Genomic DNA, 144,179 nt, shown 5'->3' with positions numbered 1-144,179 from the left:
GTGAGAACCGTGTTCTCATTCCCTCCAATCCCCCCAATAATGTAAAATTTATGGTCCATGAAAAATCCAGAACACATCTTCCGCGGCTTGCTCATACTGGGGAGTGTCTCCCATGTCTGAGTCTCGGAATTGTACAGCTCGGCAGAGCTCAAACTATTCCCCCCAGAGTCACAACCACCCGCCAAAATCGCTATCTCCCCAAGGCTGGCAGACCCAAACAAGCATCTTGGAGCATTCATCCTCATTCCAGATGACCAAGAATTTGTCAAAAGACTGTATCTATGTATTACATTGGCATTCATCTCCTTACCAAATACAAGAAGTTCAGTTCCCACAGCTAAGGATTCCTTATCTGAACACATGAAGCATTCATTTAAGGGCATCCTAGGCAAATGCATCCACCTACCACGAACCGGATCAAAAGCTTCCCATTCAAGAAGCTGGCAAGAGAAGTATACCCAATGTTCAATCACACCATTCAGTCTCCTAAGCTTGTACAGCTCGCCACTTCGAAATATAGAGCGGAAACTCTTATTCAAAGAAGCAATGGAACCATAATCAGATCTTGAACAGCGAATCAGACAACTAATCGAGTTGTCCCGGCCAATTCGATGGATTAGGGAATCAGAATCTGAAGAATTCCCAGCATGATGACGATTATTCGATAGCTCCCGTGAAGCTTGAGACATTCCAAGTCCCTCCCAAGAATCCAATAGCTTGGACGACTTCCTTTGCGGATGGTCCTCTTCAGGGTCAATCTCTAGTTGTCGTTTAATGTTGCTGCTACCAATTTCAACTTCGACAAATTGACAAGTCATGTACCACTGTGTTTCAGGCTGGCAAGAGCTCGGAAATAGCCTCGACACCAGACAGGACCGACCCTCCAACATGTCTCCGTAAAACCCAATTGAGCTTTTTAAGGAAGAGAAATCACAGAACCCAAAATTTAATCCAAATGCCTCTCTCTATTGCTCTCTCTTTCTCTCTCTCTGTTTTCCTTTTTCTGGGTGTCTCAGTATGAAAATTCCAAGACCAAAAATTTCTCCGAATCCAAGAACCAAGTCCCTCATAAACCTATTCAGATAGAATTAAAACAAATTTCATTCGAAAAATTCGATTTTTCTATTGAAAGCAATACAAAGAAGCAAACAAATAAAAGCTTTGACTATTTCCTCAATGATTTTGAATGAAATAAACGAAACCCATTAACAAAAATGACTCAAATTTCTGTCAAAATATTTTCCTATGTGCACTGATCTGAATCCAATAAACAAATGATGAAAACAAAATTTAAATGGATTAAAAAAAATCAATTTTCGTTGGGATTTTTTTTTTTAAATATATAAATAAATAAAGTCAAATTGCCTGCTGTAACAATTTTTTTTTCTCTCTATAAAGGATAAGAACCCAAAAATCCTGAACCCCACAAACAATAAAACTTTTGATTACACAAAATATTCAGTTACCATTTTTGTCAATTTCTCATGAAGAAGAAGAATAAATGGAAAAACAGATCTCTGTATTACAATTAATACGCATAAATTTAAAAAAAAAATCTATAGTTTTTTCTTTAAAAAAATCACAATGCGGAAAGCATCATATCTGTTCAACAAAAAGATAATAAAAAAATAGATCTGTTTCTGATTCGTAATTGGTGTAAGAAACTTTTATATCCAGTTATTTTTCTCAGACTGCAGCAAAAAAAAGAAACGAAATAAAGAAAAACATAATTTTGTAATAAAAAAATTAAAAAAGAAATGTGAGGGACTTACGGATTGGATAAGAAGAAAAAGGACTTGATTGGAATTTTCAAAACTATAACAATCTCTTTCTCTCTCCCTTTTTTTTGGGGGGGAGGTGGGGGTTCTCGGCGTTCTGTTCAGTTCTGGTTACTTACTGCTTCTCTCTCTCTCTCTCTCTCTCTCTCTAATTGTCCTTTGGATTCTCTCTGCAAATCAGCGGGAGCTAACCTTGGCTTTGGCCACCATAAACCAACCTTTGGGACACCTCTGCTTTATCTCTCTCTTTCTTTCTTAACTCTTATATTTTAAATTTATTTATAACATATAGTTTCTCCATTGTTATTTTACTTTTTAATATTAATATATACCCGTAACACATGAATTAATATAAATATATTTTGTTTGTACATATATTAAGAAAAGAAAAAAAAAAAAGAGATGGAATGGTGGGACTGTTAAAAGGTAAGATGTGAGTAGAGAAGAGGAGGAAGAGAACAGTGTAATTTTTGGTAGGCTGTGAGTCACCGTTATGTCACCGATAACTGGGAAGCGCCGTTTCAGACACGTGCTGACTGGGGGGTTTAACTAAAAAACTGTCCCCATTAGAGTCTCGACGAGGTCAGTACTCGAGGGACGACTCCGTTACACTCACGCTTTTTCCGCAGCTCTAACATTTAATTTCTCATTTCAATTTATCGTTTGCACATTTTCTCGTGTCACGATTTTTCTTTTCGCCTTTGAAGTGGGAATATCAATATATGTATATGATCAAAATAGGACTAAAAAAAAGAGTATAGTAGATTTAAGATTTTGTAACATTAAAAGAGTTCAAATGAATGTAATTATTCAAATTTGACTGGTCAACGAATTATTTATGGTAATAATTCTGATAATTATTACTTTGTTGGATAGTATTAACTTTGGAGTAGCTGTTTTTTGTCGATGGGTATGTAGGTTAGGTAAGTTAAGTTGTAGCCAGCTCAATATTTGTCGCCAATTTGCCACCTCAAATTTATTGACATTTTTCAACTCATACCTTTAGACATTTAAAAATTATTTCCGAAACATTTGATTTGAGATAATTTCTAAAACCGTACTTCCTTGTGTTCCCAACATAAATACTACAAAAAAAACATTAATAAGATTTTTTTTTTTAAGCTGCAGTTCTTATTATTTATATTTTATAATATTTAGGTTTTAAAAATTAATTTTGTATCAGTTAGATCCTTAATATTTTTAAATTGTATCATTTAAGTCCCTAAAAACTATTTATATTTATTTTTCTTTTAAAATACATAAATTACTACAAAATAGATAGTGAATCATTCTTAAAATATTTTGAGATTTAATGTAGGACAATAATAAACATAACATGAGAAAAAAAATATTTTCATAACATTTTTATAAATACATAATATTTCTTAAATTAAATTAATGTTTCATTAAAAAAAATATTATTGCCTACATTCTTGCTTTATAATTACTACTAATAACTATATTTTCTTAATATTGTCGATATTTATTATGTTTATGCTTGTTTATTTCATATTTTTTTTAAATTTGATAGGGTACATAAAGTTATTTATGTGCATATATATATATATTATTTGTTATAAGTTGCATTATAGAAAAAAATTAAAAAATAGAAATAAATATGTACATGATAAATATTGATAATCTCGTGATAGTTTAGTTATTAATATTAAAAAAAATATACCTAAGAATTTTTTTTATTGAAAAATTAAATTAATTTGTAAAACTAGTAAATATTTTTTTAAAATGTCATGAAAATAAATATTTTTTCAAGGTCATGTTTGGTATTGTCCAAAATTAAGTGGTCCATTTTTTTTAAGTTTGATTCACCTTTTTTTATATTTTATTTATGTATTTTGAAAGAAAATAAAAATAAAAATAGCATTTGGGGACCTAAATGATATGATTTGAAAATGTTGGGGACCTAACTGATACAAAATCAACTTTCGAGACGTAAGTGTTACAAAGTGTAAAGAATTAAGATTGCAGCTGAAAAAAAAACTCATTTTATATATATACATTGTATTCCACTTAATAGTCACTGTTCAAATATGGTTTGAATTAATAAAAAAAATAAAATAACAAATAGTTTTAAGGGATAATGGTGGCAAAACTACTAAAATAGTTACAATTCTTGCAGTTAAATACATATGTAAAAATTTTGACGACAAAATTACTCAAGTAATTACAATTCTTGCAGTTAAATACCCATGTAAAATTATTGACGGATAAACTACTTAAGTAGTGGATTTTATTGCACTTAACTCTATACCGTTAAGTCAACTGTTAAAACTAACCCTATGAGAAACGTGACAGCCTCCAATTTGTCCAAAATATTTTAAAATTAATTACAAATTTAGGAAAAAAATAACATATTTTAAATTCATAAAAAAAATTAAAACATATATCTTAAAATTTTAAAAAAAAAACATTATTTTAATGAAAAATCTAAATAAAAATCATAAAAATTTCATTTTTAATCAACATGAAATTAGATTATATTTAGATTTTAATCAAAATCAAAATGAAATTTTTATGATTCTCTTTAGATTTTTTATTAAAATAATATTTTTTTTAGTTTTAAAAATACTTGTGTTAATTTTTTAGAATTTTAAATATTTTAGTTTATTTTTTCTAAATTTTTTAATCATTTTTAAAATATTTAAAAATTAAAACTTTCAGTAATTAAAAATATTTTTTTTCCTGAATTTTTTAATATTTTTAAAATATTTTGGACGAATTGGAGGCTGTCACATTTCCCATAAGGTTAGTTTTAACAGTTGACTTAACAACAGAGAGTTAAGTACAAGAAAATTCACTAGTTAAGTAGTTTTGCAGACAATTTTTTTACATGGGTATTTAAGTTACAGGATTGTAACTACTTGAGTAATTTTGCCGTCAAAATTTTTACATAGGTATTTAACTGCAAGATTTGTATCGACTTGAGTAGTTTTGCCGTTAAAATTTTGACATAGGTATTTAACTGCAAAATTTGTATCTAGTTGAGTAGTTTTACTGTCATTATCCCATAGTAGCTAAAATACCAATATTTTTAAAATGTTGCACTTTTATACCCAATCTTTTTATTTGGCAGTAAATATACTCAATGTCTTCAAAACGTTACACTTTTATACCCAATTTTTTCTTTTTGCGGTAAATATACATAATGTTTTTAAAATGTTGAACTTTTATACCTATTTTTTAAAATTATTTTGAGAAATAATAAGAAAGTGAAGGAAAAATATAAAATTTTAGTTATTTTTAAAATTTTAAAATATTTTCACTTTCAAAATAATAAAAAAAAAATTAAGATTAGTAAAAATTAATTATCAAAATAATTAAACTTATATTTTTCCATTACTTTTTCTTTTTAAAAAAAATTATATTTTAAATTGATGAAAATATATAAGTTTTTAATTATTTTAAATGATTTTTATTAATTTTAATAAAATATTTATTAATGTTTAATTGAAAATAGTTATTTTGAGAAAGAATAAGACTGAGAAAATAATTTAAAATTTAAAAAATAATTAAAACCCTATATTTTTCCTTCATTTTCTTATTATTTATCAAAATAATAAAAAATATTGAGTATATTTACCGCAAAAAAAATTGGGTATAAAAGTGCAACATTTTGAAGACATTGAGTATATTTACTGTCAAAAAAAAAAATTGGGTATAAAAGTGTAATTTTTTTAAAGCATTAAGTATTTTAGCTGTCATTTACTCTTTAATAAATTATAGAAGGTAGGCAAATATATTTCTCTTTTTCAAATGTGCAAGACCTTGTAGTCATAGAATTATTTAGAGTACTCACATAAGATTCTCTATTTTATTACTCAAAATACATCATCAAACCCCTATTTTTTTCTATTTCACCTTAATATTTTACATTACATCATTTATTAGCATCTCTATTTTTTTTTCTAAATCATTTATGTATTATATTTTTAATATACTTTACCCATTTCAAATATTTTTTATATTTAATAATAGTCACATGTAATATTTAATAATTAAATAATATTTAGCTAATAAATAGTATTTAGCTACATTTAACTAAACTACGGTAGTCATATGTAAAATTTATGTAAAATGAAGCATATTATGGAGTACCATTTTAATCTTATTTTGATTTATTTTAGCTGATTAGCTATTTTAAATCATCTACTACTTATAGGGTGTTGGGCTCAAAATATTCGGCACAAAAATTTTACCATTTTAAGTAAATCGAAACGGAGCGCTTCAGCCCCTGTAGAGGCACCAGAATCAGAGGTCGCGGATCAGAGGCGAGCTTCGCCTTTGTCCTCTGCATACCCAATAGATCCGAAAGCATTTTGGCGAGAATTCAGTTACTCCTCCAACCAATCTGGAAGTAGACTTAATTGACTAACTCCTTAGTATTTCTTACTCTATAAATACCATGCTCATTTAGATAAGGTGATCAGAATCTGACTTAAGCATCGGAGTGTCTTTCTTGCAGGTTCTCCCAAACGGTTCGACGATCATTGGAGCCACCTTCATTGCTGGAGAAGGATCGGAGAACCAAAGTTTGACAACAAGTACCTCTCGATTTAGAAAGACAAATTTGTTGCATCAACAATTTGGCGCCATCTGTGGGAACTTGCTTTCTCACAAAATCTCTTAATCAAGAAACTTCCGAACAATCAAGATTCACTCGAACACGAAACCCATGCCGCCAAAGAACAACAGAGCACCAAGTGCAATTGCCCCTGCGACGGATGTCAGCAACCAAATCAACAAGATGTGTCGACTACTTGAGGCTAGTCAACAAAGATTCGATGAGGCCATCAGGGCACTAACTGCAGCTCAGGCCAAATTGGAGGCTGAGATGCCGAGTTGCGAAGAACTAATGAAGTCACGCGTAAAACCCAAGACAAAGAAAGTCCCAACATTGATGGATCAGGAACTCAGGTCGTCCAAATCGACTCACCCGAAAGGAACGCACGTCACATCAGAGTTGGATCCCAAGGTCCTGTGCCATTATCCCCAGCACGACACCGCCAAAGGACTGATAAGAGATGGGCCGAGCGGTGCGAAATGCATACACAAACTGACGCAGAACCTGCAAGAACAACCTAACATGCCACAGAGAACGGGCCACTACAGACCCAGGTACGGGCCCCACGAGGCATAACAGTCGAGGAGCATACCCCCTCTGTCAGGTTCTTGGAAAGCTGGAAGGACGAAATGCTGGGAGAGGTGATGCAGAAGTTCTCTGACAGAAGATCTGCATACGGCTCTGACTACGTAGATTTGGTTTCAAGAACCGCCGAGAGATCATCTTTCACAAAGTGGATACAGAACGAGCCTAAGCTAAGAGATTTCGTGATTCCCCCCGGCCTGCATTCAATGGGAAGGGAGACCCACTCAATCACCTATTCAAGTTCCAACAAAAGATGGCCTTAGAAGTCAATAATGAAGCCATACAATGCAAAGTCTTCTCCACAAATTTTTCTGGACCAGCTCTGTTGTGGTTCAAACAACTAAAACCCAGCTCTGTTAGCAGCTTCGGGGACCTTCGCAGAGTTTTTCTTCAGCAGTACAATGCCAACCGCGAAGCACCAAGAACGATGGCAGACCTCTACCGAATTGAGCAAGGAGAAAATGAGCACCAAAAGTCGTACCTACAATGCTTCATCGACCTTGTACACCAAATCCACGATGTGGAGCCAGCGACCACAGCTAATCTCTTCGTCAAAAGTCTGTAAGTGGGGTCCCTCTTACACGAGAATCTCACTATGACTCCACCATATGACATGGCCGAGATTCAGGCCCGCGCCGAGGGTGTCTTCAGGGTCTTGGAATATCGAGAGCATGCGCAAAAGAGGTCTGCTCTCATATCAACGCCACCACCAAACAACCCGTCCCCTCCATCTAGAAGGGACGAGAAAAGAAAGAGACAGGAGTCAGACAACACAAGGGGGGGAAAGAGGCCAAGAACAAACTGAGACCCACCACAATACCCCTCTTTCGAGTACACTGTCCCCCAGGAGGTCATCTACAAAGAAAACAAAGACGGACCCATCTGGCGGGAACCATACAAAATTACCACTCCCCCATAAAGGAGAGAGAATAGTAGGTTTTGCACCTTTCACAAGGACCATGGCCACACGATTTCTGAATGCCATAACCTCCACAACCAGATTCAGGCCCTCATGAGAAATGGGCAATTGACCCAGTACATTAAAGGATCTGACAGGCCCGACATCCCACGACCCAACACCGCTTCTGCCCAAACACCAGCAACGGCGACGGCCTCCACAAATGTGGCTTCTACAAGCTTGCGAGAACCCCTCAAACAAGTCCCCATGATACACGGGACCGTGGCGCTGACCACGGAACAAGAGCAGAACTCCAAAAACCATAAGAGAATGGAGGAAAGAGTAAAGCGATATAGATCATTAGGCCATGCCGTTAATCTTGTCACTTTAGAAGATAGGTGCTACCCAACTTCTGCAATAACTTTTACAAAAGATGACCTACGGACAGTACACCTACCCCATGACGACCCTTTGGTCATTACGCTACAAGTCGACCATTGCCAATTGGGAAGAGTTTTAGTCGACGGGGGCAGCAGCGTTGATGTTCTCTTCTGGGAAGCCTTCTAGAAGATGGGTCTCAAAGAAAGTCAGATCAGACCCTTTGTTATGCCGATCTTGGGATTCAACAGTCAAAGAGTGTACCCGAAGGGTGCTATCAGGCTAAATGTAGTCGCTGCAGAACGCACTTTGGCAGTAGACTTCCTCATAGTGGACTTCGTCACAAGCTACAACGCTATCATGGGACGAAACTGGATCCACAGAATGCAAGGCGTGGTCTCCACTTTGCACCAAGTTATGCGATGTCAGTCACCCAATGGGCACTACACCATCGACATAAAAGGGTGCCAAAGGCAGGCAAAGAAATGCTACCTGGCCTTGAAGGAGATAAATGAAATCGATACCTCCTCCCCTGGCGACGACCCCACCAAATAGCAATCAAAAGGCTGATTACCAGCATATCTCAGAGGCATAGAAGCAAAGGAAGATCACGATAAGCCTCAAACAACTCTCGACGATTTAGAAGAGATTTGCATAGATGAAAACGATCCAACCAAAAAATTTCTGGTAAGTGCCCGACTGCCAGAGTTAGAAAAGCAAACCCTAATCCAATTCCTCAAAACCAAGATTGAAACTTTTTCCTGGTCCCCACATGATATACCCGGCATAGACCCCACAATCATGAGTCATAGCCTCAATATATCGAACAACTTCTCGGCCGTCAAGCAGAGGCAGAGGAGGTTCGCTCCCAAAATCAACTAGGCAATACAAGAAAAGGTTCAATGGTTGCTGAGCATAGGTCGTATTGAAGAATGCCTATATCCCAGTTGGCTATCAAACCCAGTGGTGGTCCCAAAGAAAAATGGGAAAAAATGAGTGTGCATAGACTACACTAACTTGAACAAGGTGTGCCCTAAAGATAGCTACCCTCTTCTAAAAATTGATCAAATGATAGATGCCATGGTGGGTTACGAAAGAATGAGCTTCCTTGATGCCTACTCAGGGTACAATCAAATCCCAATGAAAGCAGAGGATTGGATTCACACGGCATTCACCACAAAGCGTGGTTTATACTGCTACAAAGTCATGCCATTCGGTCTAAAGAACTCAACAGCGACATATTAGAGGCTGATGCACAAGCTTTTTTCCTCATTGCTCAGTAAAAACATGGAATTATACATTGATGACATGGTGGTCAAATCTCAACAGGGTGTCACACATGTGGAAGATCTAACCAAGTGCTTCAACATACTCAATGCCTATCAAATGAAGTTGAACCCAGCCAAATGCATTTTTGGGGTATCCTCTGGACAGTTCTTAGGATATGTGGTCAGCAAGAGGGGCATCGAGGCTAATCCGACCCAAATTGCCTCGCTATCAGAGGTCAAGGAGCCTAGAACCATCCGAGATATTCAAGCTCCAATAGGCAAAGTCGTAGCCCTGAGCAGATTCATATCTCGCATGTCAAATCATTGCCAGCCGTTCTTTTAGTGCATCAAGAAGTCCACCAGCACCACATGGGGGGATGATCAAAATAAAGCTTTCGAGGAATTAAAAGCCTATTTGAGTACTCCGCCCATATTAAGCTCTCCTGTCCCCATTGAAGACCTCTTCCTATATCTATCTGTTTCCAACTTTGTTGTAAGCTCTGTACTATTCAGAGAAGACGAAGGCCAGCAGAAGCCAGTGTTCTACAGTAGCAAGATGTTGTTAGATGCTGAGACACGCTACAACCTAATGGAAAAGTTGGTCCTCACATTAATTACGGCAAAGAAAAAGCTCCGACAATATTTTGAAGGACACATCATTGTAGTGTACACGGACTATCCATTAAAATAGATCTTAGGCAAGCCCGACCTCTCAGGAAGAATGTCCAAATGGGAAATCGACCTCGGGACGTACGGCATACAGTTCTCACCATGAAAAAGCAAAGAAGGGCCAAGTACTAGCTGATTTCCTGATGGAGATACAATCATTCACACCCGAGATCGTTCCCAAACTTCTTAATTGTGAAGAAGAATGGATGTGGACGACGCATACAGACAGTGCCTCCAATTTGCAAGAACCTGGGATTGGCATCATATTGGAGGCACCCTCTGGGTTACAAATTGAGGAAGCCATACAGTTGGAGCAACACGCCACAAATAACAAAGTCGAATACGAAGCCCTGGTCTATGGACCAGAGTTGGCATGAAGCATGGGCATCAAGCGATTGTGAGTCAGAGGAGATTCGAAGCTGATGATAGAACAAGTGGCTGGCAATTTCGACACTAAGGCACCCCATCTGACCAACCTATTGGAAAAAGTATCTGCATTAAAGTCACAATTCCAGCAATTCGAGCTTACACAAGTACCTAGGGAGCTAAATCAGAGAGCAGATGCCCTCGCAAAGAAAGCCTCTATAGGGGAATGTTCACGACACTCATCAATTTCCACAGCCCATGCACAAGAAGCTATGAAAATTTGTTCCATCTTGACAGAACTAGAATGCTGGATGGACCCAATTATCAACTACCTGACCAAATCCGAACTGCCTACCAATGCAAAAGATGCAAAGCTTCTATGCCTCAAAGCTTAACGCTACTCCATTATCAATGGAACGCTGTATCGCAAATCATTTAATGGCCCCTACCTTCGGTGCTTGCGCCCCACATAAGCAAAAAGATTATTAGAATAAATCCATGAAGGAGAATGTGGGAACCACACATGGGGCAATGCCTAGCACACAAAGCACTCACAGCAGGGTACTACTGGCCATATATGATGACAGAAGCACGCGACTATGCGAAAAATGTGACAGATGTCAGCGATTTGCACCTACCATCCATCAACTAGTGCAAATCTTACATTCTGGTATCGCACATTGGCCCTTTGCAAAGTGGGGGATGGATGTAGTTGGGGAATTGCCCAGAGTCGCCGGAGGAAAATGATACGCCTTGTTAACCATCGATTACTTCACAAAATGGGTTGTAGCAAAGGCTTACGTTACAGTTAGCAAAACAGACACCATGAGCTTTATTTGGAAGCATATCATCTGTCAGTTCGGGATCCCATGGGAAATAGTCGTTGATAACAGGACCCCGTTCCAAAATTCCAAAGTACAAAAACTATGTGACGTGTACAAAATAAAGTTAAGCTTTGCTTCTGTCACCTACCCCCAAGGCAATGGCCAAGCAGAGGCTTCTAACAAGGTCATTTTCGCCAACATTAAGAAGAACCTGGAAGATAAAAAAGGCGTGTGGGTAGACGAATTACCAAAGGTACTATGGGCATACAGGACAACAAAAAGAATCTCCACATGTGAGTCGCCCTACGCTATAGTGTACGGAACAGAAGCCATTATCCCAACAAAGGTGGGCCTGCCAACACTTCTTACAGAGATCGCTTCTGATTTGACCAAGAACAACGAGCAGCTAACCCACAACCTCAACCTCTTGGACGAATTATGCATGATAGCACAAATTAGACACAAAAAATACTAAAAGGAAGCAGAACGCTATTACAATAAGAGGGTCCACTCACGCTCATTTAAGAAGGGAGATTGGGTTCTGCATAAAATCACTGGCAACCACAAGAAGCTAGGGCCTAACTGGGAAGGACCTTTTGAAGTCACAGAAGCACTGGGGCGAGGATCCTACACACTCAAGAACATACATAGTGGCAAAAATGTACCACGTACTTGGAATTCAACGTCTTTAAAATATTACTACTGTTAACCGTTGTATGTACTCCAAAATTTAAAAGTAATAAATTGACTTTCCTTTCTTACATTACTCTAAGATACTTTACTTAGTCAACATTTGCTAGCGTAAATCTGCATGAGGAATCTTTCATGATGCACCATAAATAGTACACCGCCACACTACTTGCTTTGCACTAGAGCCACTATGACATGCATATTTTAATATATTCTCACCTACCCATTTGGGATAAAAAATTATTCACGTGTACTACGCCCCACCTACCACATCCATTATAAATATGGCCTTGTGATGATCACTTAAACACACAAAATACACACAGAGGCATGATGCCTCCATCATTCCACTGACTCTTTTACGAACAAAGCCTTACGATTTCGCCTAGCGAACCCCTACACTATGAGTCTTTCTACTTCAATCATGGCTTCTACACAATGCGTCTGATATCAGGGAACGCACAACCAAACGTGTTCTAATCTGACCTGAATAAAATAACGAGGAGCTACAGCCAGCCATTTCGCAGTCTAATATGACCTGACTACGCGAGTTTGGTTGTCCGATCAGGGTAATTTTCACCATCCACCCTGTCCACTTACTTTGTTGTGATCACAGAGGAGCCCCATCGGGTCGAGCAAACAGAGGAACCCCGCCCATGCAGTCTAATCTGCCCTGACTACTACAGCAGAACCATCGGACACCCCACTTCGGCTTTGCTTCAGTTACGAAGTAACTGGTTTGGCAATCCAAGACTGGGAGGAACTTTTCCAACACTCATACCCACGTCTTACACGTTGGCTGCCTTTGTTGGGTTTGATGGTCCACCCCCGCCTTCGGGGAGCCTATCTCAGCAAAAGGTACCAAATAAACCGAGGTATGGGTGCAATGGGAAGATGAACGATCCCAGGTTCTGCCACTCTTAGCTCTGCCTCGGCGCCCAACTCCGTATGCTGTGTTCTGCATTCGAGCTCAGCCACGTCGCCCCCTCTCGCAAAGAGTAGAGCATCTAACTCGCTCTTTCATGCACCCAAGGGGACGACTTAGTTCTAAGGAGAGAACAACACACTCAACTCTCTCAACGAACATAAGAGCAATGCACTCAACTCTCTCAGCGATTGCACGAATAATGAACACAAGTTTTGTAAATCAATAACTTATTGAAAGATCGATTTTATTTATAAAATATGTTCGGTTAAATATCACTTTACATAACATTACTTATTACATGCAACTTCTGCTACTGACTAATCCCACTCAATACGACGCGTATACTCTACCATCGCACTCTCTAGCTTCGGATGACCTAAACCATATCGCTCACACGATATGTAGTACGGGATTCCATTCCTTGCTAATTCATTTAACGCCCACGTTGAGTACAAACACTATGGCTTATCAAAGATCCGCCTCAGAAACGACACATTCACCGGGTCACAGTGTTCACCTGGAATGGAAATGTCATCAGAACCATTCAATTGCCTTAAATTTATGCACCCATAACTAACTCCACACTCAACTGGGCATTCTCTCCCACTATTTGTACATGTTTATTCTATATCTCTCACGTAGAGGCCTAAAGGGTCTGTGAAGCCTCTCATCTACACACGTCAACTGTACTTCACAAGCTGCAACATTATCATTTTCATCATATCAAGCAGACATTTTCAACAACCGATAGCACAAAACAAAAACAATTTTTATATATGATACAATTCTACAAATGCACTGTACATTGTCTCAACACTATGCACACCATTACAACTAACATCGTCCGAAAATGACAAAGAACAGAGGATAAACAAATATGTGCAACATAAAAAAGCTATGTCAACCATTCTACGACACCTCTTTCACTCCTCATCCTTGCTTCTGTCACTACAGTCGGCACTCTGTCTACCTCTTTTTCAGCTACCATCTGTGCAGATGCCTCCCCAACAGCCTCTGCAACAAAAATAGTACCCGATACAGAAGCCACCTGCCCTGCGAATTCGCCTTCTTTGGCAGGTTCCCCACTTGCAGTATAGATTGAGCCCAGGGCATCACCCCTTTGCCTCAATTTCTCCAAATGATGCGCTAGGTAGTTGATTCGCAGATCCCCAAGCCCACTGAGGTACTGGTCAACGTTGTACTCTCCAACCTTCGTGTCTATACTTTTACAGTACGTCTCCTGCTTAGCCCATTCTCCTATGGGGTATGCTTCTTATTGCACAAAGCCAGATCCAGATACTTTGCAGTATCCACTTCGGAAATTCTCACGAACTTACGTTCGGTAATCACGCGGTCTCTGATGCGCTGCCTCATAGCTTCTACTGCTGCCTCTTCCATCTTCTGCAAAACCAATAGGTCAATTACTCAAATACATAAAAAAACAAAATTCAACCGTACCATCACCATGATAGTCTCCACATTACATAAATCGACCATTTCTCTCAACTATCGCTTTCTTTTGGTTATGGCCTCCTCTTTCTCCTTCAACTTAGCATTTAACTGAAGCTCCACCTCCAGCTTCTACTTTCATACATTTACAATAGTCATCTCCGACCCCTCCACCTTCTGTTGCAACTCCTTCCTCTCTTTCACCAACAACTCCTTATCCGTTTGTAGAGACACCACATCCTCCTACAAATCATGAATAATGTTATCCAGTGTCTCCATACGTGTAACACCCTACTACCCAGGGACCGTTACGATTTTCATTTTTAAACAGTGCTAAACTCGCTAATCGAGTCATTTGGCCATAATCGTGTAACTAAGTATGATTAGCGGTTTAGGGTTAAAATTTTTGGTTAAGATACAATGTTTCACTAAAACGTTTACTGTATACATTGGGATTCCAAAATATAATTTAAAGGTCAATTGCAAGAAAATATTTACAACCAGCCGACCTAAGCAGCAAAATAAGGTTTAACCCTACTTCTTCTTTAAACCCTCGGCTGTGGCGGTCAAGCAGCCGCATATGTACACATCATCACCTAAGCTCTACAACTAAAGGATGGTCCAACTTTCTTTTGCCTTTATATGCACCACATAGCACCCATGAGCCGAAGCTCAGCAAGAAAACTCAATATGCTCATGAACAAGTAATAACATGTTACTAAATCATAATAGGCATGCCTAGCAATAATAACCCTACTCATGCATGCAAGCATGTACAAATAAATGTTTATGGAGTCCTACGCTCTGAGTAGATGACTAATAAGTCTCTTGCTCTGAGGTAGATGACTAATAAGTCTCTCTGAATAGTTGACTAATAAATCACTCTGAATAGTTAACTAATAAGTCACTCTCTAAATAGATGACTAATAAGTCTATCTCTGTATAGATGACTTATAAGTCTATCTCGGTCAGATGACTGATAAGTCTATCTTGGTCAGATAACTAATAAGTCTATCTCGGTCAGATGACTGATAAGTCTATCTCGGTCAGATGACTAATAAGTCTATCTCGGTCAGATGATTGATAATTCCATCTCTATGTAGATAACTGATAAGTCTCTCTTTGAGGTCCCATACCCTCCTAGCCATGTGATGTGTAGGTCACCTTAGCCTTTTGGCTCTAGCTCTAAATAACTAGCCTTTAGACTAGACAAGCACTTTTGGTTTTCATCGAACTTAAGGTCGGTCAAGCATTTCATGCTTCTAATGATAATGCTTATGTCGATTAGATCTAATATTGTTGGCTTGTGTTAAACACGCTAATACCGTTCTTGAATCATAAGCCAATACCATACGACCAGTGCTCAATACTACTGCCGAACTTGACTTATGAGTCACAGCTTCACAGTTAATACTGACACCATCATCGATTCTAACTAATAAGTCAGTACCATTCACAGATAGAAAATTTCCAAGCATTTGATATGCATTCCAGATATACAAATAGAGCATTTAACATGCTACATCAAAAACCATGCATGTCACATATGGGGTGCAGCTTTCTTACCTCTGGTTCGAGCGAGAAATAACAAATGAACGACCATTGAGAATGATCAATCCTTTGATCCCTTAGCGGCCACCTAGTCATAACCAAATATGGAATCCAATTAATGAAATCAACAATAAAAGGTTCTTGACCTAAACCTCACTCCCGGGACCTCGAATCGTACTCCAACGGTTGGTAGATTCGGTCTCGAGCCTTAGGAATTAAAACCCCGAGCCAAAAACCCTAAAAAATGCCCAAAATATGAATCAGGAAAAGCAGGGTAGTGCTACATCACTGCCCCCCTAGTGTCACGGGCCGGCTATTTGGGGATTCCAACTAGATGGAACGTGCGGCACTTGCAGACTCTTCAAGCTAGCAAGTCAGCCTACAACACACACCTACAGGCAAACAAACTCAGCGGTTAGCCACATACACATCTCGGACATGCAACGGGCAATAACGAAGTATGAGCAAGCACAAAGCAAGTCATTCCTAGGAACGTCCACACAACACAAAGCACACAACAAGGCAAGTGGCACACAAAGGCCCAACGAAGGTAACAAACAAGTAACACATAAGCAACAAGGAAGTACACGGGGGCAAGTATGGATAAATGTTATTTCATTAATATATAGCCTTGATAGGGCAAGGGAGTACACAGCTTTGGCCCCTATCTGCTGATGGCCATGGTGCTTCCCTAAGTCACCAGGTCACCTCCCCCTAAGGAGTCTTCTAGGGAAATAAAGTCTTCCCAGGAACATATATGATTTTTGTCTGGGAGACATATGCAATATTACAAAACTGCCACTACCCTATCCCATGAGGTTGCTTGGTGCAAGACTTGACTAATGATCAAGCACCAAGGCATGCTCATTACAAAATGGCCCCATGTGGGTGTGCCAAAGGGGCAGCACGCCACACTCTCCCCCACTCAATCCTTCGGCGCCCTCGACGAAGTAGCTTGTAGATCTTCAATCTTCTGCGTGAGCTTCTTCAAGTCTTCCGCCCTTTCCCAGCTGATCTCGTCGTCAGTGAGCCCCTTCCATTTTACCAGATATTCTTTATGCTTTTTACGGTCAGTGGTGACCGTCCTTTCCGCCAGGATTTCTTCAGGTTGACGCTTGCTCCTTGGCTGAACGATGACTCCTCCTCTGGTTGACTGGTTGCGCGCTGGATTTGCTGGATCTTCGTGATACGGCTTCAAGTTGCTGACATGAAGGACCGGGTGTATCTTCATCCCGGCTGGTAGTTCGACTTTGTATGATGTTAGGCCAACTTTTGAGATGATTGAGACCGGACCCTCGTACTTGCGGACGAGTCTGATGTCTTTGTCCCCTCGGAATCTCAACTGTTCGGGCCTCAGCTTGATTAACACTAAGTCACCTGCTTTGAACTCCAGTGGTCTGCGCTTCTGATCAGCCCACTTCTTCATTCTTTTCGATGCTTTTTCTAAATAAGCTCGGGCAATCTCTGTCGTTTTCTTCCAGTCTTTTGTGAAGTGAAAGGCTCGCGGGTTTCGACCGCGATATTCATCCACTGTGTGGGGTAACAGTGGCTGCTGTCCATTAACAACTTCAAAAGGGCTCTTATTCGACGAAGAACTCTTTTGAGAGTTGAAACAAAATTGAGCTACATCGAGTAGTTGCGGCCAATTCTTCTGATTGGCATTGACAAAGTGGCGCAAGTACTCCTCCAACATCCCGTTGAATCTTTCTGTCTGCCCATCTGTCTGCGGATGGTAGCTCGAGGAAATGTTCAGTTGTGACCCCAAGAGATTGAACAGTTCGGACCAAAAGGTCCCAGTGAATCTTCCATCTCGGTCACTAACAATATTCTGGGGCACTCCCCAATATTTGACAATGTGTTTGAAAAATTGTCTGGCTGTCTCTTCTGCCGAACAGTACTTCGACACTGGGATGAAAGTTGCATACTTCGAGAATCTATCCACGACCACCAAGATCGCACTTAAATCTCCTGTCTTCGGAAGACTGGTGATAAAGTCAAGCGACACACTCTCCCATGGTCGGCTTGGGACTCGCAAGGGCTCCAACAACCCAGGTGTCTTGTTCCTATCGACCTTGTCTTGCTGGCAGACCAGACAGGTCTTGGTGTACTCCACTACATCGTCTCGCATTTGTGGCCAGTAGTATCCCTGCTTCAAGAGGGCATGGGTTCTCTGCCACCCTGGATGACCTGCCCACAGAGTGTCATGACACTCGTTTAGTAATGTCCTTCGCAAATCTCCAGCTTTCGGAACATACAAGCGCCCCCCTTTAGCCCACAGAAGATCATCCTCCACCCAGAACTGGCGAGTCTTGCCTTCTTTTACGAGCTTCAGGATGGTCCTGATAACTGGGTCTTTCTCCAGGTTTTCTTTAATGCGTTCCTTGAGTGGAGTGTTCACCACGCTAGCCGATAAACTAGCCATGATCTTTAGAGTCGCCAACTCCGCTTTACGACTCAAGGCGTCAGCTGCCTGGTTCAAGCGTCCTGCCCTGTGCTCAAAACGGAAGTCGAATTCCGCCACAAACTCCTGCCATCGAGCCTGCTTAGGGGTCAGCTTCGGCTGAGTAAGGAAATGACTCACAGCTGCATTATCCGTCTTCACCACGAACTTTGACCCCAGCAAGTAATGCCTCCACACTCGCAAGCAATGTATAACTGCGATGAGCTCCTTCTCCTGGGCAGTATACCTCCTCTCAGCTTCAGACAGCTTGCGACTTTCGTATGCGACCGGGTGGTCCTCTTGTACTAGTACCCCTCCCAGAGCATAATCTGATGCATCCGTCTGTACTTCGAAGGGCTTGCTAATAGTTGGCAAGGCAAGAACAGGATCCTTCATCATGGCTTCTTTCAAACTCCTGAACGCTTCAGCACACTTGTCAGTCCACGCCCAAATCACACCCTTTTTCAGAAGCTCGGTCAAGGGTGTCGCCCTTCTTGAGTAGCCGTCCACAAATCGTCTATAGTAGTTGGCTAGACCCAAGAAGGAGCGAAGTTCTTTCACGTTTGTGGGGGCTTTCCATTCCTGGATTGCCCTCACCTTCTCCAGATCCATACGAATATGGCCACGTTCCACCACGTGGCCTAAGAACTTGATGCTCTCCTGTGCGAACGAGCACTTCTCTCGCTTCACATATAGCTGGTTCTCTCTCAACTTCTGAAACACTTGAGCCAAGTGTTCTTGATGCTCTTCAATCGTGGCGCTATAAACCACGATATCATCCAAGTACACCACCACGAACTTATCTAGATACTCGTGGAATACTTGGTTCATCAGTGTGCAGAAAGTGGCAGGTGCATTTGTCAACCCAAACGGCATTACTCGAAACTCAAATGTTCCATATCTAGTAACGCACGTTGTCTTTGGTTCATCCCCATCTGCAATCCACACCTGATAATAGCCCGATCTCAAGTCCAACTTTGTGAAGTATTTGGCTCCACTTAGCTGGTCGAACAAATCAGCGATTAGAGGAATGGGGTATGTGTTGCGAACTGTCACCTTATTGAGAGCCCTATAGTCGATGCACAGTCTCAAGCTCCCATCGTGCTTCTTCTGGAATAGCACCGGTGCGCCATATGGCGCCTTCGACGGTCTGATGAAGCCTGCCTCCAATAGCTCTTTTAATTGCTTCCTCAATTCTTCTAGCTCAGGGGGTGCCATTCTGTATGGCGCTTTTGTTGGAGGTTTCGCTCCAGGCACCAGCTCTATCTGGTGATCAATCCCCCTCTTTGGTGGCAAGGCTTTGGGGAGTTTATCTGGCATCACATCCTCATACACCTTCAAGACCCTCGTAATTTCTAGTGGAACAATTTCTTCCACTACTTCTTCGAACACGGTGGGTACAGCTACATAAGTCGGCTCCTGCTTCCTCACACCCTTCTTGAACTGTAAAGCTGATAGAAGCTTCACAGCAGGGGGTGGCTTCACCTTTGCAGGTACCATTGAAGGAGTCTCTCCCATTATGAGTAAGCTTCCAGTGGCAGGAATTGGAATGGCACCTTTCTCGGTTAGAAAGTCCATTCCCAAAACTACATCGAAGTCGTCCATATGGACGACTACTAAATCAGTCTGCCCTTCCCACGTGTCGATCTTCACTTTTACCCCTCTAGCCACGCCAGATGTGGCCAAGGCTTTGGAGTTGACCGCCTTCATGCGGCCTGCATCTTTCTCCAGCTTTAGTCCCAGTCGCTTTGCTTCGAGTTCAGAGATGAAGTTGTGGGTGGCGCCAGTATCAATCATCACGCTTTTGGCAGGCTTGCCATTGATAGCGGCATCCACGAACATTAGCCCTTTCCCCAGGGTCTTCTTCCCTTTCTCGCCATGCTTCTTGAGAGCGTTCAACAGGCGGACAGCGCCCATGTGCGCGTACTCTTCTTCTTCCTCTTCTCCTTCACCCTGTTGTTCTTGGCCAATGAGGGCATTTATCTTGCCCTGGAATTGGCAAACTGCCGACTTGTGTGGGCCTTTACAAATCCAACAAGCTAGCGGCTTCTTCCCTACAACAGCATCTGTCCCACTAGAAGAATTGGACTCAGCTGTCCTCTTCTCTCCCCCACTCTTACCCTGCCAGGACTTCCCAGACTTCTTACTCCCGGCGCTACTTGAGCTGGCTGGAGGGGTAGCCCTTTTCGGCAGGCTACTCTCCGGAGTGTAGTCTGTTAAGCGTTCGGCAGCAGCTTGAGCGGTGGCTAGATCAGTCACCCGCTGTCTTTGAAGTTCTTGCTTGGCCCATGGTTTCAATCCCTCGAGGAAGCAGAAGAGCCTGTCCACTTCGGACATGTCTTTAATATCGAGCATCAGTCCCGAAAATCTCTTTACATACTCTCGGATTGTCCCGACTTGTTTAAGCTCTCGTAACTGGCGACGAGCTATGTAAGCTACATTTTCTGGCAGAAACTGCATTTTTAATTCCCTCTTCAGGTCCGCCCAAGATGTGATGGTACACCTGCCATTCTCTATATCATCATACTTGGTCCTCCACCACACCTTGGCATCCCCTGACAAATACATGGTAGCCATGGCGACCTTTCCATCTTCCGAATCGGCCCGCACGACTCTAAAGTAATGTTCCATGTCAAAGAGGAAATTCTCCAAATCCTTTGCGTCTCTGGCCCCATTATAGGGCCTCGGCTCGGGTACTTTGGCTCGGCCATATTCCATACCTATCGGCCCTGTTGCAGGGGCATTCCCAACCTCTCGCATGGTCAGGTTTACCTTGGCAGATAGCTCAGCCATTTCTTCTCTGAGCACACCGACTGCCTCCCTGCAATCTTTCGTGGTGTCATTTATTGAAACTTCTTGTTCCTTTAGCATGCGCTCCACTGCCGCGATGCGCTCTTCCCACCGCGGGGAAACAGAAGTACTTGTTGGAGTGTTTCTTTTCTCCAACGCAATAATTCTGGATAGAAGAACATCATTCTCCTTCTCCAACGCAGCTATGCGATTGTTTGCATCAGACGGTCCCGAGTCCTGACTTGCAAAGGAAAGATCCCTGACCCTCTCGTCCAGGCCATCTAGTTCCCCTACTCGCTTCTCAAGAGCTTCGATCCTCTGAGTGTTGCTCACCATAGTGTGTTTTTGCCAAGCGCTTTCTAACTTGGCTCTGATACCAACTGTCACGGGCCGGCTATTTGGGGATTCCAACTAGACAGAACGTGCGGCACTTGCAGACTCTTCAAGCTAGCAAGTCAGCCTACAACACACACCTACAGGCAAACAAACTCAGCGGTTAGCCACATACACATCTCGGACATGCAACGGGCAATAACGAAGTATGAGCAAGCACAAAGCAAGTCATTCCTAGGAACGTCCACACAACACAAAGCACACAACAAGGCAAGTGGCACACAAAGGCCCAACGAAGGTAACAAACAAGTAACACATAAGCAACAAGGAAGTACACGGGGGCAAGTATGGATAAATGTTATTTCATTAATATATAGCCTTGATAGGGCAAGGGAGTACACAGCTTTGGCCCCTATCTGCTGATGGCCATGGTGCTTCCCTAAGTCACCAGGTCACCTCCCCCTAAGGAGCCTTCTAGGGAAATAAAGTCTTCCCAGGAACATATATGATTTTTGTCTGGGAGACATATGCAATATTACAAAACTGCCACTACCCTATCCCATGAGGTTGCTTGGTGCAAGACTTGACTAATGATCAAGCACCAAGGCATGCTCATTACAAAATGGCCCCATGTGGGTGTGCCAAAGGGGCAGCACGCCACACCTAGCGCCCCAGCGCTACAGCCAGAGTTGTCTGGCCCTGGACAGAGCTGTAGCGCCCTCCCTTGGGCGCTATAGCACTAGGACTAGGCTGAAACAGCCCTGGTTCTTCCTCCTTCGATTTCTCCATTTCCAACCTTAAAAACCTGATCCCAAACTCCATCCAAACCCCCAAATGAACCCAAATATCTACTCTACATGACCTAGGCATCATAACCCAAGAAACCTTTGCCAAAAACTCCCATCAATTCTCATCTATCTAAACTAGAAATCAAGCTAAAAACCCAAAGGAAAACAGAGCATAAACCTGAGTTTCAATGGCTAGAAACTTACCTCAAGCTCAGTATCACACCCTCTTCAATGGTGGAACATACCCCTAGACCATCAAGGCTCAACTCCCTAGCTTGGTTCCTCAAATAGAGCTTCAAAATTCAAAGTGAAGAGGAGAGAAAAACTGGTTGGAAGAGGAAGAAGAATTGCTCTGATTTGGTTAGCTTTCTACAGCTTCTTGGGTAATATATATCCTTTCAGTCAAAAGACAAAAATGCCCCTAAGTCATTTAAAGTCCTCTTAAGGCCACCAATAGTAAAACCGTCATTTTTCGTCTATCTCGTTAATCATAATTAACACCCTCCAATTCCCGTTATTCCCAATATTCTCAAATGCTAATGATTCATATCCCATTACCCTTTAATTCCCGGTAATGTACTAATCCTCAAATTACCCCGAGACTCACCGCGAGCCCCAAAATTAACCCCGTTATGACCAAACCGATAACTTCCATTCAAAGATCGTCTCATGCCAAATGGCTCGAACAAATCCACATTATGATGTGGCCTTATTCAAAATTCACCAACATGCATGAAAATATACAAATGTGCCCTCAACGGGCCAAATTACCAAAATGCCCTTATAATGAAAAATGGACCCATATGCATGCATTTATCATCATATAATAATATAATTCACATAAACATGCATATAATCATTTAATGGCATAATAAATCAATTATGGCCCTATCGGCCTCCTAATCAAGGTCCTAAACCTTATTAGGAAATTTGGGTCATTACAACTATCCCCTCCTTACAGAAATTTCATCCTCGAAATTTATCTGAACAGCCCGAAATATAAATTCCGCATATCTGTTTCCAGTTCCCAGGTCACTCCCTCGACCTCACTGTTTATGTGTCATACCTTAACTCAAGGTACAATTTTTCTTTTCAGAACCTTGTTCTTTCTGTTAAGATCTGAACTAGCTACTTCTCACAAGATAACTTAGCCTCAATCTCCAAATTCTCATAACTCAACACATGAGTCTCTTCTAACCCATGTCCTCAACATAAAAAATGCACTGTATACTGCCAACAGTGCCAAAGATAAGGCTAATCCAAAGTCAACCTGACCGGTCCTATCTAGGACTCAAACGGTCATATTAATCTAGGGCTCAACTTGCCCTTATCTCCTCACCCCTTTCCATGGTGATACTTTAAGGAAGATACAATCTTTTACTTGGAACTCCATGTTCCTGCTTTTCAATTCAACAAAACTTTTCCATTTACTCTGAGAAGTGAGCATCCAAGCTCTAACCTTTTCAATAACCTCAATGGTCCCCTGAACTACCTCAGGATCTAGAATCAACATCTCACCCATCTCATTCCAATTAATGGGTGATATACATTCCTTACTATACAACGTTTCATAAGGTGCCTCTCCAATACTGGATAACTCTCTCTCTAATTTACCATCAGTCTGAGGATAATCAATTGTACTAAGTTCCAACTGTATACCCATCGCCTTCCTTAACCTTCCCAAGACCTGGAAGTAATAATAGAGTCTTCATCTGATAAGAAAGACCTCGAATTCCATGAAGGCGTACTATCTTTCTCACATAGAGATCTAAATATTGATCATCTATGTTACTCATCCTCATTGATAGAAGTGAACTCACTTTCAATACTGGTCCATAATGACCCAATTCCAATCACGCCGACCCATTATCCCGGGTAGCCTCACTGCGAAACCCATCGCGGTGTTTCCTTATTTCCGCTATGGAATACTTAAGGGCTACAATAGCCTTACTGGTTTCCGATACTTTGTCCTAGTCTGCTAACAGGTTAAGAACTTTGTCATATATTCCATTATGTCCCTCTCCAACCCAGGCCACCAATATGAAGCTTTCAAATTCTGGTACATTTTCATGATGCCTGGATGAAGAGAATAAAATAGTAGTATGAGATTCATCCAGAATGCCCCATTTAATCCTAGTGTCCATTGGATCCAAATCCGAACCTAATACCACAATAAACCCATACCTGAAATAATAATCTCAATTCTCCCTTAGTTAATCCAGCTAATCCAGCTAAGACTTTCCTCTCAATTCTCCCTCTCCTTAATCCTTTCTAAAATAATAATCTCAAGCATAAAGCTGGCCACCTGGCCCACCAGTAACTCTACTCTAGTTCTGGTCATATCTTTCAAATAACATGTTGCTTAGGCAATCACCTTTCCATGTCACTGAGGTGTCATAACAACCTACTACTGGTTTTGATCTGTAAGAAGACTTATAACTCTTCCACAAAGCACATGTAATCTCCTGCTCATCCAAGGGAACTCCTGCCCTCTAAGGCGTTCCTTGACCTTGGCAAATTTCCAATCAAGAATACGTCACAATACCATTGATCAAGACGATCACAAATCCAATTCAGATAATCTTTGAATATTCAATTCATCTAATTCATAAAAACAACTTGGCATTAACCAAATTCTCAGAACATCACCCAGCACTCCCAGTGCTCTTACCTAATATAAAAGCAGTCTTCTACATATCCTCCTCCTTGATCTCTAGCTTATAATAACCAGATCAAAGATCCACCTTGGAGAATACCATCTTACTCAATAACTGAGCCTTTAGGTCTTACAACTTTGCTGAAGCCGTTCAATATAGTGCCCTAGACCTGATTCCATCCCTGGCACCAATCCAATCACCATTTATCTCTTTATGTAAAGGTAACCCTGACAAATCCATCCAGAAACTCACAGACTAATCTCGTCTGTCCTGATCCCACTGACACAACCTAAGTGGTATCCACCACATTAGCTAGAAGTTCTATTCATCCTCCCTGCAATAGATCTCTAGCTCTAAATATAGATGTCTTCAACATATAAAATTCATACACAATGACAACTACCACAAAGGTTTCCCATTCTCAAACCCAAGAGTTACTATCGTTTCCTTGCAATCTAACATTGCCCCACACTTGATTAACCAATCCATATTCAGGATCATACTGAAGTTAGCATAACCAACCTTATCAAATCAACTGATGAGTCCTTTCCACCAAAACTCTAACTCATCACAACATAACCATGCAATCTACATATCATCTTTATGTTATATTATTTTATAATATAATGTTTTAGATTAAATAAATGTGACATGGAGTGTCACATATTGTAACATATAATAGAGAGTTACATTATTTGGATATATGTGAAATATCCAAACATGTAACATATTTGGTGTTACAAATTCATCACAAATTTGTAACTCCTAATATCACCCATTATTGTGTAGATTTGTTGTTACACAATATTGAGATGAATTTCTTAAAGCCATATGAGAAATGGCTGATAGAGATGTGATTTTAACTCCCATATTGTGTATGGAAGTTACAAAATCAAGTGGGAATAAATTGGAACGTTTTGAAAAAAATTGAAAAAATGTGTTGCTGAAATTGACTGAGGGCCGCGGCGCCTGGAACATGCGCCGCGGCCCTAAAGGCTGACAACTTCATATAATTTCGGTTTTTATCCAATTTTGAACGATTCCAACAGCCAAGTAACTCCCAAATCTCTATTTTAATTCCATAAAACACCCAATTAATCATTGGTAACAGCCATGGGGTTGGTGGAATTTGAAATTCAAAGGGTGTCTCTAAACTCTATAAATAGGAGCCTAATGCTCACTTGTAAGATACACCATTTCTATCCACTAAAGCACTTGGCTAGAAACACCTTGAGGCTTGATAATTCCATAAAGCATTTCCAAAATCTGAGAGAGATCCCTTAGTGCTTGAGTTAGGGGGAAATAAGCTTTTGGACAAAGGTTTTAAACCTTGTTCAAGTTGGTGATCCCCAATCCTCTTCACTTAGGTTGTGTAAGTGAGAGTTTGTTTGTGGTTTATGTTCTTCCTTTTATTCTATTGTTCTTCTTCTTATTCTCTTGTTTTATTTACTTGTATATTTTGTTTAAGAGTTGTAATCTCTTCATTTGGTCCAAACACTTTATTTTATTTGTAACTTTTGTTTTGAGTTGTATTTTACTATTCTCTTCTTCTTCTTCATCATCTTCTTCATTTCCTTTGTTTTATTTGTATTTTCAGTTATAGAGTTGTAACACTTTATTTAATCAATCTTGTCCATTGTAATATTTTGCTTAGAGTTGTAACATTATCTTACCATTTCCATTGAGGCAATATTATTTTTTCCTAACACTTTATGCCTCTCTAAATGCAACAAGCAAAGAACAACATGGCACCAAAACTAGTCAGCATAACACAAAAATCAAAACTAGAAAGCTGACCTGCCACCCGTGAGGAACCAACCTCAGTCTCAGTCTCTGACTCTGACTGCCTCATAATGAACACTCGAGCTGGAGTCGAGCTGTCCATCCCCTTGTGCTCATCTGTCTCTCGCCTTGGACAATCCTTCATGAAATGCCCAACCATTCCACATACAAAACATGCCTTTGCTTGGCATTCTCCCAGATGACGTCTCTTACACTGGGCACATTTTGGATAAGTCCTCCAGTTCTTTTTCTTGCTCGCTCCAATAAATGAAGGTGCCACTACTTGAGCTCCGTGCTCTCCAACACTTTCTTTTTCAGTCTGATTTCCTGTGCTCTCAACAGTAAGAGCCTTCCCTACCACCTGAGCGTAGGTAGAAATTTCATGCACTGGGGCAATTCTAATGCCCATAGCTATTATGGGATTCAATCCCTGGATAAACCTTTCCTTTCGAGCTACATCTGTGGGTACCATATTAAAAGCAAACTTGGCCAACCCATAAAATATGTTAACATACTCGATTACTATTGCATTGCCCTGAACGAGGTTCAGAAACTCATTCATCTTAGTAGTCTGGGCTGCATCACAATAATATCTTTCATTGAACAGCTGCCTAAATTCTTTCCAGTCCATCACAGTTGTGTCTCGTGTCTGGGATACTACTTCCCACCATGTCCAGGCATCATCCTGCAATACATATGTCGCACTGATCACCCTATCGTGACCTACTAGTCCCATACGGTCGAGAATGGAACTGATCATGCCCATCCATTACTCGGCTTTGAATGGATCTAGGCCTCCCTCAAAGACTGGAGAGTCATAATCCTGGAATCTTTCACAGAGAAATTCCCATCTGTTCTCAACCCTAGGCTGAGCCAATATTGGTGCCACTCCTGGCATAACAAAGGAAGAGGTGTTCCCTGACAGGTTCCGCTGTTGCTTTAAACACCTGATATCTTCCTCTTGCCTCTGCAATCTTAATTGCAAATCTGTAAACATTTTCTGGAAATTCCAAGGGGGAGGTGAAGAACTCAAACCCTGGTTGTAATTCCCAGCCTCTGTATAACCACTACCAGGCCTCATTATCTACCTTGGATACATACCTGCGGATTGAATCTGCAGTCAATAACTTGACCCATTAAATATGATGAGCATATCAAGAGCTTTCCCCACGGGAACAATTTTACTACACTACATTCACAAGCTTTTGCAGTGGTAAACACATGCCCATAAAATTTATTCATCAATTCATAACCCCTGCTCTTCCAACATTCACACCATGCCTCCAACTCCAACATGAGAATATAACATTTATATAATCATGGAGCAAGTAATCATATAATCACATTCATATATGTTCACAGAGCATGTAATCATATAATCATTCAATAGTCAAGAGCCAGGCTCTATCAGAATCTCATGCTCTCTAATACAATGTGCAGGTAAAGCATTTACATTCTATTTAAGCAGTTAAGCACATAACTACAGAAATAGTTACCATTCTTTGAGTGAAGCTATCTTTAGGGATGAGTGTACATGCCCAGCTTGTCTTCAGGAACCCTTAACCTTGGCTCGCTCTGATACCAAGTTTATAACGCCCTACTACCCAGGGACTGTTATGGTGTGCATTTTTAAACAGTGCTAAACTCGCTGATCGAGTCATTTGGCCATAATCGTGTAACTAAGTATGATTAGCGATTTAGGGTTAAAATTTTTGGTTAAGATACAACGTTTCACTAAAACGTTTACTGTATACATTGGGATCCCAAAATATAATTTAAAGGTCAATTACAAGAAAATATTTACAACCAGCCGACCTAAGCGGCAAAATAGGGTTTAACCCTAGTTCCTCTTTAAACCCTCGGTTGTGGCAGTCGAGCAGCCACATATGTACACATCATCACCTAAGCTCTCCAACTCAAGGATGGTCCAGCTTTCTTTTGCCCTTACCTGCACCACATAGCACCCGTGAGCCGAAGCTCAGCAAGAAAACTCAATAAGCTCATGAACAAGTAATAACATGTTACTAAATCATAATAGGCATGCCTAGCTGTAATAACCCTACTCATGCATGCAAGCATGTACAAATAAATGTTTGTGGAGTCCTGCGCTCTGAGTAGATGACTAATAAGTCTCTCACTTTGAGGTAGATGACTAATAAGTCTCTCTGAATAGTTGACTAATAAGTCACTCTGAATAGTTGACTAATAAGTCACTCTCTAAATAGATGACTAATAAGTCTATCTCTGTATAGATGACTTATAAGTCTATCTCGGTCAGATGACTGATAAGTCTATCTCGGTCAGATGATTAATAAGTCTATCTCGGTCAGATGACTAATAAATCTATCTCGGTCAGATGATTGATAATTCCATCTCTATGTAGATAACTGATAAGTCTCTCTTTGAGGTCCCATACCCTCCTAGCCATGTGATGTGTAGGTCACCTTAGCCTTTTGGCTCTGGCTCTAAATAACTAGCCTTTAGACTAGACAAGCGCTTTTGGTTTTCATCGAACTTAAGGTCGGTCAAGCATTTCATGCTTCTAATGATAATGCTTATGTCAATTAGATCTAATATTTTTGGCTTGCGTTAAACACGCCAATACCGTTCTTGACTCATAAGCCAATACCATGCGACCAGTGCTCAATACTACTGCCGAACTTGACTTATGAGTCACAACTTCACAGTTAATACTGACACCATCATCGATTCTAACTAATAATTCAGTACCATTCACAGATAGAAAATTGCCAAGCATTTGATATGCATTCCAGATATACAAATAGAGCATTTAACATGCTACATCAAAAACCATGCATGTCACATATAGGGTGCAGCTTTCTTACCTCTGGTTCGAGCGAGAATTAACAAATGAACGACCATTGAGAATGATCAATCCTTTGATCCCTTAGCGATCACCTAGTCATAACCAAATATGGAATCAAATTAATGAAATCAACAATAAAAGGTTCTTCCTAAACCTCACTCCCGGGACCTCGAATCGTACTCCAACGGTTGGTAGATTCGGTCTCGAGCCTTAGGAATTAAAACCCCGAGCCAAAAACCCTCAAAAATGCCCAAAATATGAATCAGGAAAAGCAGGGTAGCGCTACAGCGCTGCCCCCCTAGCTCCCCAGTGCTACAGCTAGAGCTGTCTGGCCCTAGACAGCGCTGAAGCGCCCTCCTCCTTCAATTTCTCCATTTCCAACCTTAAAAACTTGATCCCAAACTTCATCCAAACCCCCCAAATGAACCCAAATATCTACTCTACATGTCCTAGGCATCATAACTGTAGAGTCCAAGAACTTTACTTAGCTAATTGTTTAGTAGTATTATAGTATGTTTAGTATTATCATTGTTACTATGGATTTTTGGTTCAGACCGGGAGTTATTTGGACACTCATAGTAATACTTATAGATTTTCTAAGTTTAACCTATAGTTTAAGGATATTAAGTATAACCTAAGGTTTGATTAATGTGTCTGATATTAAGGATTATATTATTATATTATAAGGTTTAGACATCAACCAATAGGATTTTAAGCACATGTTTTGAATGGTAATTAAGGATTAAGTATTTTTGAGGATTAAATTAAATAAGGGTAAAAGTTTGAATGTATAGGGTCAGTCAGCAGCTTTGAGCACGTTGAGGGCTTAGTCAAGGCTGTTTACTCCATTCAAACTCAGCTAAAAATGTGTAAATTCGTGTTTAAATATTCAGCGTATGCCGATATATCGCAGCTATAGGGGGCGATATATCGCAGCACGTAGATACGGAAAACACGAATCGATGCACGGTCGCCTCGGGAACAAAGGTCCAGGCGATATATCGCCTATAGGGGGCGATATATCGCCTCCACCAGCATGAATTCAAATACATTTGAATTCTTTTCCCTTCAGCCATTCAAACTCCTTCAACAGTCCAGCATCTTCTGAACGAGTCTTCAGCCTCTGCTGAACGATTATTCAAATGATTTTCACTTAAAAAGCCATTATTTTTATTCAAGTAAAATCAAGATATTTTCATTCCCAAACTCTATAAATAGGACCTAGTACCCAGCCATTATTCACCATTTGCTCTAAGTTCAGAGGCTGCTAGTGTTAAGTGAGTGTGAGAGTGTAAACACTTGGTTTGGGGAAAAACTATAAGCTTAAACATCATAAGCTTATCAAACACTTTGGGAAGTGAGTTCTATAGTATTTCGGTGAAGGTTAGATTGATCTTGCAATCTTTGAGGTAAACCCAATACTCTAGTTCTTTTCTGTATTTTTATGTTATTTCCTTTCTCAAAACCTTCTACTCAGTCCCCTAACCTTATTCTTATTTTGGTTAGGGAATCCAAGCTTTTAAGCATATAAGTCGGTAAGTATGTTTTCTATGGTTTAGTCTTTCCATCTCTTTCATTTCATCTCCTTTCTTTAGACTTACTCTTTCTTATGGTTTTAGGAGTGTTCCAACAATCCCAACTCAGTCCATAATCTCGGTAACTTTGGTAAGGAAAATAGGCTAGAATTAATATGTTATGTGCTTATGTTATATATATGTTTATGTTATTAAAAGTGTTATGATATGTATATGTGTATGTTTGTAGGCTTGGGCATATGACCCATATGACTAACAAGACCCAAATGGGTTATGGGCATATGACCTACTTAGCTAGTAGGACCCCATTAACCCCATGGGCATATGCTTGTTTAGTCTATGGGACCCCAAGTAATAATGGCCATTATAATAAGTGTATGTTATATGTATTATGTTAAGTCTTTATGTTTTCTTATGAAATTATGTATGTGACTTTGTGTTAGATTTTCCTTACTGGGCATTAGGCTCACTCCTTTCTGTTTATGTGCAGGAAAATAAGTTTAGAGGCGGAAAGATTCGTGACGCTTGGAGAATGTGTATCGATGATGAATGGAGTCAAGGGGCCGAGCGTTATTCGATTCAAGGATATAGTCTCATTTTATGTTTTTTATGGTTTTTATGTGTATTTTCCGCATTATTATGTAATGTCTTTCATTTTAAATCTTGTTTTGTTTTAAAGACAATGGGATCCCAAAATCCTTCTTAGTATTCTGTTTATTTGTAAATAACTCTTATTTTCAAGTTACTCAATAAATTATGGTATTTTCGTAAAAATGTAAGTTTTATGTATAGTTTCGATAATGGTCCAATTAGTCTAGATTAGTGGGTCATTACAATAACCCAAGCAACCTTTGCCAAAAACTCCCATCAATTCTCATCTATCCAATCTAGAAATCAAGCTGAAAACCAAAAGGAAAACAGAGCATAAACCTGAGTTTCAATGGCTAGAAACTTACCTCAAGCTCAGTATCACACCCTCTTCAATGGTGGAACATACCCCTAGACCATCAAGGCTCAACTCCCTAGCTTGGTTCCTCAAATAAAGCTTCAAAATTTGAAGTGAAAAGGAGAGAAAAACTGGTCGAGAGAGGAAGAAGAATTGCTCTGTTTTGGTTAGCTTTCTACAGCTTCTTGGGTAATATATATCCTTTAGGTCAAAAGACCAAGATGCGCCTAGGTCATTTAAAGTCCTCTTAAGGCCACCAAGGGTAAAATCATCCTTTCCCTTCTATCTTGCTAATCATAATTAACACCCTCCAATTCCCGTTATTCCTAATATTCTCAAATGCTAATAATTCATATCCCATTACCCTTTAATTCCTGGTAAATGTACTTAATCCTCAAATTATCCCGAGACTCACCCCGAGCCCCGAAATTAACCCCGTTATGACCAAGCCGATAACTTCCATTCAAAGATCGTCTCATGCCAAATGGCTCGAACAAATCCACATTATGATGTGGCCTTATTCAAAATTCACCAACATGCATGAAAATATACAAATGTGCCCTCAACGGGCCAAATTACCAAAATGCCCTTATAATAAAAAATGGACCCATATGCATGCATTTATTATCATATAATAATATAATTCACATAAACATGCATATAATCATTTAATGGCATAATAAATCAATTATGGCCCTCCCGGCCTCCTAATCAAGGTCCTAAACCTTATTAGGAAATTTGGGTCATTACAATACGCTTCTCATGTTGCGCGCAGAACTGGCTCTTCTCCATCCAATTGTTGGTCGCCGTCACTAGATCTGCCTTCAGCTTGTCATGCTCCACCTCTAATTTGATAGACCTACCAGCTTCGCCTCAGTGGACGCCACCTTCTCCTTCACCTCTGCCAGCTCTGCTTCTAGCTTTCTTATAGCTTTTGCAAGCACGTTGCGGTTTACTTCGGCCTCCCTTCTCCCTGCGTGCTCCTCCTCCAACATGGCCGCCTGTTCACCCATCTTAGAGCTGTTTTGCACAGCCGCTGCATATTCCCTCCTAGCAGTAGATGCGCATACATAGCTTTACAAAAATTCAATAAATGTCTCAGATGTCAACGTAACACACAATACATGTCAAATCTTAACACATACTGATATTCACACATAATCTAACAATCAGAACCATCCATATATGATTGGACACTTGTTGCAGCAAATCGCCTTGACCACTGAGCGACTTAACCGCTTCAACAGGAAGATGCAGCCTACTAATGCGCAACATCTCCTCCATCACCTTCGTTGACGCGGTGGACACAAACTCCAGAAACCCCTCTGCTCTACCACTTGCTTCTATCCCTGCTAACACAGTCACAGAAGCAACGGGGGCAACCTGCTCCCCACCTGCTCGTGATGACACCACCAGGCTATCAGACGCCAACGCAGTTAATCCCATATCGGGGAGCTGTGACATGGGAAGACGAGCAAAAAACCCTTCGCCAACATCCTCACCTAGTTCACTCTGCAAAAATACTAGCGTCTGCACAGCAGAGGACGTCAGCTGCTCTAGGAAGGTGTTGGGCGAGTGGAAACTATTCGTCGCCTCTGGGGACATGATAATGACCTCCCTTGTAGACGTCCCTACTGCTACAGAAGCAAGGCAAGCATCGACACTCAAACTCTGGCCTCCTGCAGCCACAGTAGCTTCTGGCCTTTGAGAAATAGGAGCATTTTCAGAGATGATGGCTTGGCTCGCATCGACTAGACGTGAGGGGCTGCCTGTGGTCTCTGATCCATCCCCGAAAGCATCCTCTAAAAAACGGTTCTTGCGGGAGGTAGAAGTGGGTCGTTTCCCCTCTAATCCATGCTTGGTAGTATGGAAGGTGTCAGATCCTCCAGTCAAAGCAGAAACAGAAGTCACTGCCTCTACAAATCCAGGACAAGTGTTGGGAGATTTCGCCCCCACTAGCATGTCACCATGCGCCTATGTAGTAGCTGTCGTCTTAGATGGCTTGAATGTTGCAAAGGACAATGCCACTGGGGGCAGGACAATTTTTAAGCCATCTCCCAGAGAAGGTCTTGGTGCAAAGGAAGAAGGGGATGGCTGGGTTTGAGGAGCAGTGAGAGCGAACCCTAGAGGCATTTTGGGGAGAGACAGGGCCTGCCCAAGTGGCAATTTCCCAGGTGTAAGCTTATGAATTGTCAAAGAAGAGCCCCCAGTGGTAGAAGCAGACCCTTTAAGAATGCGAAGCTTGGACGAAATACATTTCCCATCGTCCGAATCCTCGTCAAAAGACTCTTCCCGAGACTTCCTCTTTCCCAGGGCATCCTTTGGCAGAGGCACCTGTTGGAGAGGCTGGATTTGTAGAGCAGCAGAGGGCGTATAAGACCGCCCGTGTATGTGAGAGGATCTGCGAGCCAAAGCAGATTTGTCTGGGGAGGTTTCTACAGCGTGGGGTGGCTCAGAGCCATCTCTCTTCTTGCTCTCAAGGGCCCCTTGGCGCTTGGCACATGCTGCGAAGGTTTTGGAGCACGCCCTTTCGTACTCGGTCTTTGATAATGACAGAGTCGAGGAGGTAGGGGGAGACCTTTTTAAGAACGCCCCCAACTACTTCGCACACGTAGCAGTATCTTTGGAGAGGGCATGTCGCCCTTCTGCGTTCTAACTCGCATAGCCCCTAGATTAGTTCGGTCTAGGAAGCAGAGGCGAGTCATAATTTGCATGCAGTAGGGATTCATGACCCCTCTGATGCTAATGGAATTTTCTTTGGACTCGTGAAGGAGTCCTTTCTCTGTTAGCAAGCTCTGCCTCTCAGGGTTCATACTGACTTGAGGCCACGAAAAATCTGGGGCATAAAGTAAAATTGAAACACAAAGGACCGTGTGAATAGACAATCATTTAAAACAAAATATACACACATAAGAAAAGGAAGGACGAAGCAAAGACAAGGCTCACATCTTATGAAAATCCTAGCTAGGGGGAAGATTTCTTGGGGCAAGAATTCGGTGTACCACGCGCCTCCGACTGCGAAGAAGTACTTGTCCCAATTCCTGTGGGAGTTGTCGAAATCAATGAAAATCGTTATGTCCTTCTTGGGGGAAAGATAGAAGGTCTTCCATGGCTTGCCTTCTATTGCTTTGTTCGTCGACTTGGTGAAGCACGCATAAATGCCATCCGATTGGATGTCGACGTTCCTGAGAGCTCCAATCATCTGAGCCCCGACTATGGACAGAATGGTGGTTGGAAGGAACTGTGAAATGTGAGCCCCGGAATTTGAAATTATCTGAACCAGCAAGGCAGGAAGAGGGAACCGAAGCCACTCTATGTGCCTCAGGCTCATGACGATCTCATCAGGCTTGACTACATCTTTAAACCGCCATTCTTTCAGTTCAGAATCCGTGAGCATTCAGACCTTGACATTGTCTAGGATATCGAACAACTTGCGTACGTGATCAAGTGCAGCTTTGTATCCCTCACGGTCTACTGGTTTGAGAGACGAACGTGAAGCCGTGGCTGTGGAAATTTGGATGATTGATTGTCTATGGAAGAGAAGGGGCAAATGAACTTAGGGTTTTTCTCTAAAAAAGTCAAAATGAAAATTAACAAAATTTGAAAATGGAGTGATATGAATTGGAACAACAACATGAAAGAGGGAATACCGTAATCGAGTGCAATGCTCGGTAATTGTGTTCACATTTAATGCGATATGACATTTGTCAGGGTACAACGTGGTTGTGCGCACGCAGTAATCCTCGATTGAAGGGAAGCGACGAAGTTGGGAGAAAATTTTGAAGATGAAGAGTCGGCCCAAGGTTCGAACGGTCTAACGCGCATACCACATTCAAAGCTCGGGACGAGGGGCATCTGTTGGGCTCAAAATATTCGACCCAAAGGTTTTACCATTTTAAGTAAATCGAAACGGAGCGTTTCAGCCCCTGTAGAGGCACCAGAATCAGAGGCCGCAGATCAAAGGCGGGCCTCGCCTCTGTCCTCTGCATACCCAATAGATCCGAAAGCATTTTGGCGGGAAATTCAGTTACTCCTCTAACCAATTAGGAAGTAGACTTAACTGACTAACTCCTTAGTATTTCTCTATAAATACCATGTTCTCATTTAGATAAGGAGATCAAAATCTGACTTATGCATCGGAGTGTCTTTATTGCAAGTACTTCCAGATGGTTCGACGATCATCGGAGCCACCTTCATTACCGGAGAAAGATCGGAGAACCAAAGTTTGACAAGGTTTTATGAATGATGAGCCAATAAGATGCATGTATCAATCTATATAAATATATACCTATCCATCTATATAAATATATCTTTTGTACAAAAAAGTAATGTATATACTATCCTAATGGAAATTTATAATATATATATTTAGGAAAACAATAAAGAGAAAGAAGAACAACAAAAGAAAAGTACACTGAATAAATCCTAAGGAAAAGTACAATGAGTTCTTTCCTTAACGTGAATAACCAATAGCAAAGGAAACAGAGAAAAATGTATATCCGTGACCATGACCATAATATCTTGGTGGAGTTATTGAAAACTAAGAGGCAAGTACATTATTACAGTAATTAATTATTATTAATATATTTTTTGCACTCGAATTAAAGTTTCACATAATTAATACTTATAGAAATAACCTATCTCATACTCAAATTACGTGTGGACAGTTTTCGTTTTCATGAGAGAGTGTGTTATGAGTTCTCACCAAAAAAAAAAAAAGCTAGATTAACTTTCACTGTGCCCAGATTCTCAATAATCATTTCGACTTTTAATTATATGTTCTACTACTACAACTATTATTATTATTGGATATAAAATAAGTTAGCTAAGTGTCGGCCTCGCACTTTCTTAGCCTATCACTCTTGAATTGAAAATTCAATCATCCATCATCATCATTTCCGCCTACTTTTTTTTTCCAATTTGATTTTCCCAATTAAGAGGGGAAATCAAAAAATAATTATATAATATAGGGGAATTCTTTAGTGTACCTCCTAAAAAGGTATATTGGTGCCCCTCGAATGTTTTTGGTTAGGAAGTATTTTTGGCGAATTGTTTTTATGATTTTGTATATTTTAGTTATTTAGAACATTATGTAAATTTTTAAAAAATTTTAAAAAATTTATAATATCAAAAATTAGATTCAAAATAGGTTGTTGCACACATAATTAATTATTTTATGTGCGTAGAAAGTAACATATTTAAATTTTATTTTCAACATTGTAAGTTATTCAGAAATTTTTAAAAATTTATCGAATACTCTAAATAATTACAATATGTATAATCTTACCCCCAAAAAAATTACCCAAAATACTTTCAAAACCAAAAATATTAATTGGTGCACCGGTGTGACCCGGTTAGGGGCGCGCCCGAGAATTTACCGATAATATATATACAAATATATCTTATTGAACCTATCCAAGTAGTCAAATATGTCAAATCAGAAAAAAGGGTTGGAAACATTCATATGTCCATAACGTTTTCTCCGTCCAAATTCAACTTCTTCCAATGAAATTCCATAAAGTACAATGGATAACATATTTTATACAAATATGACGAGGGCAAATTAGTATTTTCAAGTTGACATCGGCCTACGATAAAAGGAGTCAGATACACATTTGACTCCGTCCAATGTAAATCACATAATCGAAATTAGTTTAAATTATCTTGTTAAGATATTGAAAATAGCCTTCGTTCTATTATTGGACGTGGCGTAATTCGACTAATAAAGAAATCTCTTTTTTTTGTGCTTTTTTTCCTTAATTTTCATTTCAACCTCATCTTTTTAAGCCGATTACCAGACAAAAACCATTATGTAAAAATAAAATTAAAATACTTACTAAGAAAAAAAAAGCAAAATCTTAGCTGTCAGAATTTTGGGTCAGCTTCTCCGCGGTGGAATGGTTGTGGTTCCAACCCGAAAAACCGTCAGTGGTCCCACCGACTTTTTCAACTTTTATTTTTCTTCTTTTTGATATCGGTAAATCGGACGGTCCAGAATAAGCCGCTAGTTTCACGAGATTTTGACCCACCAAAATTATTCCATGATATCTGAACGATATAAATAAATTTTCAGTTAATGGTTGTTTTTTCTAAACAATAAAATAAAAAAGGGAAATAAATAAACAGTATAATGATAGTATAATGTGGGTAATCTTTCTTAACAAACGAACGTCAAAGCTTACAGGCTGTGTGCGATTCGGCCATTTGTCAAAAGACAAATTTGACCACGAATCACAACTCAGGCGGGACGTTAACGTAGCCATTTTCGTAGGGGCAGTACGGTAATTTAGGTGAAGGAGGAGGAAGGTAAGGAAAGGAATATTGTTTTGTAATTGTATGCTGCTTTGTGTTTTTTGCGTGTCTGACTTGACGGTGTCGTCGAGAACCCAACGGGGACCAAATGAGTGGCTCGTGCACCGCACGTGACTTGAAGGACGGACACACGCACACGCACACGTACCGGGTGGGAGATAGATATTTGGGTAAGCGCGCGACCATTGAGGAGCAAAGACATCGGTCTGGAAATGCGAGCCACGTGTTGGCGCACGTGGTAAGCTCTTATTAGTTTGGCACTAAAATGTTGAACAATGCCTCTAACTATTCCCCATTAAATAAAATATAAATTTAATTACGACAAAAAAACAAAATTAAATTTAATGATACGGCCGCCTCTACGGCCCTGGCTTTGCCTATAATAGCGGTTTAGGGCAGGAACAGGGGAGAGGGATACACAGGGGGGAACGTCACTGCCGGCTTTTGACTCTATTTTCTCTTTTATTTTTACTTTTCTTAATGCAAAGATTATAGGTGCTGATCCTGATGATGCACATGTTAATTAAAGCAAATAAAATAAAAAAGATAAATATTAATGATAATTTGATCAACAATAAATTGAGATTTAGAAATATTTGTGATTTTGAAATTAAGAAAATAAGTACTCAATTTTATGGTGCACCAACGCAGTGATCTACAACACAAAAGGTAGTTTTGGTGTTTTTGCATGCGTCGTCAAATTCCTTTAATTTGTTTTAAATTGTTATTATTATTACAAATTCCACCACCTTTATTTGCAAAACAAAGTACTTTATCAAACTCTTTCTAATGATATGCTGGAAGTGATTAGAGTATGATTTTGACAAATGGGACTTTCTTTCTAAATTCTTATTATTTATATATATTTTTTGCATTTTAATAATGGGAGATAGTACACACTAATCTAATTAGGAGAACTTTTCGCAAAATAAAAAATCTAATCAGGAGAACAAAATTTTCATGTTTTCATTACTATTTTTGTCAAAAGTAGCACACAATTTTAGCTAAATTGGAGGGAGTCTAAAGTCGTTAGTTATAGGAGTTCTGTCAAAAGCAATGTCCCAAAAGAGAGAGAGAGAGGAATAAGAAGTATAATAAATGAAAGCATTAATAGAAATTTAATTTTTAAACGAAGTTATTAACATCAAGAAAAAGAAAAAGGATTAGAGAATAGACTCATGAGCTCAATATTTTGTATGTTTTGTACGTTTGTAGTGAGAATCATTTAAGATAATTTTAATTTTTGGTAAATTTGGTAATTTAAAGGTTTCATCTATAAAGTAACAAAATTTCGTTGTGGTATTCTAAAGTATGATCCAAACAAAAAACTATGGGCAGCCATTGGCAGAAAGTTTAATTAGACTAAATATTATAAGCATTTGTTAATTCACATTGCGATTGGTTGTACAAATGATTAAATTATTACTATATCTTTGTTATTGGGTATGCCTCCAAATGCACACTTGCTCTCTTTTTGGATCATTGTAAGGTTTTATTAATTTCTTTATTGTTTTTCAAACTTAACTTTTATTCTAGCTATCATCTTCATACATTCTATATGAGGAGTTATACACACTAATCCTTCTTATTGGGAACCCCTTGTATTTGTTAGGTAAAACATAATGTGAAACTAATTTTAAATTGAAAAAAAGAATATATTTTCTTTTCCATATACACGTTATTTTGGTATAGAACCAATGTATTATGACTCAAAATTGGTGGATAAGATAAGAAGAAGAAAAAAAAACTAGTTACAATGCTAATATGGGAAGCATGCAAATAAAAAAAGATTAAAAAAAACAAAGCAGTCTTCCGAATGGCTTTAAAAGTGGGAGGATATTAGTAAACTAGAAAATGAATTTAGAAAAAGACGTCAATAGAAGTCAACCTCGATTTTTAAAGGAGCTCAGAAAATATGAAGTTAAAAACATATTTTTTTACTATTTTTTAAAAAAAAAAAACATAAAAATTCAATAACATGGGCACGTGCAAACATCATATTTATAAAGTGATGGAAAATAAAAATGAATAATTGTATGTATAAATATATACTTAAATAAATGAAAATGAAAATTTGGTAAGATAATAGAATAATAAAACAAACTTCAAAACCAAGCAACTCCACTATCTATCTCTCCAACCCACAAAAAAGATTCTGGCGTGCACTAACCACTTATAATAATAATAATCCCAACCCCTTCAAGAATCGAGGCACCAATTTCTCCAATGCCGACGAAACACGTGTCGAACACTAGTGTAAAGCCGTGTTGTCATGTGAAGAATTATTGGACGGTGAGAAAGTTGTTTAAATCACTAATCCAACCTCACACAAAAACACACGCGAAGTCGCCAAAGTGCACACTAAGCAAAGATTTATAGCTAAAGATAAAGATAATGAATAACATGTATACAAATTTTTTTTAAATAAATACATTCTTACAAATGCTAATACAAAATAAAATACCCTCTATCCCAAAATAGCTATATACATAAATATATTACTCTATCTTTATCACTCTTCTACGTCGATACTACTACTTACTATTCATTGACTTGAATATAATTTGTAAAGTTTTGTTTAGTAGTAATGAGCACGCAATCTAGTAAGCACTGAGGTGGTGCCTTTGTACTTTTTCCCAAATGGGATTTTCCCTCGTTTTTATTAACACTAATTTGGCAGGAAGATCTTGTAATTTTTGGGGGGTTACTATTATTTTTTTTTTCTTTTCTATTCGGTACATATGGGATAGTAGGAAATGCAAAAGCAAAAAACAAATGCACAAAATTTAACCAATTAACGAATGTATAGAGTGTGTATAATAACGACATTTCTTAAAAAGAGTCACTTTTATATAATTACCAAGATTTTTTAGTTTTAAATATTTGGGTTTTTGGGTACGGTAGTGGTGTGTGTTTGTTCCCTTGTTTTGGAGTGTAAGAGAAGTGAAATTGTGGAGGGACTACCCATGTGACATGTATGGTTGTTTGTATGACATAGATTGCATGTTAGTTTGGGTTTTATCTGTCAAGGGCCCATTTCCAACTTTATCTATAAAGCGATGTGTTTAAAAATCAATGTCGTAATACACCCAAATCATTAACTAAGGAAAATATAAATAAATATATTCTCTCTTATTTTAATTTTTTTTCTTAACTCAGAAAATATATTTTCTTGAATGTCGAGAGCATTTGATGATATTGATTATATGCAATTGCTTTTTTTATTATATGCAATTGTTTTTCTTTTGAAAAAGTTAAGTGATACATTTAAATTCGCTAAAAAATTACATTTTTAGAGAAATTACATTTTTTATGGATAGATAAAGTTTTCTTTTTTAAATTTTATGATTTTAAAAAAATTCTTATAATTTTACGGTTTTATTTGTTTTTCGTCTTTTGTGTTATTTTTGTGTTGTTTAGAATTATGCATAATTATTTTCATATTGTCTTTTTAGTTGTTTAAATTTATGTATAATTATTTTGTTATTGTGTTGATATCTATTGATATTTAGTTGTTTTCAGATATATTTTGAATTTAAAAAAAAATATGTTAGTATGCAATGAATTTGCTGTTGAGAATACTTATACATGATCTTATTTATTTGAATGTAAATCATATATTAAACAAATTAATATAAGAAAACCTAGAGCATGTTTCTATAATTAAATTTAAACATAGATAATGTTTAGAACACTTATACTATATGTAGCGGAATGAATAAGTCATCCCATCACTTTCTCTAACGCTTGTATCTTTTCTGTCGCAGGGTATCTCCAAGAAACTGAACTGATCTTCAAATTACTTCACAGTCTTCCACAGTATCCTTAGAATCACCTGGACTAGAATGGAAAATTCTCAACACATGTGATAGATACAAAGAGAATAAGAGAAGAGAATATAGAGGCTTAGAAAATGACTTTTGTTGTAGAGAGAGTCTAAAACCCTAAAGCATCAAAACTAGATCTTTTGATCATCTGTTTTCAACTCTAACTTAGCATTCCTTTTAAAGGCTCAATTAAGTTACTTATTTAATTAAAAAATCAATAAAATAATAGGTAATTACAACCCTTAGGTCAAAATTCTCATGGGCTATAGGCGTATGAAATTTTCCATTTAATTATAACACTGTTGGACTTAAATTCAAGGCACGTATTATTTTCTATTAATTAATAAATTAAATATTTTATCAAATTAATTATTTATAATTTGAACTTTGATTTAAATTTATTTATTATTTTAGACACCAATTTGTCTTAATTAATAAATCTGCCATAAAATCTATTTTCTTCTCTAAATTGCATAACTCTGTGAAATTATCCAAAATTGACTTGGTCAACTTTAATAATTCTAATTGATAATTAAATCAATTAATTGAGACTATCTAGATGATTTTATCCAAGATACTGTGGGGACCATGGGCCTATGTGTTTACTGAGTTTTTCGAAAACTATAAATATATCAAAAGATAAGAGCTAGAAAGAAAGGCTAAGAAATAAATAAGATTACAATTTTTGCGTGGTTAGGGCGTTAATGAGCCTTAGTCCACGAGTCACTAGTATTAGACTTTAGATACTTCGACAATGGAGGTTTTCTGCAAATTCAGCAACATTTAGCTTACAAGAGAAAATTTGGGATCCTCGCTACAGTGCACGACTGATCCTATTTATAGGTAGTCATGTCACTTGGGCTGGACTAATTTGGGCCTAATAAGGATATAATTATAATTTCTCGTTAATGGAGCTATAATACAAGAAATGTAACATAATTAAGGGTTGTTAATCTGGGCCCATTGGGCCAGCTTAGGCATGGTGAAGCCTTACAACTGTCCTTTGTATGTTAGCATAAACTGATCTGCGTGTGCTACTAAGGAGATCTTGGGGACAACATCTGTCAAAGTAGTGGTAGTACCGTTTCCTAGGAACAGTGTACATTCCGTGTGTCACCCATTTTGCAGGTTAGTTAGGGAGACCAACTGCCGGATTTCTCGGGGACACATCAATTGTAGGAAGGACTGGGCATGTTCTATTCGACTAGGTGATCCGGGTTCATTTACCCAAGTCCTGGTTCGTTTACCAGGACCCAGGTTCATTTACCAAGGTGGACATCTTGATGGCGGTGTCTTCTCCTGGATCCCACTTGATGGGATCTGTCTCCTGGAATGGATCGTCTGCCATCATAATTTACATTTGGAGGATATAGAGTGAATTCGATCAGGATTGTGATTCGGGCCTGCACCTTAGTTCTGGCCCCTTCGCTATGCTCACGCCCTTTGTAACGACCCCAAATTCGCTATTAAGGCTTAAGGGCCTGGAGTAGTGTGCCTGGAGGGCATAATGGGATTCTGTGTGTGACTTTTATGAATTTAATGCATGATTATGATTTAATGCACGCTATATGACTATTTGATTAATTGTGATGCATGACTATGTGAATTAGTATGCATGTAGACCTGATTGAGCATATTTGTAATTTGGCCATGTTGGGCATGGCTATGTTGATACCTGTGATCTATGACTCGAGACGATCCTAGAATGAGCGGGTTAGCGGAAAGTCAAAGCGGGAGCCTGTACCCGGCTTGGGTTAAGCCTGGGGAGTTTAATTGAGAATCTAGGAAAATATTTGGTGATTAATCAGGTATTGGGTAGCGAGCGGGAATTATTAGGAACACTTGAGGAATTAGTGGGAATTTGGGTAATATGACTAAAATGCCCCTTTATGGACATAAAGGTTTAGAATTAGTAAGGGAGGGCATTTTGGTCATTAGGCTTGTAAGAGATAAATTAAAGAAGGGCTTTATACTTAGTGGATTTAGTAGAGAAAAGTTATAGGCTGAAAAGAAAGAAAGAAAGAAGAGAAAAGAAAAGAGAGGGAAAGCTGAAGGGTTTTGTCCAAGAACGGTTTGTGGCTCTCCCAACCTAATTCCTTCATTTTTCTTGGAGTCAAGCTCAGTGGAGAGCTAGGGTAGGCTGAGCATCAAGGATCCTAAGCTAGGCTTGAGGATTGGCAAGGGGTTAGCAAGACCACATTTGAATTTGAGGTAAGTTCTTGGGGATTTTCTGTTTTAGGGCTTGACTGGTTTTGAGTTGTGTTTTGAGCTAAATGGATGGGGTTTTTGGGGAAAACAGGTCAAGGTTGTGAAGGTGCAAGCCAAGGAGGTCTAGGGTTCGATTCAAGGTCGAAATTCCACCCACGGTATGATTTCTAAGACCCTATCCTTGTTGTTTGAGTGATTTTCTGGTTTTTGGGTTCATTGTGTTAGATTTTGAGTTGTGGGTTGCTTGAGCTTGGGATTGAGTTCATGGGGTGCTTGGGATGCGTGTGAGGTGTGGTTGTGTGTGTTTTTGGGTTTGGAAAAGGTTTGGGCAAGATTGGTGTTGAAATGGGAGAAGAAAATCGCAAAGTGCGATTTTGGGTTTGGTCTGGCTGCAACTAGCGCTACAGCGCTAGTCAGGGGGCGCTGTAGCGCTAGCCCCTGTTCTGGTGGGGTGGTTCTGCTTGTAGCGCTACAGCGCCCTCTTTTGAGCGCTGTAGCGCTGCACTGTTCACAGAGGGGATTTTTGGGCTTTTGTGAAGGGATTTTGACCTAGGGTTCGGGGCTTGATTCCGCCACTTTGTTTTGGGGATCTAGGACTTCCCGGGGGCTCGGGATTAGTCCCGAGGCTAGGTTTTGGACTTGAGGATTGGTGATGATTTTGACTTGTGGATTTTGCTTAGGTAAGCGCTAGGGCTCGGGTAAGATTGTGCTCAAGGAGTCAGGTTGATCAAGGCTACTGAATCTAAAGGTAAGAAAACCGTAACACCCGAGATTAGGGCATGGGCCCACTGTGTGATTGCAGGGCACGGCCCTAGATTGTATTGTGTGCAAATGTGTAATCTTAGATGAACTCTTGTATGTTTGAATGGTTATTTCATAATGTATTATATGTGTGATTATAATGGAAAAGAACGGCTAAGGCCGAGAGCGGCGAAGGCCGGGTACGGCCGTGGGGCCGGAAGTAACGCTCAGCACATGGGATGCTATAGCCAGGGTGGGACCCAAGGGATACATGAGTTATCCTACGGTAAGGACCGAGACCCCAAGCTTTGGTAAGGCCTCTGGGGCGGCATGGCCGTGCTTGTTTAATATGATGGTTTTCCTATTTATCTGTGAATTATGCCAGCTATATCATTTGCATATGTTATGTTCTATTTGGGTTTTCTTGCTGGGCTTCGGCTCACGGGTGCTCCGTGTGGCAGGTAAAAGCAAGGAGTCAGTCAACCGGCCATGAGTATGGAGACGTGGGGGCGGCGCGTACATGTTCGGCCTGCCCGACTGCTTTGGTTGGGGGCATTTTGTAAATGGCTGTATTAATCCATTCTTTTGATAGTTAACCTGGTGTAAATCTATTTTTGAGTTGTAAATATTTTGTAAACCTTATTTTGGGATCCCAGATGTTTTATACTTACGTTTTCAATGAAGTTAAACATTTTAAAAGAGTACAGCCTTAAATTCTGATTTATCCACACTTTTGGTTTTAGAAACCACTTAGAGTCAGTCGAAAGCACGATTTCTATTTTAAACTCACTTAGTAACGACTCTAAGGTAGTAGGGCGTTACAACTTGGTATCAGAGCGAGCCAAGGTTTATTGGTTCTGGAGATTGACCGAACATGTATGCACGCTGCCATTGAAAAGCTCGACTCAGGGTTGATTGGTATGGTAGATTGATATATTCATGAATATGTGTTTAATGCTTTGTGTGCTTGCCTAGATTGTTATGAGCATGATGATTGTAATAACATATGCATGATGCTAGGGCAAGGCCCGTTGTATGCTGTATGATATTTGCATGTCATTTTGGTTTATTGATCATGGTTGTTGTCGAGATTGAGAGGTGGAAATTGGACCTTGTTATCATGCCTAATGAGCGGTGTCCCTGATTGTAGGCATTTAGTTCTAATGCCTCGCCAATCATCAAGACTCCGCGGCATTCAGGCCGAGGATGACAACCAGGGGCAGGACCCTCCACCTGCTCCTCAGAACTGGCAGCAGATTTTAGCAGAGATGGAGGCTAGGTTGAAGAAAACAGAGGAAGAGCTTAGTCAGTTGAGGCAACCAGCTCCTCCACCAGCCACTGGGTTACCACCACCGCCGAGTGTGGTACCAGCTCCGGTTCAACCTGTGACTGGGAACAGGTTGGAACCCCTGTATGAAAGATTTAGAAAACAGCAACCTCCTACCTTTGAGGGCGGAGCAGACCCACTGCAGGCTGAGCAGTGGATGAGTACAATGTCTGTGATCCTGGACTTCATGAGGGTTGAAGGAAGGGATAGGGTTGATTGTGCCAGTTATATGCTTAGAAATGATGCACGAATATGGTGGGAGGTAGTAGGGCAGCGAAGGGATACTGCAACTATGACTTGGGAAGAATTCAAGAGCATTTTTAACGAGAAATACTACAGCGTAGCCGTTCGGGCTGCAAAGGCGGATGAGTTCAACAACCTGACTCAGTGCAGGTTATCCGTCACCGAGTACGCCCTGGTATTCGACAGATTGGCGAAGTTTGCGCTAGAGCTTGTGCCGACTGATGCGGCCAGAAGGGACAGGTTTATACGGGGATTGAACGTAATGATCGCCCGTGACGTGAGTATTACAATGACTCCAGAGACTACTTATGCGCAAGTGGTAGACAAATCCCTCACTGCTGAGAGGGCTGAGGATCAGATCTGGAAAGATAGCGCTGCTAGGCGCGATACCAGGAGGGTAGTGCCTTCTTCTTCTGGGCCTAGTCGGGGCAGCGACCCTAGTGAGCAGAAGAGGAGAGTACCAGACTCATTTGCTCCTTATGGTTCTGACATGAGGGTTCGCGGTTCTGTGGGTGGCCGCCAGGGCGGAAATGACAGCTGGAGAAGCCTTCCGATGTGTCCTCGATGCAGGCGACGCCATCAGGGCGAGTGCCGGACCAGGGCATGCTTTGTTTGTGGGAGCACCAGTCACTTGAAGAATGATTGCCCGCAGGCTAAGAAAGAGGAGCCAAGGCAGGGTGACAGCCTCGCTCCTGCTAGGGTTTTCACCTTGACTCAGACTGAGGCAGAGGCCAGTCCATCAGTGGTCATAGGTCAGATTTTTAGCGCTGGATCCTTGTTTACTGCATTGATTGATTCTGGTGCTACGCACTCATTTGTTTCTGCTAGGGTGATTGATCAGCTGTGTAGACCTAGTATTTTGTATGCTAGGGGTTTTCAGACTATATTGCCTACAGGAGAACTGGTAGTCTCTAGGAGGTTAGAGCCTTACCAGTAGTGGTAGACGGTAGAGAATTGTTTGTTGACCTGATTGAACTAGATATGGACGACTTTGATATAATACTAGGGATGGATTGGTTGACGCGGTATGGAGCAACAATTGATTGTAGGCGACGAATGGTGACCTTTGAACCAGAGGGCGAGGCACCCTTTGTGTTCGTGGGAACGGTAAATGGACCGCGGGTGCCTCTGATCTCAGCACTAAAGGCTAGAGACCTGATGCAGGAGGGTTGCATAGGATTCCTAGCGAGTATAGTAGATTCCTCCAAGGTGGCGACAGTGGGACCAAATGAAACTAGAGTGGTCTGTGAGTTTCTAGACTTGTTTCCATCAGATCTGTCGGGATTGCCGCCGCAGCGGGAGATTGAGTTCGGCATAGAGTTAGCTCCGGGAGCAGAGCCAGTATCCAAGGCACCTTACAGAATGGCTCCAGCAGAATTAAAGGAATTGAAGATTCAGTTGCAGGAACTACTTGATTTGGGGTTTGTCAGACCAAGTTTCTCGCTGTGGGGTGCTCCAGTGTTATTTGTTAAGAAAAAGGATGGATCGCTCCGGATGTGCATAGACTACAGGGAGTTGAATAAGCTGACCATCAAGAACAAGTATCCATTGCCTAGGATCGACGATTTATTTGATCAGCTTCAGGGGAGTACAGTGTTTTCGAAGATTGATCTCCGATCAGGCTACTATCAGTTGAGGATCAAAGAGGAGGACGTACCGAAGACTGCTTTTCGGACGCGGTATGGGCATTATGAATTTTTGGTTATGTCCTTTGGGTTAACCAATGCCCCGGCGGCATTTATGGATTTGATGAACATAATTTTTAAGGATTACCTGGATAAGTTCGTGATTGTGTTTATTGATGATATCCTAGTATACTCCCAGTCAGAGACAGAGCATGAGCATCATCTGCGCCTAGTGTTGCAGCAGTTAAGAGAGCATTAGCTATATGCTAAGTTTAGCAAGTGCGAGTTCTGGTTATCGCAAGTTTCATTTCTAGGCCATATTATTAGTAAGGATGGGTTACTGGTCGACCCAAGCAAGACGAAAGCAGTGAGAGATTGGCCTAGACCCAGCAGTGTACCTGAAGTTAGAAGTTTCCTTGGACTAGCAGGTTACTACCGGCGGTTTGTAGAGGGGTTCTCCAGAATTGCTACTCCGTTGACAGAACTGACAAGGAAGAAGACCAAGTATGTGTGGACAGATCGATGTGAGAATAGCTTTAAAGAGCTGAAGCGGCGGTTGATTACTGCACCAGTGCTGAGCCTGCCAACAGATGATGAGAAGTTTGTGGTCTACTATGACGCTTCCAGACAGGGTCTGGGATGCGTGTTGATGCAGGCTGGGAAGGTGATAGCGTACGCATCAAGGCAATTAAAGGAGTACGAGCAGAGATATCCCACGCATGACCTAGAGTTAGCTGCGGTGGTATTCGCACTTAAAGTTTGGAGACACTATCTGTATGGAGAGAGATGCGAGATATACACTGATCACAAAAGTTTAAAGTATTTCTTTACCCAGAAGGACTTGAATATGCGCCAGCGACGGTGGCTAGAGCTGGTAAAGGATTATGATTGTGATATCCTGTACCATCCTGGGAAGGCTAATGTAGTGGCTGATGCATTGAGCCGGAGGGGCCCAGGACAGTTGTATAGTTCGAGGCAGATATCTGACAGACTAGCAGGAGAGATGACCAGAGCAGGTATAGAGCTAGTGGTTGGTAGGTTAGCCAACATTAATCTACAGTCAACGCTCCTCGAGAGGATTAAGGAAGCACAGGGAAGGGACCCCCAGTTAGTTGAACGTAGAGAGAATGTCCTAACTGGAGCAGCTAAGGACTTCTCTATTTCTGAGATGGGTTTGTTGAAGTACAAAGGACAGATTTGTGATCCGATTGATCCAGACATTCGGCGAGAGATTCTGGACGAGTCTCATACCACTCCCTACTCTTTACACCCAGGTTCTATGAAGATGTATCATGACTTGAAGGTTTTGTATTGGTGGTCAGGCATGAAGAGGGACGTGGTGGACTATGTGGCTAGATGCTTAACCTGTCAGCAGATTAAGGCTGAACATCAGAGGCCAGCAGGATTATTACAGCCTCTAGGAATTCCCGAGTGGAAATGGGAAGATATTGCCATGGACTTTGTGGTTGGATTGCCAAAGACCGTGGGTCAGCATGACTCGGTGTGGGTGATTGTGGACAGGTATACGAAGTTCGCCCACTTCTTACCTGTGAAGACGACTTATACTATGGAGCAGTATGCAGAGCTTTATGTAAAGGAGATTGTTCGACTTCATGGGGCTCCGAGGTCGATAGTATCCGACAGAGACCCCACTTTCACTTCCAAGTTTTGGAAGAGCCTACAGGAGGCAATGGGCACACAGCTTCGGTTTAGTACCGCTTATCATCCTCAGACGGATGGACAGTCTGAGAGGACCATTCAGATACTGGAGGACATGTTACGAGCTTGTGTGTTGGATTTTGAGGGATCTTGGAGTAGGTATCTCCCTCTGATTGAGTTCTCGTACAATAATAGTTATCAGGCGACTATCGGAGTGGCTCCGTATGAGATGCTGTATGGAAGAAAGTGCAGATCACTGATTCACTGGGATGAGGCAGGTGAGAGAAGGTATTTAGGTCCTGAGATGGTTCAGAGGACCAATGAGGCACTTGAGAAAATTAGAGCTCGTATGCTCGCCTCCCAGAGTCGCCAGAAGAGTTATTCAGATCAGAAACGCAGGAGCGTGGAATTTCAGGTTGGTGATCATGTATTCCTCAGGGTTTCACCCCTGAGAGGAGTAAAACGATTTGGCGTTCGGGGCAAGCTGAGTCCCAGGTTTGTTGGTCCATTTGAGATTCTAGAACGAGTTGGGGAGGTGGCTTACAGGTTAGCAATGCCTCCAGCTCTATCAGGGGTTCATGACGTGTTTCATGTATCCATGCTTTGGAAGTATGTATCCGATGTTACTCATGTGTTGAGCTATGAGAACTTGGAATTGGATCAGGATTTATCGTACGAAGAAAAGCCTGTTCAGATCCTTGATAGAAAGGACAAAGTCTTGAGGAGCAAGACCATCGCCTTGGTTAAAATATTGTGGAGGAATAGCAAGGTCAAAGAGGCGACATGGGAACTGGAGTCGGATATGCGGGAGCGGTATCCCGAGTTGTTCAGGTAAATTTCGAGGATGAAATTTTCATGAGGAGGGGATAGTTGTAACGACCCCAAATTCGCTATTAAGGCTTAAGGGCCTGGAGTAGTGTGCCTGGAGGGCATAATGGGATTCTGTGTGTGACTTTTATGAATTTAATGCATGATTATGATTTAATGCACGCTATATGATTATTTGTTTAATTGTGATGCATGACTATGTGAATTAGTATGCATGTAGACCTGATTGAGCATATTTGTAATTTGGCCATGTTGGGCATGGCTATGTTGATACCTATGATCTATGACTCGAGACGATCCTAGAATGAGCGGGTTAGCGGAAAGTCAAAGCGGGAGCCTGTACCCGGCTTGGGTTAAGCCTGGGGAGTTTAATTGAGAATCTGGGAAAATATTTGGTGATTAATCAGGTATTGGGTAGCGAGCGGGAATTATTAGGAACACTTGAGGAATTAGTGGGAATTTGGGTAATATGACTAAAATGCCCCTTTATGGACATAAAGGTTTAGAATTAGTAAGGGAGGGCATTTTGTTCATTAGGCTTGTAAGAGATAAATTAAAGAAGGGCTTTATACTTAGTGGATTTAGTAGAGAAAAGTTATAGGCTGAAAAGAAAGAAAGAAAGAAGAGAAAAGAAAAGAGAGGGAAAGCTGAAGGGTTTTGTCCAAGAACGGTTTGTGGCTCTCCCAACCTAATTCCTTCATTTTTCTTGGAGTCAAGCTCAGTGGAGAGCTAGGGTAGGCTGAGCATCAAGGATCCTAAGCTAGGCTTGAGGATTGGCAAGGGGTTAGCAAGACCACATTTGAATTTGAGGTAAGTTCTTGGGGATTTTCTGTTTTAGGGCTTGACTGGTTTTGAGTTGTGTTTTGAGCTAAATGGATGGGGTTTTTGGGGAAAACAGGTCAAGGTTGTGAAGGTGCAAGCCAAGGAGGTCTAGGGTTCGATTCAAGGTCGAAATTCCACCCACGGTATGATTTCTAAGACCCTATCCTTGTTGTTTGAGTGATTTTCTGGTTTTTGGGTTCATTGTGTTAGATTTTGAGTTGTGGGTTGCTTGAGCTTGGGATTGAGTTCATGGGGTGCTTGGGATGCGTGTGAGGTGTGGTTGTGTGTGTTTTTGGGTTTGGAAAAGGTTTGGGCAAGATTGGTGTTGAAATGGGAGAAGAAAATCGCAAAGTGCGATTTTGGGTTTGGTCTGGCTGCAACTAGCGCTACAGCGCTAGTCAGGGGGCGCTGTAGCGCTAGCCCCTGTTCTGGTGGGGTGGTTCTGCTTGTAGCGCTACAGCGCCCTCTTTTGAGCGCTGTAGCGCTGCACTGTTCACAGAGGGGATTTTTGGGCTTTTGTGAAGGGATTTTGACCTAGGGTTCGGGGCTTGATTCCGCCACTTTGTTTTGGGGATCTAGGACTTCCCGGGGGCTCGGGATTAGTCCCGAGGCTAGGTTTTGGACTTGAGGATTGGTGATGATTTTGACTTGTGGATTTTGCTTAGGTAAGCGCTAGGGCTCGGGTAAGATCGTGCTCAAGGAGTCAGGTTGATCAAGGCTACTGAATCTAAAGGTAAGAAAACCGTAACACCCGAGATTAGGGCATGGGCCCACTGTGTGATTGCAGGGCACGGCCCTAGATTGTATTGTGTGCAAATGTGTAATCTTAGATGAACTCTTGTATGTTTGAATGGTTATTTCATAATGTATTATATGTGTGATTATAATGGAAAAGAACGGCTAAGGCCGAGAGCGGCGAAGGCCGGGTACGGCCGTGGGGCCGGAAGTAACGCTCAGCACATGGGATGCTATAGCCAGGGTGGGACCCAAGGGATACATGAGTTATCCTACGGTAAGGACCGAGACCCCAAGCTTTGGTAAGGCCTCTGGGGCGGCATGGCCGTGCTTGTTTAATATGATGGTTTTCCTATTTATCTGTGAATTATGCCAGCTATATCATTTGCATATGTTATGTTCTATTTGGGTTTTCTTGCTGGGCTTCGGCTCACGGGTGCTCCGTGTGGCAGGTAAAAGCAAGGAGTCAGTCAACCGGCCATGAGTATGGAGACGTGGGGGCGGCGCGTACATGTTCGGCCTGCCCGACTGCTTTGGTTGGGGGCATTTTGTAAATGGCTGTATTAATCCATTCTTTTGATAGTTAACCTGGTGTAAATCTATTTTTGAGTTGTAAATATTTTGTAAACCTTATTTTGGGATCCCAGATGTTTTATACTTACGTTTTCAATGAAGTTAAACATTTTAAAAGAGTACAGCCTTAAATTCTGATTTATCCACACTTTTGGTTTTAGAAACCACTTAGAGTCAGTCGAAAGCACGATTTCTATTTTAAACTCACTTAGCAACGACTCTAAGGTAGTAGGGCGTTACACCCTTTGCCAGTATCTGGATCCGTATGGTCCGAGCCGACGGGGTTGTTCACTGGGCCTAGGTTGAGCCCGGGCCTCTTCAATGGGCCCATGGACCTGTTTGTTCGTGCCACGTGTCATAGGTGGAAAATATGGATAACATTTACCCCCTGATAACTCTAGGATTTAGAGTTATTTTCACATCTTTAAACATAATTTTCAAACCAAAACAAAAGAGTAATGAGTTGTAAGTAGTGTAATTGTGTCCATTTAGTGCATATTTGTATCAAGGGACTGTGTATCTGTATTATCATACTTTTCTTAGTGATTTATGTAGTTTCGTGTGTATGTTAATCAGGAAAGGAGGCTAAAACAGGTGATTGGGAGCTTTGGATCATGAAGAGGAACAATTCTGGAAAGAGCATGTTGCTGTGCTCTTATTGCTGTAGCAAACCTGCCGTAGCAATTGGTAGAACCCAGGGAGGAAAAGTGACAAATGCCAGTTGGACTTAATGAGACATAAGTGGCGCTGAGGTGGCGAGAATATTGTACAATTAAGTCAGCTGGATGGTGTGGCAAAGGACAGGGGGGAAGATTGACTTTGACTTGCTAATTAGGGTAAACCAAGTACCCTTAAAGAGGGCCCAGCTGAAATATTGAAGGGACGGATCATTTTTGGAGGATTCTGAATATTTTTCACTAAGAAAAGTACAGAGAGAAGCAGAAAGAAAGAGGAAGGAGGGAGTACGAAATAGGAGAGAAAAAGAAGACAGACGCCTAAGGGGGACTAGAGCTCAACACTCAACACTCAATTCTCTCTAATCTCTATTTCTCTTTAATTTTGTATTATTTTCTCATCTCAATTTCTGCTCAACTCCATGGAAATATTCTGTACTGGTTTTATGTTTATAACTTCAGCTATGAACTAACACTCTAAAGATTTGGGTGGTTATGAACCCTTATGTATGAACTAAATTTCTAAATGCATGGTGAAGTTGTTTATGTCATAGTTCAATTGAATGTGCTGTAATGTTAATTGAATGTTAATTACTGGCCATATTTAGCATTTATTAAGTTAGATCTAACTTGGAAAAGGGAAGTCTAGCTGAACCCATTCAATTGATGCAAGAGATTCATCTATTTTTAGGTGATTTTTAGTAGTGGAATGGGACTATTTTGCTACCTTGTATAACCCAAAGATTTGGTGCTTGATGGATTGTTTATAGTCTATTTGAATACAGGAATGTATTGAGGGAGGTTATAAACAATAGATAGTAAGTTTTGGGAAAAACTCACTGTTTTACGAAATCTGTTAACTGTGACATAAATTGCTGACCCATTGCTGAACCATTGCTGTAGCAACTGGAACGAATCGAGGGGAATTAACCACCTAAATCTATTTTTCTCATATCTGAAATCCACCCAGAATTCTTTCATTTTAATCTCTGATTTTTAGTTGAATTAATTTGCTCATTTGCATTTATTTTCATAATTAATTACACAACTTTTCTCTTGATTTGGTTACTGTATTATAAGCTGTTTTTGGTTGATTTTACATTAATTTAGTTGAAAAGTCCCTGTGGAGACGAACTTTGATACATTATCACTATATTACTTGTTGTCGATTGTGTATACTTGCGCATATTTTAATCATTAGAAAATTCACAACACCCCCCCCCCCCCCCAATTCTTCATCTGTGTTCGCGCGATGGAGACTTGACTTCTTCCTCCCGGATCAATCACATGTATCTTGGTTCATTTACTTAAGTCCCAGTTCAGTTACTTAAGTCTCAGTTCATGTACCAGGATCCGGGTTTGTTTACTTGGGGGCCATTTGGTCGATCTTGTCCTTTCACATTTTCCAACGTCCTAGCACGTGTCTCCAAGATAATGGTACGTCTATGCCACTCGTGCCCCAAAATATTTGGGGAAAATCTTTTGATGATATAGGTGACTGATGGGTGGCAGCGCATCTCCCGAAGCGTCCCGTCTGTACGAAAAGGTACTTTGGGGGACTCAAGTGGGTTGTTTAATGCTCCTGCACTATTCGGAGCTGTCAGATGGGGATTATTTTGGGATTTTAAATGTGGACCTTTGGATGAGGTAGAAGAGGACCATGGATTGACGAATCCACAATTTAGTACTCGATTAGGCCAAATAATTCCCCTGCACTGTCCAGGACCGCCGGATGAGGATAATCTTGGGATCCTCATCATGGACCGTTGGATTGAATAGTAACTTCTCTCCCTATAAATACCTCAACAGACTCCTTTCCACATTTTTACTGATCCCAAATTATAAATGTAGAGAGTAGAGAGCCAGAGCTTCATATGTCCAAAGTTTCCGACGAACTTCTTCGGTAGTTAGTGCATTTTCATGCCCATTTGTTTTCGACGAAGCCTTTTTCCATTCAGCAAGCAGACAACTCTGTCTCGGGTGACTGGTCTGTAAGCGTCGACAAACTGCCGCATCATCTCCTCCAATTCAAGACCGAATCCTTGTCGGCATTGTCGCTTGAGTTTAAAAGAATTCCAAATCCATTATCCAACAATAAGTTTTCTGGTCATTTCCTTATTTCTTTTGCTCATTTTTATTGCCATGTTGTTTTCACGACTGTATAGCCATTAGGGTTGCGACCACCGTGTAGGGTGGTTTTAGGTAGTGGTAGTGGTAGAGATTAACAGTAGGGTTTCTAGATGACACCTTATACCATAGTTTGATTTGTGGAATGAGATTGACTGTCCCGGGCCATTAAGCTCGGACGCCTCAAAACCGTTTGGGTGAATTAGTTTATTAGCAAATACCCTTGGCCTTTAGTTCCTGACTTATGTTCCTAGGATCTCTATTGGTCCCAGATCTGGGTCCGGAGGGGACCTCTCCAAGCATTTTTAGGAGAATCCTCGTACCTTAACCAATTTTCTTCGATTTTGGTGCTAACAGCTTGGTTCTCGCTTTTCTTGTCTCTTCCAAGTCTTTGATCATGGGTCGTGGCATTACTCTGCATCGGAAGATGATTTCTAAGCGGGCCTCGTAGTCCTGGAGGGGCACAAGCTTCTCACTGGCAACACGTGGGAAATGGATGGGGAAAAGTCGGAGTAGAGTCGACTCCAGGGCTCTTTTACAACAGACTGGCCCGGAGAGAAGAGAAGGCTCATACCGAAGTGGGCATATTCAGGGCCTGGAGTGTAGGCCACATCAGTGTAGTAGCCACTCTCCCGTTTCATGACTACTTCACGCGGTTCATCAAGTTCCTAGGGACCGCACCTTTCTAGCTTCTCCCCTAGGCGTATAAGTTGTTTGCAGGATGGCGTATATTTTGCGCATTGTAGAAGATTGCGACACCCACTCCCACGGAGGTGTTGTACTTTTATCAGTTGGGGCCGCAACTGAATTCCATGGACAAGACGTGGGATGGATTTTATAAGTTGAAGGCCCGTGGAATTAGTCCGACTCCATTCAACACATGGAAACATCCCCTAGATGTCAGGAACTATTGGTTCATGACATCTAGGTTCCTCCTAGAGAAGAATCCCACTCTGGTGCTAGACTTTCAGCGTGTGGGTAAGTCATCATTCTCCATTCTTTGTATAGCTCTTTGTTCTGTTTATTGGAAACTGACGTTTTTGTGGATAGGTCTGTACGCTTAAACCGGACTCATTAAGTCGATCCTCGATCAAAAGATGTATTATACCACCCTTAGTTCTGATGAGCTCGATGTGGGGGGATTCGTGACCACGGAGAACCTTCAATTGATCAGGTTGATTGCTAGCCACCAATCGATAGACGCCCCTAGCTTCTAGGGGCTGCAATGTGAGAGGGATTCTGCTCTGAGAGAGGAGTTAACCCTCATTAATATCGAAGCAGTGGAGGCCACGGTAAAAGGCGGATCAGAGAAAAAGAAGACCGAGTAGGCGCGTCGTGAGGAGCAGGCCAAATCTGAGGAGCTGGACGCCCTTCTCGAGGGGAGGCAGCCCAACACTAGAGTTCCTGGGGCTAGTATTTTGGTGCAAGGTAAAACGCCTCCGGTTTTAACTTACGCCCCTCATATTGACGGCTTAGTTAGGAATAGGCAACAATACCGAGATTATTTAACCAAGACTGTTAGCAACGTGGGGCTTCTTTGCCCCATTGCCATAGACACGCTAACCCTCATGTATCCATCCTGATTCCTTTAGTACCGTAGCTTTTTGGACCCGGATGACATGGGGGACCGAATTCATTCTTTTGCACTAGGAGAGTTAAGTCATGCCCATTCCATGGATGAGGGTTTGTCCCAGAGGACTATAGACTTGCATGTTTCATTTATCTTTGTCTGTCACCCCCATTCCTCTACGTTACTAATTCGTTTTTTATTCCTTTCTCAGGTGACCCGGACATGTCGAATCCTGTGGCCAAAATGAAGGAGATGATCGAGGCCAGGGCTGCTGCGGCCAAGGCCACAGCAAAGAAAGTCGCCAAGGGCCCGACCAAGAAGAAAATCATCGAACTAATAATTGGGGACTCGTAATTGGACATGGGAGCTTCCGAGGGAGTTCAAGTTGCAGCTTTAATCCCGACGGCGCCGATTGAGCAGTATCCGTCGCCATCTACTCCTCTCCAGGTTATTAACTTGGAGCAGGAGCCTTTGGAAGGAGGTGGGAAGAGTAAGAAGAAGACGAAATATATCACTGCGGAGTCCTCGAAGCGGCCAAGAAGGCCAAGACAAAAGATTTTTCCCTAGCCGAGGAGAATTCCTCTGGTGAAAGCCTTGTTATTACGACAGAGCTCCCGGATGCTCCCGAGCTTCCCATCAACCCTACCCTTCCTGGGGAAGAGGATGTAATCATCCTGGAGGAGATGATGAAGATGGTGACCCGGGTCTGGGATGAAGGGCGCGATAAACGGGATGAGATAGCCCGGGCCTTGATCCTCCATCAGAAGGTGGAGTTTTCTGAATGTCCGGAGGCCTTCAACGCCCCTTAGCAGATCATGGATCGGCTGGTAGCCGAGATGGGGTTTCAGCCTAAGTTGGGGCAGGACAAGACCCCGCTTGCTGCGAACTTGCTGGCCCAGGTGGGGACTACCATGTCTACTCTTCAGCTCAAACGCTATGCCACCTTTGCGAGCAAATAATCGCTATTTGTCTCCCAGGACATCCGTCATCATGTCACTGCGGTAAGCCACTTATCTATCTTGTTTCTTTGATATCGGTGTTATTTTGTGTTTTCTAACTCTGCTTTGTTCCAGGATGCCTTGCTGGCTCACAAGAACGCGGAGTTGATGGCCGAGTTGGCGATGAAGTTAGAGACGGCCCAAATGGAGCTGGAGGGGGCTGCCAATTAGCGAGAAGCTGCCAAGGAGGCCTTCACCAAGGAGGCTGCTCGGGTTCAGGCTGAGCATGAGGAGGCTCTGTCCCGGAGAGATGCCGAACACAAGAAGTTGGTGGAGAACTTGGAGGCAGAGCTATTCTGAGATCACAACTCGGAGGCTTCTACCAAGTCGCTCTTGGAGGCGGCTGAGGCCCAACTTCACCTAGAGTAGGAAAAGGTGGCATCTCTTCGGGTGCAGAACCAGGCTTTGGAGGCCATGACCCAGATGGAGATGAAGCGGAGCGAGGAGGCTCGCAAGGAGAAGGAGCAGGCTGACGAATTGCTAGCGGCTGCTTTTGACGAGTTTGTTTACATTGCCTAGTTCCAAGATAAAAATATGAATCTCCTCCTCTATCCGGATCCATATGCGAAGATGGCTGAGTTTGAAGCTAAGGAAAAGGAGGATGCAGTGTTTCTTGTTGGGGATCGACAAGAAGAGAATGCTCCAAACGTCCCGGACCAGAATGAAGCCCAGGCCTGTGCCTTTGAACTTTAATTTGGGGCTCCCTCTTTCCTTTTCTTTGTTTTTGTAAACATATTTTTTTTATGGGTGCAAGTGCATCTAAGACAATTGGTTATGTGTCCCTAGTGTTATTATATTGGTTTTTTGTCTTTGCACAATGATTCCCATTGTACATTCATTTATTTTTCCTCAGAATTAACTAAGTGTTTTACCACTATGCATGAATTAGGGTTAGGTGTGGAGTCTTGGTTCCAATCGCTAGGATCATTAGGAAAAATTGTAGACGATAATTATTTTGTCCTGAGACCAAAGTTCAGGTCTCGATGGCATGGACCATCTTGGACTTACCAAATATTACTCCATTGGTTTGACCAGAATCAACAGTTCAGGTTCCAACGACTTGGACCATTATGGATTTATTAATTGTCATCTATTTAATCTTTCCTGACTCTGATGTTCAGGTTCCAACGCCCTGGACCATTATGGACTTTCCAGACATGGCATAATTTTAACAGCCCGGAACATTAAAAATATGACTTGGGTAGAAATCAATTGATTAACTTATCTCGAACCCAAGGTTTAGGTTCTAATGGCCTGGACCGTTTACAAGACTAGATTTAATCAATTTAAAACCTAAGATTTAAGTTCCAATAATCCTGGACCATTCTAGGGGAACCATTATTAGATTATCCTGGACCACGTTAGTTCTGGACCAAAAGGGAGTTGGGTTTTGAAACCCTCAGACCATATGGATTCGGGTTAGGACTGGGCTTTGAGCCTTGCATCCTTTTTAAGGAGTTGGGTTTAGGACCTTTCAGACAATATGGGTCCGGGCTAGAACTGGGCTTTGAGCCTTGCGTCCCTTTTTTTGTTGAACCCCCCAGACAACACAGATTCGGGTTAGAACTAGGCTTTGAGCCTTGCATCCCTTTTTTTATTGAACCCCCCCTCTCCCACGAGACCACACGGAACTGGGTTAGGACTGGGCTTTGAGCCTTGCATCCCTTTTTTGTTGGGTATTGGGTTTTGAACCCTCAGTCTATACGAGTCTGGATCAGGACTAAGCTCTGATCTTTGCATCCTTTTTTGTTCTTAATCCTGGACTTGTATTGATGGTCTAACCCCCCAAGTGATCAAAGAGTGTAGTCTTTGGTCAGTTGTTCATATAAAAATTAAAGACGGACTTAAACTTTTTCTTTTCTTACAACATTTCTTATGGAGTTTTGTCCACGCCATTTTCATTAAATAAGAGATGGCCCTAGGGCATACATTAGTTGAAATTAAAAATGTTAGAAATAGCATAATTAAATCCTCCCAACTACTGATAGTACTGACGGAGGTGTTATGCGTTCTAGGCCCTTGGGACCTTTATTCCGTCTAGCTGCTTTAGGTGATATGTTCCCGGACACACTTCGTTTTGGATCTCGTAGGGTCCTTCCCAGTTTGGTCCCAAAACCCCCACTATCGGATCTTGAGATGCAAGGAAGACTCTTCTCAGGACTAGGTCGCTGGTTCCAGACCTTCGACTCTTAACTTTCGAGTTAAAATGCCTTGCGATCTTTCCCTGATTCATCTTCAAGTGCACTTGTGATTCTTTCCGGATATCTTCGATGAGATCCAGGGATTCTTGGAGTAAGGCGTGGTTCCGGACGAGATCATACGTCTCTCGTCTGTGAGACGGGACTGTAGTTTCCACTGGGATGAATGCTTTGCATCCATACACCATTGTATAGGGAGTATGTCCAGTTGATGTTCTTTCTGTGGTCTGGTATTCCCATAGGACACAGGGCAACTCTTCTGGCCACTTGCTCTTGCAGGCTTGTAGTTTCTTCTTTAATGTCCCCTTCAGAATCTTGTTCACGACCTCTATTTGGCTGTTTGCTTGAGGCCTTGCGACTGCGAAGAAGCTTTTGAGGATGCCATGTCTTTCACAAAAGTCAGTGAAGTGGGAGCTATCAAATTGTTTCCCATTATCGAACATGATTTTGCGAGGGAGGCCGCATCGACACACTATGTTGTTGATGACGAAGTCCAGGGCCTTTTTGGAGGTGATGGTGCTCATTGGTTTCGCTTCGACCCATTTGGTGTAATAGTCGACGACTACAATGGCATATTTTACTCTGCCCTTCCCGGTCGGGAGGGATCCTACCAAATCAATTCTCCAAACTATAAAAGACCAGAGACTGGTCATCAGGGTTATCTCCGTGGAGGGGCTCGTGAGATCTTCGCGTACCTTTGGCATTGTTTGCACTTGTAGATGTAATCAATACAGTTCTTCTTCATTGTTGGCTAGAAATATCCTTGCCTGAGGATCTTCTTGGACAAACTGAGTCTGGCTGCGTGATCTCCGCAAAAGCCTTCACGCACTTCGTGCATGATTGCGCTCATTTTGGTCCCGGACACACATCGAAGATAGGGCATGGACAACCCCCTACGATAGAGTTTTCCATCCATCATGATGTATCTGGGATCTTGGTACTGAAGCTTCCTAGCGGCGGCCCTGTTCGGGGCAATTCCCCAATGGTTAGATACTAGATGAGAGGGCCCATCCATGACGTAGTGTAATCTATGGCATTGATGATTGCGGGAGCTTGAACACTGGGCGCGGGTAGATGGTCGATGGGGACTACCCCGGAGAGTTTTGCTTCAACATCCGTGGCCAATTTTTCCAGCGTGTCTGCAAACACGTCTTGTTCCCTGGGGATCTGGCGAATGAAGTATCTTTTGAAAGATTGGAGTAACTCGCAGGTTTGCGCCACGTAAGCAGCCATATTCTTCCCTTTGTTTGGTATTCTCCCGAAATCTGCCTGACCACCACCTGGGAGTCACTGTGGATATCAATGTTCTCTGCCCCTACTTCTGGGGCCAAGCTTAATCCGACCAGCATGGTCTCATGTTCAGGCACGTTGTTCGATGCTTCAAACTGGAAGCGCAGGGCGCTTTGCTACTGGTGACCTTGAGAGGATATCAAGATGATTCCAACCCTATTCTCATTGGAGGCTCCATCCACAAAGAACTTCTAAAAGGGAATTATCGGGTCAATAGGTTCTTCATCATCGGTTATCTCGGTGCATTCTAGAATGAAGTCGGCCAGGACCTGACCCTTGATGGAGATTCTGGGGACATAGGTGATATCAAACTAGCTTAGTTCCATGGCCCACAGTCTTCTCGATGACTCGGGTTTCTGTAATACTTGTCGTAGGGGATGGTTCATCAATACCTTGATGGCATGGGCTTGAAAGTAAGGTCTTAACTTCCTGGAAGCGGCCAGTAAGAAAAATGTCAATTTCTCGATTAAAGGGTATCTGGACTCCGCGCCCAACAACCTTTTTCTTACGTAATAGACCTGGAGTTGGACCTTTCCCTCTTCTTGCACTAATGTAGCACTAATGTTGTGTTCTGGCACTACCAAATATAGGCACAGTGGTTCCCCATCCACCGATTTCAACAAGATTGGTGCTTTGGCCAGATGCTCCTTCAACTTTTGGAAAGCCTCTTCGCATTCGGCTATCCACTCAAACCTCTTGTTTTTGCAAAGTATATTGAAGAATGGGATGCACTTGTCCGTGGACTTTGACACAAAGTGGCTTAAAGTTGTTATTCTTCCCGTTAGGCTTTGAACATCTTTGTGTGTTTGTGGCGACGACATGTCGATTAGTGCTCTGATCTTGTTCGGGTTGATTTCTATTCATCTTGAGCTTACTTAAAAGCCAAGAAACTTCCTGGATGCCATGCCAAAAGTGCATTTCTTGGGATTTAGCTTCATCCCATACTTTTCTGATAATGGCAAATGTTTCTACCAGGTCATCCGCGTGTTGGGCCGATGTCTTACACTTGACCAACATGTCGTCTATATAGACCTCCATGTTCTTCCCCAGTTGGTTCCGGAACATTTTGTTGACCAGTCTTTGATAGGTGGCCCCAGTATTCTTGAGCCTAAAGGGCATGATGATGTAGCAGTATACACCCTCATCTGTCTGGAAGCTGGTGTGTTCCTGGTCTGTTACATGCATCGAGATCTGGTTGTAGCCTCTGCCCTTTCCGTGCCTAGGGGCCTTCGCGTTCTGCTGAACGGGAGTTACGTTCTCGTCAATGTTCAGGGCATGACATATGACATTGCAGTTAATCCTGGTCATATTCGAGTGGGACCAGGCCAGGACGTCTGAGTTTTCTTTTACCCGACCAATTATGGCAGCCCTGACCTCCGAGTTTAAGTTCCTCCCTACCCAGATCACTTTCATCGAGTCGGTGTCACTGATGCACACCTCCTCAACCTCCTCCATGGGCATCAATGCCCTAACTGCCTCTATTCGCGTATCCAATTCTTCGCTCTCCCAGACCACCCTCCGTGCTGGCTGTGGTGGTGGGATTGAAACAACATTTTTCCCTTTGAGAGGCTCTTCGCGGACCATGAAGATTGGTCAGAAGGAGACGTGATAACATTTCTGGGCACTCTTCTGATCTCCCCGTACAGTTCCTACTCTGCTGTTATCACACAGGAACTTCACGCATAGATGGCAGGTGAGGGTGATGGTGCCGAAGTCAACTAGAGTGAGGCACCCAAAGATCACGTTGTACATAGTGGAGCAATCTACCACCACGAAGGTACAATACTTGAAATATCTCAGAACCTCGTTCCCCAGCGTCATGGGGAGGTTAATCTTGCCCATCGGGAGCAATGAATCCCCATTGAAGCCGTAGATCTGCATAGGGTAGGATGCTAGGTCTGCCTCTGTTAGCCCAATCATCGTGAAGGTTGGCTTGAATAGGACATTGACGAAGCTCCTGTCATCCAACAACACTCGGGATACTCGTTTGTTGGCGATTTGGGAAACAATGACCAAGGGGTTGTGATGCGGGAATTGAACGTTCTGTGCATCTTCCTCCATGAACGTTATGAACAGGTTCATCAGTTATGGGTGCTGGGTCGGAGCCTGGACCAATGCGCACACTTCATGGTCATGATCGAGCTCGCTGAGGTGCCTATTCTAATCATTCTAGGACGATCCTCCTAGATGTGGACCTCTCAATATCGTGGCCACGTGGCCATTTACTCGAGGACGCGTGATATTGGGAGGATTTCCTGGGCCCGGGAGCCATAGGACATCCAGGCGATTACCCTATTGGGGCCCCTTGAGGGGCCTATGCTCTCTATCCCAGAGCATACCCTCCCCGAGGAGTTCGGTGTGATCCATGCGCACATTGGGCCAAAGATTGTCCGGGAGTTGCTAGTAGTCTCGGAACTCCTGTTGGCATTCTGACTTACTAGTGGAGATGTCCCAGTTTAATCAGATTCTCAATCTTGTCCTTCAGCTGACGACATTCTTCGATTGTGTGGCCCACTTCCTTGTGGTAGGCACACCTTTTTTCGGTGTCCCTCAAATTCTTTCCCCCTTAAAACATGGGGCTTGGTTTTTGGTAATGGACTACATAGCCCGTTGAAAGGTTGATGTTTTCCTGGGTATCCACCAAGTTTATATACTCCGTATACTGGGGTTCGTACCCCCTCTTTCACTTCTTCATGGGCTCGGACCGGTTCTGAATTTTGCTAGATCTTTTTCCCCGGGAAGGGTTGATGCTCGCCTCAGCCACTTTGGTGTGGGATGGTTGGGAACCTTCGGGAGTAGCACTATACCTGGTTGGTGCTACTACGTACCCGGAGAAAAGGGTTGACGGAGCTGGAGCATATCTTGATGAAGTGGGTCCATAGACATTCGGGGCCATGAACGGCATCCCGAGGGATCCAGTGGATCTGGACACCGCTAGAGGTGCCGGATACAGGTTTGCGGGTACTGCACTTTGTACCCTAGAATGGTTTGTGCTGTCGACAAGGGTGTTGGCTGCCATCCGAATGCTTGGATTCAGGCCTCTTCCCAGTTGATGAAGCCTTGTGCCCTCCTTATAAATTTTTTTGAGGGTGGTTTCCTTGCTTCATTGCATGTCATCCTAGAGAGGGGATCCAACTCTAATTCTAGATTGGAGAGCTACTAGGCATTGTCCATCATCCACTTTAGTCTTTGAGGCTTCCTCCGTGAAGCATTGAATGTAGTCCCTAAGGCTTTCAGTAGGATGTTGCGTGATGTTGGCCAGCGCACTGCCTTCCATGTCTAGTTTTTGGGCAGCCACAAATTTTTTACGGAAAGCTGACTGCAATCCGGACCAAGACTTGATTGATCCCATTTTGAGCCTTTTCCACCAATCTTTGGTGGGTTTGACTAAAGTGGTCGAGAAGCACAGGAATTTATCGTTGTCGCAGACATGGGCTACAGTTATCAGGCGATTATAACGTGACAAATGATCTCTGGGCTTAGTGTTTCCAGTATAGGCGGGTATGTCTGGCTTCTTGAACCCTTTGGGTAACACGGCATCCAGGATGTGCTTGGCGCACGAATCCTTTTCCTCACCTCTAGAATCTGAACCTCTGCCTTCTAGTTTCTGGACCAAGCGGCCTGTGACCTATTTTAGAGCGGCCAGCTATTCGATGAACTGCCTGGCCATTCCATCGTCCAGGGTAACTCTTTCATTCCTCCTGTCGTTGAGATTGTTCCTCAAGTTGCCTCCTCGAGGGCGAATTTTTTTCTTTTCGGGCCCACTTCTTTTTAGCGTTGAGTCTGTCTCACAAATCCATGCGGGATGTGTCGTATCCTGAACTGATCATTTCTAGATCTTCTCCACGCCTGCGCCTTCCGTGATCCTTGTTCATAGAAGTGCTGGGATAAAAATGTTTTCCTTGATCATCCTGTCTGGGGATATTCCGGGGCTTAGTACCCTGCAGGCGCTTCCCCTGCAGATTGTTTGGATGATTCCATTCTGGGACATGATTCATCCATTATTTCCTAGGGAATTGCCCTTTATCAAACCCAGTTTTTGGAGCGGGAGAAGATTTCTTGTGGGGGTTTGTTTTTTTGACGAGATCGACCACTTTGGCTTTCCCATTTTCTTGAGCTGGGTTTGTTGGACCGTTTTTTGGGATGCGAGGATCGTCCCAAAGGAGGAATAGGGGTTGCGTTGTTGGTTCATGCCAGTCTCTGTAGGTGGGACAGGCGGCTGCGTTCCTGGGGGAGGAATGACTGAGGGATTGGCTATAAATCCCTGGGCAGTAATAAAAGCTTAAAGAGCTGGGAATGACTCTTGCATTTGGCAGGTGGTCTCCTGCTGTTCCGCCATTCTTGCTTCTTGGTCCAGGACTTGTTGCCTCAAATGGACCACGTTTGGATCTTCTTGCTCGGGTTCCACATCCTTCACGTCAGGATCAACGGGATTCTCAGACTCGTGGTCTTCATATACCTCTTCGTCCTCCTCGTAGTAGTCTTCATCGTAGTCACCCCCTTCTCTGAAATTCTGGGAGTCATCAGGCAGAGGCCCATGATAAGGCCCATCCTCTGGTTGGTCTTAAGGAAGTGGCTGATTTTGCAATGGCTCTCCATTGTCTTGTTGCTACTGGTGAGCAGGATCAAACACGGTATGTCTGGTGTTCACCATTTTCACAGATGATCAAGGTTGATTCACGTTTTCTTTAGCTTTCAATGAAAGCACCAAAATGTTTACCTAGTTTTTTTGGAAACTATAAATATATTAAAAGAAAAGAGCTAGAAAGAAAAACTAAGAAATAAATAAGATCACATTTTTTACGTGGTTGGGGCGTTAATGAGCCTTAGTCCACGAGTCACTAGTATTAGGCTTTAGAGAGTTTTGACAATTGAGGTTTTATGCAAGTTTAGCTTACAAGAAAAAAATCTGGGATCCTCGCTACAGTGCACGGCTGATCCTATTTTTAGGCAGTCATGTCACTTGGCCAGACTAATCCGGGCCCAATAAGGATATAATTATAATGGCTCGCTGATGGAGCCGTAATACAAGAAATGTAACATAATTAAGGCTTGTTAATCTGGGCCCATTGGGCTGGCTTAGGTGTGGTGAAGCCTTACAACTGTCCTTTGTATGTTAGCACAGACTAATCCGTATGGACTACTATGGAGATCCTGGGGATAGGATCTGTCAGAGTAGTGGCAATACCGTTTCCTAGGAACAGTGTACGTTTCGTGTGTCCCCCATTCTGCAGGTTAGTTAGGGAGACCAACTGCCGGATTTCTTAGGGACACGTCAATTATAGGAAGGACTGGGCTTGTTTTATCCGAGTCCTGATGACTCGGGGCCTTAGGGGATCATCCACACTAAGCTACCTGCCCCTGGAGACGTGGTCACCAGTGGGCTAGCTCGTGTCCTCTGAGTGCACAGCTCGGGACCTAATCACGTGGAATTCGTGAACTCATTATACAGGCCTAGGAGGCTGATTTCACGCCCATGGACTAGGTATATCATGACACCTTGATTTTGAGCGATCGAGGTCTGGCCAAGAGTTCCAATGACTCGGGCTTCCTTTTGCGTTTCAAGATCATAGGACTGAATCAAAGCTCCTCAGGTGCGATGTCCTCGGGAGGTAACATTAGTCCATATTCACGCTACTTAGGCTTTATTTTGTTCTTCGGGTTAGTATCTCGCAAATAATTCTGCTCAAGTTTTAAGGCGACTTATGCTAGTTCCCGAGTACTGGCGACTTGGGGTTCCATTCACATCTTGAGGGTTGGGACTTGTTCACTGCCCCCAGGTGCGCGCTGTCCTTGGGAGAGTGTGTTAAATCCAATCTCGCGTTACTTGGATCCTTTAGGCACTGCATTCTATCAGGCCTTTTAGCCATGGGATCCCGTGACACTAAGGGTGCTTCACTCGTCGACTAGCCAAGCTCCCCATGTCATGGACTTCCTGACACTATAATATTCGAAGCATACGAAGGGCTTGGGCATAACTCCTCAGGCACAATGTCCACGGGAGGTGTCCTAAGTCTCCTCCAGGACCAAGCACAGAATACTCAGTCCTTCGTTCTCATCTCAAGATCAAAGGAGTTGATCAGAGCTCCTCAGGCACAATTTCCACGGAAGGTGATGTAGGTTTGTTCTCATGCTACTAAGATTTTGTCTAGTTTCTAGGTGCTAAGCCTTATTCTGCTTGGAACAAGCTTAGTCTCCTAGGCTAGACTCGACTAGTTTCCTAGGTTACTCTATTCTCTAAGTGGCGACAATAGGCTTACTCCGCTTGACAAGCTTAGTTTCCTATGTCGTTCCTTGCAAGGCATGCCACTGCCCTAACTCCATGCCACCTATGTGATCGGAGACTAGTCTGCATTCACTTGTTCAGGCCAGCGAGCAGGTGCTCTTATACATAGCATTTACAGAATAAAGGAAACCAAAAAATATAAGCATACAATACATTTCTTTATTATTGTGTTTTATATACACAGTTTCCATTAAATGTGCCAGAGGCTACAAGGGATACTACAGAAATTAACAAGGTTCCCTGCTCATACTACTGGTAATACCAGCGAAGATGCTCGACATTCCAGGCATGGAGAATCAACTCCCCACTTAGTCGAGCCAATTTGTATGTCCTCGGACATACAACACTCTCGACTTGGTATGGGCCGTCCTAGTTAGGTCCTAGCACTCCTGCATCGGGGTCTCGAGTGGCTAAGAAGACTCTTCTCAATACGAGATCTCTAACCCCAAACTTTCTATCCTTCACTTTAGAGCTGATATACCTGGCTACCTTCTGCTGGTAGGATGCTACTTGAATCTAAGAAGCTTCACGGAGCTCCTCCACGAGGTCCAGGGATTCTCGCAGTAAAGCATGGTTTGTGTTTGGATCATACGTATCCCATTGGTGCGTGGAGATTGCTGCTTCAATTAAGAGTATAACTTCATATCCATAGGCCATCGAGAATGGTGAATGGCCGATGGAGGTCTTGACAGTAGTGCAGTAGCTCCACAATGCCATAGGAAACTCCTCAGGCCAGACGCCTTTTTCCTACTCAAGCCTTTTCTGTAAGGTGGCCTATACCATCTTGTTGACTGCTTCCACCTGTTCGTTTTCCTGAGGGTGGGAGATGGAAGAAAAGATTTTCATGACTCCATGTCTCCGATAGAAGTACGTGAACACCTCACTATCAAACTGCAAATCGTTGTCGGAGACTATCTTCCTTGGGAGCCCATAGCGGCAAACAATGTTCTTAATGATGAAGTCCAGCGGCTTCTTGGAAGTGATAGTATCGAGTGGCTCGGCCTCGACCCACTTCATGAAGAAGTCGACCACCACTATCGCATACTTCACTCTTCCTTTTCTTGTGGGCAGGGATGCAATAAGCTCGATGCCTCGGACCGCGAAGGGCCAATGGCTCATCATCTGGATGAGCTCATTCGGAAGAGCTCAAGGTATGTTGGCAAAACATTGGCACTTGTCGCACTTCTTGACATAGTCCATTGCATCTCTGTTCATGGTGGGCCAGAAGTATCCCTGTCTCAAGATTTTATTGGCAAGGCTCTACCCCTCGGCGTGGTCCCTGCAAAAGCCCTCATCATGTACCTCCCAGAGTATTAGACTGGCTTCTTGCTGGGAAACACATCAGAGCAAAGGCATAGAATATCCTCGTCAATATAGCTTATGGTCCATGATTACGTACTGAGGTACTTGATAGAGCAGCTTTCGAGCTACCTTCTTATCTTGTGACAGCTCCTCGGAGATAAGATATTTTACTATTGGCTCCATCCATCCATCTTGTGGTTGTATAGCTTCCACCTCGTGAGGAGCCGAGATGCTCGGAGTAGCCAAGTAGTCAATGGGGACCACATTGATCAATTCAATGTCTTTGGTGGTAGCCAACTTGGCCAGAGTGTCAGCATTGGAATTATGCTCTAGCGGCACCTGCTGAATAATGAATCTTCTGAAGTTATGCAACATTTCTTGAGCCTTTGCCAGATACATTGCAATTTTTGTTCCCCGGCCTGGTACTCTCTGAGTACTTGGTTTACCATGAGTTGAGAATCGCTAAAAATCTTGAGGTCCTCGGCCTTGAGCTCAAGTGCCACTCGGAGCCCAGCGATTAAGGCTTTGTATTCTGCTTCATTGTTACAGGCGTTGAAACCAAAACGAAGTGCATTGTGCACCCTATGCCCCTCAGGGGAAACCAAAATGAGTCCAGCTCCGACACCATTCTTCTTTGAAGACCCATCTACATACAACTTCCAGGATGGTCTCACCATTGGGACACCGACAAGCTTCACATGATTCCCCATGCACTCGGCGATGAAATCGGCCAGTGCCTGGCCTTTTATAGTAGTCCTCGGATGGTAGGTGATGTCGAACTGATTTAACTCCACTGATCATTTCAAGAGTCTCCCGATGCTCTGGCTTTTGAAGGACTTGCCTAGGGGGATGGTTTGTGAGGACCTTAATTGGATACGCCTGGAAGTAGGGTCTTAATTTTTGACAAGCCACCATTAGGAAAAAATTTAGCTTCTCCATTAGCGGATACCTAGACTCTGCACTGAGGAGTCTTTTGCTAACGTAATAGACGGGGTGTTGAATATGGCCTTCCTCTCGTATCAAGGCAGCACTGATAGCATTCTCCGAGACAACCATATAGAGCAGGAGGGATTCTCCGTCTACAGGCTTGGACAAAATCGAAGGATTTTACATGTGTGCCTTAAGATGTTGGAATGCTTGTTTGAACTCTTTCGATCACTCGAATCTCTGACTTCCTCGGAGCATATTAAAGAAAGGGATGCAGTTGCTGTTGCCTTGGAGACAAAATGACTCAAATCTATGATCCTTCCTGTCAAGCTCTGAATGTCTTTTTGCTTCCGAGGAGATGGAATTTAAATTAGCTCCTTGATCTTTTTAGGGTTTGCCTCAATTCCTCGTGCACAGATGATGAGACCTAGGAACTTTCCAGAGGCAACCCCAAATGTGCACTTTTGGGGATTTAATTTCATTTCAAATCGGCGGAGCACTGAGAAAACCTCCGCCAAGTCGCCCACATGGTATGGAGCTGTCCTAGACTTGACTAGCATGTCGTCCACGTAAACTTCCATGTTTCACCCCAGATGGTTCTTAAACATCCAGTTTACCAGTCTCTGGTAGGTGGCACCAGCATTCTTCAGTCTGAAAGGCATCATGATGTAACAGTAGACACCCTTATCGGTCGAAAGACTAGTATCCTCTTGGTACGCGACATGCATGGGTATCTGATTATAGCCTGAGTACGCGTCCATGAATGACAACATATCGTAGCTAGAGGTGGCATCGACCATCTGATCTATCTTGGGGAGCAGGAAGCAGTCTTTCGAACAAGCCTTATTAAGGTCCAATAAATCGATGCATGTCCTCTAGGTGCCGTTTGGATTGGGCACGAGAACATGATTGGATAACCACCTGGGGTATTGGGCTTCTCGGATAAATCCGTTGGTGAGGAGCTTGTCTACCTCGACCTTGAGAGCCTCTTTCTGAGTTAGATCAAACATCCTTTGACTTTGCTGGAAGGGAGGAAAGTTGTGATTGATGTTTAGGGCATAGCATATGATGTTCGGGTCAATGCCAATCATTTCAGAATGCAACCATGCAAACACATTTTTGTTTTCTCAAAGGAAGTCCACCAATGCTTCTCGGACTTCCTTCTTCAAGCTTTCCCCGACTTTTATTTTTCTGTCGGGGGTGGAGGTATCAAGAGCTACCTCCTCCACGTCCTCTATTGGTTCAATGGCCTTCTCCTCTTGAACCCTCAGATCCAATTCATCGGGCCCCGTCTCCTAGACTGCCTATACTTCCACTGCCTCAGGTTGCTCGGGGACTGTTGCCTCCACCTCCATCACGGGGGTCTTGAGAGACATATTGTAACATTGTGTCACTTCTTTCTGGTCTTCGCGGATGGTACCGATCCCCACCTCCATGGGGAAGTTCATGCACAAGTGGCAGATGGAAGTGATAGCTCTAAACTCTACTAGGGCAGGCCATCCCATGGTGGCGTTATATGCTAAGGAGCAGTCTACCACCACAAAGGTGCAATAATTGAAGGCCTGGCGAGGCACTTCTCCAAGTGTTACAAGAAGATTTTTCTGCCCCATCAGGATGAGGGTTTCCTCCAAGAAACTGTAAAGCGACGAGGCTCACGAGGAAAAATCTGCAATGGTCAGCCTTATTTTTTCGAAGGTTGACTTAAATAGGATGTTCACCGAACTACCGTTATCCACCAGAATCCTTGCCACCATTTTGTTGGAGATTTGGCTCTCAATGACCAACTAGTCATGGTTAAGGAGGTGTTCTCTTCGAGCATAGTCTTAAAGAATGTTATGAATTGGTCAGTCATTCGGGGCATTTGGGCAGGCAACTGAGCCAAAGCCATTACCTCATCATCATGATTTCAAGCTCGCGCATACTTGTTCTGCGAGCCTCAGGAGGTGCCTCCCAGATGGGGCCCTCCTAAAATAGTTCCTACTTTCCCGTTCACCGGGGGAGGTCTTCGGACCATTGGATGTTGCTGGGCCACGGGAGTGACTACTGGGATTTGTGAAGCAACAGGCAGTACGAGCGTTCCTGCCGCAGGGAGTTGTGCCTGATGTGCTCCGCCCTTAGCATATTGGTAGAGATGCCCCAACTTGATGAGGTTTTCAATCTCATCCTTGAGCTGGCGACACTCATTGGTGTGGTGCCCTATGTCGTTATGAAAACGACAAAACTTGCCAGGATCTCGCCTTTCCCAGTCCCTCCGATTGGGTTGTGGCTTCCAATAGTAAACATGTTGTTCGGTGGCCACAAAGATATTATATTGGGAGTCTACCAAGTCAATATACTCGGAGTACTATAAGACATACTTCTCGCCAGAGGTAGTTCCCTGCTCGACATGTGCGAATCCATTTCCCTTGGGCTTTCGGCCCTTGCCCTTGCCCCCGCGTCTACTGCTACTAGGGGTTCGTCTGGGTGCAGCAAATTGGGACAAAGTGACAAATCCAGCATTGAATGCAAGCTGAAAAGCACTGTATCCAGTGGGCGCTGCTCCGTATCCCGTCGGAGCCGCATTGAAACTAGCAGTCGACACGACACTAAAACCTATGGGTGGGACACTCAGGCTGGGCTGGACTCCCCCCAATCCTGGTTAGATAGGAGCGTAAGGCGAATACTTGATCCCCGAAGCTACGGGGCTAGGTGCGGTCAGAGCGGGGAAGGCAACAGGTCCTCCAAATGCTCCAATCTGGGCATCCTCCCAGCTGATATACTCTTGTGCTCGACGAATAAAGTCATCGAGCCGTCGACATCATCTCCGATAACCCTCAACGGGGACCCCGCATGGATACCAGCCTGCAAGGCCATCATTTGCTGGCCATCGTCAACCCTCTTGGTTATCACGGCCTCCTCCTTGAAGTTTGAAATATGCCTTGAGGGTTTCGAAGGGTCCTTGTTTTATGTTGGCCAACGCATTGACCTCGAAGCTCACCTTCCGAGCTCCTATAAATTGTATTCGAAAGGAAGGCGATAATTGGTGCCACGATTGAATGGAATCTTTCCGGTGCTTATTGAACCACTCATCTGCCGATCCCATTAGAGTTATCGGAAATTTAGTGTCCTCAGAGACGCGTTGCACCGACATCAATCTATTGAACTTAGAAAGGTGGTCGGTGGGGTCCCAGCTGCCATCATAAGGCTGGATGGACGACATCTTGAAGCCCTGCAACAAAGGGGCTTCCATAATGTGAGGAGTGCATGGCTCCCATTCTTTGTCCTCCGAGTCTGAGTCATGGCCTTGTCATCTGGCCATTCTTAACATGATCCTTTTCAGACTCTCTAATTCCACGTGGAGCGGAACGTAGTCTCGGTTGACGCTTTGCATCGGGTTATCTCTTCTTCAGGCGTTGAGATTGTCTCGTAGGACTGACAGACCTTTCTGTTAGGATTTATGCCCTAAAAGCATGTAAAGACATTTGATTGGTTTTAAATAAAAGTACAATTTTATTATATTTTAATATTATAATTATTGTTTGAATTAATTATATAATGATATCAAGAAAATTCCCTATTCATTCATGAGAATATGATCTTATATTAGTACGAGAGAATTAAGATCATATATAATGAATAAAATAGTCAGTAACATATTAAAGTAAGGAATCTTTAATGAATGTTTACTAGTACGATTTACTAAGCATACGAGATGCAAGTAATCTAGATTTGGATTAATGATGTGGATAGACATCTTAGTAAATGTGTTGTATATAATAGAGATTATATATGACAGGGCCGATGAGGATTAATTATGTTTATAAACTTGCCATTTGACGTAAAGATTTAATTCTGATCATAATAGATGATCATTTGTAGATCAGTCTAAATCCTGAGTATTAATGAACTCCTGTTTATGTTTATTGGATCTTTTGATTCACTCGTTAAGGTCTCTTAGAATAATGAGGCTAATGACTTTTGTTTTGGAGATTCGATATCATGGATGGATGGGAACATGAATTACAATAATGGAATCCATGCTTTCCTAACAGATCGAATATTGGTTCCCTTAAAAGGTTAATTCTGGAACTGAATAGTTATTGAGCTCAAATCTATAATTAGATAATAGATTAATTATTCGCTAGTGAATTAATGGTACTTAAGGATCAAGAGGTAATTAGAAGGGTAAAGCGCTAATTTTGACTAGCTCTAATTAACACACTAATAATGGAGGACAGAATTACATATATTGATTATATCAATGGACTACTAGAGACAACTTTGTAAATATAATTCTATAAATACTTAGAGTGCAATTTTATATTTATAGTGGAGTAATTATGAAACTAATTAATAAGATTATTAAATTAAAGAGTTTAATTAATAATCTGGTTTATTGGAGCTTCGTATTATAGGTCGATGGTCCCATATCAACTCTATCCTACACTGTCAAGGGTAAGGATGTCAAAAGAAAGATTCGTAAAGAGAAAGGACTAAATTTAAAGGGAATTCATTTTTCAGGGAAAGGAATAATTATGTGATAATTATGGGTAATTGATTAATTATGAATTAATTAATTATTTAACTATATAGTTTTATTTTGAAAAACTATAGGTTAAAATTAATATTAATCTGGTTTGGATTAATATTAAGAGAGAGAATAATAGATATCTTATTTGTAATATGATATTTATTTAATTTAAAATTGATATTTTAAGATAAATTTAATTTTGAATTAACTAATATTTATGTTGAGATAAATATATTGTCTTAAAAATTGATTAAACAAACAAATGAGAAAATCAGGGAAACGTGATACAGGCTTGAGCAACACACACTGTGTGGCACAGTATGTGGGGCCTAGCATAAGGGATTTAATCCCTAAGATTTGAATTTTGAATTGCAAATAATTTTATTTAATCAGTTATTCAATTATTCTTTTTTAAATATGATTTAAATAAATAATTAAATGTAAATATCTAATCAATTTTAATTTGAATTATATTTTAATTAAATAAAGATTATTTAATTAGAATAAATATCTTTATAAGTCTGATAGTACGTGACTTTCAGAATAAGACTTCATTATTATTTTGAGAAATAAAATTTAGACTCTCTCTCTAAAGCGATAACTTTCCCATAAACTTGAAAACAATTCTAAACCTTCTCTCTGTCAAAACTCTCTAGATCTCATGTGTTAAGTACATCTAGGAGTCACATAAATTAACATTTTATATCCTACGTGCCCACACATGTCCTTGTGTGTTTGAGAATTGGTCTGGAAGATCAGGGTGTGAGATCTCAGAACACTGGATAGGAAGATCGTTGATTTATACAAAATAGACTCAAGGCCACTTGATAGGCTACAAGAGGTAATCCCTGATCTGTTTGTATGTGATTTAATATTTATAATATGTGTATAATTCTTACTGGTATTAATATTTATTAAAATGGATCCATATATTCCGCTGCGTACCTTTGATTTCATCATTTAATACCAACAATTTCTTGGCAGGCTCATGCCCGTTAGTCTTATTGCACCTACAAGCATTAAGGATGTGAGGTAGGTTAGCTTGACCTCAGAATGCATCATTATCCTCGGGACAAGCCACCTCAGTTTCGCCATCGGACTTGGTATTCTCATTATTTACTGAGATATTGATGCCACATTCTCGGTTCATAGAGTCGTTTCTCGGATGGACCCCTGGACCGTTGTTCCTACGGGGTTGGCGAGGTGCTGAGGTGACACCACCTCTAGGCCTCACACAGTCTGTATTGGCTTGTCGTGGAGGAACTCCCCAAGCACCACGGGAATTGACAGCCTGGTGGTGTCCTCGGGCTCTTGGCCCATTACCCTTACCAGCCTGCTTGGGAATCTGGTTGTCCTCTGGATCCCGGCGAGCCTTTTTCTACTTTGGAGCAAGATTATCGTCAACTTTTCCTTTGCCATAATCCTATGGCGGAAATGGGTTTCCAACTCTAGCTGGATGCTCGGTGGGCACTCCAACTGGTGGATCTTGCTCCTTTTTCAGTCAGGTGTTCAGGGAGCACTCCAGCTGCATTGACAGGTGGCACTCCAACTGGGTGCACAGGTGGTACCGCAGTTGGGTGCATAGTTGGCACATTACCATTGGGGTCCACTCGTATCCCTTGGGCTACAAGAGTGGACTTCATGGCAAGTACCATCTTCTGTAGGGCGGCGATGTTACCCTCTTGGGCATCAATCTTTTGCTGATAGGTTGCCACCTGTTCACGGAGCACCACCACTTCTGGTGTCTCCTCCACATCCATGGGTTGAGGATACTCTTCCTCATAATATTCATGGTCACCACCATTGTATTCATCGTCGTATTCGGCGTCTTCGTCGTAATCGTCCACCATCTCAGGCATGTCCTGGGGTGGCTTTCGACTGGATTCCCCTCCTTCAACTCCGGTAGGAGGGACTACGTCGTTTGTGACATTTCTTCTAGTGGTTACCATGGTTGTAAATGTTCTGAATGCTTTCTTCAAGCTCTCAATAAAAGCACCAATATTTTGACTGTCTTTTTCGCTATCAACCTAAAGATGAGAGATTAAAAAAGGAAACAAATAAGAACACAACAATTTTACGTGGTTCAGGCTATACAAAAAGCCCTAGTCCATGAGTCTTTGGTATTAAGGAGATTGGAAGCTTATTAGGGTAAGCTCCAATGGAAATTTCTCAGGCAGCATTTATATTGCTCTGAGTACAAGGCTCTCTCTCAAAAATCCAACCTAAGGAAAAACCACAACCCTATTTATAGAGGCTGGGTCATTAATGCTAATCATCTCTCATTAATATTAGGGTATTCATGTTAACTTAATACACAAAGGGTTGTGTTAAAATAAAGATTATGGCCCATGCAGATTCTACGGGGCCCATTGCAGAAATCCACATACCAACTTTATGGGGAACATATCTACATCCGTCAGGGTGCGGTGCACGTTTCCCTGTGTCAGGAGGCATTATGGGAAATGCCGATTGTCGAGTGTACGAACTCGACACCACTAATCGAGGATGATCAAAAGTTGTCAGATGATCCTCTCGAGATCCACACTTGCAGTAGACCAATACCTGGCGATAATCCTGGGCCCAAGGACCAGAATTCTAACTTGGAGAAAGGCCAAGTTAGATGGCTCCCTCAGGGTGTAACTTCACTTGGAGACATCTTCTCCATGAGGGAAGACCTTGGGTCATGAGCTCACGCGAATATCCACACCTCAGAGGCCGTCTTGGAATGTGGTCTCAATGGGATACTCCCTCTCCCGAGAGAGGTCCTCGGGACATAACCTCACCTGGAGGCTCTCTCATCTCGGCTGAATTTGAAATACGTTAAGGAATTCGCTTCTCGAGGACTCCATGGCCTGTCGCTAATTACTCTTAATTGCCACGCATCAGATGGTCAAAACACGAAAAACAATGAGTATCTAGAGTAATCGTTAATGAAAGTGACAAATTACTTAAAACCACCCCTGACTTTTACATTCAAAGGTCAACAAACATCTGAATGAACAAGTCCAAGTGGTTCTTTGACCCTATCACCCTTTGCATAGAATGGATGCTTGGTCAGTTTTCCTTCTAGACAAGATTCATATACAGGTAATTCACCTAAGGTGAGTTCCCTCAAAGGCTCGTACTTTGTAAATCTTTGAATCCTATCATAGCCAATGCGACCTAGTCTCAAATGCCATAAATACATCAAGTTATCGTTATCGGTCTTTTCCCGTTTATTGGTCCTAGGTTTAGCTACTTTGAATAAATCATTATTAAGTTCGAGGGGTTCGTTAGGTCACAGAATATAAAGCTGTTTTCCAAACATGAAATACACAATTGTGATCCATAGAAAGAAATAGATATATTAGAACTTGTAAAAGTCATAACAAATCATTCTAATTGCAACATAGAAACTGAAATTAAATTTCTACTAAAATCCAGAATAAAAAAACACATCTTTCAAAATTAAATATTTATTTTCGTACTTCAAGCGAGCTCTTCCTTTAGCTTGAACCGCAACGAACGCTCCGTTCCTAACTCTAAGCTTTAAGCCGCCTTCGTCCACTTTCTCCCATGATTCAAGATGCTGTAAAGACTTACAAACATGGTTTGAGATCAATAATCAATAATCCAAACAGATTTATCATTCTCTAAAACACATGTTTCTAAGATGAATGAACTATAATCATTACCTTTGTTTTTCTCTGCTAGAAACTTGGGGCAATCCTATTTCCAATGTACATTCTTATTGCAGTGAAAGCACTTGCCTTTGCTTTTCTTGTTTTTCTTTTTCTTCCCCTTAGGCGCCTGTGCACTTGGTTGTGCACTCGTCTTTGTAGCGTTTGGAGGCTTGGGGTTGGTGTTTTGTCCTTCTTTCTAAGAAGAAGCTAGGTTAGCTTCAACTAGCTGGATCAGCAGCAACAACAATAGTCTTCTTTTCTCCTCTCTTACTTGGTCCATGCATGATAGACTTGAAAGTCTGAACATTGTTCATGTGCCGCGTCAGAACATAGTTGAGTTTATTCATCACATAGTTGGTGGTGAACACCAGGAAAACTGGAGAGAGACTGTTTAGGATTAAGTCGACTTGAGTCTCCTCATTTATTATTGCTCCGTATAGTTCAACTTCCTGAAATTAGTTGGTCATCTTGATCAGGTGATCACGAATGTGTTGAGACAGTGCTATCCTAGCACTGGCATATTTCTTGGTGGCCTCAAAATGAGTCTGCACAGACTTTGCCTCGAACATGTCTTGGAGTTGATCCATGATTTCGTAGGTCATCTCGACATTCTCAATCTTTGTCTTGAGAGTGTCGACTATACTAGTCAACATGTAGTACTGGGCCTTGTTATTTGCCGCCTGCCAAAGCTCATATTTGTCTCTTACAGACTTGGAAGCTCCTTCAGGTGGAACTTATGGGGATTCTTCAGTCATAACGAACTTGGAGTTGTCACCAATCAACACTATTTTGATGTTCTGCTTCCACATAAGGAAGTTTTCTCCAGCCAGTTTCTCCATAGAAAGTTGAGAAAGGATGGGAGTAGACACAGCCATAATAATACTACATATTATCAATAAAATAGAAATCAATCATATTTGCTAAATAATACTTCTATTCACTCAAATTCCAAGAAATAACACAACATTTACCATAAAATATGTAAGATATGAAAAAAAAACAAAAATAATCATATCTCTATTTCTTTAGGTTGTTAACAAATCTATGATATGTTGTCCCGGTTGGCGAGAGTAAAAAATATATCATTAGTTAAATAGAGTTTGTTATCCAAAAAATCAGAAGCGAATGACGTGGCAAGCATTAATTACACATGGCTGACACCTGGAAGAATGCGTGTTCGACTATCGACCAGGAAAGCATCCTGTATCAGATGATCAGTTTTTCATACGACCAGACTGGTCGTATGCACTTTGTACGCGGAAAAGATCTTGGGCGGTTATGAGGGAATCCGAGATTCTCTCCCATGATTTCTTGAGTATCCGATTATTTAGGAAATAATATCTGTAACAAATCAATGTAAATCTTCCCTGAGCTTATAAATAGAGGAAGAGGACTCAGGGAAGGGGATCGGGCTCTATTTTCTCTTTTCAGACTTCTAAATCGCTTGTGATTAGAAAGGTCATAGAAACCATATTGTATTTGTTCTTCAGAGGCTAGTGAAACTCATTGAACCCGAGTTCTTTGATCACTCCTTTGAATCTCAATCTAATAACAATTTAAGTAGACGTAGGTCATTACTAGATTCTGGGGCCGAACCACTATAAAATATCGTGTTCTTATTGTTTTCGTCATTACGTTCTTTTCAACGCATTCATACACGTCAAGCAAATTGTGACTCTGTGTCAGTTTCCCAAATCTAGGGTCAACATTCTGGTGCTTTCATTGAGAGCTTGATTTATCATTGTTGAGAAAACCAATGGCGAAAACTGCAAGGAAAGCTGGACAGGCGGCCACCGCTGCACCATCAAACCCACCTCCTCCTCCTCCTGCAAGCGTGGCTGAGGATGAGCCACATTTGGACTTTGAGGAGGAAGAAATGGATGACGCAACACTGAAGAGTACCCTGGGGGCGTTGCAGGAAGAGCTGGCTAATCTGAGGGCCAGTCAAGAGACTGCCTCCGAAATTATGATGCGGCAGCAGCAGGAGATTGAACGGCAGCGCGCGGAATTAGGCGAAAGGCAAGCGGAGATGATCGTCGCCAAGCGAGGCGATGGCAGCCCTACAGGCAGCCTTGCAACTGGCTAGAAATTAGGCCGCACCTGTCTCGCAGCCTGAGTAGCCTGCAAATGGGCCACCTCAAAGGGGTCCTAATCCTAGCCCACCAATCCAGCCATCAAGTCCGCAAAGGCCTGAGCAGCCTTAGGCGCCCCATGACGATGTCTCGCTGGACCCTGAGGCACAGCCACCATCCCAAGTTGGTCGTGGTAATCCCCCTCAGCAGAGGCAGAATAGGACTGAGCATCAGCCTCGAAGTCCTAGACGCCATAGGGGTGATAGGCCAAACCTACCGAACAGAGGTCAGAATCCTCCTGGTAACAGGAGGAACTCAGAGTTAGGCTCTGCGGTCCGGGGTCCCCCATGGCATGATAATGCACGAGGACACAACGACCAACGCAGGCCACCCTCTGATGCTCGGGACGTGTCGGCCAGGGATGGAAATCGAGGGAACAGTCGATCCCACCACAACCAATCGAGGTTCAGAGATGGCCATGGGTATAATGAGGCCGACTCAGGCAAGGGAAATGATGGTAGGAGGAATGAAGAAAGAGGTAGAGGCGGGAGCCAGGTACCTCAAGATGACCAACCCAATAGATGGGATGCTGGGGGGCAGCCCAGACAAAATAATGTCTTCAACCGGCTCGGGGGTAGCGAGCAGCGGAGAAGAGACGAGGATTTGAGAGACGTACTCAACGATCTCCGCGAGCGGCATGGCAAGAACGTCCCCCCAGCAACAGAGGCTACAGTGATTCCTGCCGCTGTACAGGCCCCGATAGATGCCCTCAACCAGGCAGTGCAACAACTGGTCGGGGGAAGGACATCTTACATCGACCACGATAGGAGGAAAGGCACTCCGTTCGTACAGAGGATAACTAACGCAGAAACTCCAAGAAAATTCAAAATGCCTACACTTCCAAACTTTGACGGGTACGGAGACCCAGTATCTCATGTCAATAAGTTTGAAATACAAATGGACATTGAGAAAGTGTCCGAAGACGCTCAGTGCATGATCTTCCCTACAACACTTTCTGAGGCCGCGCAGGAGTGGTTTTTTAAGTTCCCTCCTGCAAGCATAGTTTCCTGGGAAATGTTCGTAAGGGAGTTTTACGGACAGTTCTATGCAGGTCGTGTGCATCCGACCGAAGCAAACCAGCTGGTTGAAATTTGCCAGCAGGATGGAGAATCAGTGAAGGACTACATCCAGCGCTTTATGCGAGCAGCAGCTGGAGCAAAAATGGTGGGGGACGAAGGAAAAATGATGGCCATAACCGCAGGGGTTAGGCGTCGCTCCCCCCTCTGGAAAAGCCTCCGAAAGGAAGGAGTTAGAACTACCCAGGAATTCTTGGACCGGGCTGATCGTTACATCAAGCTTGAAGATGCCATTGCCGATGATGGAAAGCCTTTCGGCAAGGATAAGAAAGCATCCGAACCTGCCAAAGCCGCCAATGGGTCCAAACCTAACGGAAACGGCAAAGGCAATGGGAACGGCAGTGGCAATGGCAAGAATGGTGGAAAACGGCCGTATAACGAGCCTTCCACCTCCGACAATAAATGAGCTAAGGGTAACCGTTATGAACCTCGGTTCACTAACTACACTGCCCTCGTTGAGTCTCGGGGAGAGGTTTACCAGGCAACAAGTTCTAGTGTGCCATATAAGAAACCTGGCCCCATTCGAAAGGATATTTCGAAGAGAGACACTACCAAGTTCTGTCGTTACCATAACGATTACGGACATAACACCAACGAATGCAACCAGCTGAAAGAAAAAATCGAGTTCCTTATTAGACAAGGACACTTGAGAAGATATGTACGGGCCTCGGGAAATTCCCAACGAGAAGCTCCGGGTAGCAACGAGCAGGCGCCCACACGCCAACGCTCGCCACCCTTACAGCCTGCCCCCGTGACTGGCACATTATTGACCATTTGTGGAGGCCCGCACCTCGTGGGAAATAGCGAAAAGGCTAGGGAACGATATGCTCGGACCCTGCGCCACGACTAGGACATCGAGATGATGACTGTGGAGGACAGCGCGCCAAAAAAGGCTCGATCAGAAGAAGGCGAAATAACCTTCTCTGATAGCGATGCCCAACACGTCCGATTCCGACATACCGATCCGCTGGTTGTGGATATCCAGATGGCTAACATGATGGTAAAGAGAGTGCTGGTCGATACAGGAAGTTCAGTGAATATCCTGTATAAGTCTTCGCTGGAACGCATGAAGTTGTCCGTTAAGGACCTGGAGACCTGCAACCAAACGATATACGGCTTCTCTGGAGAAGGACTCGCCCCCGCCGGATTGATCAGACTACCGGTGACGACAGGTACAGCGCCTGCTACCAGGACATTACTCGCCACTTTTGTAGTAGTCGATTGTCCTTCGGCGTACAATGCCGTCATTGGAAGGCCTATACTAGTTGATCTACGGGCCGTCATCTCTATCTGGCACTTAGCCATGAAGTTCCCAACGGACGCAGGGGTAGGACGCGTGTTGGGGAACCAGACGGAAGCCAGGGAGTGCTACAACGCCTTAATCACAAAGGCGAAAAGGGGAATGCCAAAGAGCCCTACCTCAGATAGATTGCAAATGGCAGTTGATACACAAGCCCAATCCGGTGATGAAGTCACCAAATAGGGTGTTGCCCAAAGTGGGGATAGAGACTTAGATCCTCGCTTTGGGGATTTTGAAGAGAACGTTGGACCCGTCGAGGACCTAGAAGAGGTCCAACTCGATGAAAAAGACCCGACCAGGGTTGTGAAAGTCGGGAAAAACCTAGAGCCCACCACGAAGCACGCACTGGTGGAATTTTTGCGGAAGAACCAGGAGGTTTTTGCCTGGTCGCACAAAGACATGGCTGGGATAGATCCTGCAGTTATCAGCCATGTCCTAAATATAGACAAGACTTTTCCACCCGTGCAACAAAAGAGAAGGCTACTCGATAAGGATAGATCGAGAGCCTTAAAGGAAGAAGTTGAAAGATTAAAGGAGAATGGGTTCATCAGGGTGGCATTTTATCCATCATGGGTCTCCAATCCAGTGCTGGTTCCCAAGCCTAACGACAAATGGAGAACTTGCGTGGATTTTACAGACCTCAATAAAGCCTGCCCAAAAGACTGTTTCCCACTCCCAAGAATCGACCAGCTGGTCGATGCTATTGCAGGACACGAGATCCTCTCGTTCATGGATGCATATTCGGGCTACAACCAGATTAGCATGCATCCCCCTGATGAGGATCACACCAGCTTTCGGACCGATACAGGCTTATACTGTTATAAAGTAATGCCCTTCGGACTAAAAAACGCAGGTGCGACTTACCAACGGCTAGTCAACCACATGTTTAAGGAGCTTATCAGAGTAAACATGGAGGTATACGTGGACGACATGCTGGTAAAGTCTAAAAAGGCAGAAGGACATGTGAAGGATTTACAAGAGTGCTTCAATGTATTGAACAAATACCGGATGAAGTTAAATCCCCTCAAATGTTCCTTCGGGGTTGGATCAGGGAAGTTTTTGGGGTTCATTGTAAATTCAAGAGGAATCGAGGCCAACCCCGACAAGATAAAAGCCCTGATCAACATGAAATCGCTGGAAAGGATCAAAGATGTACAAAGTTTAACCGGGAGAATCGCAGCCCTAAGTAGATTTATTTCGAAGTCAACAGACAAATGCGCCCCCTTCTTCAATCTACTTAGGGGAAATAAGAAGTTTGAATGGACAGGAGACTGCGAGCAAGCTTTTCAGGCCTTGAAAACTCATATGGCACAGCCTCCCATCTTATCAAAGCCAATCGAAGGAGAAACTTTGTTTATTTACCTGGTGATTACAGAAGTTGCTGCGAGCGCGGTGCTAGTACGAGAAGAAGAAGGCGTACAGAAAGCGGTCTACTATGTAAGCAAAAGGCTGATCGGGGCAAAGCTGAGATATCCACCCATTGAAAGGTTAGCATATTGCTTAATCCTGGCCTCTAGGAAGTTGTGCCCTTACTTCGAAGCCCATCCTATCACAGTTTTAACTGACCAGCCCCTACGGCAAGTTCTCCAAAAACCAGAGGCGGCTGGGTGATTATTAAAATGGGCAGTCGAACTAGGGCAGTTCGATATAACTTATTCACCGTGAGCAGCAGTAAAGGGACAAGTATTGGCTGATCTTATTGCAGAGTTCACAGAACTCCCAGACAGCGAGCAGTGCGAATCGCCTAGTGCGCCTGAGCCTCAAGAGAAAGCTCCTTCGTGGAAGTTATTCACGGATGGGTTGTCCAACGAATCCCACGCAGGAGCGGGAGTGATATTGATAACGCCGGAGGGGCATCGATTTCACTGCGCTATTAGGTTCGACTTCGCTGCGTCAAATAATGAAGCCGAATATGAAGCACTCCTCGCTGTATTGAGAATGGCGAAAGACATGACCATAAAGACGCTTGATATTTACAGTGATTCACAGCTGGTGGTGAATCAAGTTCTAGGAGAATATCAAGCGCGAGGCTTAAAAATGGTGGCCTACTTGAATAAAACAAAAGACCTGCTAGCCCAGTTTACGGAGTACACCCTCCAGCAAATTCCGCGAGATCAAAATTCAAACGCAGACGCCTTAGCCAAACTCGCAAGCGCGAAAGATGCAGACACTTTGAACATCGTACCAGTAGAAAGATTGAGTGAGCCAAGCATACAGGCGGTTGATGCCAGTATGGAAATTCAAATGAAGGATACGTGGATGGCACCTTACTTGGAGTATCTGACAAACGGTGCGCTACCAACAGATAAAAACAAAGCCAGAACTCTACAGAGGCAAGCTGCTAGATACATACTGGTCGATGGTGTTATGTACCGAAGAGGATATTCAATGCCACTACTCAGATGCGTTACACCAGAAAAAGCTAAGGAACTCATGAAAGAGGTGCATGGAGGCTTCTGCGGGGATCATTCTGGGGGGCAGAGTTTGGCAAAAAAGATTCTTAGGCAAGGCTACTTTTGGCCAACCATGAACGAGGATTCGATGGAGTTTGTACGAAGATGCGATAAGTGTCAAAGGTTCTCCAAAATTCCACGAGCAGCTCCAAACGAGTTGAAACAAATGCAGAGTCCGTGGCCTTTTGCTGTTTGGGGCATAGATTTAATTGGATCTCTGCCAATGGGAAAAGGCAGAGTAAAATACGCAGTCGTGGCAGTTGATTACTTCACCAAATGGGCCGAAGCTGAACCACTCGCTACCATAACGACCAAGAAAGTTCTTGACTTCGTCATCAAGAACATTGTTTGTCGATATGGTTTGCCCAGAAAGATAGTTTCAGACAACGGAACCCAATTTGACAGCGATTTATTTACAGACTTCTGCAAAAGACACGAAATTATTAAAAGCTTCTCTTCAGTTGCGCATCCCCAAGCAAACGGGCAGGTCGAGGCCGTGAATAAAACTCTTAAGGATACACTAAAGAAGAGGCTCGAAGACGCCAAAGGAGCATGGCCGGAACAGCTGCTTGAAGTCCTCTGGTCGTATAGAACATCTCACCGAACAGCGACAGGTCATACCCCATTTTCCCTAGCATACGGATATGAGGCTATGTTACCTGTCGAGTTAGATCCCCCCTCACATCGACGTATAACATACGACCAGGACCAGAACAACCAACTAATGATGGAGTCCTTAGACTCAATTGACGAGATACGGGAGAAGGCCCAACTCCGAGTTGCAGCATACCAGCAAAAAGTCGCCCGGTACTTTAACTCCAAAGTTAAAGAAAGAAAATTCAACGTCGGTGACTTGGTGCTACGACGAGTTTTCTTAAACTCTCACGACCCCACTGCTGGAGTACTCGGACCTAACTGGGAAGGACCGTACCAAATCAAAGAAGTCCTTCTTCCGGGCACCTACAAACTTGCACGCCTAAACGGAGATCTCGTTCCACGTTATTGGAATGGAGAACACCTGCGCAAGTATTATCAGTGAACAGCCCTTTTTAAAGAACTGGCTTGTATAAAATTTTTCTTTTTACAAGTTTAGCAAAGAGGGTTAGCCACGTTGTATGGCTAATCGCTCGTATATGTAAGATTCTATTTTAGAATCACTCGTAAAGACATGTTTAGTCCATTTTTAATACGAGAATATAAGGGACTGTGCACAGCCAGTCATTCTTGCAAACTTTTGTGAATTCATTTTTACAAGTATTTGTTCATTACGTGTGTTGTTTTGCTGTATTACAAGTATTGAATTTCGTATCGAGCAGAAATGTTCAAACAGGTCGTGGTCAAGGCAAGTGACCAAGGACCTAAAGCTCCTCGATCACTTGGGGGGCATACAAGGCACATCGATAGCAAAGCATACCATGAGGTATGTAAACACATGAGCAAAATAAGTGAAAGCATGCTACAGTACTTAGAGTATTTTTCAAAATTTATGATTTTGTTAAATCAAACCAAAGTACTATGCTAAGTTCGGTCATGCGAACAGGTATTATAATAGAAATATTATAATAGAAATATTATAATATCATTAAGGCAACCGTTTACACCGCGAGCATTAGTGCTCGGATGTAAATATGAAATTAAAAGGAAATTGTCTTTACAAAAGGCCCGCGGGCCGCAAAAATTGTGAAAGATAAAAATATAAGTTATTTCGGAGCAGGAGCATTCTTGTCAGCTGGAGGATCATCTTTGGCACCAGCAGCAGGGGTCTGGGCCTTGGCCCTCTTTTCCGCCTCAAACCGAGCAGTGCATTCCGCCATTAGCGAATGTTGCAAGTTCTCAGCTAAGTAGTCGATTTTGGCCCCCTGGTTATGTTTCCAGAAATCATAAAATCTTAGGAAGGTGGCTTCCTTATACTTCTACAGATTTCTGGCACCATCCTCCTCGAGCTCTTGAATGCGCTCCTCAAGTTCCCTGACCCGCTTCTCGAGCCTCGTTACCTCATCTCTGCTGGCGGTCAGATCAAGATTCAACTGCTTACACTCTCGGGTATTGGCTTTTTCTCGGGCATCTTCACTCTCCTGAAGCTCTCGAGTAAGAGTAGATTGGTCCTCGCATAACTGCTTGTTTAGCTTAGACAACTCCTTGTTCTCCATAAGTAGCTTGCTATTTTCCTCGAGCATCTTGGCTTTCTAATCCTCAAGCACTTGCTTAGCCTGGGCAAGCCTGGAGTCAAAGTTCTTCTCTCGAGAGACCATTGCCCCAGCTCGGCGCCAGCTAGCAGTCAAGGATAAAAACCCCTGAAGGAAAAATGGGTTAAGTAAGGAAGTTTAGCGTAAAGGACAAAGCAACAGGAGACAACTTACATTGGCTATCTCGTTCAACCCTCTGTTGATGATGTCATGGATATCCATTGTCGCAGTGTCATTGATGGCGACCTGGGAGCGCTTATGCTTGGAGAGCTGATATATCCTCTCCCTAGCCATGCCAACTACGTGGCTAGGCAAGGAGCCTTCGAATAAATGATCCATGGACTCTTTTTCTACGGCCTTCGAGGAGGACTGAGGATCAGCAGGAGAGGGAGTTTGCTGCTCGGGAGCCGGCGGATGTGTTAAGTTCTCTTTGGAGGGAACATCTGTGGAAGCATTTTCTGTTCGGGCTTTCTTCGCTGGGGTCTTGCTACTTTCCCCTCGGACCCTTTTACCATCCTTCGGGACAGAAGCTTCGGCAGCAGCTTGATAATGTGCAAAGAAGTCCCCTGAATTCATGCCTGCGCAAAGGATAACATTCAAACAATAAGTTTAAAGGATCACAAAGAAACAAAAGTTAGAATGTAAGAGTTGCAAAAGTAAGGTACCCGAGCTATGCCTACTGGTCGTAACACTATCTACAGAACTACCTAGTTCCTGGAAGAAATATGGATTTAAAGAAGGAGCGTTCCTAAAGTTGCCGTCCCCGTCAAATAGATGGACGGGAATGGGCAAGTTATTTAAAAACAAGAATTGTGTACCGTGTACATCCGATGAGTCATCAGACTGTTCGGCAGGCTCAGTAGCCTTTTGTTTCCCCTTGCCCTTGGGGATCGACTGTTCTGCTGCTCGATGGGTAGCAGCAGGCTCCCTGATAGTAACCCCAGTTGGCCTCCTCCTAGGAGGTGACTGAGGCTGCTACTCGGGACCCTGCTCATGTCCCCCAGCATGAACACCACCCGCCGCAGGTTCACTGGTCGTAGGTGGAGAGCCTTTAAGGCCAGCCAACCTAAGGTTAGCCTCAGTGATCAAACTTTTTACACTCTTAGCAGCATTAGACATACTCGCTAAGAGTGCTGCCCTCGACTCCATTCCTGGAGTGGGGTCGGGCGCAACCATGGACTTGGAATATAGTGGAACAGTAGAATGTTACGACAAGAAAAAGTTAAAGGGCAGGAACTACTGGTTTAAGGCTCATTAATTTCCTTACCTCCTCGGGTGAACGCCAGGTTGTCCGCAGCAATATCAGGTGTGAGGAAGTACTCCAAGTGATACTTCCCTGCATTAGAGATATGGGTGGTCTCGGACAGGAAGGTGCGTCTGGTCTCTTGATGGAAAAAAATGAAAAAACCCCGTACCGTCTTGGTTAAGGTTGGATTTGAGGTCAAATAAATAATTGACCTCGTGAGGGGAGGGGGCTGGCCATTTCTGGATTTTGTAAAGGACGTAATGCGCAGTCAGCATCCTGTATCCGTTTGGGGTAATCTGAAAAGGGGCCACCCCGAAGTAATTAACCACCCCTTGAAAAAATGAATGCAAAGGCAGGGTGGCACCCGCCTCAAGGTGGTATCTCGACCAGGCGCTATAGGCCCCACCTGGAAGGTTGGCTCGCTGGTCGACAGTAGGTCTGACTAGGGTCACCCCCGTCAGATTGTACTTGGTTAAATAATTGGAGACCATTCGAATGGTCACCATGCTCGGAGCTACCACGTGCCACTCGACAGCCGTCTGGTTGGCATGGCGAGGTCGGGCACGTGCCTGAACTTCGGTCTCAGGAGGAAATTCTCCTCGACCACTAGTTGAGGGAGCGTCAGCAGGAGGCTGACTTTGAGGAGGGTCGCGTCTTTTTCTGGCCTTGGTTTTTGTTCTGGCCATTCTTTGGGCAGGAGCTGGTGGAGGATTTGGGTTAGGGCGTGAAAACGGTATTTCTGGAATCAATGTGGATGGATTCTCTTCGCCTTTGAGCAGCTGGGCTAGGAGTTCGTCTTCGATAGGTCTCTCTCCCCCCCAAGGGTCTTGCATATGAACTACAAACAGACAATGGAGGAGATCAGACACAATCCGCGAAGTAGTGTGGGGAAGCTGGGATAACGTTGCTCGTGCCTAAGTAGCCAGCAGCATCCTAATCCTACGCTGACTTCAACGTGGATAAATCGAATCAGAAAAGGAAAGAAAAACATTTTCTAAAAAGAACCCTTTTTCAGCTCCTAAAGGGCGGTAAATTTTTTCAGTTTTTCTTTCGTCTAGCCTAAAGGGTGAAACTTTCAACAGCCTAACAACCCAAATCAGAAACTCTACCTATCAAAGTCCTAAACAGACCCATACCAGGTATAAAGACGCACTTCTACAGAATATCAAGTGGTTCCTATCAAAAACCCTATTCAAGAACGCAGCACATCAAAGTAGAAAAGTAGCATGCATGGTGTAGTGCAGATAAAAAAGGAACATAGTTCTTACCTGGGCGAGAAGATGATTCGGAGGAAGGTAAAAACTTGAATCGGAAGACCTACAACACAACGTCGGACTGGTTTTCGGAGCTCTGAACACTGGTGCGGGTTCTTGAAGACTTTAGCAAAGTTGATGAATAAAAAATTTCTTGAAGGAGAAGGAAGATCTACTTATAAAAAGCAAAGGGACAGCCATAAGGCGGTAATCATCGTTTCTCATTTTCAAGACGTGGGGAAGTGGAGAAGCCGTCAAAATTACCTTTTTGGAAACTGAAAAGGCTTGATTAGACATAATTATGTCATGGTTTACAAGAACGCACGGGGGTTCTGACAGACGTCGTGGGGATATGAACAGTTATTCCCTTAAGTTTCTTCGTTACTGGTCACAACAAACAAACTTGGGGGGAAAATGTTATCCAAAAAATCAGAAGCGAATGACGTGGCAAGCATTAATTACACATGGCTGACACCTGGAAGAATGCGTGTTCGACTATCGACCAGGAAAGCATCCTATATCAGACGATCAGTTTTTCATACGACCAGACTGGTCGTATGCACTTTATACGCGGAAAAGATCTTGGGCGGTTATGAGGGAATCCGAGATTCTCTCCCATGATTTCTTGAGTATCCGATTATTAGGAAATAATATTTGTAACAAATCAATGTAAATCTTCCCTGAGCTTATAAATAGAGGAAGAGGACTCAGGGAATGGGATCGGGCTCTATTTTCTTTTTTCAGACTTCTAAATCGCTTGTGATTAGAAAGGTCATAGAAACCATATTGTATTTGTTCTTCAGAGGCTAGTGAAACTCATTGAACCTGAGTTCTTTGATCACTCCTTTGAATCTCAATCTAATAACAATTTAAGTGGACGTAGGTCATTACTAGATTCTGGGGCCGAACCACTATAAAATATCGTGTTCTTATTGTTTTCGTCATTACGTTCTTTTCAACGCATTCATACACGTCAAGCAAATTGTGACTCCGTGTCAGTTGCCCAAATCTAGGGTCAACAGAGTTGTAAACTCATTTAATAATGGACATAATTATTAACAACCTACTATTCGATCACAATAAGAAAACAAAATTTCTTATTTTATGAGCTAGACCCACGGTTTTGATAATCATAGATTTAGTCCTAGCAGTCACCGTAGGGGTGAGTCTAGTAGAATTTGATCTATAATTATTTATCTTTCGAAATCTAACCTTGTCAAAATAACTAATGAACATCTTCCGTAGGAGGATGAATCGAAGTGTCTCGAGACCCCATCAAGCTATCGACCTTGTTAAACTAAAAGTGGAGATCGAATATAATTCTTAAAATAAGCTCATTATTTAATTAAAAATAATATTTTTATTATTAATTTTCAAAAATCAATGACTATGGTTCTCCAAAAAATTGTAAAATTAATTTTTTAAAACCAAAGTCATATAATTTTCTATTAATTCTAAAGTGTCACATTGAAACAAAGTCAATTAAATTAGAATTAATTTGTTGCTAATCAATATTTAGGTTTAACTATTATAATGAACATATACAATTAAGTCCACCTCAAGCAAATGAGCCTTAACAATTGGGCTTGTATGGAGGAGGGCTGGGTCAATTATGTCGTTCCCACTACTAGGGCCCCCAAACTTCCATACAATGTCCAAAAGACAGGGATTTAAACATTTGTTTTATTAATTGTTATTAATTGATTAAGCTCACTATAGTCATGCAAAGCAGATGAGTCTTCACAAGTGGAATCACCCACGAGAAAGGAATTTAAACTTTACATTTTCTAATGGGCCCAAATAAAACCTATCATTTTATAAATATTTTATTTAGCAAAAAACCATATATTATGCAAACATATGGACCACTATATGCATCTAAGCCCAATTGCAAATATACCACATATAGTGTAAACAAACATGTTATAATTGGATGGTCCTAATCATGTTACATATGAGCAAGTCTATGAATTTATGCAAAAATACTACAATTTATTTTATTTGCAAAAACACCACAATTAATTTTCTATAATTTATCCAAAATTTGAATTAATTAAAGTTTTGCAAAAAATCAGTCAATTTAAATGAAATTTATCAACAATTAAAGAAAGTTAATTTAAATTTCATTTAGCAACAATCAACTTAGTTTATGTCATTTTGAAAAATTATTAATTTAATTTAAAAAGGATTTATCAACAATTAACCTTAAATTAAATTAAATCCCATTTATCAACAAAAAATATTTTATTAATTGGTTTGCAAAAAGAGATATTTTTAAAATTTAACCAATTTTAAATTTTAAAAATAAATATCATTAATTGTTTTTCAAAAAATATATTGTGTTGTTACAACTATCAGCAAATATCTTAACCATTTATTAAAAAAAATATTAATAGTTATAACAAACCTACAATATCTTAAACAGTTAAACAAATTCAAATATCCATAAAAGTATCTAGTAAATTTTTTTTCAAATTCAAATAATGTAAATATTAAAATCCATATAATAATTAGATATTAATATTTTCAAATAAAAGATATCAAAAATAACAATTATTTAAAATAATTATCTTTAATATGTGATAAATTAATTCTAATATTGAAATATATTAAAAGATTTAAAATTAATTAGTTAACCTATTTTTAAATTTGAATTTGAAACTTTGTATAAAATATCTAATTTTTAAATAACAAACAACAAAAATATCTTATTTTAAAAAATATTTTTAAATGATAAAATAAAATTGATATTTTTGGGTTTGTTACAAAAAATCAATTTCATATTTTATTATATTTAATTTTATTAAATAAAAAAATATGGATGAACATTACCCGTATTGAGTACTATTCACCATTGTGTACATGGCAGACGTGAGCGCGCGCAAGTATCTGGCTGTCGAGGGACGCGCGCAGGTGGCATGCTGAGGTGCGTGGAGGCACGCTGTTGCACCCGGGAGTTGCGCGCGCAAGGAGGGGTGACGCGCGCCTGAGGTGGGGGCAGCGCTCACATTGCAGCTGTTAACTCTACAAAATAGAGTTATTTTACCACTTTTTATGTGCTAATTATTGCTTAATTCTTGAGTTTTTAATTGATTTATTAAGTTTTTAAGTAGTTTTAAATTTATTGGGTTTATTTTGATTTTCTATATTTTTGTGTATTTTTATGATAAAAAGTTGTAGTTGAATTATTATTATTTAGTTTGAGGTAAAAAAAATGTTGTAGTATTGAACTTAAATGTAAAATATAAATTAAGTTATAATTAATATTTTCAAAGAATTAACTTGATTTATTTTATAGTTGAAAATATTTTATTATTATTTATTTTGTAGGAAATTGGTCTATTGTTGGTGCTTAAAAATTAATAAGAGCAAAGAAGAGAAATGTGCAGTTTTGAAAGAAATAGCATGACATGTGGCATTTTTCCTCCTGCCATCCTCTGCCTAGACTGATGCCCACCAGCCACCAGGCCCACGACCCTCCTGCCCTTCACGTGCACCTTCTCAGCCGTGTCCTCCTTCCAGCCGTGCACCTCAAGCCTGCCTCTTCCCAACTGCCACCACCTGTCCCAGCTCCTTCCTTCAGCTACCACACCTGATGCACGCGGCCTAGCTCATTCAGCAGCTTTTTGGGCCTGCCTGCTTGCCTTCGGCCCAAGCGTTTCCTCCAGGCTCAATGCAGCCCTTGCCAGCAAGCTCGGCCCTGCTCCAATTCCTTCCTAGCCAGCACGTGGCCCAAGCCTAATCCAGCCATCCCAGTTGCCACCAACCACCACTTCTTGAGCCCATAAATTGCTTAAGTGTACCCTTTGTCCCCTATGTACAAAATGCCAACTTTTTACCCATTTTTCTACACATTTTCACCACAACATCATCATTACACCCTATAATTTACCTCTACAGATCATATTTATTTTATTTAATTAATCTAATCAATTTAATTAATTTAAATTGATTATTTTAACAATCTCATTTTGGCTATAAATATGGTATTTCAAGACCATTTGGGGGTGCTTAATTTTTGGGTTACCATATTCTTTTCTCTCTACCATTCTCTCTTCCATTTTTGGTTTTTCAAGAGCATTTTCAAGTATGTATTTCATTTATTTTGTAATTTCTATTCTAGTTATGTGCTTCTAATATTTTTCGTAAGATTATTAAGATCATGATGAAGCAACTTGTAACTAGATAATATTTATGTTGTATGTTGATTTCCCTTGTAATGCAACAAAGTGTATGGATTTTTCTTCTTCATATATGTCTTTCATCTTTAATATATCATATTTTGGATTGTTAGATAATATGCACTTTGTTCTTCATTTTGCAAAAACATAATATTCTTTGTGTAAGATGTGTCATTAAATTGTACACATCCATGCTTAGAACAAAAATATTATGTTTTGCCTTATAAATAATATTATTTGATTTTTTTGTTTAGGTTGCTTCACATTAAATACTTTGAAATTATAATTTTTGAAAAGTGAAGAAAAATCCTATCTTTCTGGAAGTAATTTGTGCTTACAATTATAAATCTATTTGGAAAATGATAGTTAAACATATTTTAACTATCACTAAAACTTGGGAATCAATATACTAATAAATATTATTAAACTTACATTTTTTGGATTCTAGTATCTTAATAATCTTTCTTTTAACACTTATTTTCACATCATTATTGGTTTATTTTTATTATCTTAAATAGCTTTATTTTTCAATCTTTTATTTTATGTTCATAACATTAAAACTCATCAATTTTTAGAACTAGGTTAGAATTTATTACTTTTGATTTAAAATAGTTTTATTTTTGATCTTAGACAACTCCTTTGGGTTCGATCTCATGCTTACACGAACACTATATTCCATATACGATTTGTGCGCTTGCGAGTATAAATTTTTAAAACATACCTGTTTTGGGTCTATTAGCAGCCCAAAAAAATTAATTTTTTTGTGTGTAATTTTTCAAACAAAATTTTTTTTCTAAATAATTATTACATTGTTTTACAAAAAAAAAACATTTATGAAAATTAATTGCATAGAAAACACAACAAAATAACCCAAATTTGCTAATAATTTCATGAAAATCAACATGCTTCATAAATAACATGAAATCCATCCAATTACTCACACATCAAATAATTAAATTTTATTATGTTCATGTATGAAAATAAAGATTACCAAAGGCTCTGAGGCTAGTTGTTGGGAATACTTATACATGATCTTATTTATTTTCATGTATATCATATATTAAACAAAATAATATAAGAAAACCTAGAACATATTTTTATAATTGAATTTAAACAGAGATAATAATAAGAACACTTACATTATATGCAGCAGAGTGAATAAGTCATTCATTCATTTTCTCTAACCCTTGTATCCTTTCTGTCGCAGGGTATCACCAAGAAACTGAACCGATCTTCAAAGTTCTTCACAGTCTTCCACAGTATCTGTTGCGTGTAATTAACCAATTAAAATTGTGCAAGTGTACACACTCGACAAACAAGTAATAAAGTGATAAGTTGAGCATATTCTCCATAGGGATTGAATTAGCAAATAATTTTGCACAAATCAATTACCAAACAATTTAATAGTGATGAAAAATAAATTGAAAATGCTTCAAAATAAACTAAGATGACAATATAAAAGCGAGAAAAATTCAATTTGGTGAAATGGACTTGAATTATTAAATTCATCTATGTCAATTGACCTATACGTTCTGCTGCAGCAAAATCTCAGCAAATTTCTCAGACTTAACGAGAATTCAAAACACGTTCATGAAACTTTTCCAAAACCCATGATATTAATTCTTCCACCTAATTTAACATATTCCTATGCCAATCAAGTTAAAGAACCAAGAATTAAGCACCAATTCATCATTGTTACACAAGGCAAATAACACATTCTTATGCTATTCATAAACATAATCAAACAAGATTATCCACTTGTGCCATTCAAATCTATCCATAATATTCAAACTTCCCAGCACAAATAAAACTCAATATCTTGTAATTAGTGATCAAGCAATAACCAATTAAGCACATTTGAATGAACAATGGGTAAATTGCTAAAATAAAATGCTAGAAAATTAGAATTAAGACATAGAGTAAATTAATAATTCAAGCCTCAAAAGATTTAGTTCATGGCTGAATTCAAGAGCACAAATCCAAAATCAAAACTGACCATAACAAAATAAATCATAGTTTAGAAAATACAAGAAAAATAAAATAAAATATTAAGGAGAAGGGTAAGAGAATCAAGCCAAAATGATGTTCCCAAAATGGTCCTCCTCTCTTGAATCCTTCTCTTTCTTCTTCTTTTTCTTTTTCTTCATTCTCCACTTTTCATCTCTAATGGCTGCTGGTTGTGTCCCCTTTTAATGCTACTGTACGTGCCTTTTAAAGTGAGGATGATCATATATGATATTAGGGCTCCCATTTTCTTTCTTTTCCTTAAGCCAACATGGGCCTTTTTCTTCCCATTTGTTGTCTTTTTGTTAAACATGCACCAACACAATTAAAGGCCCACATCTCTTCATTTAATCTTCATCCCAAGTCAAGTTAATTAAAAAAAAAATAGATTTACACTGCTGAGGTGGCAACTTCTCACGTGACCCAAGAAATGGTTGTTGTCTGGGCAGAATGCTTCAGCATTGCTACAGCAACCTCAGAGTTCCTGCACCAAAAATTATCATATTAAATCACATTAGCTCATTTCCAATTCACCCAACTTCATCAAATTTATCATTTTCTTACTTATTTTTCCTCATAAAACCAAAACTAACTCCTAAACCCAAATAAAAGAAAATTACTCAATTCTATAGACAAAGACACAAATCACTCATCTTTTTTAATCAAATTATAAGCTAAAAGTATTAAAGAAAACTCTATATTCTAGAGTTATCACATCCCCAAATTTATCTCATGGCTCGCCCTTGAGCGATGAATCTAAAAAGATGACTAAAGAAACAAAAGACACCAAAAATTGAACAACAAAAGAACAAAATTGGAAGACAACAAAATTAAGACACAACAAGAGAGGATAAACTTTGCTTTGCCAATGCTTAAAAATGGGAAAACTCTCGAGAATTTTATTGTTGAATAAGAGAAGCTGAATTTCACACTTACAAAAGTTTTAAACCAAAATCTTCAAGTATTAATGTTGCCGTCAAAATATGAGTAAATTGTTTCTCCATTTAGTGCGTTCATAGCTTTCCCTAAACATTTTCGACACCAAAAATCACACCAGGCCTTGGTCCTAAAGCTTAAATGATGCCTCCATAAGTTACTTAGTGATTCCCTCTCCACTAATGTAGACAAACACCACACCAAAGATCAATAGGAATTTATTAAGCTTGTAATGATAGGCTAAGGTGCAGGTAGGATAAGAGAGATTATTTTTGGCTCAAATCACCCTAATCACCTCACTCTTTCTAGGACCTAAATCAATGCACACATTAATTTCCCCATTGAACACCCCACAACAAAATATAACTTATGCCACTAGCCTTTATTACGAATATACAAAAACAAAAACTAAAGCAAACTTTTATTTTATTTTAAGTGTTGCACCCCCAAACTTGTTTAGAAACATACTTGATTACTTTTTTTTTTTTTCTTTTTTTTTCTTTTCTTGACTTTTCTGAATTTTTTTTTCAAAACTTTCCTTTGATCCAAGGGAGTGAACTCTTTATTTTTTTTTTTTACATTTTTCTATTATTTTTTTAATAATGATAAACAAACTAGATGGCAAGAGAACAAGAAAAATGATAATACACTCTCCCCCAAACTTAAAATCAAAATTGTCCCCAATGGTGAAAACAAGCAAAAGAAGAAAATGAAAACGCTCACCCCATGCCTCTCGCACTCTCGATGCCTCTCAACCCCCCAAAAGACAACAACAAATAAATCCTATAAAGATCAATGTGCTAAATGGTGTATGGTTAAAGGAAGTTATTATATCTAGCTAGGCTAATGTGTGGCTAAGAAAGAAAAATGTCTATTAAGCTCAATAGGGTGACTAGGGATAAAAATGCATAACAGGTAGGCTTAAAATAATCAAATGGTCCAAAGATGGCCTAAATCTTGTCATTGGTGTAGTGATGTCTAGGATTTCGCCTCAAGGAAAACCACTAAGTAATTCTAGAAACTTAAGCTCTCACAAGAAGCTAGCTCTTTCTAGGGTCTCAAAAAATATTTAATCAATCTATGCACACATTAAAAAGAAAAACATTCTCATCAATCAATTGCTAGCAACATTCACACCCAAATAATTTAGTTTAAAGCTTAAGTAAGAAGGACATTCAGTTGCAACTTAGATTTATTATATTTTTGTAATTTTTTTTAACAACGTCATCAAGCCCACTAGTTCAACACTAACCAAGACAATGAATATCCTCAAAAAAAATAAAAAATAACGACACGACAAGGAAAAACTAGAAACAAAACAAAGATACCAACAAGAATTAAAAACACGGTTACAACCACAGAATAAAAGAAATAACAAAAACAACAAAATTAAAAAAAAAATGAGTTGAGATAAGAAAACTACCCTTGCTTATCCCTCGAAATCGTCATCCAAAATGATAGGGTAGATTTAGAAGTGATGGCCTTCATTATGGTTGGTGGTGGAGTTAAGGAGTTGGGTGCTTTCCCAAATTGCAAAATTTGGCTCCAGCAAAAGTTTACGAGTAAAAATTTTGATGCAGCAGGCGGGACCCTTCATTTTTAAAAAATTTCACGCATTTTGCTCCCCATTTTGCTTCTTCAAAATTTCCCCAAAATCTTCAGACTCCCAAATTACTGCCAAAACACCATTTTCTTGCTATTTAACACCTGAAACACAAGAACAAACGTAAAACCACTCCAAAAAACAACACAATAAAATAAAATTAAACTAACAAAAATTAAAATTAAAATAACTTTGTCCTTTTTTTTTTTCAAACATAAATATATTTAATAAAGGAAATGCAATGAGCTTAGCTAAACTAAAACAAAATTAAAAACAAGTTTAGAAACTTGGGTTGCCTCCCAAGAAGCGCTTTATTTAAAGTCGTCGACTTGACTTTGTTGAAAAGTGCTCATCAAATAGTGGCTTTCACCCATAGAGAGTGGCATACGCCTTCACACATGGGTCTCCATTGTGGACGCCCTCAAGCTTGGCGAGATGTGATATTGATGGGTTCATGTGCTCAACTCGACTTGCTTTTGATGAATGTGCATGATGGATGCCAAGGAACCATGCCAATGGTGGTGGAGGTGGTGGAGGTGGTGGTGGCCAAAATGGATCTTCATATGCATACTCTTCTATGACCATCAACTCTTTAAATTGGAGACCAAAGACTTGATTTTCTTGGAAATGCATTTTCTCTCTCTTTTCTTCTATACTTTGGATTGAAGTGAGCACATTTTGCCTTTCAAAATTTTCCCAAAGCATCTCCAAATCTTCACCCTTTCTCAAAATGACCTCCCCACATTGTTCTTTCCCCCTTGAATTTTCCATATCACTAAGCACATCCTTGTGGGGTCTATTTCATAACTCGTTGCCCAATAGCTCAACTTGATTCTCCAAATTCCTCAAGGATGTAGCTCGGCTTTGAATGAATGCATCATTTTTAGCCATAAACTTCATCATCAACGCCTCCAATGAACTTGAGTGATCAACTTGTTGAGGTTCTTCCATGATGAGGTCTTGAAAATCCTCAATTGTATCCCCCAATGGTTCTCGAGCGCAATCTTCAAAAATAGGCTCCATATGGCTAAGATTATTCTCCCAAACTTGGTTGGATATTGGAGAATTTAAACAACACCACTCGTCATATTCTGCCATGTATTCCAACATCCTATAGGCTTCATTAATGGATATTTGGTAGAAATTGGTGGTACCATCTCCTCTTTCTACCCATTCTCTTGTGGTGACATGCAACCCATTGAGAAAGACTTCAAGCAAACACTCTCTAGAGAAACCATGGTAAGGGAACCTCATGAACAAATTTTTGTATCTCCACCATGCTCTATATAAAGGCTTCAAGTCATGTTGAACAAAGTTAATGAGGACTTGTCGATGAGACATCTCAAGTACCTCGAAAAAGAACTAAACAAACAAAGCGTAAAATAGAACAACGAAAAATAAAAATAAACAAATAAAAAATAAGCAACCAAATTAAAAAGTAATTGAATTATACAAACAAAGTTTCACTAAAATCAATTAAGCAATTAAAATTGTGCAAGTGTACACAGTCGACAAACAAGTAATAAAGTGACAAGTTGAGTATCGTCTCCGCAGGGATTGAATTAGCAAATAAATTTGCACAAATCAATTACCAAACAATTTAATAGTGATGAAAAATAAATTGAAAACGCTTCAAAATAAACTAAGATCACAATCTAAAATCAAGAAAAATTCAATTTGGTGAAATGGACTTGAATTATTAAATTCATCTATGTCAATTGACATGTACGTTTTGCTACAGCAAAATCTCAGCAAATTTCCCAGAGTTAACAAGAATTCAAAATACATTCATGAAACTTTTCCAAAACCCATGATATTAATTCTTCCACCTAATTTAACATATTCCTATGCCAATCAAGTTAAACAACCCATAATTAAGCACCAATTCATCATTGTTACACAAGGAAAATAACACATTCCTATGCTATTCACAAACATAATCTAACAAGATTATCCACTTGTGTCATTCAAATCTATCCATTATATTCAAACTTCCCAGCACAAATATAACTCAATATCTTGTAATTAGTGATCAAGCAATAACCAATTAAGCACATTTGAATGAACAATGGGTAAATTGCTAAAATAAAATGCTAGAAAATTAGAATTAAGACATAGAGTTAATAAATAATTCAAGCCTCAAAAGATTTAGTTCATGGCTGAATTCAAGAGCACAAATCCAAAATCAAAACAACCCATAACAAAATAAATCATAGTTTAGAAAATACAAGAAAAAGAAAATAAAATATTAAGGAGAAGGGTAAGATAATCAAGCCAAAATGATGTTCCCAAAATGGTCCTCCTCTCTTGAATCATTTTCTTTCTTCTTCGTTTTCTTTTAATATCATTCTCCACTTTTCCTCTCTAATGGCGGTTGATTGTGTCCCTTTTTCAGCTACTGTACATGCCTTTTAAAAGTGAGGATGATCATATATGATATTAGGGCTCCCATTTTCTTTCTTTTCCATATGCCCACACGGGCCTTTTTTTCCCATTTTTTTTTGTCTTTTTGCTAAACATGGACCAGCACAATTAAAGGCCCAAATCTCTTCATTTAATCTTCAACCCAAGTCAAGTTAATTAAAAAAAATAGAATTATACTGCTAAGGTGGCAACTTCTCACGTGACCCAAGCTAAAAGTATTAAAGATAACTCTATATTCTAGAGTTATCAGTATCCTTAGAATCACCTAGATTAGAGTGGACAATTCTCAACACATGAGATAGATACAGAGAGAAGAAGAGAAGATAATAAAGAGACTTGAAAAAGGAATTTTGTTGTAGAGAGAGTCTAAAACCATAAAGCATCAAAACTAGATCTTCTGATCATCTGTTTTCAACTCTCACTTAGCTTTCCTTTTAAAGGCTTAATTAGGTCACTTATTTATTTTAAAAATCAATAAAATAATAGGCAATTATAGCCCTTAGGTTGAAATTCTCATGGGCTATAGGCCCGTGAAATTTCCTATTTAATTATAAGACCGTTGGACTTAAATTCAAGGTTCGTTTTATTTTCTATTGATTAATTAATTAAATCCTCTATCAAATTAGTTATTTATAATTTGAACAATGATTTAAACTTATTTATTAATTTAGACACTAATTTTTCTTAATTAATAAATCTTTTCTAAAATCCCTTTTCCTCTCTAAATTGCATAACTATGTGAAATTATCCAAAATTGACCTGGTCAACTTTAATAATTCTAATTGATAATTAAATCAAGTTATTGACATTATCTAGATGATTTTATCCAAGGTACTGTGGGGACCATGTGCCAATGAAATCAATCTCCAATAAGTTATCATAAATTTAACAAATAAATTTACTAACTTATTAATTCTCGTGACTCCACTAAATACTCGAAATTGCAATATTGAATTCATAGAACGCTCTATAAGCAATATAGACAAATTAATAGTTATCCATTGTTACAACCATAATTATTACTCAATCCTGTATAGACAGTCTACAATGAGATGAGACTAAAATACCGTTTTACCCCTAATTGTATTTTATCCTCAAAACACTTAGTTCATTGTAAATGATATTTCAGTACACTAATATTAATTATTGAAATGAGATCTCTATTATTTTGCACCTCAAACCAAACTAAAAGGAAACCATCGTTTTACTAATTCATCAGAAGTTATAGATGTTCATATCTATGATTAACACTCCCACTCATTTGTACTATCGAGTTCCCAAGATGTAAGTATAGGCTAGTCCATAGGGTAAGCTGGTAACGAAGAAGTCAAAGAACTCAAATAATACAATCAGTTAGAATACTAATCACTCAGAATTGAGATTGAATTGACATATGGTCAACTATATGATATGACTAGAATATATAATAACGATATATTTAAACTTATCTTATCTACTGTTAATATCGCTCCTGTCTGATGCAATAAATACATTCGATCTTATCTACTTTGCTAATGTTCTAGAAAGAACATAACACTACAATGTGTAAGTCGATCATATCTTACATTGGCAAGTCAGTGTAAATCCTGTGCACCGACTAATCTTAGGACTAACTTATTTTTGAACATATAATCACATTTATATTCCACTATGATTACATCTTTATAAATATAATTAGCTAAATGCTTGGGATTTAATATAAGTTTACATTAAATAAATATTCATGAAAATAAAACATGTGAGCAAAGTGATTAACCAAGTCAAAAATAATTTATATTCTTCTATTGATAATAAAATGAGATTACAAAGAAATATAATTTTAATTAGGAATAAAACCTCAACATTTACCATCTTATGGGCTCCAGGCTTCATAACGAGGAGTCCTAGTAGTAAAATTATATATATATATGTTCCATTTTGCTGCAGTGATTTGAGTCTCATTTGTTTGGATGGATACTTTCATTTGTAATTAGAATTTTGCGACATTTAAAAAGAAAAAAGTAAGCATATTTTATAAAATATTGGTAACTTGATGATATATTTTTTAAAAGTTTTCCTCTTTTTTTTTTTTAATATGTAAGCATGATAATTATATGCAAAAAATTTCTTGATTATTAGATAATTATTATGTTTTGTTGCCTATAAGAATTAATTTTAACATAATCTGCTGTCTTAATAATTGCAATACGCTTAATGTCAAATCTACTATTGTTTTAATGGCATGGATATTTCTTATCGTGAATTTATAATATAGGAAAAATTTCGGGTGCACCCCTTGTCTAGTTTTTGGTCCGGCATGTATTTTTGGCGCAATTTTTTTTATGAACGTGTATATTGTAGTTATTTTGAATATTATGCAATTTTTTCAGAAAATTCTGAATTTATAGTGCCGAAAAACCAGGTTCAAATAGTTTGTTGCACCCATGATTATTTTTTTATGCACATGGAAAGTATTTTATTTGAACATTGTTTTCAGCACTGTAAATTATTCAAAATTTCCTGAAAATTAGTAGAATGGTTTAAATAACTAAAATATTTACGGCAACAAAACAATTACACCGAAAATACTTTCCGAGTAAAAAACTGGAGAGGGAGTGCTTCGGCGTGCCCCTTTTCGGGGGTGCACCGGAGAACTACCCCAAAGCAATATTAGTTGCAGTAAACAACATTTTTGTATCATCCCTAAGTGTGCTTTTCATCTAATTTGTGGTGAGGTGCCTTAGTGGTTTTTGTTGGAATAAAAGACTCATTAAAAAAAATCATTTTTATAGTCTTTTCTTTTCCTTTCAAATTCGATACTAGTGTAAAATTTATCTTATTACCTTAAAAATAATATTTTTAATTTATAGTAAATAAAATGAAACAAAACTTAATTTATTTATATATTTATTTGAATAATTTTTTTAAATATTAATTGCATCAAAATTAAAGTATTAAATAAAGTAACAATTATATATCCTTAAAATAAAAATGAATTATTAATAAAGTCTCATTACAAACTAAAGTCCAAATACAATCAAATCAAACACCATAAAATATTACACACATAGTCCAAAATTCAAATACAAAATAGTTTAACCATTAAACATCACAGATCACACAACCATATTTAAACTTCAATATTCAAATACAAATATAAAAAGATAATACCCAAACAGTCCAAACAGACCAAGATCGACAATCATCTCATGATTCCATTGAAGGGCTCATAAAGTACTACGAGTAACTGTAGTCTAAATTTTTGTGTTTGTAATACACGATTCCTCTAATATTAAAATAAAATTGAAACATATTAGAAACCAATATTTATTAAATTAAGTTAAGACTTAAGAATAAGAACTAAGCAAAAAGATAAATATAACATACCTAACTCAACTTTATAAAGTGAGAGCTTTATTTTATAAGAATTATGAAAACGACCTATCTTATGTTTAAGAAAGAGTATAAAATGTTAAGTGTAGCGACACAAAGAGATAAAAGTACAGTATACAATATATAATGTATTGATATGGGACAAGATGAAAGAAATAACTTCTAATAATCTCCGTTAAAATATAGAAGTTCAACATTCATCAATCGATAGTCGTTTGAGACTTGACCTCAATCCTGAAGTGAGTAATGAACTCCAATTTGTTCTTTTATGACTTTTGACTTATCGGGTAAGATTCAATATTCCTACGACTAAATTGCCGATATCTTGGAGTTATATAATTTCAAGTGGCTAGGAACATACTTCACATATATATAATATGCTCGTTAGATGAAAGTAGATTAGTTGTTTCTTTTAGTGTTAATTCGGGGCTTGAACATAAAGCGTTCAATTTCTGTTAGAGAACAAAAATTTCATTCTATAATTAAATTTATAGAATAATGTTCATTAGATGATCAATGAAACTAATTGATGAAGAAATAATTAGAGAGGTTAATGGATATTAATACCTAGCTCTAATTATAAACAACTAGCAGAGGGTCATAACTCATGTAATGACATCAATGGACGACTTAATAGTTATGACTTCTAATAATATAAGACTATAGTTTTGAGAGTTAAATTACGAATTTCTAGCAGAATAATTCATAGTTAATAAATTAATTAATGAGACTAAGAGTTAGTAAAATTAAGTAAATTACTGGAACTTTAAACTACAGGTCCATACTGTCCCCATACTAGCTCGATAACATCGATGTAGAATTTCAGTATTAAAATGAAATAATTAAGAATGATAAAGTATTATTTTTAATCTCACAGATTAATATTATTTGTAAAATATTGAAAATATTATTTATGAAATAATATTTAATCTCAAATAAAATTATATTGATAGTTTTATTGAAAATTAATTTAATCATATTTAATTTTGTGTTATAATTGTAAACTACATAAAATAATATGATAAAGGTCAAACAAATAACATTTTATAAAGATAAAATACCACAGGGCTCAAAGCCCTGCAGTTGGCGCCAAATGGATTGTGGCCCATGCATAGGCCCAATGAGATTAGGGCTAAGTCTTCTTTTTATTGTTCAATAATTAGAGCATAACATCAAGAGAGAAGACAAAAGATGCAATTTCACATTATTTTCTATGAGAGAAAAATAGAGAACTTTGTTCTCTTCGTTTTGTGAGAAGAACATTCTCTCATGTGTTGAGGTTCAAAAGTGTGTACTTGTGTATCCTACCAAATTTATAGAAATCCACCTATCTCCTTCTCTTTGTGTGAGCCATAGGATGGAAGATGGTTATTCAGACGCTAGGACGTTATTTGATCTACACGTGTTCTACATCTGGAAAATGTATTTGTTATTTTCTATTTTATTCAGATTCATGTCATATGAGAAAGATCCCATTCTAGGTATGGTTCCTAGAATGATTCGATCTCGTGCTTTAATAATTGTTATTACCACATTTAAATGTTATCACATGCTTCTGCTGCATTATCACTCACATGATTAAAAACCAACAAAGTTATCAACAATGATAGAGAAAAATTTAGTAATCTTCCAATGATTGAGGCAAATGATCATTTCTTTTGCCACCATGTCACCTTTGTGAGTAGGAACCTGAATGAACCTAATAATATTTTTTTGCATCTTCCAATTTTCATCAATCCAATGAGCAGTCAAGCACATGCATCTAATATTTTGTATTGAAGTCCAACAATTAGTAGTTAAAGACAACCTACGATTGATAAATTCCTTTCTCAATTTGTTCTATTCCTCCAAAAACAGCTTGTAGATATCTCGAGCAACTGTAATTCTTGAAGGAAAGTCAAATTTTGGAAAAAAGTGAGTAACAAGCAAGCATAACCCTTTTCCCTTCAATATGCCTAGAAGGAAACTCATCAACAATGACGTACTTCCTAATCAATTCTCTCACTTTACTCAGACTAAACTTTACTGTGGTAGTCTCGCTCGAGTTAACTTCAGAATCAAGAGTCTTCTCAATGAATTAAGTTAACGACCTAAAATTGCTAATAAGGCTTAAGGGCCTTGATTAGTGTGCCGGGAGGGCATAATTGGTATTTATGTGAATTAATGATAAAATGCATGATTATGTAGCATGCCTAATTTTATGATTATGTGAAGATGATTAAATGCATGTTTATGAGTATTAAATATGCATCTGGGCCCTGTGTAGCTTTTAAGGGCATATTTGTAATATTGGCCCGTTGAGGGCATAAATGTAATTAAATGTGATAAATTTTTGAGACCGTATTATTATGTGGATATATTTGCAGTATATGGCTCGAGACGGTCATGGTGACCGGATTGGTGAAATAGTCACGGTGGGGATTTATACCTGACTCGGGGGAGCCTAGAGTATTTTCGGGAATTTAGAAAATATATCAGGGACTATTAGACATTTTGATAAATAATTGGTGATTAATTTGATGACACGATTTAATTGGTAAATATTAGGTACACGTGAGGAATTAGCGGGAATTGAGGGTAAATGACTATTTTGGCCCTTACTTATTTGTGGAGGGGCAAGTTAGTCTTTTCCTTAGAAAGGATATCCGCTGATTTATCTAGGAAGAAAACAGAAGAAAATAGAACTTCCCATGCCTCTTCTTTCTCACTCTCACATATTACTCTCTCTCTCTCTTGATGACTGAAACTTTTGGGGCTGTTGAAGGAAGTTTAAGGCTTGAGAGCTAAGGGTGAAGGAAGGGCTGAAGCTTGGGCTTGGTATTGGAGTCTTACAAGGAAATCTAGAGGGGTTTCAAGCAGGGAATTAGAGCTGGAAAACAGAGGAAAATTCAAGGGACTAAGTTGAATTGGAGCAAGGATTTAGCTGGGGAGTAGGGCTACAATTTGAGGTAAGAACCTTGGTGTTTAATTTTTGTGTTTTATTGATTTTTTTGGGTTGAATCCTATGTTCTTTAGCATAATTAGTCTAGGCTTTTGGAGTGTTTGATTCTGGTAGAATTGAGACAGTGATGTTGCTATTGTAGCTAAGGTTTTGATGATTAATAAATGTGTAATTTAGTATTGTAATTATGGATGGTTCAGTGTTAATTTTGGGGGAAAAGATAGGGAAAATTCAGGGCTTAAGTGGGTGTTCTTGGTTGGGAAGAAGGAGGAGGAAAACCCATAATTTTTTGGTAGAGGGGGGCACGTTGCAACCTAGGTAGGGGGCGTTGCGACACGTGTGGCCCTTCTGGCCTGGGGTGCTCTCTAACTTCGGGGTGCGCCTCGACTTGCTTGGACAAGTTGCGAACCGCCTCCCCTTTGGCTTGGGAGCTTGCTCTACGACTTGGGGCAAGTCGCGACTCGCCTGGGTAGTTTGGTCTTGGATGTAATTCAAGTGTTGTTAGGACTCAAGGCTTCGAACCTAGGGGCTCGGGACAATTTCTATAACCCGGTTTAGTAGAAATTGAGATCCTGGAGGATAGTTTTTGTTCCCTAGGTATTTTATTTTTGATTGGAAGTTTATGGATATCAATGGTCCTTGTGACTAGGTTTATTGCCAAGGCTCAAGGCTAAGGACCGTGCTCAGAACCAGTTCACCTTCTCCGCTTGGAATAAAAGGTAAGAAAACTGCACTCGGTTGTGTGACTATGTTGGGACTAAGGGTTCCTTATACTTGTATGCAATGTTGTATGATGGTATTGTACCATGTGAGCATGAGATAAACAACCTAAGAGTGTTGGAATTAATATTTGTGCACAGGACGCGGCTCGACCACTAGTAGCTGAGGTTAATTATATAATCACTGAGCTCGACCTAAGTGAGCCGAAGTCAGTGGGATAAACAGAGGGTGCAGGCTAAGGGCGTCGACCCTGGATATTGTATGATGTGCATACTGTTGTTAATCTGATGATTATGGCATGTTGAATACCCGGTTAAGATACTGTTGATTTGTCAATTATTATCATTGGTTATGTGAATGTTGTGGACTCCTGAATATTTGGTTATGCTTTGTGAATTATTTGGTTATCGATATTGTTTGTGCTATGATGTCATAGTTTTCTTGCTGGGCCTCGGCTCACGGGTGCTACGTGGTGCAGGTAAATGCAAGGGTAAGATGAATCAACCATGGGTTGGAGAGCTCTGGGGGGCGAGGTGTACATTGTCTGCTGCTCGACCGCCACGGTCGAGGGATTGTGCAGGGACAGAAACCTAAAATGTGTATTTTGCCATTAGAGTGGCTTTGTTTATTTATAACACTTGGAAATTTTGTAAATATGTCTTCTAAACCATGTTTTGGGATCCCATGTACTAAACATTTATTTTATTGAAAATTATCTCTTTACGACCAAAATCTTTTAAACTTAACCTGTTTATGGCTTTAGGTTCACATTTTTATTTAAATGACTTGGTTAGCAAGTCTTGCACTATTTTAAGCACACATTGTAATGGCCTTGGTTATCTAGGGCGTTACAAAAAATGACATAACCAATTTTATAGTGGTTCAACCCCAATTTGTTGGTAATAGCCTAATCCACTTGGAGTTGTTATATATGCACATACACTTAAGATCGGATGAACTTGAGACAACTGAGTCTCTTAAGTATAAGTTGAAAAAAATACAATGCTTCTCTGTCTAAATTCTCAGAAAATGCCCCCAGACTGTCACAATTCACAATCCCAAAGTTCGACAATTAGAGAGTCTAAAAGTGTAAGAGTCTCAAAAGAATCAGATCCTTCAAATGATGCTATGAGCTCTTTATTTAAAGGCTCATGGACCGTACATGTAAATTCTCCCATTTTTCCGGAGTCCTTGGTTGTTTTTAATCAACTATGACTAGAAAATATATTTAGAATATAACGATATGGCTATTACTTCGGGATATTTGAGAGATTCACGTGATAGTTACGAGCGATTCAGGGTGAATTTGTTACTGAGATTCTATAAAGAAGTCACTGGGTAGTTAAATCTTGAAATTTTGACACATCCGGTCGGATACATCCTCAATCTGACATAGCTGGTCGAATGAAACCCATTTCTGAGGTACTGGTTGGGTGAACTGCGTCTCTGGTCGGCTAAATCCCATTCTGAGGTGACTAGTCGGACAAACTGTGTGTCAGGTTGGGTGAGACTTCCACCTAACCAGACAAAAATCTTCTCCAGTCGAGTGGAACATTTCCAGACCAAGAAAAACTATCTTTTTCACCAATATCCTCCCCTTGTTAACATACTTACTAACCATTAATGCTCAACTAGGTAGCCACGCGTTGCCACCTGTCACCTCTGATTACCATGTTATTAATATGAAATGTTAGGGATAACATTTGCCCCCCAAGTTTATTATATGATTTTCTCATATGATATACTTTTCCTCTAACTCCTTGCAAGGATCTGCCAGTAAATTTAATAATTTTTGTGTCTTAAAATTTCAAAAACGACCTTTGGCACTCTCCCACCTTTTTCAAATAAACGTATGACTAAATTCTTCAGTTCACAAAAAAGGGCAGTTACCAATTTCCCAGAAAGTATGATAATGGGATATATGAAAAATTGGGAGTTGAGGAATCCCCTATTTTACTATGAATAACCCCATGCTTTCCTCACTCTCTCATACCAAAACAAACATCACAAAAAGACTCTTCCTTGCCGTTCCTTATCGTGGCCAATCTTCTCATCAAAGTTTTCGTGTCCCATTTTCTCCAAGCAATTTCAAAGGAAATTCTCACGAAATCCAAGGCTCTTCCACCCATTTGAGTGTGTTTTCTCTTCTTAATCTTTACTTTGAAGCATTTTAAGCTTTAAAATTCTACACAAAAACTTGTTAGAACATGTAAATGCCGAAACCCCCTTTTGGAATGCACTCTTTGAATTTTTGTGATGAATCTTTGTAAAATAGAGATTTTGTGGTTGTTTTAGTATAGTTTAGGCCTTGGGTTAGTCAATTTTCCCTCCAATTTCTTGAAATTATGAAGAAAAAATGATTTCCCACTCCACATTGTATATTCAGGTTCATGGGTATAGGATGAGCATTGATATTTTCTTGAGACTTGTTGAGCCCTTGAAATTCTACTTTTTGATCTTGTTTGCATGCCCCAAGATTAGTAAAATGTGTTTACGCTCCACGTTATGCTCCATACCTTTTTGCCGATCAAATTTGTTTTTTGCCATCCTTTTTGAGGTTTTGACCGCTTGAATTCTACTGAGTCGATCGGACCACAAAGCAACTACCTAGCCAACCGGACCCCTTTTGGCCCTTGGAACCCAAATAGCTCCTCGAAACCCAAATAGTTCCTTAGCGCTTGGAACCCTTACAGCCGAACCCCTCGGGTGTTTTGCCTCCTCGAGATCCTCTAACCATTTGGACCATTTTGGCCCTTGGTACCTAAATAGCCCCTCGACAACACTCCTTAGCCACCCGAACCTCTTGCAGCTGCCCAGGCACTTGGCTGCCTTGGCTCTTCAGAACCCACCAAGTCGCTCAACTGTGCACCCTAACCACTCGGGTGTCTTGCTTCCTCGAGAATCTCTAGCCGATCGGACACCATAATCCCTTAGGAAATTTTGCAAGCCATCTACTTGGCAATCATGTTTTATTGCTCAGATTAAGCACTTCACCACTCGGGTTCATGCATATTTAGTTGAACACAAAACTTTATATTTCAAAAACAGGACAAAATTATAGGCTTAATGTCCCCAAACACATAACGCCTGAAATAACTTCCATTTTCCTTGTGAACTGCCTAAATTTATTCGGCTGCTAAAAATGTCTTTATCTGGGCAGTAAAATGTTTTCACTATTCAAAGAGAATATTTACTGGGCAGTAAATACTTTTACTACTCACTTTGTGTTTGGTTTACTCACCTCCCCTTATTTTTTATAGATGAACCACTTCGACTACAGGGGAGGTGACAACCAAACAGACTCTGTTTCCTCAGCTCCCACTTCAAGTGACACTCCTCCGAGCAGCGATTCCTCTTCCAAATCTCCCAGCAAATGAACTTTGGAAAACTGTCTTCATCATCTCAAGAAAATCCTTCCACGGTCAGCTTTATACTTTCTTCACGAAAGCAGCAACATCAACACCAACCGATGATGGTGAAAAAGTCCAATCGACTCCCTCAGGAACAAGATCCCCACGTTGCTCGTAGAGCAACACAAAAGGTGGTAAAACGAGTGCCCTGTGTAGGAGAAAATCTATTAGAAGAAGCTGAGAGTGAAGCTTCTTCAAAGCCTCCCTGCCAAGCTCAAAAAACTAGTAAACCCAAGAGAAAGGTTACCCAGACTTTTGCCATAGAAATCCAACAAAGTGCTACACTTAAACTGAGCAAAGAAGAAAATCGCGTGCCTTCCTAATTTGTAGCTAAGCCTTCTAAGTTACACTCCAAAATATTTGATAAGCATATTTAGACTTTGGGACTTGAAGGAGTGAATGTGATATGTCCAAACCCACACTAAAGAGCAAATAATCCTGGCAGAGCCTATTGTGCCTGGTCTAAGTATCACATTTATACAGGAGCTACAATCCCCTTACATCATTTCTTTAGGTCAATAGCGGATTAGTTTAATGTTTCTCCCTTCCAGATTGCTCCAAATGGGGTACAAGCCTTGTCTGCTTTATACATTCTCTACCACTTTCAGGGCTGGAACCCACCTACCCTTCGCGAGGTACACTATTTGTTTGATTTTAGGACTAATCCCATCCACAAGAATACACGTTTTTTCCACCTCTTTCATAGGAAAAAAAGCATTAAGTACCTTCATGGTATTGCTCATAAATCAAATCCTGGGAAGTATTATACGGAATGTTTTCTTACTCTAGACACTAAAGCCAACAACTTCACTTTTACGCATGCAGGCTCTTTTGATCAACCTCTCCCGACCAGGGAGATGCATGCTCGGGCAGAAGATCTTGCTAACATGCCCCTTGAGGAGAAGGATGTTGAGCAATTGGTCTCCTTGGAGAATCTCCGAATGGTGGGATTGTTACCGAACAACCGAGATATTACAGTGGGTAGTATGATTGATGAAACAGACACGACTGATCATTCTAATGCCGATACCGAAGTAGTGACTGGCCAATTTTCTCCTGTACCATCCCCTCAACCACGCAGACATCATTAGAGAGCCTCTTCTTGAAAATTCTCTCCGACGCACCTTCCCTGCCAGGCCTGGCAAAGGCTAAAGCATTGAGCTCCTTAGAGAAGACAACTCATCATCGAAAGACGAGGATGAGATTTTTAACGAAATTCTGAACTCAAGTTTTACTGATAGTAACCATCATTACATTTTGTGATGAGTCTATAGAATTTTCTTTTTCACCTATGTTCATTAATTGTTGCTACTAACCAAGTTTTTGCTTTACTTTTATGCAGATCCAACCATGTTCAAGCAGTTCAACACTCCTTTTGCCCAAAAAAGGAAAACTGGTGAAGGTAGCAGCTTGAATCCTCCAAGCAAGGTTATGAGGACTACACCACCTAGCCAGGGGAGACCATCTAATCAGTCAGTCACTATCCCACACTTGACTCCTCCATCAATTCCCTCTTCTGCCAGCCTACAAACTACTTGGTCAACCTGCTTATGCGAGCCTCTTCGTGTCGTTGGTGAGTATGACAAAGAGTTACTAGATCATACTCTTCACCATGCAATGAAAACTCACGCCTTTGAGACTCTACCTCAGCAAAGTGTTGAACTTGGCCTTCACAAAGGCCTTGCCCAAATTATGAGTGTAAGCATCTTATCAGAAACATTCACTTTCTTATTGATTATTCTTATTCTAATATTTCTCGGTTATTTACTCCAGGGACTTATCACTGTTAGTCATCCTAAATGCCGAACAGTCGAATATAGAGCTAATCAAGGTCTTAAATGATCAATTGCTAGAAGCCCAAGCTAAGATTGAAACTCTAACTAAGTCTGAGAAAGAGCTCCAAACAAAGACTGAGCAAGCAGAGAAAACAATTGCCGACCGGGACAAATCTCTAAGGGAGTTGGTTGATGAAAATAACAAGCAGATCCAAGCCAACAAGAAATTGACTGACCAGCTAGAGAAAATGACTCATGAGAATGAAGAGTTGAAACAAGACAAAGAAGTTGATCTGTCTCGTTATGAAGAAATCTGCTTCATCTGCTTTTATCATATATGGAAGCTAAACAAACCTCTCAACCTCGACTTTCTTTCTGAAGAGGCAAAGGCGGAAGAGCTTGTCAAATGTGAAGCCAAGGCCGTAGAGGAGGCAGCCATTCTAGCTGGTGTTGTGCCTGCTTCTCCTGCTCTATCATTCCGACCAGAGGAGGTTCCAGACGTTGACGATTGTGTTAACCAGCCAGACACTAATTTACCCGACCAGAGAGCCTCCTATCTGACCAGTAGAAACTTTGTACCTGGCAGTAATTTACTTGTGTGTTTGTTTTGTTTATTTTTTATACTTTTTTTGAGAGAATTACTTGTTATCAACCTTGATAGTTTGCTCGCATGGCCGAGTTATTTGACTTCCACTTTTTGTTGCTAACACGAAATGTTCTAAGTCTTTTTATACTTAAAACATTATGAGTTTTTAGACTATTAAAGTCATTTTGATATATGTTTTATATTTTCGCATGAGTACTTAGTTTTCTAACTTAGAAATTTTAGACATTTCATAAGTTCCTGCTAAGTATACTTTCTCACACTCTTATTTCTCTAATATTTTATGAGCATAACATTTATTTTTACACGAATATTTTCTTTTAACTTGGAATTTAGAAAGATGCCAAGTTACTTACGCTTTGATAAACAAGTTAGCTCAATGGCCCTTTTCGACTTCGAAAATTTACAAGTCAGCCTAAAAGCAAATATTTTAACTCGTGCTCGCATTGCTTGTGTTGAATTATATACTAGTATACCCCATGTGGCCCCCAAGTGATCGAGGTTTTAAAGATCCTTGGTCACTTGCTACTTGACCGAATCTGTTCGAGCAATTATTACTCGTGAAACACATTGAATATAAAGAAAATATTCGAGTAGTTGAACACTGCTTGAATACACCGAGCAGTTAAACACTATCCTATTTTACCGATCAGTTGAACACTATTCGAAAAATTAACACACATGAATATTTGTAGCAAGAGTCGACCACGCTGCGCGTAGTCTCTTTTATTACTTGTAAATTAAAAAAGGACAAAACATGTCTAATAATGAGACTCAAACAAACCAAAATTGTTCAAAAATAAATGACTGGTCAGCAAATAACCAGCTCATAAACATACTTAAATAATAAGTAAAACACTTGAATCTAAGCTAGCACTATGCAAGCGGTATTTATTGATAATATTTCCTCAGATGCTCGCCATTCCAGTAGTTTCTGATCAGCTCATCGTCTAGCCTAGAAAGTTTGTAAGTCCCGGGTGGTATGACTTGCTCAATCTGATATGGTCCTTCCCGATTCGGTCCTAGCACTCCAGCTCCCGGGTCTTTGATGAACACTCTCCTGAGAACAAAATCTCCAACCTGGAACTTTCGATCTTTAACTCTGGAATTAAAATAGCGGGCCACCTTTTGTTGATGGGCAGCAACTCTCAAGCTCGCCTTCCGTCAATAATTGATTGTTCTCTTCCTGATCATAGGCACTTCTTCGATGGGATGGGGGGTCGTTCTCGACCGGTATCATAGCTTCATAACCATATGCCAAGGAAAAAGAAGTATGACCAGTTGCTTTCCGAGCAGTGGTTCTGTATGACCAGAGAACTTCTGGTAATTCTTCTGCCCAAGATCCTTTAACTTATTCAAGCCGCTTGTTTAGGGTGTCTTTCAATGTTTTGTTTATTGCTTCCACTTGCCCATTCTCCTGTGGGTGAGCCACCAAAGAGAAACTCTTTGTAATGCCATGTCTAGCACAAAAAACAGTAAAAAGATCGCTATCAGACTGGGTACCATTTTCAGATACTATCTTTTTTGGCAGACCATAGCGACATATGCTATTTTTCACTACAAAATCGAACAATTTCTTTGAGGTGATCGTGGCTAATGGTTAAGTTTCAGTCCACTTAGTGAAATAATCCATAGTAACTACCGTGAACTGCACTCCTCCTTTTCCTTTGGGTAGTCTCCCGATCAGATAAATTCCCCATACTGCAAAAGGCCAGGGACTTTACATTTGTTTTAAAATGTTTGGAGGTGCTCTGGGTATCTTAGAAAATCTCTGACAATTATCACATTTCTTCACATATTCCATGGAGTCCTCATTCATTTTAGGACAGAAAAATCCTTGTCGCAAAATCTTTTTAGAGAGACTTTGTCCCCCAGCATGATCTCCGCAAAATTCCTCATGTACTTCGGCTAACAAGTTTTTCTACTGGTCGGGCGTCACACATCTAAGTAGCAGCATGCAGTACCCTCTTCTATATAACACCCCCTCCATCATGACATACCGAGCAGCCTATCTCATCGTGCTCTTGGCATCATTGCGGTTGTTTGGTAAGGTGCCTTGTTCGAGGTATGTGATGTGGGGTCGTCCAAGTGTTAGTTACTGTAATTGGCATTGCTTCCTGCTCGGTGATACTTGGGTTTGCTAAGTATTCTACTGGTACTATATTCAGAGTGTCAACATCCTTTGCACTGGCTAATTTTGCCAAAGCGTCCGCGCTGGCGTTCTGTTCTCATGGCACCAACTTGATTGTGTACTCTTCAAATTGTGCCAGCAAGTCCTTAGCTTTATTTAAGTATGCCACCATACGTAAAACTTTCGCCTAATTTTCCCCTAAAATTTGGTAGACCACCTGCTGAGAATCACTATTTACTTTGACTGACTGGGCATGGACATATCTGGCCAGTCGTAATCCTACTAAAAGGGCTTCATACTCAACCTCATTATTGGAGGCATTGAAACCAAACCTTCCTCTGCCCAACTACATTTTCTATCTGTTCGGGAATTCTGGTGCATTCAACAATGAAGTCCGCCAAAGCCTGTCCTTTGATGGTTGATCGCGGTTACTACTTGATCTCAAATTGGCCTAATTCAACAACCCATTTAAGTAGCCAACCAGAAGATTCTGGTTTTTGTAAAACTTGTCGTAAGGGCTGGTCGGTGAGCACTTTGATGGGATGCGCTTGAAAATATGGCACCAGTTTGCGAGATGTAAATACTAAACAATACGCAAGCTTTTCGATCAGCGTGTATCTTAATTCTACTCCTACCAACTGATTGCTGACTTAGTAGACTGAATGTTGCACTTTATTTTCTACTCATATTAGAGCAGCGCTGATAGCATGCTCTATGACTGCCAAATAAATTAAAAGCTCCTCTCCATCTATCAATTTTGATAAAACTAGAGGTTGAGCCAAATGTTTCTTTATGGCTAGAAATGCCTGCTCGCATTCCTCCGTCCAGTCAAATTTCTTGCTTCCTCTTAGTAAGTTAAAAAATGGGACACACTTGTCTGTTGATTTAGAAATAAACCTACTAAGAGCAGCAATCTGCCCAGTCAAACTCTGCACATCCTTAGTTTTGGTTGGGGATTTCATTTCTAAAGTCGCGGAACATGCCATTCACTAAACGCTGGTAGGTGGCACTTGCATTCTTCAAGCCGAATGGCATAACCTTATAATAGTATAATCCTATGTCTGTCTGGAAGATGCTATGCTCCACGTCAGGAGAGTACATACTTATTTTGTTATACCAAGAGTAAGCATCCATGAAGGACAAATTTTCATGACCAGAAGTTGCATCAACCAACTGGTCTATCCTGGGCAGGGGAAAACACTCCTTGGGACATGTTTTATTCAAATCGATGAAGTCCACGTAGGTCCTCCACTTCCCATTGGACTTGGGCACTAACACTAGGTTAGAAACCCAGGCCGGGTAGTAAGCCTCCCTGATGAACCCATTTTCCTTCAGTCGCTCAACTTCTTCCTTTAGAGCTCTTGCTCGTTCCTTATCAAGCATCCTTCTCTTATGCTGCAGTGCTGGGTAGTTTTCATCCACATTGAGCACATGGCTGATCACAGTTGGTGAGATACCCACCATATCCTTGTGAGACTAGGCGAAGACGTCTTGATTCCTTTGCAAGAATTCTACCAGCTGTGCTCTCACTTACACCTTTAAATTATTTCCAACTTTGACCACTCTGGTCGGTTCGTTCTCATCTATCAGGACCTCCTCTAAATCTTTCATAGGTCCTACTTCACTCTCCAAATCCCCACTTTGGGCAACGCCCTATTTGGTGACTTCATCACTGGATCGGGTCTGTTGCTCATTAACACCGGGAGTACTTTCCTGGTTGGTAACTTTTAAAACTTTTTCTTGGACAGCTAAATTCACAATGCTATATTGGTCGACGTCCATCTCGTCTACAACTTCTTCTTTCTCCCCACACACAATCATGTTGTTCTCCTTGGTTCCCCTCCGTGCCTTAACCACCGAAGCATTGTAGCATTCTCTGGCTTCTCTCTGGTCTCCCTAGACACAGCCTATGCCTGCAAGTTGGGAATTTCATAGAGAGGTGCCATATAGACATTGCTATGTGTAGAGTCGTGAGTAGTGGTTGACCAATCACCCCATTGTATGCTGAAAAAAAATCTACTATAAAAAACTCTGTCATGACTGCCTCATTCCTAGGAGCATCTCCTACTCTGACCGGTAACTTGATTGTTCCGGTCGGTGACAATCCTTCTCCAGTTAACCCGTAATTAACTTGTGAGCATGGTTTCAAGTCAAAGACGGACAATTTCATCTTTTCAAAAGATGACTTGTAGATAATGTCCACAGAGCTACCCGTATCAACTAGGCATATCTTTACTTACATGTTTGCAATTTGGACTGTAATGACGAGAGGGTCATTATGAGGATACCTCACATGTCTAGCATCATCCTCTATAAAAGTAAGAGACTCACTCTCATATCGAGGATTCTTTGGAGGTCGCTCCTCTACAGTCATGACTTATAATGTTGCATCCAATTCATGTCGAAGTGTCCGGGCATAGCTTTTTCCCTTACTTTATTATTATCCCCAGTCAAATGTGAACCTCCACATATAGTGTCTAAAGTAAAGTCCACAAGCTCGGGTTGCAAGGGTGGAGATCGATGTCGTTTGAACCGAGGATTGTTGTTGCTTCCTGGCCAGAGAAGAAATTGTATCTTGTCCTTGAGATGATTGCATTCATTCGTATCATAACCATAATCTATATGGAAATGACAAAACTTATTCATGTCTCATTTACTCATCTCTTTCCTGATGGGTGGGGGTTTCCGGTAAGGAACCTTTTGATGACTAGCAAGATATATTTCAACCTAGCTGGTCGAGAGAGTGGTGTAATTAGTGAACCGAGGCTTATTCTTGGTTGGCTTATCGTTTGGACCTGACTTGGCCTTTTTTTCTTCATGGCGGTCAGACCCATTGTTTCCACGTTTCTTTCCACCATTTTGACCATTTCCACCATTCTTAGGAGGGTTAGCTGATCAACCTGGATTTTTTATGCCCTTCTCCTCTTTCTCGATCGTGTCATCCAATTTCTTGTACTTGTCCGCTCGGTCAAGAAATTATTGAAGTGTTGCAATTGGATTTCTATGTATACTATCCCACAAAGGGCTTTGATAAGTGATTTCAGAGAATATGGAAACCATCTTCCGCTCATCTCCAACAGCAGGTGCTCGGTTGGCTTCTCTCATGAACCTATGTATATAATTCTTTAGAGATTCATTATTTCCTTATTTGATATTTGTCAAGTGGTTGGCATAAACTGGTGGAGTTCGACCTGCACTGAATTGTCTACAAAACTCCTTCCTTAATGTTTCCCAAAAGGTAATGGAATTTGGCTTAAACTTCCAATACCATTCCTGGGCAGTATCTGAAAATGTAGTCGGGAAAACTCTTCACTGATAATTGTCACTTACATCGAGCAGTTCCATCTAGTCCTCAAATTTCCCAACATGTCTGATGGGATCCACTTTTTTTGTATACACTAGTAGCATCAGTGCTTTATATTTTGCCAGCGGCTAGGCTGCTCTGATCTAGGAAAAATATGGACAGCCACTCTTGTGGTCTACCGCATCTGTCCCGGAAGGTCGTTTTGATAAACCTTGCACTGCAGTCATTAGCGCATCAAGCTGGGCTTGGATGGCTGGTGCAACTGACGAGGCTCCATGGTTTTGACCTCCTGGTCAGGCATTTCTATCTGGTGCACTATCGTCAAGTATTTCTACTTTACTGGTAGGGTGGTTCAGATCTTGCCCTTCGATCGGGATGGTCTTCCTCTTATTGCTGATAACGTCCCTTAGATCCTTTCGGGAAGGATGTCCTCCTAACTGATTAAACACCGTGCTCTTAGATTTTTCAGTGGGCTTACTGTGCAGGACCTGCTCTTTCCAACTACGTTGCTAGCCGGGATGTAGTGGCGGCTTCTCGGCACGGCCCGAGCAGTCCTTTCCTCTTTGTTAGTCATTGCCCTCTTTCTCCTTTGACCGGTCGACATGATGACTATCAGCCTCATCCTAACCATATTCGTCTTTATGCTGTGAAGTTTTCTTATCTCGAGGAGCTCTGGTCTGATTATGCCTGGGTCGAGTCTTTTTTCTGCCCGACTGGTGACACCCTGATCTAGAAGTTTCTGACCAGTGGCTCCTGGAAGGGGTTTTACAATTCTCCCTTTGCGTCGAGGAAATCCCCCATCATCTCCTTGACCAGTGTGATTACTTCTACTTCTGTCTGGCCCTCGAGAATCGGCTCTGCTAGTGGACCTCTGACCAACATTATTATTTCTTGCTCCCTGGGTGGCTGCTCGTGTTGCGGCTTGGGCATTGGCCTGGGTCAATTGAGTAGCCGCTTCCAGAGCAAGAGCTACCTCGCGATGTCACCAGTTGGCCTCCTCCTGTTGTCACCTAATCTCCGCTTCTGGCATCCATTTCCTGTTTTTGCTACTCAAATTCCCTTGCCTTTACCTGCACCATGTAGCACCCGTGAGCCAAGGCCCAGCAAGAAAACTATAGTACATAGTATAAACAATAAACAACAGTCAGATATTTCATGAATCATCAATCAGATACAAACAATTCATATTGCTCACGTAAATAGTGATATCAATTTACAAGCCAACATTCAGTTTAACATCAATAAACATTTCACACAATATCTAGGGTCGACGCCCTTAGGCCGTACCCTCTATATAATTCACTGTCTTTGGCTCACTTAGGCCGAGCCCAGTGTTCAACCCATTGACTCTGGCTCGCTTAGGCCAATCTCAGTGATTATTTGATTAACTTCAAATACCAGTGGCCGAGCTGCGTCCTGTGTGCAAATATTGATTCCGGCACTCTTAGGCAGTTTATCACATGTCCCCATGGGATAATATCATCTATGACATTATATACAAGTAAAGGGAACTCTTAGTCCCTACCTAACCACATAACCGGGTGTAATTTCTTACCTTTGATTCTGATAGCTTTGATTAGTGAGATTGACCTTCAAGCACGATCCCGTCTGAGCCCTAGCGTACACCTAGTCACAGCCATAAATTAGAACCATCACTAAACTTCAATTCCATAACCTAACCCAGGGACCAAACCCAAGCTCTCGGGAAGCCCTAGTTCCACCAAACGAGGTGGTGGAATCAAACCCATAGCCCCTAGGCAAAAACCTTAAGAAATAACCCAAAAATCCACTTCTGAAGGCAGGGTAGCAGTACAGTGCCACAGAGTGGGCGCTACAGTGCTACAAGCAGAGCCAAAATCCCCTCAGAAAGCTAGCATAGCGCTGTAGCGCTCCAAGGCTAGCAGTACAGCGCTACAGGCAGCAGACTTCAACCTCTAGTTTGCTCCTTCGAATTTCCTCGAGCCAAAACTCCCCAAAACCTCTCTAAACCTCAACCGCACACCAACTTGAGTCTACCATACCCTACATCACATCCCAAATAGCCCAACAACATAAAACTTAGCCACATGCACCACCAAACAAAGAAAACAAGATTTGAGCTCAAAAACTCAAGAACTTATCTGAAAACTAGAATCAACCCAGCAACTCAGATGATCAAGCATATAATTCCTTACCTTTGATGGGGAAATCGACCCTAGGTTTCCCTTAGTATCCTTCCAGCCTTATGCTCCTCAATTCTTCAAGCTTAATAACTTTAATTCCCATCCAAAGTTCAAGTTTAGAAATCCATTCCAACATAACTCAAAAACTCAAGAACAACCTTTAAACCTTACCTTAATTGGGTGACTAACTCCTGCTAAATCCTCTAGCTTTATCAGGGACCCTAGCCCCAAGCTCCAGCCCAAGATTTCCTGAGTTAAAGCTTCAAAATTCCTCAAGAGATTGTGAAGAAAGAGGGATCCGAGTGAAAGAGAAAGGGGTTAGCTATGTGTCCTGTTTTTCATTCTATCTTCCCTCTTTTCTTTTCTTTCAGCTTCTACTGCTTTCTAAACATTCCACTAAGTCTATAAAGGCTGAATAACCCTTATCTCTTTTTAAATCAAATGACCATTTTTCCCTCCCATTAAAACCTATGCCTTTAAGTCATTCTAAGGGCATTTTGGTCATTGCTCCCAATTCCCGCTAATTCCTCGAGTGTCCCTAATAATTACCGCTTACGTCCCGTCACCTAACTAATCACCAATTATCTTCCTCAATGTCGAATAGTCTCCAATATGTTTCCCAAATTCCCATAAATACCCCAGGCTTCCCCGAGCCGGGTGTAAATCCCCATCGTGACTTTTTCGCTAAACCGCTCACCAGGATCGCCTCGAGTCACAAGCTGCTAATATATCCACATAATAATGTGGTCTCAACAATTTATTGTAAATAATTACCTTTATGACCTCAATGGGCCAAAATTATGAATATGCCCTTTTAATCTAATCAGGGCCTACATGCATACTAATACACATAATCATGCATCTCACATATCCAAATAATCATATAAGCATCTGTACGCCCTAATTATCCACGGGCTATTAACAAGCTGAGAAATGGCATAATTATATATCAGCCACGTGGATGACATGTACCCGGAGCTGCTGTTACCAGGTTCGACCTCTTTAGCTCGAGGTAACCAAAGGCTTACTAAGGTTACTAAGGAGTCGGGTCAGAAGTATGGACACCGCGGGCTAAGAAGACATCCAGCTCGAGGTACGAGCTTGAGTTGGCAGCTGTGACCCCTTATAAAGTCAACCACGCAATGTAAACATGCATATATCAGACATCACATGTTTGATATATCCCTGAATTCTCGGACACGCAGCATAAACGTGCATGTTCAGTCACCCACGACTGGGATGGGCCATGCGGCCCATTATCCCCCTTACCCATTGATTAGACCACACATCATTTGTCAGGATTTAGGAATCAATCATGAATGTCACAGAAGTGACATGATGGGTAAGAAGGTCACGGGATGACCCCCCTTGCCAACCCCCAGGTGCCCTCTCCTATAAATATGGAGACCCTGGGAGTTGCGAAGGGTTGGATTCTATTGTGTAAAGAAATACCCTGTAACGAATACCAGAAAAATAGCAATAATATTGGCTGGTGGAGTAGAAGGATTTTAACCTTCGAACCACCTAAAAAGATATTCGTCTCACCATTTTATTTTAAGATCATTCATCTGTTACGGTTCATTACTTAGCACTAATCCCACTCTCTTATTCTATTAATTATCTGCTGGCGAAGAGCCGCGTCAACAGTTTGGTGCTTTCATTGAGAGCCCGTTAGATTGGTGCTATCGGAAATACCCAACCATGGTGGTCACTCGCTCAAAATATGGTAACGAGGCGAACCAACATGATGGGCATGAGGCCCATCATGCCGCCATCTCCGATGATCAGAACCCTGAGGTTCAACAGCGGCTGGGCAAGCAACCAATAGGCCAAGATGACACTGGATGTTTGGCTCCCCGGCCACCCAATCCGAACCCAGATTTCTACACGGCGGTGGAAATGGAGAATGCACAACTGAGGAGCCAGCTGGCGAAAGCTAACCAACAGATTCAAGAGGTGTTGGCTCGACTACCCCCTCTTACAACCGACGCTAACGTCGGAAAGAGGCAAGGTGAGACTCATAAGTCTCGCCGGGGTAATCAGTCCAGGCATAGCCGGTCGGTCAGACTCCCGACATCAAACTCGATTCCTACATCGCACCACCGGGAGACCAATTTTGAAGAACTACCTAGGGCCGAGCAACAGTACAGCCGATCGGTCCGAACTTCGACTCCCAGCTCACTTCCGCCCTCGAGTGCGCCCAGGAGGGCTCGAGGGAATTCGTGAAGGAGGTCCGTGGAGGGCTCACAGTGACAGCCCGTCCCGGCCAGCCGTCCTGCACCCCGCTTAGACCGCCGAGTGTAAGACCCGGAGGTTGGTAGAGCTGAGCGGCCCCGACCTAACCTAATCCGCCCTGACGGGACCAAGATTGCATCTCTGGTCAGGCATCCTCCTTCACCCATAAGATATCCGTCACCTCCTCGGCTAGTCCGAGATATTCCAGCTTATGGGAGCAGTAGGAGAAATCCTCCTTCCGTCGGACCATCCCATCGTAGCCGGGCGCCCAGAGAAGTCCCAGATCCTCATCCCCAGAGGAGGGCTCCAAGCTTATCCAATGGGAGCAATTGGACCAGAAGACGTCGAAGTGACCTTTCTGGCGGAGACCTGCGCCAACGCTTGAGCTCGGTGCAAAGTCCTTAAACCACCCCGAGGAACGACCTCCGAGATCGTCTAAACTCTCAAAGAGGTATACCGGCGGGAAACGGCAACCGTGCTCACCCAAGGGAAGACCTATCTGAGGTACGTGACAATGGGAACGTCCCATATAACCTATCTCAAGACAGGAGGGACAATAACCCGCCAAACGCGTACAACGGATCCGGAGCTGTGGAATAGCCCCAGAACAACTAAGGAAGTCAGGACAAAACCCTTGAGCGCCTGGCTCAGATGGAGGAACTGATGAGGAAGCTCCTATCAGAAAAAGAAAAAGACGAATATGATTCAGGGGACGAACTTGAGCTCTTCGCCCCCAGCATAGCAGCAACGGCGTATCCACCTGGATTCCGTATGCTGCACTTGTCCAAATTCAACGGAGACGGGGATCCGTTAGATCATCCGGGTATGTTCAATACCTTGATGATGGCCCACAACATTGGCCCCGAGCTAAGGTGTTTAATATTTCCCTCCACCTTGACTGGGCCGGCCAGACAGTGGTTCAAACAGAGTAAAAAACAACCAATTAGCTTGTGGAAAACTTTCTCTACTGACTTCAAGAGAGCATTCCGAGCTTCCCAGGCTGCCCGCGTCAAGGACGACACCCTGGAAAACGTAAGGCAGCAACCTGATGAGCCAATGAAGGCTTACCTGAGCAGATTCGCGAACATCGCTGCTCGGGCCAGAGATGCAGATGACAGCTCCAAGCCCATGGCTTTGAGGACTGGAATCCTTATCGGAGGGGGACTCTGGAAAGAAATACAAAGAAAGGGAGTTAGCACAGTAAATGAATTCCTAAATAGGGCCCAGGGGTGGATCAACCTGCAGGAGGCGCAAGCCTCAGTTGCAGGGACCAGCCAGGTCCCTGAACAACCCGTTGGAGTGGGAACGGAGGTCGTGACAGCGTCCTAGACCGTTACGCACAATAACCAGTTTGGTGGAGGCAAGAGAAAGGGGAGCAGCGAGGGCAACCATCACGGCCCAAAGAAGAACAAGTTTGTAGAAAAATTTAAGCCAGTTTATGCGACTTATACGGAGCTCACCCACTCTAGGGAGAACATCTTCCTAGCAAATTCTACTCGCCTCCCCTTGAAGAAGCCGGAGCCGTTAAAGCACCAGAAGGGAAAGCGAGACCCTTCCAGGTTCTGTCGGTTCCACAACGACATTGGCCACAATACCGATGATTGTAGGAACCTGAAGGATGAGATTGAAACTCTCATCAGAGCCAGACCTTTGGCTCAGTATGCACGGAATAGAGTTCCCGCAGGCCATCAAGCTCCGGATGTCCCGGTCAGCCAGCCCGGGTCTCGGGTAGATCAGGACATCCCTCCTCCCATGATAGGAGGAGAGATCTCTACGATCTCTGGAGGTCCTCATTTGGCTGGCACGAGCAGAGGTGCCTAAAAGAGATACGTCAATGAACTTAAAGCTCATAACGGAGTGGAGTTTGTCCCCGAGCATAATCTACAAAATCAGCAGCGGTTGGAGAGGAAACCAATCATATTTACTGAAGAAGATGACAGCCACGTCCAGTTCCCTCATAACGACCCTCTGGTCGTAGCAGTGCAGCTCGCTAATCGGAGGGTTAGGAGAGTGCTGGTCGATAATGGGAGCTCGGTAAACCTACTGTTCCAGTTTACGCTGGAGAAGATGGGTTTGTCTGTCACCGAGCTAAAAGCAACCTCCATGATGCTTTATGGATTCTCTGGAGAAGGATCGGAGGCAATTGGAGCGATCGAGCTGGTGATCACCTTGGGAGAGGGACCTCGGACAGTCTCGAAACTCCTTGAGTTTGTGGTCATCGATTGTCCCGCCGCGTACAATGCCATTTTGGGTCGACCTACGCTTATAGCGTTTGAAGCCGTTACCTCCATCTGCCACCTCGCGCTGAAATTCCCCTCTTCCACGGGGATATGCACGGTCCGTGGCGATCAACTTACTGCCAGGGAATGCTACAACATTTCCATGAAGGGAAAAGTAATACCCGGGCAGTTAACGATGACCGTCCAGAGTGGAATCGAGGAATCTCAGGAACCTTTGCCTAATCCTGAGATTGAAAAACCTCAGAGTGCCGAAGGGGAAAATATCATCTTAAGTGATGATATTGACCCCAGAGTAGGCGAGGATAAGTCCGAGCTCCAAGCTATCGAAGAGCTCGAGGAGGTAAGTATCGATCCACAGAATCCCTTGCGGATGGTTAAGCTCGGGAAAAACCTCTGTGGTGAGAGGAAGGCAGAGCAGATCAAGTTCCTGTAGGAGAACCTGGACGTGTTCGCATGGTCTCACGAGGACATGGTGGGAATCAGCCCGAGTGTCATCATGCACACCCACCCGAGCAGAAGCCCAAGAAGAGAAAGTAGCCCGGCTCAAAAAGTGCGACTTTATCTGCGAAGCTAAGTTCCCGGTCTGGGTCTATAATCCTGTGTTGGTCCCGAAGCGCAACGGGAAAGGGCAGACCTGCATCGATTTCTCCGATCTGAACAAAGCTTGCCCCTAAGGTTGTTTTCCCTTGTCAAGGATCGACCAATTGGTAGACGCCACGACGGGGCACGAGCTCATGTCCTTTATGGATGCGTACTCGGGCAATAATCAGATCGCCATGAATCCAGCGGACCAGGAGCACACAAGCTTCATGACCCCAACTAACTTCTATTGTTACAAGGTCATGCCGTTCAGGCTGAAGAACGCCAGAGCTACATACCAGAGATTGGTGAACAGGATGTTTGCCAACCATATCGGGAAGAGCATGGTAGTGTACGTTGACGACATGCTGGTCAAGTAAAAAACTGCCGGTAACCATGTTTCTGACCTGGGAGAATGCTTCAAGATACTGAGAGAATACGGCATGAGGCTTAACCCACAGAAGTGCACTTTCGGGGTCGCATCTGGAAAATTACTGGGTTTCATTGTTAACACCAGAGGAATCGAGGCGAACCCTGATAAGATCAAGTCGTTGCTCGAGCTGCCTTCACCTCGGTCGCGAAAGAACGTTCAAGGCCTAACATGGAGGGTGGCGGCCCTCAATCAGTTTATTTCTAAATCCAACGACAAATGCCTGCCATTCTACATCCTGCTCCCGGGGAATAAGAAGTTCGAATGGACAGAGGAGTGTGAACGTGCCTTCCTTGACCTGAAAGCACATCTAGCCGAGCCGCCCGTATTGTCCAAACCAATGGCAGGAGAGCCTCTTTTCCTTTACCTAGCTGTGACAGAAGATGCGGCTAGTGCCGTATTGGTCTGAGAAGACCGGGTTCAAAATCCAGTCTATTACATCAGCAAGAGGCTTCTCGGAGCTGAGTCTCGATATCCGATGATGGAAAAGATGGCTTTCTGTCTCATCACGGCTTCCCGAAAGCTCAGGTCGTATTTCCAATCCCACTCAATACACGTCATAACTGATAAACCTTTAAGGCAGGTTTTGCAAAAACCTGAAGCATCGGGACGTTTGTTGAAGTGGGCTATTGAGCTTAGCCAGTTTGAAATTTTGTACACTCCACGAGCTGCAATAAAAAGCCAGGCCCTGGCTAATTTTGTGGCAGAATGTACAGGATTCTGAGAAGATCCTGTGGAAGATTCACCCTAGGCCACCTCGGTCCATGCATCATGGAAGGTCTTCGTAGATGGCTCATCTAATGAGAACAACTCCGGGGCTGGAATCATTTTGATATCCCCAGAAGGACATAGATTCCACTCGGCGTTGAGATTCAGATTCAAGGCATCCAACAATGAGGCCGAATACGAAGCTTTACTGGCCGGGATAAGGGTGGCCCAGGAGCTGAAGGCCAGCTCCGTTCAGTGTTTCAGTGATTCCCAGCTCGTGGTAAACCAACTTCTAGGTGAATACCAAGCATAGGGAACCAAGATGGCTGCTTACCTGGCCAAGGTAAAAGTCGAGCTGTCTGCATTTGAACGGGGCTCAATCGAGCAGATACCTCGAAAGAAGAATGCCCACGCAGACGCCTTCGCAAAGCACGCTACCTCCGGGGAGACGGAGACTTTGGGGTTAGTACTGGTAGAGTTCTTGGAGAAACCTATTATAGAAGTCGGGGCGGGGGTCGAGATGATCGACGCCAGACCGACCTGGATGACCCCCATCTTCGAATATCTCACCGAAGGAAAGTTACCTGAAGAGCATAATGACGCATGGCGGGTACTTTACCAAGCCCCAAGGTATACGGTGGTAGATGGGATGCTATACCGGCGTGGGCACTCTCTACCTCTCCTACGATGTGTTCTGCTAGGCGAAGCAAAGACCATTTTATAAGAAGTGCATGAGGGCTTTTGCGGAGATCACACTGGGGGGCAAAGCTTGGCCCTGAAGGTCTTAAGGCAAGGATATTACTGGCCCACTCTGTCGAAGGACTCGATCTCTTATGTCAAGAAATGTGACAAGTGCCAGCGATTTGCCACAGTTGCCCGAGCTCCACCAGTCGAGCTAAAGATGATCTCGTCCCCGTGGCCATTCGCGGTCTGGGGAATCGACTTGGTTGGCACCCTCCCTACTAGAAAGGGAGGGATCTGTTACGCAGTGGTGGCTATCGACTACTTCACCAAGTGGGCAGAGGCAGAACCCTTGGCAACAATCACTTCAAAGAGAGCCCTTGACTTCGTGGTCAAAAGCATTATCTGCCGGTTTGGGCTGCCAAAGAAGATCGTATTAAACAATGGAACGCAGTTCGACAACGACCTCTTCACTGAATTTTGTGAGAGGCACGACACTGTAAAGAGCTTCTCCTCCGTGGCCTATCCTCAGGAAAATGGGCAGGACGAGGCCGTCAATAAGACGCTAAAGGCGAGCCTTAAGAAGAGACTGGACGAAGCCAAGGGGGTCTAGCCAGAACAGCTCCCCCGGGTACTGTGGGTATACCAGACCTCGCCTCGAACTCTGACAGGTCATACTCCTTTCTCCCTAGCTTTCGGGAGTAAGGCGGTCCTTCCTGTCGAGGTAAAGGTAGCCTCGCATAGAGTCAAGGCGTATGACTAGAACTGCAATCACGAACTACTCTGTGCATCCCTCGACCTGATTAATGAAAGATGAGAAGATTCAGAGCTCCAGCTCGTGCATTACCAGCAAAAGATCACTCGTTATTTCAACTCAAAGGTCAGAAAATGTGCCTTTAGCATTGGTGACCTGGTCCTTAGGAGAGTCTTCTTAGTCAGTAAAGATCCCAAAGACGGAGTATTGGGACCGAACTGGGAAGGACCATATCAAATAATCGAGGTCATAAAGGAAGTAACCTACAAGTTAGCTCGGCTTAATGGATGGGCAGTCCCACGAGCTTGGAACGCAATCCATCTGAAGAAATATTATCAGTGATACCCTTGTAAGGCTTAATCAGAAATGACATCTTTTGTTTATTAAGCAATGAGAATTAAATCTTTTTCCATTATTGTGTATATTTGTGGATGTAATCTCAAGTAACCACGAAAGACCATTTCCTAATTACTTGGGGGGCATACGGTGCCTGGATACAACCTGGTCATCTTAAAGACTTAGAAGTTAATTCAAATCGATTGATCGATGTTTTTCTTAAAAAGCATGAGATATTGATAAATGATTAACGCAAACTAAGTCGCATCCTGGATATAACCGGGTAGTCCTAAAAAACATAGAAGTTAATTCAAAATTGATTGATCATTGTTTTGTCTTAAAAAGCACGAGATATTAATAAAGGATTAACGCAAACTAAGTTTTCAAATTAACGTCCTGGATATAACCAGGTCCTAAAAATTAGAAGTTAATCCAAATTGATTGATCGGTGTTCTTAAAAAGCACAAGATATTAATCAAAGATTAACGCGAACTAAGTTTTCAAATTAACGTCCTGGATATAACCAGATCCTAAAACTTAGAAGTTTATCCAGATTGATTGATCGGTGTTCTTAAAAAGCACAAGATATTAATAAAAGATTAACGCGAACTAAGTTTTCAAATTAACGTCCTGGAAGTAACCAGGTCCGAAAACTTAGGTTAATTCAAATTGATTGATCGTTATTTTTTCTTAGAAAGCATGAGATATTGATAAAGTACTAACGCGAACTAAGTTTTCAAATTAACGTCCTGGATATAACCAGGACTTAACTCTTAGAAGTTGGTTCAAGTTGATTATCATGTTTTTCCCTAGAAAAGCATAAAGTGCCATCACAACACCAACAAAAACTAAGACTATTACCAAAATGGATAAAAGAGAAATGAGATAGAGGCAAAAGGTTGTAAATCAATTAAGAATAAAGTTGATAAAACCAATTGTCTCGAGGTCAGAAAACCTCATAATACAAAGTTACAAAAAAAATGTTTGAATGGTAAAAAGAAAAGAGAAGTCCTAGGCCCCGCTAGGCTGCTCCGATGAGGTCACCACCTCGCCCACCTGCTCGACGGCTGTGGAAGTCTCCCCGGTCTCGGAGGGCGCCTCTTGCTGAAGGTGAGCTTTGAACTTCTCCAGGAAGCTGTCCCATGCGTCCACCCCCAGAAAGGAGAAGTCACCATCTGGGTTGAATTCCCAGCAGTGGTACAGCATAGCCTCCATAGAGGAGTTGGAGGCTGCCCTCTTCGTCGCCAGGGCGGCCTTGGCTTTCGCGGTGTCCAGTGTGGCCCGAGCGGCCCTGGCCTCCTTGAGCTCAGTACTCGCAGCGGCTAGGGCGGCCTTGGTAGCCTCGGCCTCCTGTAGCTTAGGTCGAGATGCGTCCAGCTCAGCCGGCACAGTCGCCAGGGCATCCTTGGCATCATGTTCCTGCTTTTGGGAAATCTTAAGGGTAGCCAAAGCAGTCTGATGCTCGCCCCTCATATCCTCGAGCTTGGCCCTAGATCGGGTTATGCTCCGGTGGAGAGCCAAGGCACCCCGTAGGACCAAAAGATAATAAGGCAACTGCCGTAGGAAAAAAAAACAAAAAAAATGTGATGCATACGATCAAGGAATACAAATGGCAAGGCCAACTTACCGTGAGAGCCATCCCCAGCGAAGACTCCATCACGTTCTTTGGGCTCCTTGTCTCGATCGCCCGCAGGTCCCTCTCGGCGGCATTGTAATAATGGTCCACGGTGTAGCTCGCTGTCTCGTAGATCGTTCCCCAAAAGACATCGAGGATCTTCTCCAAAGCCCTAGGATTCACTGGAATGCGCACCTCGGGGGTTGTGGTCGACAAGGTCCCGGGGGGTACCTCCGTTTCCCAAACAGAGTCGGGAGATCGTAGAGGAGGCGGGGGCATCTTCATTGCAGGAGGGGGTGGAGGCACTTTCTCGGGGCCTGGTTTTTCCCTTTCGTAGGGGACTTGGAGGTAGTCCCGATGGCTTGCTTCGCCAGCCGGAGCTTTTTTACCATGGGCCCGGAGGCCCCGGAGGAGGGGTTCCTTCCAGGGAACATAACTCGCAAATCTTTGCTCCCGGGTTGAGACATCTCCTCTGTAGATGCAAAGACAAAGCATTAATATACATGTAGAAATATTTATGCAAAACGACAAAAATAAAAGGGAAAAACAAAGCTCAAGTATGTATTGAAAGTGATCCTACCCTCCGAGCTAGAGGAGGAATCTATAGTCACGACCACTGGCCCCGGAGCTGCAGCAGGGGAGTCTAAGATAATGACTTCGCAGGCTGGAAGAGGCTCTGGGTCTGAATCTAGCTCGGGACTAGACTCTTCTACGTACTGCCTAAGACCCGGAGCTACCACACCCTCCCGGAGGGAGGGCCACGACCGAAGGTTCGTCCCGTACTCCTAAAAAAAGGCCGAACTAAAAGCTAGGGTATTATCTACGACTACAGTACCCCTAGGTCGGCTCATGTCATACCCCAGCACGAGCTGGTCGACACATTGGAGTAAGGTTATGTCACGGACCGGGTCATTTCGATGGAGATGAACGGGCTGGCTGGGATTGAACCTAGCTAGCCGAAGGTCTGCGGCGACCGTATCTAAGTCCTTAAACATATAAGGATTACCTTGCCCGGAGGGGTCGGCTGCTGCTTTGGACCGAGCCCTCTCTACGTCTGTTTCTTGGGAAACCTCTAGCGCCCGCTTCCGCCACACGAGGGGTACCTCATCCTCCTCGTCCTCTTCTTCTCCAGTGGCCTCCTCCTCGGGGATGGGCGCCATCTCGGGAGCTGGAGGGAGGCCCCACGGTCTCCTCAAGGCCAGAGTCTGGCCTAGGGAGATAATCTTGCACGCTAGCATCGTCTCGTCCGACACGAGCTGGCGATAGTCCTTTTTGCTTGGGGGCAGCCTCGCCAATGTCTCGTATTGACCCCCGAGGGCCACGGTCTTGGCCATCCTCGCAAAAATGGCTGCATGATGGTTTCTAGATCAGGAACTAATAAAAGAAGCTAGTCAGTAATCAACTTACGAGCTAAGGGTAGAAGATACTAACAAGGGCAGTTAAAATAGTGGTGTTCGCAGTTGCGAAACCCTTTGGACATAAACAACTAGTCTTTAAAGTCATTGGGGTGGCTGGGCAGCTTGATGACCGCAGCTGTGTTTGGAAAGCAGGTCAGATAGTAGAACCCGTCGCCTCGCCCCCGCTGCTCCGGGCTGGCCTTGAGTCAATAGAAGTAGAGGATGTCCGCCGGTGTGGGGACCTCCCATCCCTGCTTCAGGAATAGGTATTTCAGCCCCGCTAACAAGCGATATGAGTTAGGGGGCTGCTGGAAAGGAGCCAGCTTCAGATAATTAAGAAAATCCGCAAAGTACTAGTTCAGCAGGAGGAAGGCCCCAGCCTTGAGATGCTCGTCGCTCCAAGCGGCGTACTCCTCGTCGAGCAGCGCGTAGCTCCACTCATCTTCAAGGGGAGGTTGGGCTTTTAGGGCGCCCCTCCCAATCTTGATGTTGTGGGAAAGGAATATCTTATTCACTTTCCCCTGGGAGTTGACCTTCGAGATGATCCTCTCGGCCTCGAAGAAAGCGTCGGGCCCCACCTCGAGCTCCTGCTCGACGGCTGGACCAAAGACAGGGATTGGAGAGTCCGTGACCACCTTCTTTCCTTTGGCTTGCTGAGAAGACAAGCTGCTAGCAGTCTTCTTGGGGGCGTGATTCTTTGGTCCCATCTGGTCGCCTAACGAACAAAAGAAGAAAATTTAGAAAGGGCGACCTAAGCATAAGAAAGAATCTGACGCGAAGTGTTTCCTTTACATGGGTTGAAATAATCTCAGCCCGTGGAGAGTGAGACCACGCGGTTCTATGAACACGCGCCTGTGCTCCCAACAGATCCCTGATTACTCGGAATCTGTGTGTCAGGAGGGTCAGGGTAAAAGTTTTCCTTGGAAGGAAAGTTTCAGTAGGAAAACAGTGCAAAACCGCCTGTGAAGCATGTCCCCTAAGCTACCCGGTTTTGCACCCTAAGAGCTGGTTTTTTCAAACAGGCATACAAAAACTCTACCCAAAAAATTTCCCAGAGAGTGTACCCTTTGAGTCGTACTCCTAAATGGTTTTTCCTACGGTCCATGCCCTAGAATAAAAACCTACGCATATCATACCCACAAAAAACCAGCAAAATACTGCATGCGGCTACAGAAACAATTTACCTAAGCAACAGTGAAGAAGAAATTTAAAGCATGCACAAGTGGAGAACTTACAGAATGTTTTGCTGTGATGAGGCTGAAAGGGTCGTCTGGGTTGGAGTCCTGTTGAAATTTCTGGTGCCAAAGCCTCAAAGGAGCTCTCGTGCCTAAACTTCTGGAACGCTAGGAACAGTAACCGGAAGAGAGAGAGGGTTTTTTGAGACTGAGAAGATGAAGAAATGAGAAAACTTTCAAATAAACAAGTGGCCCATGTGAAAGGTGGCCACCCCTTTTATATACGTAAGAGGCCAAATGAGGAGGGTCGTTGGATTGCATTGATGTAGGATACGAGGATCACTACTCGAAAGGCGAAACGATGGCCGGGTATAAGCTAGGCCATTTAATGCAGTTCTCGGAAGACGTACCGTCACCAACCATAATGCTCCACGTATTCGACGCCTGCGTAATGGGCGGGATGTGAAGAGTCCACAAAGAAGCCTAAAAGCCCCCACTGTGGCCCAGGTGACGTCATGTGCCATGAGCAGAGGCTTGGGGGGCAAATGTACGCCCTAATTATCCATGGCCTATTAGCGAGCCGAGAAATGGCATAATTATATATCAGCCACATGGATGCCATGTACTCGGAGTTGTTGTTACCAGGTCCCACCTCTTTAGCTCGAGGTAAAAAAGGCTTACTAAGGTTACTAAGGAGTCTGGTCAGAAGTATGGACACCACGGGCTAAGAAGACATCCAGCTCGAGGTACGAGCTTGAGTTGGCAGCTGTGACCCCTTATAAAGTCAACCACGCAATGTAAACGTGCATATATCAGACATCACGTGTCTGATATATCCCTGAATTCTCGGACACGCAGCATAAACGTGTGTGTTCAGGCACCCACGACTGGGATGGGCCGTGCGGCCCATTATCCCCCTTACTCATTGATTAGAACTCACTTCATTTGTCAGGATTTAGGAATTAATCATGAATGTCACAGAAGTGACATGATGGGTAAGAAGGTCACTGGATTGCCCCCCTTGCCAACCCCCAGGTGCCCTCTCCTATAAATATAGAGACCCTGGGAGTTGCAAAGGGTTGGATTCTATTGTGTAAAGAAATACCCTGTAAAGAATACCAGAAAGATAGCAATAATATTGGCTAGTGGAGTAGAAGGATTTTAACCTTCGAACCACCTAAAAAGATATTCATGTCACCATTTTATTTTAAGATCATTCGTCTGTTACGGTTCATTACTTAGCACTAATCCCACTCTCTTATTCTATTAATTATCTGTTGGCAAAGAACCGCGTCAACATCATCCTTATCACATAATCATGCATTTAACCATTTAAATCACACATAATCCAGTTATGACCTCCCGGCACACTAATCAAGGCCCTTAAGCCTTATTAGTAATTTTGGGTCGTTACATTAAGAGTAAATGAAGAGTTGTAAAGAAGCTTAGATGGAATTAGGATAGCTATATGAACTCAGAATCAAGTTGCAGAGTGAAAATGAAGAGAATATTTGTATTACTCAAGAATCTCTAGTTACAAAGCCAAATTTTCTTGCCTCCTTCCCAGGTGAAGGAAGGTCCTATTTATAGGTGAGCATTGTTGGCTCTTGGTACATTATGGTCCCAAAGGGACAAAGAGCTGCATATCTAGGCTGCAAGTGATCATGGTCCAGGTGGTAGTTGTGTTGGAGGAGTGGTGGTCGGTTTCAATATGTGTCAGAGGCCTGCAAAAACACTCTTAGAATTTTACCATGTCGTACCCCACCACTTGCCAGGTACGAACGTCAGATGCATGCTGGAGGAGGCTCTGCCATGTACAATCTTTGTGCTACCCTTACTTGTTTGGCGTGGACACCATGTCCGTGCTTTGTCTTCTTTTAGTTGATACGTACGTTTCCGTATCCATACGTGTTCCCTGTGCCCCGTAGATTTTTTCACTTATCCACGGTGTTCATGTGGCTTAAGCTTTTTTATGTTTTGGTAAGTATTACATTACTTGTAGTGTACTTCGTTTGTGGCACCTACCTTAGAAAATAGGGTAACACCCCATGGGTGAGGCGCATAATCCCAAGTGGTTTAAGGAATGATCACCTTGAAATATGGTTGAGGGATGCAAGGAGCAATAGGCTCGGTGTGGTCGAGTTGAGGGATGTCACGCCATTCCAAGTGCGAGGGGCACTCCTGGCGCTTGGTGCTTCTTGTGGGCGTAAAGTGCTTTTTGGGCGCGATGCCCCTTGGCTGGCATGATGCACTTCCTGGGGGTGAGGCCCTCTACTGGCGCGAGCACCTGCTAGAAGCGAGGCGCTCTGCCAGAGCAAGGTACCACTTGGGTGCGAGACGCCACCCAGACCCAAGGTGCAACCCCAAACGTGAGATGAGGGTCTTGCTATGTGTGATACGTGGGCATGTCCAGGACCTTGCAATGATGCAACCATCTTTGTGAGGGGAAAAGGTCTCACCATTCAACTCAAGGTCCCTCGAGACTACCTTGGGAGTGTGTAATCTTGGGACTACATGCGTTCAACATACAGCAGGTTTGGCCTCGCTCTATGAGACCCTCCTCTTCAGGCGCCTTGCACCTTTAGCAATTTTTCTATATTCACACTTGGTGTGGAATTTCGACATCTAAATTCCCCCCAATCTATGAGAGGGAATTTAGGCACTCTTGTAGATTTCGCGATGTAGTGCCTGCAAAGCGCGCTAAGTGTTATTGGACCTCTTGATATCTGAGGTCCTTTTAAGCTTGCCTTTGTGTGCGGAACATTTATATATGTTGGGAATATATCATTTCACTCTTTACAAATCAACAATGAATAATGATAATAATGCAATATTCCAAACCCTAGGTGTTGATCAAGATTCAAATTCAAAGTATGATTGCAATTCTTGATAATCAAAGAAATATGTTCATGATATAAATGTTAATCTTGAATATAAAGAACTAAATGAATAAATGATGATAAGATGAAATTAGATACATTTAGTCTTCAATACTAAGAATGAAAAACATAATAGAATTACAAAATACAAGATTATGGCTAGAGAGATACAACCTTTGTATTGAGCGACTTGAATCTTCAAACTTGGGGAACTTCTAAGGCTTATACACAATAATGATATTGTTGTAAAAAAATCTCTATTACAAGCCTTCCCAATTTCTTTAAGTTTCAACAGAGTAGAATCATATTTGGGATTGAACAAGCCTTAAAACTTATGCAAGTCAAGCAATGCTTGAAGAGTTTCTTGGAGAAAACCTTGGTCATAGAAAGCTAGAGAGAACGAGAGTTGGAAAGTGTGATCAAGGCTTTCCAACTCTAATAACCCATATATATAGTGCATGTATCATCATTAGTCTAACCAATAAGATTAGAGCATTTAAAACACATCAGTTGGAGCATTTTACGTAAACTGTACGACCCTTAAAAGACCGCCTAGGCGAAGTATCGCATGTCAAGCAATACGTCGCCTTCTAGCAGGCGATGCATTGCCTGCTAGGGCTTTTGAAGCCCTTCATATTTTGGTGATGCTACGCCACTTAGGGGGCGACGCATCGCCACCCTCTCTGACTTTGGACCCCTCCATGGTCCTAAAATTGCTCCAAATGCTACCAAACTTGTTGGGATAGTTGTGATACCTCATTGTGTCTCTTTAGACCCATAAAAGTCACTTTTAGATACCTTCTACACAATCTCATGTTTTCACTTATCTTTAAGTGAAAACTGTTAAGTGTTTTGCACCTCAATGTGTAACACATCTTAATCATTATATCTAACCATTCTCAAAATTATATAGGACTCTTGCTTATCTTTGTACTGACTGCAAGGATGTATTTGCCTTTTGAGCCTTTATCATCCTCTTTTGGCTGTCATGCGTAAAGGGCTTTGCTAAGTTCCTTTTTTTTTTTTGATGAATTACTTATGTCTTCCCTGGGCTGATGATGATAGTCTTTTTGGTGCACCTTGACTATACTTGTAAGGACATGTTAACCCTTTGGGTTTTTCGCATCCATTTACATTCTTTGTGACCGCTTATTATTTTTTACGAGAAGTGTCCTTCTTGTCATTACGCATAGTACTATATTTGCAAGGATCTATTTTAGGATCCTTTTTGGCTAGACGACTTGATGGCCACTCTAGACTTATTGGTGGATGCTTTCCTTGAAGCCTTACCCCTTATCTTGGAGGTAATAATGAATTTTTTTTGAACAACTTGACTCCTTTGATTTTCAAAAGGGTATCTAATCCTTAGGAAACCTAGAGATAGTTCGCCAGAAATGTTTTTTTTTTTTTTGGAGTGCCCTCTTATCCTACCCCCAAGTGGTTGGTGGGATTCATTCTACTAAGCACTTAGATGATTTTCTTCGCAACATCGACTTTGACGATGACTAAATGTGAGTTATGTAGGTGCTTGTATAGGGAAGGAATGTAACATGCAAGGTAGGGAACACTTTAATATATAGCAGGAAGATTACAAAGGCATGTATGGTTACATTGCATCTACGATGAGATGGCCTGGGCGACCTCTTTAATTTTTAACTACTGACATCAACATAAAACAACTAAACTAGGGATATTCTTGCATTGGAGGTGAAAGTTTTACTGGTAGTATTTCCTGAGTTGTTCCACGTTCAACACTCGCAGTACACCGGTATCATCCAGTCGTGCTAGTTTTTAAGTGATTGGGGGTATCACCTAGGCGACTTGGTAGGGTCCCTCCTAATTTGCCCCTAGCATACCTTCCCCTAGGTCTTGCATGTTGGGGAGGAATTTTCTCAAAATGCTCTTTCTCGCACCCTGGAGTTGTAGTACCTCGCGGATCGTTGTTGGTATGTTGCCACCCTTAGCTCTTCCAACTCTCTTGTTTCTTCCAACAAGTCCAAATTTTCAACTATTGTTGTGTGGTTAACTTGGTCCTCATAAGCTTGTACCATGAAAGAATTGATCTTCATTTCCACTGGGAGGACAGCCTCACATCCATATGCTAAAGTCTCCCCAATAGTCGAGCGCGGCGTGGTTCTATAGGCCCAAAGTACATTGGGAAGCTCATCGACCCAGGCTCCCTTCAAGTTTTCTAACTTGTTTTTCAAGTGCTTCTTAAGAACCTTATTAATGGCCTCCACTTGCCTATTGGCTTTTGGGTGTACCATAGCTGAGAAACTATTCCTTATGCCTTTCTCCTTACAGTATTCCTCGAATGTTCCCCCTTCAAACTCAGTGTCGTTATCAGAGAAAATTTTGTAGGCCACTCCATATTTACATATGATGGCCTTCTTGACAACTGTGGTGATCTGTTTGGTTGTTATGTTGACCAAAGGTTTTGCTTCAATCCATTTGGTAAAGTAATCCATTGCTACCACTGCATACTTTGCTCCTCCTCTACCTATGGGTAATACGCCAATCATGTCGATTCCCCATACAGCAAAGGGCCAGGGGCTGGTCATGCTAACCAGTTCATTTTTCGGTTGTCGGGGGTAATTTGTGTACCTTTGGCACTTGTCACATATTTTTGCGAAGTCGCTGACATCCTTTTCCATAATGGGCCAGTAGTACCCTTGCCTCATGGCTTTCTTTATTCTAGATTGCCCTTTGCATTATTTCTGCATTCACCTTCGTGTATCTCATGTAGAACTTCCATGGATTCCCTTTCTGTAATACATCGTAGGAGCGGGATAGAGAAGCCCCTCTTACACAAGACTCCATCTACTAGATTGTACCGGGCGACTTTGTAGACTAGCGAACGAGCATCTTTTTTGTCCGTCGACAGTGTTCCATTGCTTAGATATCCCACAATGGGGTCAATCCACAACTCTACGAGGACATGAACTATGCCAACTTCCTCTCCAGCGATACTTGGTTTGGATATGTATTCCACAAGGACAAATTAGAGCGTATCTCCATCTCTTGTGGAGGCGAATTTTGTGAGGACATCGACATTGGTGTTCCTTTCCCTTGGGATTTGACCAAAGTGACACTTGTGGCATGCTCAGATACTGCTAGGTACAGGTATAGTTTCTCACCCTTTTTGGGTTTGGCCAGTAGAGGCAATTTCCAGAGGTGTTTTTTCAACTTAGTAAAGGCTTTTTCCCAGTCTTCGTCCCAAGAGAGCTTTTTCTCCTTATGACGTCGAAGAAGGGGAGACACTTGTCCGTAGACATCAAATTGAACCTATTGAGTGCTGCTACTCTCCCTGTTAGACATTACATCTCCTTTTTTCTTTTAGGTGGAATCATCTCTAATGGGGCTCTGATTTTATTAGGGTTAGCCTAAATGCCATTGGAGTTAACCATGAATCCCAAAAAAATTCTCAACAAGACCCCGAATGTGCATTTGTCTGCGTTTAATTTCATCTTGTACACCCGGAGTGTGTCGAACATCTCACGGAGGTCCTCGATGAGCTCTTCAGCCTTCTTTGTTATCACCAACATATCATTCACATATACTTCCATATTTCTTCCTATCTGATCTACAGACATTCTATTCACCAACCTCTAGTAGGTAGCACCTGCATTTTTTAGCCCAAAGGGCATTACCTTGTAACGATAGATCCATTTATCAGTTATGAATGAGGTATGATCCTCATTGGCTGGGTTCATAGGTATCTGGTTATATCCATAATATGCATCCATGAACCTAATTAGCTCGTGCCCTGCGGTTGCGTCCACCAATTGATCTATCCTTTGAAGTAGGAATCTATCTTTGGGACATGCCTTGTTGAGATTAGTGAAATCCATGCAAGTTCTCCACTTCTCGTTTGGATTTGGGACTAGCACAGGGTTTGATACCCATACCGAGTAGAATGCTTGGCGGATGAATCCATTGGTTTTCAATTTATCTACTTCCTTCTTTAGGGTTACATACCTTTGTGGATCAAGCGCTCACCTCTTTTTCCTCATAGGTCTTGCTATAGGGTCGATGTTCAGGTGATGACACATGATGGAAGGATCTATCCCTACCATGTCTTCGTGACTCCAAGAAAATACGTCGAGGTTGTCCTTCAAGAACTTCACCAAAATCTCCTTTATATCTTCTCAAAGGTTTCATCACACCTTCAACATTCTCGATGGTTCTTCTATCAGAACAATCTCTTCAACTTCCTCCAATAATTCAGCCCTTGGCTCATTTGAAACTTAGGGGTCTAGTTCTTGTGATTTCATACCTCCATGTACCACCATCGCCATGGGTTCTCATGGATTTAGTGTTGTGCTAAGGGGGGTATTGTAGCACTGTCTCACCTCCTTCTATTTTCCTTTCATGCTAAATATTGCCCTATAAGTCGGGAATTTAACAGATAGCTAATATATCAAGGTTACCACCTTCAATTCTTTTAGGGAGGGTCTCCCTAATACCGCATTGAAAGCTGACGTGCAATCCACTACAACAAATTTTCCATGGCAGTGGTCTGTCTGGGTTACTCTTCCATAGTGAGGGCTAGCTCAATTGTTCCTAAGGGTTGTATCGAGTCTCCAGTAAATCCATAAAGGGAGGTGTAGCAGAGTTTTAAGGTCCTGATGCCCAAGCCCATCTTCTCCAAGGCAAGACAATACAAGATATCTACAAAACTTCCATTGTCCACAAGAACTCGATGCACCCTCATATTGGAAAGCTGGAAGGTCAGTACTGGGGGTTGTTATGGGGGAAATTCACCCCTCATGCATCTTCCTCTGCGAAGGTTTTTGAATCATATTCCCCCTTAAAGCTCTTTGGGGGTCACTGTTCCAGGCTCATGGTGCACGAGGGTGGACTTTGCCTAGCTTTCCTGGCGTACCTGTCTCACCCCTTCCTTGACTCTCCTCCAAATCCTAGACATTTGAAGACCGTTTTTACTTCTCCTTGTACTTTTGGGGATCGCTCTCGTGCTCGCGGTGAAGCCGGTATATCCTCAGGTCTTTGGTTCTCCCTTCTGACGTACCAGTCAAGGTACGCTCTGTGTATGAGTTCCTTTCTCATTCGTGATGAATATATGTTCCCTGATATCCGTCTGGTTCTTATAGAAGGTATATGGCGTTTTCCCATTTTTGCCTCCAGGTGTGTGTTTTCTTTGTCGGTCATCCCTCGACCCTTCATAAGCTCTCCTTTTTTTTTTGCTCCATTCAAGCCTTCATGAGTCGAGGGCTTGGATGGGGGTTCACTTTTTCCTATCTTGAGGTTCTCATGGCCATCTTCGACGTGAATGTATTTTTTTTACTCTTTCATAGAAGTCGTCTAAGTTAGTGACATCTCTCTTGAGCATATTATGTCACAGCTTGCTACCCAGATGCACTCCGGTCGTGATGGCCATCTTGAGTTCCCCTCGGGTTAAGCTTTGTATCTTAGTAGCTTCCATGTTGAACCCGTGGATATAGCTTTTCAGACCTTCATCTTTGCCCCATTTTATGTTCGCCAGACTATTACCTGGCATATCATAGTCACGAATAGCATGATGTTGTTGGAGGAACTCATCCAAAAATTATTGCCACGACCTGATGGTCCCTGGTCTTAACCTTTTGAACCACTTGTAAGCGACTCCTTTCAAGGTGACTACGAAGCAATGTCATCTTGCCCAGCTATTAATTCCCCTCGATTTCATTAGATCGTTGAAGGCATCTAAATGGTACTTAGGGTCAGTAGTACCCTCGTATGGGGTCATGTGAGGGTCCTTGAAATTATTTGGGAGTCGCTCCATATGGATTTCCCTAATGAAGGGTTATTCGTAATCGAATTATTCAGCATACATGTGTCCTTCTGACACCTAATCTCTTCCTCATGCCTCTGCAATCTTAATTGCAAATCTGTAAGCATCTGCTGAAAATTCATAGGAGCTGATGAAGAATTGATATCCTGGCTGTAATTCCCAGCCCCTGTATAACCACCACCAGGCCTCGTTATCTGTCTTGAATATAACCCTGCTCATTAAATCTGCAGTCAATAACTTGACCCATTAATCACAATAAGCATATCAAGAGCTTTCCCCCACGGGATAAATCTTGCCACACCATAATCATTAACCCCTTGCAGTGCTAAAAACATGCCCATGGCATTCATACATTATTCATATTCCCTGCTCTTCCAACAATCACACCATGCCTCCAACTCCAGCATGCAAATATCACAATTATATATTCATAGAGCAGGCAATCATATGATCATAATCATATAATATATTCACGGAGCATATAATCATATAGTCAAGAGCCAAGCTCTACCAAAATCTCATGCTCCCTAATACAATGTGCAGGTAAAGCATATACATTCCATTTAAGTAGCTATGCACATAACTACAGAAATAGTTACCATCCCATGAGTGAAGCTATCTTCAGTGATGAGTGTACATGCCGAGCTTGTCTTCAGGAACCATAAACCTTGGCTCGCTCTGATACCAAGTTGTAACACCCCAAATCCAGGGAGCGTTACGATGTGCCTTGTAAACAGTGCTAAACTCGCTAATTGAGTTATTTGGCCAAAATCGTGTAACTAAGTATGTTTAGCAGTTTAGGGATTAAATTTTTTGGATAAGATATAACGTTTCATTAGAACGTTTAATATATACATTGGGATCCCAAAAATATAATTTCAGAGTCTACTACAAGAAAATATTTACAACAGGCCGTTCTATGCGGCAAAAACAGGGTTTAACCCTAGTTCCTCTTTAAACCTCGGCCATGGTGGACGAGCAGCTGCATATGTACACGTCATCACCTAACCTCTCCAACTCAAGGATGGTCCAGCCTTCTTTTGCCTTTACCTGCACCACATAGCACCTGTGAGCCGAAGCCCAGCAAGAAAACACAATATAACATGATATAATATCAACAGTGGTTGTATTAACTATTCAAGACCAACAGTCCAAACAAATAGGTGACTATCACAAAAGTCACAAATATGGGGACAACACCCTTTAGCCATGTGATGATAGGATCACCAGGGCTTAACAGATATCAAAAGTCACTAATATGGGACAACACCCTTTAGCCATGAGATGATAGGATCACCAGGGCTTAACAAATAAGTGAGCATCTCACTAGCTTTAACAGGATAGGTGCATGGTGATTAGTCACCAACATAACCTTCCTCCTGACTCTAGAGTCATAACTGTGGAACAATGTTCCCTAGCCATGTGACCAGACAAGCGCTTATAATTTTCATCGACCTTCTGGTCGGTCCAACATTAATACCCCATATGAGTCATTCAACATTGATATCGATTAGATTTAATCTTCATTTGGCTCGGCATTCACAACGCTATGCCATTTCTGACTCTTAGGTCAGTAAGACACGACCAGTGTTCAACTCATTGTGAACTTGACTAATAAATCACAACTTCACAGATGGATCT

General features: G+C 41.6%; 1 protein-coding gene across 4 annotated transcripts in view; it reads right to left on the bottom strand.

The window, feature by feature from the left end:
• LOC133823070 (F-box/kelch-repeat protein SKIP11-like) overlaps nucleotides 1-2,108 on the bottom strand; it is a 9,192-nt gene extending 7,084 nt beyond the window's left edge. For 2 of the 4 annotated variants that reach the window (XR_009888130.1, XR_009888129.1), the window contains exon 1: nucleotides 1-2,108. This exon is cut by the window's left edge and continues 539 nt beyond it. Coding sequence is in view for 2 of the 4 variants with exons in the window: in XM_062255653.1 (XP_062111637.1) it covers nucleotides 1-890 (890 nt within the window). In the remaining 2 variants the exon portion in view is untranslated. The other 2 variants (XM_062255653.1, XM_062255652.1) reach the window with 2 other exon arrangements.
• Nucleotides 2,109-144,179: the final 142,071 nt, after the last annotated feature.

Source organism: Humulus lupulus, chromosome 3 (assembly GCF_963169125.1).
Source record: "Humulus lupulus chromosome 3, drHumLupu1.1, whole genome shotgun sequence".
Lineage (NCBI taxonomy): Eukaryota > Viridiplantae > Streptophyta > Magnoliopsida > Rosales > Cannabaceae > Humulus > Humulus lupulus.
This window is presented reverse-complemented; position numbering and strand designations above follow the sequence as displayed.